At 42.8% G+C, this 109,638-nt stretch overlaps 1 protein-coding gene and 1 long non-coding RNA gene across 3 annotated transcripts; one reads left to right on the top strand and one right to left on the bottom strand.

The window, feature by feature from the left end:
- Nucleotides 1-22,087: 22,087 nt before the first annotated feature.
- Nucleotides 22,088-94,228, bottom strand: GATAD2B (GATA zinc finger domain containing 2B). Of its 2 annotated transcripts, XM_030187189.1 has the most exons (12): nucleotides 94,025-94,228; nucleotides 73,414-73,474; nucleotides 55,874-56,200; nucleotides 44,170-44,299; nucleotides 38,750-38,881; nucleotides 38,510-38,641; nucleotides 36,994-37,164; nucleotides 33,970-34,285; nucleotides 33,663-33,862; nucleotides 24,417-24,509; nucleotides 23,491-23,605; nucleotides 22,088-23,057 (listed from the first exon to the last, which is right to left on the bottom strand). In XM_030187189.1, the coding sequence occupies exons 3-12, from the start codon at nucleotides 56,197-56,199 to the stop codon at nucleotides 22,924-22,926; spliced, it is 1,749 nt and encodes a 582-aa protein (XP_030043049.1). In that variant the 5' UTR covers nucleotide 56,200; nucleotides 73,414-73,474; nucleotides 94,025-94,228; the 3' UTR covers nucleotides 22,088-22,923. The 2 variants fall into 2 exon arrangements, with proteins under 2 accessions (XP_030043049.1, XP_030043048.1); XM_030187188.1 differs by lacking the exon at nucleotides 73,414-73,474.
- Nucleotides 94,229-94,694: 466 nt separating this feature from the next.
- Nucleotides 94,695-98,342, top strand: LOC115457496. The gene is made up of 3 exons (XR_003939967.1): nucleotides 94,695-94,840; nucleotides 98,104-98,172; nucleotides 98,290-98,342. It is a non-coding gene; the product is annotated as an uncharacterized LOC115457496 (long non-coding RNA).
- The last annotated feature ends 11,296 nt before the right edge of the window (nucleotides 98,343-109,638 follow it).

The raw sequence follows: 109,638 nt of genomic DNA, 5'->3' as shown, positions 1-109,638 counted from the left end.
AAAATCCCGCTATTTGAAGATGGGTTACAGGGAAGCCACTGAAATGATCTATCCTCTGGCCAGTAGAGGTGGATTGGCACCCTTCCTGCCCATAAAATCAGTACGTTCCTACGTCACTGAAATTGTCCCTTTTGCTTTTTAGTACCTGCTACCAAATATGTAAAAACCAAATAAGAAACGCGGTGCTTCAAAGCACAGCGAATTCCTGTTTGCACCCTGGAGTAGTGTCCCGCACCCCAACTTTAAACATACCTTTATTCTGCTAAGGTCTTTTATATCAAGCCAAATATTTGTAAACAAGGCTAAAATGCTTCCAAAGATGTAGAGCTTTAAAGAATGAAAAAGCAAAGAACAAACTTGGTATTATATGAATATAAGTTGTGATGGCATTAAACCAGTGTGGCAGCGGACTGTGGCAACTGCAGACCACTTCCTCTTGAGATCTTTCTACCAAAAAGGAAACCCACCTGCAAAAGAGCATCCTTGCCCTGGTCCTCCTGCCCCACCTTGCCCTGTTGTACACCTAAAAAAAAAAAATCTATTTTCTAGCCTCAAGAAGCTTTCAGATTGCTGTTGCAACCCACCTTTCTTCTGCTTGTGTGAGTTCCCGGGGTTGTACCATACGAGGCTGGGAGAAATTTTAAAGGTGTACAAGGGAAGCTGTGTTGCCATTACAGGGTCCTGCCCTGGTGTTAGATTTATGTATTTCTTTTGTTTGTCTTGGGAAACAAATTGCCAAAAGAAATGTTTTTTTTTTTTGTGAAAGGAAAATTTGAGGGTCCAGCTTGGGCCTCGAATTATCCTCCACAATATTTCTTAATTTTTCTTATGTAAGATGCTGCCAAAAAAAAAAGGAAAAATGTGTGTTTTTACTTCCTTTTGTGTAGTTTTTAAGCAGCTTTGTATAGTTTCTATTTCTACTTTGCTATAATATGTATTGTGTAGGGACACAATGATTCTAGGAATGGTGCTGAACAAAATGAGCATTTTTTTGGCCTGGGTGCCCTTGCGCGGGGCTGGCTGGCTGGCTGGCTACCTAACTTTGAAAGTTCCTTAAAGGCAGAGCTTGCTGTTTCACTGTACTGTCTTTCATCTTTACTATTGCTCCTCCAAAAAGTAGATTAGGGTTTTTTCCCCCCCTCATTATTATTTATCTAGTTACTGTATCAGGGATGTAGTTTTTTTTTTTTTATGTCACAGATGTGTCCTTCTGCTCCCTTAGGCTTCCAGGGCAATTCATGCACAATTATCTGTGTTTTTCCCCCCAGCTCAGCTACTCATCCATTGCAATAGTAGTTCTTAACAGGGGTCAAAGCTAGGCTTAAATCTAAATGTAGGTTTAACTTAAATTGTTATATTGTTCCAAAGAGAAACTAAATATGACGAAAGACCTTATTCAGTGTGTGAAGCAAGGAGAGTCCTGTGGTAGTCAAGCGGTGACACTTTCCATTCTGTAAACAGTTACAGTTCAAGGACTGGCCCCTGGTCTCCTGCTGCGGGCAGGAAAAAGCCCAGAACACACATCCATTTTCTTTCATTTGGCTTTAGCTCACACTCTTTAGCCCAGGGCTTTTAAACCCCTTCGTAGTTCTGCCCCCTTTTCAGCGGGGTGCCCTTTGGGCGGTGGGCATGTGCCCGTCACGCCTAGTTGCACCCCGCTGGCCCGGTGCGCATGCCCATCGGGGCACGGTGCCATATTAGGGGCAGCTCCGTGCACCCGTGGGGGCACTGCGCCTTGCTTTTCAGCAGTAACTTCAAGTGAATTACATTCATATACTAGGTATTTACATTGTAAACTGTCTAGCAGCAGTGAAAACTTCAGCTCTGTATCTCTGTTCCGCTGAGAACAGTCTCATTGTTAGTGGAACCAAAGATACCATGTTTTCCAAAGTGTGTGGGATTTAAGAAACACACAAAGCAATGCAATGAGGGGGACTCTGCTTTCAGAGTATGAGCCAGCCAGCCAGCAAATCACCAAAGGAAGTAACAGCATGAACCAACCTGGGGGGCTGAGGATGAGTTCCCACCACCACACCCACCGCCCCCCCCCCCCCCCCGAGTAATTTATTATTTTGAAATGAGGATGGCCAAGCACATTCCTAGAAGCACTGTGTTCACAGTATTGCTAGTACCAATGAGAAAATGCTCAAAATGTAACTTACTTTGTCTCCTACTTTCGTGCCAAAAGCTTTAATTTTCTGTGATGGGAGAAAACTGTCAATGAGACGCTAAGGTAGAGAGAGAAGTTTGTTAACTGTGTAAAAAAGGTTAAGTTCCTTGCCTACAGTTTTAAATAGAGCTGTACCGAATACCAATAATGAAAAATATTATTCGGCCGAATTCGAATAATGAGCACTGAGCTTTAACATAACACATAATAAAAACAGCAATGTGAAATCAAAGATCATGTTTACTTCAGTCTGATTTAGTACCGTACAGCCCCGGATTATTCAAATTTAAATAGCTATTTGTCTGAATACGTATAATGGGCACTGAGCTTTAACAAGTAATAAAAGAAGCAACGTGAAATCAGAGATCAAGTGTTTATTTCAGTCGGATTTAGCACTCTAGAGCCCCAGATTATCTGTTTACTATTTGGCCAAATACAAATAATATATTCGAGGCCAAACCAAATAGAGTACAAATATTCGGTACAGCCCTAGTTTTAAATATATGAGATGTGGTGACTGGAGTCCAAGACAGCGCCCATCACTAGGTTACAAAAACCAAACAGCAAGCCCACTCCAAGCGAGCTGTTTTTGAGTGTAAAAACTGATATAACCATCCCTGGCCAGCACAACCTAAACTTTTGCACCCTAGACTGGGCATACGCCCATGGTCAAGGAAGAATGCTGATGAGAGGCCAACGAAAACCAAGCAGACGGAAACAGGTAACCCCCCCTCTCCCCCAGCAAATTGTGATCCTTATGCTGTATCATTAGATCAAGGTTATTTCACACTTTACAGCAGGGGCATCATGGAAAGAGATATGTGCAAGTGTTTAAGATCTGTATCGTCTGTTCACCTTGAACAAGCAGGATATAATCAGTCACGCAGAGCCGACATCACCACAGCTGCAACAGGTTGGATTTGCAACAAACAAACAAACAGATTTTGTTCTCTTTTCACCTTGTCTCCAAACTATCTAAAAGAAAAAAACCCTGTATTAAATAAACAAAAATCTAAGTCTCCAAATTACTTTAGAAACACACCTACAACGCACGTGTATGAAATAATTCATCCAGTACCTCCTCTGGAGCACATGCAAGTAACTAGAGCCAAAGATTATCAGCTTCTCCAGGATTATCAGAGAAGCAAATGCAGGACTTGCTTTGAGAACTTCCCCTATCTGCTGATCCTGCTCCGGGGTTCCTCTGCTACTGTCTCTCTTGAGCTACCTTCACTTCCCTCCAGAGAAGAAAGGACACAACTCTCTTTTACTGAACCAGCCACATAAGTGTATGAACTCCTGGGTTTTGATCCCATTCATGCTGATGCCTTCACTTTTCTCTGAGCTGAGGAGTCTCTGTTCTCCATCCATGTGCCTTGATGGCTGTGGTTGCCGTCTTCAAACAGCAGTGATGGCACCATTGTGTTTTAGTTCCTGCTCAGTGATTATGCCAGCAACAGTAATACATGTCCAGTAAAAGGAGACGTTTTCAGCCTAACCTCTCGTGCCTAACCTCTAGCAACACCTAGACAGGTTCTCAGATCTCAGCCAGTCACAGTAGGATCCCACTCCAGACCTTTTAAAGGCCTAAGCTGTGCCGATACGAAAGGAAACCAAAAACAACCACAAAAGTGGAGAAACTGGATTCGCTACGAGGGGAAGCACAGTGATATTTTTGTGGACACGATGCTCCTCTTAGTTTTACTTGTGCTTTCTACCAATCATTAGTCTTTTTAAAGACTTGATTTGGTTTAGCTCCACCCACTGGCGTTTACCGTATACAGACTCCTGAAGCAGGCGTCTTTTGCCAAAACACGGTGCCATGTCAAGTCTTATTTTCTATTAGAGGACATTTTTACTACTTATTCTTCGTCTCCTTGCTTTTTTGGAAGCGTCTTGTTGATCACGCTACTCCTCTGTTTCTCTGCCAACATGAGACATAGAGCAGACTAAAATAATAATACTGAAAAAGATAGTTTTATTCAATATCATCACCACAGAAAATCCAAATTCAAGAGCCTTCACATTTCTAGTCTACCTACACGTCATCTTTCATGCTACAACAGGAATCTCACACACCAAGACAGATTCTTGTTTGTAGGGTGGCTCAACACCTTAGTTCTTCATCCTGCAAACTAAGACATTCCTCTGGAACTCACTCTTGTTCCTCTAAACCAACAGTCCTGCTTCTCGAGCAGTGGCATGCTGCTCTTCACCTTGCACTTACTCATCAACCAAGCTATATAATATCCTTATTTTGCCCATTAACACATCACTATCATTTAGCATTCTAATCTATTCTACTTATCAAACTTCTATACCGTCCTCTCCCTCTTGGAAGTTATGGTCAAGCAACTTTGACAATTCAGAGTGATGCTTGACACCTGAGGTTTTCTTAATACACAAGTACTTCTAGACATTCTAAATTCTGACAAGCCTCAATTATCACACTCATGAAAACTGGCTCATTCACATCCATTTCCGGAGAAAGACCTGAAAAGTTAGGATACAGATTAAAAAAAAACAAAAAAAACTCCTTCCTGCATTGTTTCTCACCAGTTTTTGTTTTTAAATTGGTGTAGTACTGCTTTGAATGGCTAGAGTAGGTTTGGAATCTCCCCCTGGAAAACATACTGCAGGGCATTATTGTTCTCTGACAAGATATGGAAGACTGTTACAAGCACTTCATACAAACCTTTAGCTCATACGAACACCTCTGGCTACTATGACACTCTGTTCCATACCATCAGGAGACTATTGTGCCAGTGAAGATTCAGGCATAAAAATAAAAAAACGTATCATCCAACACCAACCAGACCTTTCTCTGGGCCTTGGATCATCTTAACCTAGATGATTAAAAAGGTAAAGTCAAGGTTAACTTCTTTAGCCACCGTTCCGCCTCTTTTCCAGTACAACTGGCTTACTTCACTGGACATGGAGAATTCATATACTTACATACTGTGATGGGGCATGTATGCCATGCCTCCTTTGCCCTTTTGGGTTTATATATTTTTGAAGATGCCTCCTTTGCATCATCTGAGCAATCCCCCCCTTTACCTAGTACTAAGCCTGGAATGAGGTCCCCCTCACCCCCGCTTCAAGAAAAAAACAATTGCTCCTGGGACATGGAGCCTTACGTATAACAGTTACAGTTCTATCACACAAAGCTTTAGCTCTTGTCTGCTCACTCCCATATAAGCACCGCCATACTGGGAAAAGACCAAGGGTCCATCAAGCCCAGCATCCTGTCTCCGACAGTGGCCAATCCAGGCTTCAAGAACCCGGCAACTCCCCCCTTTTGAAATCCTCATCAGGCAAAACAATTCTGAGCACCACTCTGTAATCCAAAAGTCAGTTCAAACAAAGTCCCAAGTCTTGTGCTTAGTTCACAATAAATGTCCTTTTAAAATTTCCTTAATGTTGGCTTGCAGCAGTCATGCCTTTCTCCCTTTCATCAAAATAGTGTTCAACAGCTCCAAAATAAAGTTCAAAACCCAGGTGTCTTAAGAAAAATTGCTTGGCTTTTTCCAAGCTCTAACCAAATAGCGCTAACCAAAGCCATGCCCTCCCCCTCTGCTATCAAACACCCATAGGCATAGCTCTGGTGCTGCAGCTTGCAGCTCTCCCAATGGAAAGGAACCCTTCCCCCAACTTTTCCCTTAGGGGCCCTTTTATTAAAGGGTGGTAGGGATGCCGTGTGGCATAACACCACCATGGGCCACACTAAGGCATCCAGTGGTATTGCTGTGATTAGCATGAGCCAAACCCTGCGTAAGAAAATAGAAATTATTTTTCTAGCGTGGGGACAGGGAGTAAGGTTGCCTTGTGGTAATCGGGCAGCACACAACCATGCACTACCCAATTATCGCAGGACTGGTGTGTGAGCCCTTACTGCCAACTAAATAGCTGGTGGTAAGGGCTCAGGTGGGAATGGCCGTGCGCCAATTGTGAAATGAGTGCAGGTCATTACTGACACAAATTACAATTCCAGCATTTTTCCGCCACACTAGAAAGTATCTGGAGCGTGCAGCAAACCTACACACTAATTGCAGCATTGGCCACCTTCTAGTGTGCTTGGTAAAAGAACCCCTTAGACTTTAGGCTTTTCTATGCCTTGGTTTCACCACATCCATAGGGTGTAAATCAGAAGGGCAAGAAGTACACATCGCTTCCTCCATTGCTTCTGGAGCTGATTCACTGTCTTGGCATCCTAGCTGGAAGTTGCCACTCCCTACTTCTGATTCATTCTCCAGCCAAGGATTTTCCACTAGTTCCTCCCCCTTCTCCCAGATGGAGGGTAGCCTCCCTAGATTACGATGACATTTCTTCCTGCGTACTGGCTGAGTTAGCTGTGTACCTGACTTCTTTTCCTTAACCCGTCTTAGTGTTTGTGTCTTTCTACAGCAAATTTCTGGCTTTATGTTTTTTTTATGTTAAGTATATTTTAAATTTGTAGAGCAGTATAGGTGTACTAAACTATGAACTCAAGCCCTACTATGTCTACTGAAGACACATGGAAGCAAAGGTGGATGTGGATGTTGTTCCTTCCATCAATCTTCATATGTACAATTTACAAAAGCAGCTGAAATTCTAACAGTCAACCTTCTTCTTTCGTGCAGTACTAGCAATGCTCCCCCAGTCAATGATCGACCAATCCAGTCTACGTATAGTTCTTTCATTAGCTGATAACTTTACCTGATTCTAACTATTGATGCCTTCAACCTTAACTGAGGAGCTTATCTCTTTTATCTTCATACCTGAAGTACTTTGGATAGCATCATAAAGATTCTCTTTCAACTCAGGTGCCAAAAGGCTTTGCAAGGTCAATCATCTAGACCTCAGGGCTGTATAACATGTTCTCATAATATTGAATTCTGAAATAACCAATGGGTTTGACCTAATGCAGAAAACCAAACAACAATGTTTCTGCCAACAAGAGAAGAAGGGCAGCATCCTCCCACTGGGAAGCCCTCCAGGACTCCTGCATAAATTTGAAGACTGAGTCCACATATTGATCCACACTGATGGTCACCTATGATTGCACATTCCGTAGACTTCTTTTCAATATCCAAGACCACGAAACACCTTTAGTCTGTTCTCGACCTAGAGAAGGCATCATGACCTCTATTATGTTTCTATCATCAGTAGTCAGAATGATACAATTGTGACAGAATTATCTTTATAATTTCTTCTCATTCATGGTCAGGACAGTACTACAATTGTGGCAGGATATGACCATACTCATAATGCCTTGGCCTCAGCAATGTTTCCACTGCTGGAGTTAATCCAATTCCTTCTCATTACAAAGTAAGGACGACTGCCACTTCCCCTGCCTTCACTCACCCTTTTGGCAAGAATATAGCGAGCCTCCTTATATGCACTCTATTACTAATGCTGGATATGCCAAGTGCATTACTAGCATCCTGATGTTATTCTAGAGTCCCGTAGCTTCAAATGAAAAAGACTGTGCCTGTGTAAAACTACCAGGGTTAAGATCATTTTATCCATCTGGTGTCTTCTGTCTTATGCTACTTTCATTTGACTGATTCTAGTTTAAATAGGTCTGACTCTAGATCAGATGCCAACCTCATGCATGTCCACTTAATGGATGGGATCCCAACCTTAAGCAGGTGTGTAAAAATTATAAAAATAGCTGAATAATATACTTGCATAGTTGAGATGAACATATGGATGTGTACACCCTATTGCCTACCTGAGGCATCTATTCTGCTAATAATACACTACTCCCCCTCCATTTCCTTGATCGGGTAAAAGTGGATCACACCAGGTCACTACTATATCAATAACCAATCTCCTTAACCATAACTGACATTTAGAAAAATGCCACATGGTCATATTTGTACTTCATGAACTATGAGCTATCTGCCTATCTTGCTTCAACATATCACAGCTATATCATCTGGGTTGCGAGGGCTATGCATCTACATAAACGTGTAATACTTCCTACCCTTGCACCCTCAACTAGGGTGCTACATGTATGTGGCTGATTATATCCTGTTTATCCATGGAGAAAGCAGTTACTTACCTGTAAACAGATTCTCCAAGCTCAGCAGGCTCAATCACCCCCACAATCTCTCCCACTACCACCTTATGTCTAAGTGAGATCAACTGCCACACAGGAACACTCGCACATGCCCAAATGTTTTCTAGGCTTTTATGGGCTCTGGGAGAGCAGATCCAAGCTGGATGTATTGTGGTGATGGCATCTATGTGTGGCTAATTTATCCTGCTGTCCATGGAGAACCCTTGTTACAGATAAGTATCTTTCGGAAAATCAACAGATCAGTTTTCTCTGAAAATCTATATTCTGTGCCATGGAAATCACTGCTTGACTATAAAAAGATCTGGATGGGGTGTTGAAAAAGATTTGGTTGTAGCATATTATTTCCTGAACACTAAAGAAATGGACGCTGGCCTTTTGTTAACCAAACTACCCATTAAACAATACAAAGTATAATTTTGTGTCTTGCTGTCATTTTCTTGCTGTGTGTAGGCAGTGTTTACACTGCGTTGCAACCCTGGAATTAACACAGGAAACAAGGCGGCTCTGGGAATATGATCAGTAATTGAGACAGCATACTGATAAATTAATCAGGCATTACATTATCATATAGCTAAAGTGAATTATTTACCTGTAATGGTCATTCACTAACAGCAGCTCAGTGGAGTCACTATTATTTAATAAACAGCATATATTTGCAAGAAAGAAAAGCAAAAATCCAGCATGAAGGAAAGGACTGGGTCCTGCCTCTTAAGTGCTTAATGTTTCATTTTTTTTTTTCAAAGAAGTACCAGCTTCAGTAGTCTTATATAAAGTGGACATCATTGACAAGAGGTACATCACAATCATTAAAGACAAACTGTTCCTATTTAAGAAACAAATGTAAAAACATGAGACTACTGAAAACTAAGTTAGAAACCAACAGAAAGTAGCTGTATCATGAGAAATATTGCTTACCTGGAACTAGTGTTCTCTGCACAAAGGATAAGTCAGGATGTTGTTACCAATCCTATCAAGGTTAAAATAAAGCCCTAGCTGTAGTTATTAAGCTGTTACCTCTTCAGAACACATGGGAAGGACTGATATGATTAAAATGAGGAAAGCTACCTTTACAGTTGGGAACTTTAACAAGACCAAGTCTGTTGAAAAATATGGGGGTTCCATTAGATGAGTAAAGATCATGCAGCAAGCCTTTCATAAAAATGGGAGACTAGGGGATGAGTAGAGACAGGTTTTCCTGACTCCTGGTCATACTACTAAGCTGACAGTGCAAAGAGACAAATTGAATCGACTTTGTTCTCAGCCTCAAGCCTGATAACTTGAAGCAAAACGCCCAACAAATATTGCACTGAACAAGAGAAGGAAGGTTCTCTGCAGACAAGCAAGACGCATGCAGCCACAGAAGTGGTGATGCATGAAGCTTTCCGCACTAGTGGAATCTCTCCTGCTCCTCAGTCCTTTATCCGCCAAGCCTGAAAGATGGATTTCTTCAGCTCCCTCTTCTCTGCCAGAGAATGCAGATCACAAGCAGCAGAAAAAGCCCACTCCCAAAAGCTGTTTTCCAGAACCTGAAAGTACAGAAATGGACTATATATCTTTCGTTAGCTGCCCATAGGCTCTCACCGCCTCAGTGAGAATGATGCCAGCTGCCACAAAAGGTAGGAATCCAATGAACACTCAGAACCTCAATGCTAAAGATGCTACAGCCCCTAAGGAGGCTCACCTTAGCTGGGACAACAGCAGATCTCACGCCTCCTCAGGATAGACCTGAACTCATACCTTGGGGATGGAGGTTCCAGACCAGATCATGGCCAGACTACAGTGTCATCCCAGGATCTTGGCTCCTCTCTGAGCACTGTGACCAAGATTCTTTCCACCTCTATAGACACTAGAACCTCACATGTTGGCAACTTCAGTCCCTCAGATAAACAAGGGAAGAGACAGTGTGTTTTCTAGCCCTAAAACAGCCATGACTGGACATTCCATCACCCTCTATAGGCCTTCTACTGTACACCATGACCTCCCAGACGTAGCTTATACACTTCTAAGGTCAAATTAGAGCAGTTAAAATTACACCTGTAGAAGTCCCTGCTTAGAAGGTTTTTATGACTATGTAACTGTTCTTCTGAAACTGCCATGATACGATTCAGTAGACCTCCCCTTCAGTGGGAAGTTTTTTTTGGTGAGGACCCGGAGAACAGTATTAATCATTACCTCAGGTAGGCTGGCCACAAGAGAAAATCTTCCCCACTCCTGCGACCAATCTGGATGGATATCTCCCATGAGTTTAAGAAGCAGTTGCCTGTCCAAGCTCCCTTGGTGGTGGCTTAATACAGAGAAACCCTCCTCTAGTAATATCAGGAACTTCGGGTTACCTTAATTAAAAAGAAGCTAACAATGCAATCCTACCATGAGAAGTTCATATTTCTATTTCCAAAGCTCTGTGAAACATTATGTAGTTTCTGATCAGGATGCAGATTAGAACAAAGAACAAAAGCAGGCAGGTGTTGGGAGAAGAAGCTGGCGGGTGGGGGAAGGATCTCAGACTCCTCTGAGATATCCCTCCACAGGGTAAAAACCTTGAGGGGAGAGAGAGAACGTGTGTGTGTGCGCTTTTTAGTTAATAAGTACCCCCCTGATTAACTAAGACTCGATCCTTTGATTGGTTCAGGAGCTGAATTTCTACTTGTCTAGAAGCTGCATAGTCTGCTCACCTCCATCTGCTGGAGACAGAGAAATACTGAAGACCTATGGCAGCGCAGTGCCCTTATGGGGCAGAGCTCACAATTTGTATTCTCTCTCTACCTGCTGCTTGACAGACACAACTCACAGATTGTGGCCTGGCCACTAAGGGAAATGTACATTTTAAAATGAGCAACTGCACATTCCATAACAAAGAACATATTCCTTTTTGAAGCTGCTTTTAACTCCTAACCCTTACTTTATCATCCTCACTTTAATATTCCCTTATCTCGTTTGTCCTGTTTGTCTGTCCTAATTAGATTGTAAGCTCTGTCGAGCAGGGACTGTCTCTTCATGTTCAAGTGTACAGCGCTGCGTACGTCTAAAGAGGGAAAGCACTGAGATTTCCTTTTTGAAAATATGTGAAAAGTCTGTTCTTGTGCTCAAAATACCCAAAATGAAATGTTCAAAATATGAACGTCAAAAAAGCAGGCACCATTTTCACACAGAATCTGTTCCTCGCCAGCAGCCCTCGGCATCATCTGGCATTCCAAAGAGGCGATTATGGGAATCTTTTTAAAACTCCCATGGTACTACCACAGGAACAATGACCACAATTTATTCCACAGTAATGGGGATAATTTGGCCAGCTACCCCCACCCCTAGCCTCAGTGGGCCTTCCCCAGGCCTACCTTAATGCACCCTGGTGGTCTAATGGCCTCTTTGGGGACAGGAAAGAACCCCCCTTTTTTCTGTCTGCTGCTGCCACTCTTCCCAGTGCCATCACTTCTTCAAAATGTATGGCTGTGGGTGTAAAAATATTGTTTAAATTATGACAAATTTGCAGAAATTGCAAATTTTGTGTGCTTAATTTTGAATTTTTTTTGTGCATAATTCCACCAGGAGCAATACTTGTACAGAAATGAAAGAATTAAAGTAGGAGTTATACCCGTGTCCCTTTGTCCACTTACTTGCTGCTCTATGAGGAATGGTGATAATTGCCTGAAGGTGGGAAGGGGTCAGTAACCACTGGAAGATGGGAGGGGTCATGTCTTCATCCCTCCAGTGGTCAGCTGCTCAATCAGGGCACCTTTTGGTACCCTGCACATGATAAATAAAAACATCCTTTCTTGCCTCAGTTTCTTCCAGTTTCATTCTCGCTGAAAGATGTCCTAATTTTAGGACCATCCTAGTCCCACCCAAAACATGCATTCAACACACCCCCTTGCTATCTGGATGAACTACAGTGTAAAATGTCCAATTTTTGCCTTTTGAAAATCACAATTTGGATGTTTTTGGAAGATGGGCTATTTTTTGGACATTTTGAGAAATCCATCTGTTTCAAAAATGAGCACCTAAGTATGGGAGGGGAAACTGGGATGCTGTGTTCCCATTACTTAGTCGTTACCTGCAGTTACAAGAAGGGAACCAAAACTCTCAAATAAACCAGTAGTTTAGGAATATATATGCACAAATGCTCTCTCATTCCCGCAAGCTGTACACGGCTTATGAGGCCGCCACAAGTCTGATGGTTTCAACAGCACTCTCTCTCTCTCTCTCTCTATATATATATATATGTACAGAGATATAGAGGTTTATATGCATTGCTCATGTTTGTTCTATTCTTACTGTACACCGCCTTGAGTGAATTCCTTCAAAAAGGCAGTAAATAAATCCTAATAAATAAATATGTGTATGTATGTATCTCTACCCAGGTACACCACCATTTTGAAGGCTACTGAGGGATCTATCACTGATATAAATGCTATAGTTTTTAGGTAGCTCAAAGGCTTCCCCTCCCGCTGAATAAGCAACAGCTAAAATAAGTTGAGTCATTTGGATTTCTGGACAGTACACCAAGTAAAACCTTTCTAATGGAAACCAGCATTTTCAGTATCCACGTGGTCCAGCAAGACATCACACGCAATCCACTTGGCCCAGGAAATTAATAAACCATTCCTTTATTAAACAGAGCTTGCAAGTGGTAAATATTACAAAGGTTTTTTTTTTAATCCTTTCTCCAAAAAGTAGCTTATTTATTTTTTCATCAGTTGCTGCATAATCAGTCAGCAGTTTTAAACAGCTTTTTTTTTCTTTCCCAGATTTTCAACACAATGCTAAACAAAAGAAAAACCAAATCAAAACAAACAAACCAGAAAACAAACAAACAAAAAAAAAACAAACCCCTTGAAATTGTGCAAAAGCCCTGGGTTTTGTTGCATGCAAAATAACTCTCTCTTGTCCCTGAATGGGAAGAGATGTCCCCTTTGCTGTCAGACCATGTGAGACAATCCCCACAAAGCAGCACCCGGGGCATCAGCAATGGACAGGAGAAGTGCATCATTCAGGTGAGGACTTGGAGGAACAGGCTGAGCAAGCAAGTGAACACTTAGATCAGTGCATGATGGCTCCCTTCACATGCCTGAGAGTGCAGGGATGTACAACTAAGTGCAACCACAAAGCTAATCCCTGCCTCTGTGAGCTGTGAAGAGACAGTGCTACGGTGATGAGGAAGCACTAGGCAGCTATTGATGGCATCAATCTCAGCAGCAGAGCAGAGAAAATGGAAATGAGAAAGTTTGCTAAAGTAACCAAGCACCTTTCTGGGATATTTATGTGCTTTTCCTTCTCTGTAAAGGGGATTCATTTTAGTTTAACTGTAATACTTGAGTTGTAAAGCAATATTAACCTTATCACTGCCAGGGATGTTCTGAAACATCTGGCCAAATGAACTATTGGAGGTAAGGGTGGGGTAAAACAAAAAAAGCATATTCTCCGTTCTGTACCTATGAAAATGATTTCCTTAGCATAATAAGAGCTCCTATGGGTATAACGTACAGCTGGACAGTTGCCATTTACACAGCATCTTTCCCAAACTTGAAAAGCGCTGAACAGACTTGTAAGATCTCAGTCAAAGTTGTGAAAAGCCATGTTTTTGTCTAGTGTAAGGAATGGGTTTAAGACAAGCAGCCTTGTAGCTGTACTTTCTCAAAGTACAGTAAGGCAGCATTTCAGATTAAATGTCCTTCTCTGCATAATTCCTCCTCAACAGGAAGCTACAAGCACTCTAACTACAACCTGGAGTTCAAAGGGGGCTAAGGATTAAAGAAACAAAATGCATCAGCAAACGTGATGAAGCTTGATTCCTAAGAGCACCTTATTCAATGATTTCCCTCAGGGGTCAGAGAGACACAGCTGTTCAAAATCTGTACAAGAACAGAAATTTGGCCGTATAACTTGAGCATTTGCGAAAGACAGGTGTCTCAGTGATGTGTCTTTCCCCTACAGCATGTGTAACTGGGGCACAGTTTAGGTAAGAGAGATATGGGTAAATGAATTGCTTTAGAGGAAAGAGAATTGTCACCCACCCAGAAGGAGATTTCTTAATTTCACCAAGTAATATAGATCAGCGGTTCTAAAACTTACTGCCACTTAGATCTATGTATGCTATCAGGAAAGAGCTTCAGTCAGTGTTTCTGCAGGAACAGAAAATGCTTTCCAGGTTGCTCCATGACTCTCTCAAACCTCTCTGCCTTATTCTCTGCTAACAGGCACATGAACAATGAAGAACCCTAGTAACTGAAGATGAACAAGTCTTTGTTCTCACATAAACTTGCTGCCCAGTCTTCTCTGAAACACAGAAATTAGGTCTTACCTGGAAAATGTTTTTCCATTAATCCATCCCACTATTCCAGAACCTGTGAGATAGTTGTGTCCATCAACCAGCAGGTGGAGATACAGAACAGAAAACTGCGCTGAAACATCTCTCTCTTAGCAACCAGTCCAGCTCTTCAGTGTTTATGTAGACAAGCAGTAAAATGAAACTCAGAATAATACACAAATAACAACCATGCAAGGTGAGTGTTGTTATCTGACCAGACATCTCAGAAACCTTAGGTGGGCCTCTGGAATAGAGGGGAGGACTAATGGAAAGAAAATTATCAGGTAAGATCTAGTTTTTCCATCGATTACATAGCTTCCCACTATTCCAGAACCCACTGAATGTTCAAAATCCCTAGAGTGGGTGGGATCCAGACGTCGCCACCCTGAGGGCCAAAGCCCCCAAACTAGCTTCTGAGCACGCCGCAACATCCACCCTGTAGTGCTTGGTGTTGACTACGTCACCACCTTGCAAATAATTTGTTGGAGACAATAAGGTAGTCTTCATCCAAGATGTCACTGTATACCTCGTAGAATAAGCCCACAAAACCTGAGGAGCCTGCTTCCTCGCAAACAAATAAACTGACATGATAGTCTCCTTCAGCCATCTAGCAGTTGTGGGCTTGGAAGCCATGAGATCAAGCATTTGTTTACCAAAAAGCATAGTCTGAACTCCAGATATCCAATGAGGACTCCACAAACATGGGAGAAGCTTCAAGGAAGAATACTGAGCCTCTTCATCCTCTCTGCAAAAGCATGGAAGCTCTACAGATTGGCTGATGCTGATACTACTTTTGGAAGGAAGAAAAGAAGGAACCATGCGCTGGGAGACCTCTGCCTCCATAAAGCAAAGAAAGGGATCCTGACAAGTGAGAGCCTGAATCTCTGAAACCCTAAATGCCAACACAACAGCCACCATGACTATTTTGTCTTTAGCGTAAGATCTTTCAAGGAGGCCTTTCAGAGTGGCTCAAAAGGAGGCATCTGAAGAGCCTGAAGGACTAAATTAAGGTTCCATTCTGGACACGGCATATGAAAGGGAGGCCGCAAGTGGCCCACTCCCAGCACAAATCAAACAATATCCGGGTGAGCTGTAAGAGACATCTTCTGTTGTTGGCCCCTGAAACAAGCCATAACCTGAACTTGCAGTGAACCCAACACCAATCCTTTCTGAACAGCTGCCTGGAGAAATGATAAGATGTGCGCAATCTGAGCACAGAAAGGAGAAAGTCTGTCTCAGAACATCAGCCCTTGAATGTCTTCCTTACCATCGAATATGCCATGGATTAGAGCATTTCCGAGCCTGAAGCAAGGTAGCAATGATCGAATCAGAATAACCTTTTCATCTCAACCAAGTCCTTGAAATGGTCAAGCCGTAAGACCAAAAGGGGCACGGATCCTGAGTAGTGTAGAATAAGTGGGAGTGAATTGATTATTTTTACACTTTCAAAAAGTACGAAGACGAGGGGACACTCAATAAGTTACGTGGAAAAACTTTCAAAACAAATCGGAGGAAATATTTTTTTTTCACTCAACAAATATTTAAGCTCTGGAACTCTTTGCTGGAAGATGTAGTAAGAAAGGTTAATGTATCTGGGTTTAAAAAAGGTTTGCATAAGTTCCTGGAGGAAAAGTATACAGTCTGCTATTGAAACAGACATAGGGATTGGTAGCATGGAATGTTAATACTATTTGGGTTTCTGCCATGTGGCCTGTATTGACCTCTATTGGAAACAGGATATGGGACTAGATGGACCATTGGTCTGACACTGTATGGCTATTCTTATTCTTATGAGCAGCGGACCCTACTTCAGTAGGCTGTGTACATGTGGAAGATGGAGAGGACCTCCTTCCAGCAGTCAAATCAGGTCAACATATGACGTCCTCTGAGACCAATCAGGGCTACAAGAATTATTTGACCCCGGTGCAATGTGATCTTTTTCAACATGGGCCAAGGAGTAAGACACACAGCAAATGTGTCTCTGTCCAGGGCTGCAGTTGGGCATCAATCCCCATTGAGCCCAATTCTTTCCAACAACTCAAGAACTTGGGCACGTTGGTATTCCTTTTTGTCACCATCAAGTCCAGAAGTGAAGAGCCCAATCGGTCCACTATCAGCTGAAAACTCTGGCTGGATAGTTTCCATTTTCTCAAGTCCAAGGACAGCCTGAAGAGAAAATCTGCCTCCACATTCAAGGACCCAGCGATGTAAATTGCCAACAAGTAAAGAAGATTTTTCTCCACTCAACTCATGATGGAGGCTGCCTCCACTGCCATCGGACAGCTGCTGGTCCTGCCTTGCTTGTAAATATAAGCCACCACTGTTGTATTATTGGAGATAATTGGACTGGGGCCCTCACCAGAAAGGGAGCAAAGTCACATAAGGAATTCTGCACTGCCCTGAGACTCCTGTTCCATCCAGGTGCCCCCAACCCGACTTGCTGGCATCCATTATCACCACCTCCTACTTATTATCAGAAAGGGAGCTCCAACGGTCAAATTCCTGGGCGACAACCACCACTGCACACTCTGTCTAGCAACCAGCGTCCAAGGAAGATGAAGGTCATACTTCTGTGACACCAGAGACTAGTGGCTGAGAAGAGATTCCTGTAATGGCTGCTTGAGCCCTTGCCCATGGGACCACTTCCATCACTGACCCTAGAACTTGGATGTAGTCCCAGATTCTGGACCTGCCTTGACTGAGGAGAAAACATCTGTTGAACCAGCTTCGACCTCCTGCGCTCTGTGAGGAAGATCCTCTCCATGCTGTATCGAATAGAATGCCCAGATACTCCAGTATCTGAGATGGAGTTAGACTGCTCTTCTTGAAATTGATCACCCAATCCAATGACTGAAGAAGATGGACAACTGTGTCTGTCACCGGCACACTGTTCAAATAGAACAACACAAATAAGCCAGTCATTGAGATATAGGTGAACTCTGATTCCCTGGCACCAAAGGAAGGCCACCGCCACCACCACCATAACGTTAGTAAACATTCTTGGAGCCATGGCTAGACCGAACGGCAAAGCCTTGAACTGGAAGTGACAACCTAGTACCACAAAACGTAGAAACTTCTGATGTGGCAGCCATATGGGGGTATATGTAAGTATCCCTCCTTGAGATTGAGGGTGGTGAGAAATTCTCCCACTTGAAATGAGCCTATGATTGCTCCCAGCATCTCCATGCAAAAGCAGAACACTCCGAGGCAGCGGTTTAGACCTTTGAGATCTAAGACCGGATGAAAGGTGCCTTCCTTCTTTGGGACAATGAAGTAGATGGAGTATCTGCCTTGTCCCTGTTCAGCCTGGGGAACTGGAACAATGGCCCAGAGTGCCAGCAAGGAACCTATGGTGGCATGAACTTCGTCCACTTGGTTCCCCATATGACAAGGAGACTGCAAGAAGAGAGCAGTGACTGGGGGGGGGGGGGGGGGGGGGACTCCAACTTCCAACCTTTTGTAAGAATATCCAGACCTCAATGGTCTGACATGATTTTGGCTCATTCCTCCCAAAATTTCATTAGATGTCCTCCAATTGGAAGAAAAGCAGAGTGGACCACCCTCGTGTCATTGTGAAGCTCTGGAGGCACTGGGCACTCTAGCTGAGAGGAGTACTTACTATCCGCACAAAAGGAAGATTGGTGTGTCTAAAAGCGGAACTTCTGAACATATAGCCGACGATCAGGCTGGTACTATCTGCTGTCTCGAGATCGAAAGCCCCTGAAGATGGACAACCAGAGGCTTTCCAGCAACTGCTGTGGCTTAGTTTCCCCCAGGTCTTTCACCAAGTTACTGAGATCGTCTCCAAATAGCCACTTGCACCAAAAGTGCAATTTAACTAGACGTGACTTTGACACTGCATCCACTGCCTAGAGTTCCCAACGTGCTATGACAGCCAAAGACATACTGAAGGTCGTAACAACTAATATGTCATAAATAGCATCTGCCAAGTAGGCCAACCCCGCTTCCAACTGGGCGTTATGGCGCCCATCTTGTATTGCAGACTGCTGATGACTCTTCAGGCAAGCTCTTGCCACAAATACGTTGAACACTGTCGCATGAAAGCCCAGAGAGGCCACTTCGAAGGCTTGTTTCAGCAAATCTTTTAGCTGCCTATCCTTTAGGTCTTTTAGGGCAATGCCCCCTTCCACAAGCAAGGTGATTTAGTTACCATGGTAACCAGGGAGTCCCTCCTGGGAAGCTGAAAAGTGTGTCCATCCACCTGCTGGAGACAGAAAATACTGAGGAGCTGGACTGGATGCCAAGAGAAAGACGTCTCACCTGCTGATTGATGGACACAACTATTCCACAGGATCTGGAATAGTGGGAAGCTACGTAATGGAATGCTGACTTACAGAGAATAATTCAATGAACAAGAGGACTGGGGGTTTGTGGGAGAATTTTGAGGGTCATTTTATCTGATTTTGAAAAATACGTGTGAAAAGATTCACAATTATGTTAGGACAATTCTTATCTGCTTCAACAGAGTACAATTCAGTGCTCATGCCAAGATCTGTTCTCTTTTCCCTGCAAAATGAGCATCACTATACCTACATGTTTTGAAAAAAAAAAACAGGATAAGATTGTGTTTCTTTCCCATAGCTATCTGTGAGCTAAAAGAACTAGACTCCAATCCCTACATGGGACTGTAAGCATGTGTGGTCTTCAAAGAAGCTGCTGGCTGGTATAAAGCCCATTACCCCGTATATGTTCTCTGATGCCATATCAGCTACATTACATTAGAGCAAAGGACTTAACAAGCCAGTTCATACTGATAGCTGGAGGTTACAAACTGATCAGGTGTAAGGGGCAGTGTGGAAGTGAAGGTGGCTTTCATATATCACCACTAGGAGCCTCCTGACCACAGCAAAAAGTGATTTGTTCTATTTTTGAAGATTTCCCCTTCCTCCTCCTTCCCACCCTGCAGAGCATCCATTTGCACGCTTATGGAAATACACAAAAGGTCACAACACAAAATGACGAAACAGCTTTAACAAGTCATTTCACTGCCTAGGCTTTTTGCTTTCTACACAATGTACAGTTTTTTTCTGTATTTTAATGCATTGAGAAATAGCTTATATACATGAATAACTCCTTGTTATGACAGTTTGGCAGCAATACCAGATGCTAAATAAGAAGAGGGTGGCATTACAGAAAAACATCTTTCCAGGAACAAAAACACAAGAAGCTCGTTTTTTTTTTGTTTTTTTTTTTTTACATAGCACTTTCTAGCCACTTAAGTTTAAAAAAAAAATGCAAGGGAAAAAGTCCATTTCCATACTGAAGAAGGGGTTTGCACTGTAAAGGTGTGAAAGTTCTGCAATTGCTCCCTCTATCTCTTAAGCACATGCTCTGTACACTTCTTGTCCCCAAGTCTGTAAACAGCATACTCCATGAAGAGGGGGGGGGGAGCGATGAACCGCCCCCCTCCCACACACACACACAATTTGATCCACTTTGGAGATCCTGTATCTCTCTACCCCATGTATTTGCTTAGTAGATGGATGTTTGGAGCTTTAAAATCAGCAGTAATGGAGGTGGAACTAGATTCCTCCAGAAAATAATTCTGCACAACTGGAGCCTGTGAAGCAAATGTGGGACTGCACCATCCAGCAGAAAACCTAGCACAGCTTCAGGAAACTGTGATATAACTGGGTCTCTGTTACCTGCTGTGAGCACTGCTTCCTCACCCATTACAGGTCTGCAGAGAAAAGACAACAGAGCTGTCAAGGGGGCCTGATCTTTGAGGGGGAGATTTTAAGGCACACGCCCCAGCCTCGCCCACTTCACCCCCTAGCTCTACCCTAACATCAAAATTCCATTGCAGCGGTGCCAACAAGCCACCTGCCTTAAAACATCTCCTGTTGCCGCGGACCAGTCCTGCGATAAGATCTGTGAGATTTTGCAGCTCTTATCACAAGACTAGTCCTACAGCAGAATCAGATGATGTTTTATTAACGCATCTCCTGCCGCTGATAGCGAGGGAGGCTGCTGAACAGGAATTTTTTGCTCCCCAGCGAGAATTCAGGAGATGACCTGCAAAATTCTCCCGCTAAATGCAGGAGACTTAGCAGGTCTGCAACAAAAGAATTTGATTATCTAGGGGCAAGCTTGCACTGCCATATGCAACGGGCCAGTTGTTTTGCATGTTCCTCACATCTTGACAGACTATGCAGGAAAGCAGAAATTTAAAACATGGTGCGAGAAAAGGAAGCATTTTCCTTCATACCCAGGGACGGCACAGAAAGATTATGGTAAACATGTGCTGCTCTACTCACTCAGCAGTACATGACACTTTTTGGGGAGGAGAAAGACCCACAAAGGCTGCTGCATGCTATCAACGCATCTTCTCAGTATACTGAACAAGCCCTTCAGAGTAATGACAGTCACTGATACTGAGAGTGCTGGCTACATGCAGATGTCAGCATGGTCATTCTAGTAATGCTATGGTTAAAACCCATAATATCCATTCAAATATTTAAAAGAACACAATAAATATTAACCGTAAGTGCTTTAAAGGGTCTGAGTCTGCTGACAATGAAATTCCTTCAATGGGGTCCTGCCTCACTTATGACAAGTCATTTTTTTCTGTATTATCTTGCAAAATACTAATCTAAAGGATTCTACTTGTTTCGGGCTTACAGCAACTCACTCCCAGGTCAGCACCCCCTGCAGTCAGGGACAAATTCCAGCCTCCAAAATACCAAGGAAGATGTGAAAACTAGTGGAAGGGGAAGGGCTACTGTGTTTCTAGAGCCAGAGGGCAATACATTTCATCAGGATGATGGGCCAGCCAGCACGACATCTGTACAGTCAAATGCAAGTCAAGGCAAGAAGGAATACCATAACTTCTATGGTGTCAAGCTTGCAACATATGGGACACTGCTGTCACTCAGGTCTCCAACACAATGAGACCTTTAGATATTTCTGAATTTTAAGCGTACCAAACCCTTGCCTGCCCAGTGGATCACTAGCTACCGCAAAAGGAGGGGTAGAAGCAGTGAAAGGAGTGTACTGCCTAATCACATCCAAGCTGAAAGGACTGAACACTGCAACTTTTACAATATGATGGGTGTGGGTCTCATCTGCTACCACTCAGCTGCAGCCCCAATGCCTGGTCAACAGGAGTCTAAAGAGGTACAGACTGCAGGATAACGTATATCAAGTTCAGTGCACGAGAAAAACAAACTGAACTACCTGCATTTACTTCCCAGTTTCTAGCTCATAGTGAAAATCGGCGTTCTTCCTATTCACCACCTCAATATGAGCAGCAGGTTTCATGTGGTCAAGTATTACTTAGAAGACTTGAGCTGATCTGGTACAGCCTGGGTACCCGGTCATGGTGGGGGGGTGAGTAGTTATGTGCTGCAACCTGAAGGACCTCCTGGCACAGACCAGTGGCATGCTTCCTATGTGTACTCTGTCCAAGGGAGGATCAAAGAATGAGTGCAAATAGAGGAATGTTTCAGAATCTAGATAACCAAACCCAACAACTTGTTTTCAGAATGTCTGAAAATAGATTTTACTCTCTCCTTTTTTTTTTTTTTAAATATAGGAGGCTGCCACAAAATGAATTCCAAAATCCCTGGCCCATGTGCTATGATGTAGCTTAGACACAGCTCCCAATGTGTCAGAGCATCTGGAACAAAATGCCCCTTGTAACACCGATTTGCTGCTTTCTTGCTTGGTCACCCAAACTGGAAAGGTGGGGGAGAAAGACATAAATATCAAAGTGAGAAAGCCTGCAGCACCTTGGAGCTCCAGCAGCTGAGGTGACAGATCTTAAAGATCATGAGGTGGACAACTGCTCGTCTCGGTCATCTCATACTAATGAGCTGCAAAAAGCAGAACAAGAAAAATAAATTCTCAAAGTGCTCATCCATCCCAAGCACTCTGCCCTATCAGCCGTCTTCCCTGAACTGCTCAGGATTCCTTCTTATGGCCCACTTGCAAGCTACACCAGTCCATTTGCTAGGAACGGGACAAGCGCAAATTTCTGACAGTACCTCTAAACCCACTCCCAGTACTGCTCACAGCCCAAGAGCCTTCTAGGGGCACCAATGGCATTGACACTGGAAAACCCATCAGAGAGACCTCTGAAGAAAAAAAAAAGTGCAACTCTTAATTGGAAAAAAGAATTCTAAGCATTGACATTTAAAAAAACAGTTGAGCAGGAGAAAAGCAGCATAAAGCAAGTCTCATATATAGTGCTGTGTAAATGACTCTGACCTCAGCCGCTGCAGCCACCTCTCCTTTCTAGAAGACAAACTGGGGGATGGAGGACAGGTGACGGCGCTGAAATGAATTTCCTTATACAGTAGGCACCAGTACAGGCACTGCATGCGAGGGAGGGGGGAAGGGAGGGGGAGGGAGGCATGTGCACAGGCGTTATTTCTGTCCACTGATGGACTGCGATATAGACCGGGATGGGATCATGTCTAATAGGTATTCCCTCTGCCGATCCGCCAAGCTGGATGCTTTGTGACCTCCAATGCCAGCATTAAGGTATGCAATGTTGACACCTGAACAGAAGAAACAAGATGCGTGTGAATGCTTTATGTGCTCCGCTTTCCCTCTTGGGTACATTATGCTGCATGCGCTTACAAGAACACTCATCTGCATTGTCAAACATTAGAGACTGAGGAAAGCGGAAGCATCAGCCCATGAGCACTGACTTTGACATTGCTCAATATCACTTGGGCTCATTTTTCTGTAGGTAAGAATGTTGGGGAAAACACTGAGAACGTGTAACAGCATGAACTAGGGCTCAATGGGCATTCTATAATCTCTGACAAGAAGGAACAATTCAAACGTTACTCAGGGGGTAGACAGCCCGTGTCTTCTATGGGAGACAGGACTTGAAAAAAAAAAAGGTACTCGTTGCAGCTCACTTGCTAAACTTAACTTTCTTCAGGCTTTGCAGCTTCACAGCCACCAGTATATTAAGATTCTTACCTGGCATTCCCAGAAGACTGCCCGCTACAGATAGCTGAGGGGCCTGGGCAAAGTTGGAGAGCAACGAACGGGCATTGGGAATCCCACGCTGTATGGTAGCCTGGGGTTGTGGAGCCTGTATAATACAGAGTCAAATACTGACATGCCAAAAGTGTTCAGTATCTCACCTCCATTCTAAATACGTGATTGGCCCCCCAAAACACATAAGCGGTCCATTGAGTCAAACACACCACAAAGGCTCTAGACACATCCCTTGCTCAGATACACAGACATCTCCCACCCACACAACACAAGCTTTCTTCCTTCTGGTTTTCAGTTTAGTAATTATAGCACATAAGTTGTTTTGCTTAGTGTGATGACCACATACCTATAATGTATGTTCTCCACATTAGATAATAATGGCTCTCTTCAGCAAACAGACTTCTAAAGCTTGTTTGGTAAATTAAAAAAAAAGTAAAAATAAAACTGTCTTTCCTCTTGTTGGTATTGCAGCGTGTGAAAGTCCATAGGTTACTTCTTGTTGTGAGGCCTTGCTGCAGGCAAGAGCTTTAACAGGTATGGTTAAAAAAAAACTTCCAGGTATATCAAAGGAACTTTCAAGGTCTCAATCCAAGTTAGATATTTAGAAATTGCTTTGCTTTCTTTTTTTTTTTATCAGGCAGACAGTAACAAACAAGCTTTAGAACAGTGTATTCACTACAGAACAGTCACCGGGTCTAATAGCTCTTTCCCTGCTATGTACAAGGAATGCCTTACACTGTACCAGCTACATGTGAACATCCTGCATTCAAACAGCTCATCTTCATTACCACATGCACTCCATGTAAGCATCCCACATGGTAGCAACACACCATACTTGAATATCCTGAGCTCATGCAAACTCGTCACTCAATTTATACAAGTATTTTCTCCTGAAGCATCCTCACCTGTCGGAGCGTGTGCTGTTTACTGACACTAGAGATGACTGGAGCCGCAGTGGGAGATATGGCAGCCTGCTGCTGTAACCGCTGCTCAATTTCCTACAAGAGAGTGCGAGTTTATATATAAGAAGATCATAAGAATTACCATATCCATTCATTCTACACCTGGACTAGCTTGCTGCACCATCCTGTAACTTAGACCAGTTCCTCATATCTTATCTAACTGTACAAATGATGTCTTCAGTTTAGTCACCCATTCATATATCCCAACTGACTTAGTAAGATAGTTTCACTATATTGTAGAACAGAATTAGCATCATATTTATGTTATTTGAATGTTCTAATGTGTGATTATGTGTTTCACTGGTTTTATGCAGCCATTGTATTGTAAACTAGTAAAAAAGGCCCGTTTCTGACACAAATGAAACGGGCGCGAGAAAGCTTTTCCTCGGAGTGTGTTTGTTTGAGAGTGTGTGAGAGTGACTGTGTGAGAGAGAGAGAGAGAATGTGCAAGTGTGTGTGTGACACAGAGAGTAAGACTGGGTGTGAGTGTGTCTGTGAGAGAGAGAGAGTGTGTGATTCTCCTCTCTCCCCTGCCCCCCCTCCAGCCACCCAGCGATTCTCCTCTCTCCCCTGCCCCCCCCCCTCCAGCCACCCACTGATTCTCCTCGCTCCCCTGATTACCTCCGACGAAGCAGCCGCGTTATTGAAAGCCCTGCCCGTCTCTAGCCTTCCCTTCAAGTTCGTTCCCTCAGAGTCCCACCCTTGCGGAAAGAGGAAATGATGTCAGAAGGCGGGACTCTGAAGAAACAAACTCGAAGGGAAAGCTGGAGACTGGCAGGGCTTTCAATGACGTGGCTGCTTTGACGGAGGTAATCAGGGGAGCGAGGAGAATCACTGGAGGGGGGGCAGGGATTCTCATCGCTGGGTGGCTCAGGAGAGTCCTGTGACGGCCGGGACTCAGCTGCTGCTGTTCGGGACGGAGTAACGTTTGTTTGCGGGTTGCTATGCAGCCTTCCCTTCCCTCCGAGGGCGGGGCAGTGAGAGAGAGTGCGATTGCACGTGGTTGGTCCCTTTTCCTTCTGACGTTGCGTTTGTTTCCCCTCCACCTACCCTCCTCTCTTCCTTCCCATTCACATTAATTGATTTGATTTGCTTACTTTATTTATTTTTTGTCTATTAGATTGTAAGCTATTTGAGCAGGGACTGTCTTTCTTCTATGTTTGTGCAGCGCTGCGTATGCCTTGTAGCGCTATAGAAATGCTAAATAGTAGTAGTAGTAGTTCCCTCGAGGGCGGGGCAGTGATCCGGAGTGCGATTACGAACCCCAGGAATACTACACGACTTCACTGCCACGGAGTCAGCTTCAGAATGTTGGAGGTGCGAATTATATTGTATCTATGTTATCTGACTATTTTTCTATGGTGTCTATTATAGTATCATGTGTATTGTATGACATTTATCATATTTCTGTTATATGACTGTTCTACAGTGCTGTTAAATGTGCATATTTCCAATACTGTATCCTTATCCTGTTTTCAATAGGGCAAGATGTGTCAGTGGGAACTTTTCCGGGGTGAACGCAGGCAGTGTGCAAAAATCAATGCCTACCACTTCCAGCAACATTTTCAAGTAAACACAAGTTTGAAGGTACTCTTGGGATAAAATCAAGCTGTGCAAGATCACCAACCATCATCTTACTGAAAATAAATCAGTCTGACTGCTGACCACCTTGCAACATATAATCTATGCAAGTACTCCACAATTTGATTACAAAGATGACCTTGGGTTTTCCTAAGATTGTAATCATGGGAGACTTTAATCTATATATTGAAACCCCAGATACCGCCACAGCTGTTCTTCTTGGACACAAGGACAGCACTAGGTGACCAATTCTCTAACCCATGAAAAGGGTTACATACTAGACCTGTTTTTTTGCAGGAGGGTTAACATTCCTGAACACTGGGATGCAGTGTTGAGAAAATACCTCTATGATGGACAGACCACTTTCTAATCAGGAGTAGCCTTAGTGGTTAGTGCAGTGGCCTGAGAACCAGGGGAACCAATTTCGATTCCCACTGTAGCTCCTTCTGACTCTGTATATAATATGTAAACTGCTTTGACTGTAACCACAGAAAGGTAGTATATCAAATCCATCCTCCTTCCCTTCTAAGCGACCACCTGAAGCAGTTGGCTCCTTCCAGAGTTTGGAAGGAAATCAGAGAAAAACATCTGACTGCTGAGAATTTCCTAAGGTCCTTAGACTATATCCCATGTTCATGAAAAGATAACTGCACTGTCAAAGCAGGTTGATATTTGAAACAGTTAGCTAGGCCCTAGAGAATAGAGCCGCACTTACAAAACGCTCACCTTGGTTCTCTCTAGAAATGTGGACCCTTAAGCACCAAGGATGGAAACGGGAGAGAAGATGGCATAAATCTTGCCTGGATGAGAACAGCTTAAACTTTAACAAACACATGACAAAGCCTTAATAGCTGTTGATTCAACCCCTACAGCAGAATCAGCCTTCCCAGTCAATACTGTACCGCAATGATTTTGCTACATACTTTCCCAACAAAATTAAAACGCCTCACTGATACCCTTCAGGCAGTTTTAGTTTAGTTCATTAGGCTTTATATACCACTCTTAAGTATTACCGGCACAGCAATCTACAAAATCAGAAATTACATCCATAAATATGGCAGCAAAGAGAAAAAAAGAAAACCACATTGTGAAGGCAGTCTCACCCAGTTAACCAGAAGTGCACAATCTTACCCTATCCTTACACAGACATATGGGACTGGCAACCTGAAACACCTTGACAAAATCCCAAGAGGCCTTTGACCGACCACAAGCTCCCTCAACCCCCTCTAATCAAGGATAGTGCAGCAAGCAACAGGGGCCTCATAAAACAGGCCACACAAATCGTAAGCGCTTCCTTTCTAAAAGGCAATTACAAACAACATTAAAATGGGCCCTGTGCTAAAAAAGAACAGATTTCGACTAGGACAAGCTCAAAAGATACAGCCCAGTAACCACATTCAGTTCAACAACGGCTAGATCTGAGTCAATCTGGATTAGATCCAGCTATGGAACGGAGACCGGCCTTGTATCTATGTTAGATAATCTTCACAGAAAGCACAACAGGAGATTTGCCTTGAAGTTAGAACTGCAGAATTTTTCTGCAGCTTCTGACACTTTGGACTACAATATCATGCTAGCTCAACTTGTAGAAAAAGGTATCAGTGGCACAGTACTTGCCTGGTTCAAACAGAACAATACGCAGTATTCGGCCACACCTCATTGCCACCTTGCCCACTGACCTGTGGGGTACCACAAGGATCCATATTGTTGACCATTTTAATATCTACTTCAAGCCATTAGCCGAGATGTTTCAAATCAATGGACACTCAGATTTACATTTACGTGGATAATGTGCTAGTCATAGCCATTGAGCCAGACTTACCAAACGCCCTGAGTAAACTGACTGCCCGTCTTACAGCAATCCAAGAATGGGTTAAAAATAACAAATTTCATCTGAACCCAAGGAAAACAGAAGTGGTCACATACCCGACATCAAAATCCCCTTTTAGGAGCCATGAACGCCCCCTTAAATCATAGCTCAGAAACACTGGAGTGCAGCTGATCTCCCAAAGTCATACAAAGGGCTTGAATCAGCTCCAACTGATTTAGAATTCCACAGCACAACCAACTGAATGTAGTAAGTGACATGATCACATCACAACTTTTCAGAAAAACGCCACTGGCTACCAGTACAATACTGGGCTAAAATTAAAACTCTTATGTCTGAACTTCAAGGCCCTTAAAGGGAATGGGTCAGAGTACTTGAAGAACAGGATCTCCCTTTATGCACCTCAAAGATGGCTAAGATCTTCCCAAGGTCATGGCTCATGGGTTTGATATAAAGCTTTTCTGCAAGTACAACCAAAGTTGTTTACATATATTATATGCAGGTACTTTTTCTGTCCCTAGTAGGCTCCTTCATCCTTGTCACCTGTGCCTCCATCGCTGCTGCCATAGTACCGAAATTACGTTAACTAATATGCTCAGTGAAACTCGGTGCTTGTAGTTTCCACTGATCTTGACTCCATCCTTTGATTCAGTTGATCACAACCTTTTATTGGCTCACCTGAGTGACATGGGCATCTGAGACACTGTTAGGAAGTGGCTGCATTCCTGTCTCTCAGGATTGTTCCTTCTCGGTTTCATTTAATGCTTCCCAATCACAGGAATTTCCCCTTTTATACGGTGTTCTACAAGGTTCAGATACTGAGGGAGCTCAGAGAGGTTCTGGCGGGTCCTCTTAAAGATTTAATAAATCCTTGGAGACAGGAGAGGTTCCAAGGGTTTGGAGGAGAGCGGATGTGGTCCCTCTTCACAAAAGTGCTGACAGAGAAGAAGCTGGAACTAGAGGCCATTAAGCCTCACTTTGGTTATTAACTTAGATTTCAGCAAAGCCTTTGACACGGTTCCTCATAGGAGGCTCTTGAATCAACCTGACAGGCTGAAGTTAAGACCCAAATGGTGAAATTGGATTAGGAACTGGTTGACAGAAAGACACCAGAAGGTGGTGGTTAATGGAATTCACTCAGAGGAAGGTAAAAGTGAGTAGTAAAGTATCTCAAGGATCGGTACTGGCACCGATTCTGCTCAATATGTTTGTGAGTGACATTGCCGAAGGGTTAGAAGATAAGGTTTGCTTTTTTGAGGATGATACCAAGATTTGTAACAGTGTAGACACCCCGGGGGGAGTGGAAAACATGAAAAAAAGATCTGCAGAAGTTAGAAAAATGGTCTAAAGTTTGGCAATTAAAATTCAATGCAAAGAAGTGCAGAGTGATGCACTAGGAGTAGAAATCCAAGGGAGCTGTATGTGCTAGGAGGTGAGAGGCTGATATGCACAAATAGGGAAAGGAACCTTGGTGTGACAGAATCTGAGGATCTGAAGGGGACGAATCAGTGTGACAAGGTGGTGGCCGTAGCCAGAAGGATGCTAGGCTGTACTAGAAAGAGGTGTAACCAGCAGAAGGAGGTGTTGATGCCTCTGTACAAGTTGTTGGTGAGGCCCCTCGGAGTACTGTATTCAGTTTTGGAGGCCGTAACTTGCTAAGGATGTAAAAAGACTTGAAGCAGTCCAGAAGAAGATGATAAAAATGATACAGGGCTTGTGCTAAAAGACGTATGAGACCTAAATATGTATAGCCTAGAGGAGAGGTGGGACAGGGAAGATGTGATACAGATGTTTAAATAGTTGAAAGATATTAATACAGAAACAAATATTTTCCAGAGAAGGGAAAACGGTAAAACTAGAGGACATGAATTGAGGTTGTGGGTGGTAATGTCAGGAAATTCGTTTTCATGGAGAGCATGGTTGATGCCTGGAATGCCATCCTGAGGGAAGCGGTGGAGAAAAAAAAACTGTGATGGGATTCAAAAAGGTGTGGGGCTATACATGTTAAGTGGTGCTGGACAGACTTGTACGGTCTGACACCCATATTTGGCAATCCAGTTTAGGATGAACTGGAGGGCTTCAACAAATTCCAGTAATTTGGAATGAGAGGACAGTACCGGGCAGACTTTTACGGTCTGTGTCCCGCAACTGACAAGACGGATTTGGATAGGCTGGAGTGGGCTTCAATGGAAACTTCGGTAGTTGGAAATTAAGGACAAGGCTGAGTGGACTTCAATGGTCTATGTCCCAAAAATGCCAAAAATATCACATTCATTGCTGGTTTAATCATGACTTGATCAATGAGTGTGACAGTTGGGCAGACTGGATGGCTCACTCACATCTTTATCTGCTGTCTTTTACTATGTTACATCAGTTCCTATTCAATTTGTTCTTGTTCCCCTTGACCCTTCTTATTTAGTCTTTTGGCATTCATTGGCATTTTTATGCACATGATATTCAATTACTAGCCTCTTTGAACCCCAACTCCCCAGATTTGATCAATGTTAATTGCTATTTATCAGCGACGGCCAACTGGCTACAAACCATCTTAAGGTAAACCCTACTACATCTAAAGCTATCTGGGCACTTCCAGATATGATCATATTGCTACACTGTTCATCTGTTATCATTGGTTATGCATAGACTTCTGTATTCAGTTCAAGATCCTTGTCCTGACCCATAAGGCACTATGTACGGGTACACCTCTCTATCTTATGTCACTAATCATTCCTTATGCCCCTCCTCAACTGCTATACTCACTATCAGACAGACAGTCATCTCCACATATCATTCATTTATGAGCCAGACTTGATTCTACAAGACATTCAACCCTTTACTTTGTTGCCCCAACCTTATAGAATGCTTTCTACTACTACTACTTATCATTTCTATAGTGCTACTAGATGTAAGCAGTGCTGTACACGTGACCATGAAGATACGGTCCCTGTTCAACAGAGCTTACAATCTAATCAGGACAGACAAACAAGACAAATAAGGGATAAGGGAATTACTTAAGGCGGGAATGATAAAACAGACATGGGTACTGAACAAGTGAATAGGGGTTAGGAGTTAAAAGCAGCTTCAAAAAGGTGGGCTTTTAGCCTAGATTTGAAGATGGCCAGAGATGGAGCTTGACATATTGACTCAGGAAGTCTATTCCAGGCTTATGGTGCAGCAAGATAAAAAGAACGGAGTTGGCCCTTTGGAAGACTTTCTCCCTAAATTCCAAAAAAGACCTGAAAACTCACCTATTTATGGAAGCCTTCGGCATGTCATTAGGGACTTAGCTCACACCAGAGGGCAGTGACTGCCTTTACCATCAATTAGACAATCTTTTTTGTATCTTCAGCATCAGCTACCTCAATCATTTCTTCTCTCTTCTGCTCTCTTTCCAGTAATATAATGGCGTTCCTTTCACTAATTCCTTGGGTTGTTGTAATTTTGTAAACCGCCTTATTTTATTAGGAAAGGCGGTATATCAAATAAATGAAACAAAAAACCATAATTGCTCCCTATGTTGCTCCAAGTCCTGCTGAATCATACTTTACTCTTGGAAAGTTGTTTTAAAATCCTGGGAATTCTTTAGGATTCTTAGCTCTTTTCTGTCAAATCACATTTGTAGTGTCCTCATGTTTCACTGTCCTGTGAACGATGTCTTTATCCATTCTTGGACAAACCTGCATTAACTTCTTTGGGTTTTGCTCTACTCATCAGCTGACCAGATTACTGCAATTCCTTACATAAGTCTGTTGGGCTTACTGCTGCAGCTCATACAGAATACAACTGTGTTTCCCCTCTGCTCAGGAAGCTTACTGATGTCCCATCACCTATCATATTAAAGACCTTACCTTGGCCCTGGAGGCACTCCAGCCAGTTAGGTTTTCAGGATATCCACAATGAATTCTCTGCTACCTATTTGAGAACTGAAACTACATCTGTGTCCTGAAGAGCATAGGTACAAATCAAAGTAGGGTATACACAAAAAGTAGCACACATGAGTTTGTCTTGTTGGGCAGACTGGATGGACCGTGCAGGTCTTTTTCTGCCGTCATCTACTATGTTACTATGTATGTTACATCTGGGAAGTTTAAGAATGGTTTAGAAGCCTAGTTTGTTTGATATGGCCTTTGAAGATTAAACAAATTAGTGAGCACAGCAGCTCCAGTAGTTTTTCCTTTTCTTTAGTTTTTCCAGCCTTAGTGTGCTCTCTCCGGATAGTGTTTATTTTGTAAACCACACTGGATGAGGCCCTGAAAGGCAGTGCATCACATAACTAAACAAACATACACAAACATAATCTGGTTCAACTGTTTTCAAAATGAATTTTGGATGATCATTAATACTTTTCAGCATCTTGAAATGTCCAAATCTCAGTTCTATATAATAGCGTAGGAATCATGACTGGTAGAGAAACCAAGAGCTTTTCTTCAAATCAGATGTGATTAAGAACCCATTTCCTCATCCAGCTGAAGGCTGAAATTGCACATATAAATCAGAACTGGTTTTCTTTGATTCATCATTCTGTAATCAATGGCTTCTGAGGTAAGGGAAACACAATATTCTCAACAATGAACTGGAATAGCTGGAGGTGGGAGAAGCTCATTGATAACTTATTAATGCAAGACAGACTTTAGTCTTCCAAATGTTAAGTATCAGTCCGCCTCTTCTCATGTGTCTCAGCAAAGACATTAATTGTGTGAATGCCAATTGCAAAGAAGCACACACCACACCACCGTCAGTGTACTGGAGCTCTACTGCCTAAGTTGAGGTACATAAGTACATAAGTAATGCCATACTGGGAAAAGACCAAAGGTCCATCGAGCCCAGCATCCTGTCCACGACAGCAGCCAATCCAGGTCAAGGGCACCTGGCAAGCTTCCCAAACGTACAAACATTTTATACATGTTATTCCCGAAATTGTGGATTTTTCCCAAGTCCATTTAGTAGCGGTCTATCGACTTGTCCTTTAGGAAACCGTCCAACCCCTTTTTAAACTCTGCCAAGCCAACCGCCTTCACTACGTTTTCAGGCAACAAATTCCAGAGTTTAATTACGCGTTGGGTGAAGAAAAGTTTTCCTATTTGTTTAAAATTTACTACACTGTAGTTTCATCGCATACCCCCTAGTCCTAGTATTTTTGGAAAGCATGAACAGACGCTTCACATCCACCTGTTCCACTCCACTCATTATTTTATATACCTCTATCGTGTCTCCCCTCAGCCGTCTCTTCTCCAAGCTGAAAAGTCCTAGCCTCCTTAGTCTTTCTTCATAGGGAAGTCGTCCCATCCCTGCTATCATTTTAGTCGCCCTTCGCTGCACCTTTTCCAATTCTACTATATCTTTCTTGAGATGCGGCGACCAGAATTGAACACAATACTCAAGGTGTGGTCGCACCATGGAGCGATACAACGGCATTATAACATCCTCTCACCTGTTCTCCATACCTTTCCTAATAATACCCAACATTCTATTCGCTTTCCTAGCCGCAGCAGCACACTGAGCAGAAGGTTTCAGTGTATTATCAACGACGACACCCAGGTGATCTTGCTTCTGGAATGGAGTCAACTTACCATCCATTCAACAGTTTAACTCTACTATGAGCAGAAGCTCGTTGATAGTCAGAGGTAGTGTTGCAGAAAGGAGTCATGCAAAGAGTTTTAGGACAATAATACAGCTCTATCTTAATCCCGTATTAAGCTCTCCTATCGTTATGGAGCATGTAAAGAATTGTGGTGGATACCTAGACTGAGGCTATGATGGTCCTGGATGGGGATACCTGCCTGTTCTTGTTGCAAAGCTTTCACAAAAGCATTTTTCAGCCTGTTAGTGTGCTCTGCTTTCAGTGCTTTCTTCTGATTGGACATCATGCACTGCTCACACAAGATCTTCCCACTCTTCTCCTGCTTCCAGTGAGGGGTGAAATCTGTTTGGCACTGTGCACACACAAAAGGATCCATCCTTAGGGAGACACAGCCTTTCCCTAAAAAGAAAGAGAGAACATAATGTATTCACGCATGTGTGCAGGGTTGCTGTCAGATATGGCCTTCACATAAACAGAAGTTACACGATGGCATTTTATGGTCTTACCTTGACTGTCAATGACACTCTGTACCACTTCCTCTAACCCCACCATGTAGATAAACTCGCTGTTGGCTGCGCTAGGTAGAAAGTGGAGCAGTGGTGCAGGCGGTTTCGGGGGTGGGATCTCCAGAAGCGTCTTTTCCAGCTGTTTGCGCAGAGCTAGTTTAGCAGCTGCTTGGGAGCTTGCAGGATCAGTCATTGCACTGGGGCTGGGGAGTGGGGAGGACACCCTGTTTACAGCTCCAGCCTGGATGTGAGATGCAAGGTTCATGTACATGGCAGACGACGACGTACGCTGGCAGGGAACAGAGGGGCTGGACTGCTAGAAAGGGGTTAGAAAAAAGCAAACAGTTTTAAAATCACCACATGTATGAGCAACATGGGGAACAGAGCCAGCTCCAATCACAAAGGCAAGTAAACAATCCCAAAGACAGAACAAAACAAAAACGGATAAGGTGGTCAGAAAAGAAATGGGGGGGGGGGGGGGGGGGGGGTGGTCTGCAGACAACTGATAAATCAGGCCTACAAAAGTGGATAATGTTATTCAACAGCGCCAACACAGAACAGTTCTCTCAGAGCTAAGTGGTTTGTCTGAGCACATTCAGGAGGTCCTGAACAGCGAGTGTTTAGTCAACTGAAAGCTTATAAGTCAGCTCAAAGATGGTGGGAGTACATCTCCTCTCCAGAGAAAGCAAAGTTGCTATCTACAGACAGGAGAAAAATGTAGCCAGAGTAGGATGACAGAATGGCTGGTACACCAGAAGCTGAACAGATCCTCATACCACGGCTTCCTGGGTCAGTCAGTAGTCAATGAGAATGACCTACCCTTGACGACAAAGGATCTTGTGCCTATCAGCAGTCACAGGGGAAAGGCAAAGAAGAACCGATTTTGGCCACGGTAGAAGAAGGGCATCCAGACTCTCTTCAGCCGAAAAATCTGGGTACTTTGGTGTGTCAAATCGTCATGAGATCCAGGACCAAAGTCTCCTACTTCTGAGTTACTATCTGGAAGACATCTGACAACAGTTCCCACTCCACCAAGTCCAGAGAGGTCCTGCTGAGATAGTCCGCTTGAACACTGACAGTACCCACAGTAACACTGATAGCTGAAATTTGCTGCAAGTGACTCTCTACCCAAAGAAAAAGAAGAATAGCCTCCTCTGCCAGTGGCTGACTTCAAATGCCACTTTGTCTGTTTACATAAGCCACTGCTGTCATGCTAGCTGACAGAACATGCACTGGTTTGCCCTCCAGAGTCGACTGAAATGCCAGAAGTGCGAGACGACCTGCTCTGTGTTCAGTTTCTCTGTCTGGTATCTACATGTTCTTTACCCATTAAAGGAACTTTTTTTGCAACATTTGGTCACATTGACAGTTTGTTTTGCTCACATTCAAACCAGACATGAATCTGAAAACAAGGGGTTGGACATACACCAATGTATCTGCCACGTGCTTATGACAGGCAGTAGTGGAGAAGTATAGGTGCACCAAGTCAGTTTTTAAGCCACTAATAGCTGTAACCAGTAAAATCATATTAAGGGAACGGGTTACAATGTGCACCAATGTGCAAAATGAGCACATTTCAATTACTATAAACATTTCTAGTCAATATTTCTAGATTCCATTAGGATCTCTTACGATAGCCTGCAAGAATGGTAACCAAAAGATCTGCTTCTTAACATCCAAGCTGTGAGCAAGAAATGTAAAGAATGGCTTGAGAGGTTGGCCTACATTGCTAGGAAGATCAGTTAATCCTTAAGAATAAAAAAAAGCCATGCTAAGTAAGACCAAAGTCCATCAAAACCAGCCCCTTGTCTCTGACAATAGCCAGATCTGATTCAGATGCATCTAAGAGACCTTCTGAAACACTCTTCAAAACCATCTATCTTTTGATAGGTAACTTAAATAGGTTTACTGGGTTTGGGCCTGATACAACAGGCATGTCAGTTCCGATATGCTGATGCACTGCCCCTGCTTTTTAAACTGATGGAGGTCATCTGTATCACAGTCATCATCAGTGCAAAATAACTGACGTGAAATCAAACGATTTGATGTTAAAGTACATCTGATAACACTCCATGCACTCATTGGAGCTATGCAAAAAAGGAGTAATGCAGAGATAGACTAATGAAAGAATCTTCCGTAAAGTTGAAAATAGCAGTAAAAACCCACTAAGGTGCAGGGGTGTAGCCAGACACCCAATTTTGGGTGGTCAGAACTCTGCCCTGTCCCACAAGTGATCTGGTCTCGCCCTCTCTCGCCTGCATGCCATATGGTCTCTCAAACATCCCCCTCCCCCCATACCTTTTAAATAGCAGATTTTCACCGGCAGCGAGCAGCAACTAATACACACTGCTCATGTTGGCCCCACAGCCTTCCCTCCTGATGCAACTTCCTGTTTCCGCATAGGCGGGAATACATTAGAGGGAAGGCTGGCATGCAGGAAGGACAGTTGTTGGGAATTTTCGGCTGGTGGGGCTTGGGGATCCCTGCCAGACACTTCATAGGTGTGCTGCTACTGGGTGGGCCTGGGCCCACCCTTGGCTATGCCACTGCTAAGGTGGCCCCACACAATAATGCTGACTGGGAATTCCCACTCCTGAAAGCTCTCAGACCTTTATTTTCTGCAGTCCACACTCCCTGACACATCCTGCTTGTACTAAGAGAAAGCTCAGAAGAAAAGAATGAAAGGTGGCCACTGAATGGGAACACTTGGTTTGTCTGAGATCTGAGAGAGAGGTTCCATGTGTGCACTTGCTGGATGATATCATCCACTTCTGCAGCCAAACGCCTTTACGGTACATTATAAGCCACATTGAGCCTGCAAATAGGTGGGAAAATGTGGGATATAAATGTAACAAATTTCAATCTGCTTATCGACAAAGAACAGACAAGCCATACCTATTGCCTCACAGAGAAATATTACTAAGCAGTTTTACATTAACAATACCAAATGACAGGAAAGATTTTTAATTGGTTTATCTTGTCTTCTTAATTTCACTTTCCACAAAGATAAGAAATCTTGCTTACCGGCTGGTAGTTAATAGCAGAGCTCATATTGGGCGTCGAAGAGCGAATCAGACCAGGTTTCGGGGGAATGCCCCGGCCTTGTAACTGGGCTGGGTTTGGAGCAATCACACGCTGTGAGATCAGCATATGAGGAAGGGCTGTGTTTGTGGCTGATCTGATGACACTGTGACTCTGGCCAATTTTGGAAGGGGGGAAAAAAAAAAAAAGTTATTTACAGGATCAAGATTCTTAAGTGTCCTGTCCTATCCTTCTGCTGACCCCTTCTGATCCCCATTCCAACTGTAGCTCCTATGAACAGAGAATTAGAGCTTGCACAAGCAGTGGTATGGGAGTTAGAAAGCCGCAATCAATCATGTACAACGGTTAGGTACTAGAACTTGAGTAAAAACCTCTGGGAATCAGTTTCTAAGAGGGTCAAAAATGTGACACACTCATTCTCTGCATATCATTGCTTATCACCTGCTTTCAATAATCTAACAGTGCACAGAAAAATCATTCAACAGCATCTGCACGTCAGACACAAAGAAGCCTGCCTGATCCACAACTTCCAGTTCACATTCTTAACTCTTTCAGATTTACTAACAAATCTGTGTTTCGAATTGTAGGTCCTAAACTTTGGAATGAACTTTGTAACCCTTCGTAAGATTATTTCCTTTGCTCAATTTAAGAAAGATCTAAAAACATGGTTATTTCATGAGGCATTTGGAAATTAGATTCGTTAGTATATATTGCTGTGTCTTGGAAGAAATAATAAAAAAAAGGATTACCTTATGAAGTGCATGGTAATTAGATTGGTCAATCAATTTCTTTTATATTTCTTTTATATTTTTTTGGGCATTTATTGTTAGTCAAAATGTAATGTTAATTGTATGGTTATTTTTACTAATCATGTTTTCTTGTAACTTGCCCAGTTATGGATGGTGTGGGGTATAAATATGTTAAATTACATTGAGGGCCTTTTACTCAGACGCACTAGCGTTTTTAGTGCGCGCTAAACGTTAGAGACGTCCATAGGAAAAAAATGGATGTCTCTAATGTTTAGCGCGCCCTAAATATTAGCGCACGCTAAAAACCTAGCGCGTCTGAGTAAAAGAGGTCCTAAATAAATAAAGCAAGGCTGAAGGAATTCTTTCCAACTCCTCTGCATACGAGGTAGTTGTGGGAGGGGTACTTTTTTTTTTCAGCGTGCACGACACCCGCCTCCCATTACCACTCACGTACTTTGGATACAGCATGCTGGTCACCCATGTATCTACTTCTGCACAGACATTTTAGGTTTTTCCTTTAAATTCTAGAAATAGACTAACCCGTATCCCAAAAGAAAATCGACATTAGAATTTATGGGCAACAGCAATGATCAGCAGCAGGATGAATGGTAACAGGTTTGGCTCTTTTTCTGATTCTTTACTTGGGTCAATGTACATAATATAGTCAGAAGGCTTACTATAAAAATGCAGAGCCCGAGCCTCACATCTGCAGATACCCAACAACTTACAGTGATGTCTCATATATATACCTGAACACTCCGTAAGTTCTGCGGTTCAAGTCCCTGCGCACCAGGCCGGGATGGAAGCTTGGACAGACCCTGCTGTCCAACATGGGCAGGAGAGGGCTGGACAATGGACGCTGCATTCTGGACAACTGCAGTCTGACATAACACAAAAAAATAGGTTAATAAAATCTCAGGAGCATCCCAAAAGCAACAAGTCTGGTACTTTTACAAATGTCTGCCCAATTCTAATTGCCAGTCAGTCACCTTTTGGACAACATTCTCCTTCTGTAGCTGACTCTGCCTCAGTTTCTTCAGCAGTACCAATCGGGCCTCTTCTAACCGTAACTCATCCCGGAGCTGTTTAATGAGCTGCTGTCTTTCTTCTAGGTCTTTACCCTATCAAAAAAAAAAAAGGCGATACAGGAAAGGAAAGAGGCAGAAATGGAAGGACAGAGTTACCAACACTCAACTCATTTATACTCTCACAGAAAAAGGGAGAGTTTTTCATGATGAGAAAGAGTCAAATCTCTTAACTGTAAAGACAGACTATATATGTAATAATGAGAAGCTAACAATTGTACTTCCTCCATTATTTCCGATTTTAAAAAATGATAGAAAAGAAACGGTATGCCAACAGATGCAAATTCCAAAGGACAGCAGACACCGTAACAGAGAAAAATGAAGGCCGATAAAGACCGTGTGGCCTATCCAGTCCGCCAATCCAAGCCATCCACTCTCCCTGTCACTCCCTGAGAGATCCTATGGACTTGTCCCAAGCTCTCTTGAATTCAGATGCTGTTTTCATCTCCCCCACTTTCACCAGGAGGCCATTCCACAAATTCATCACCCTTTCTGTGAAGCCGTATTTCCTCAGGTTACTTCTGAGTCTGTCCCCTCATCCTATGCCCCCTCGTTCCAGAGCTTCCTTTCAAGTGAAAGAGACTTGTCTCTTGTGCATTTATGCCGCATAATAACTATTTAAACGTCTCTATCCTCTCTCCCGCCTTTCTTCAAAAGTATACATTTTGGGTCCGATAGTAAAAAACTATTTAACCAGCCAGGAATGGCTCCTGGACGGCTAAATAGCGTTTTGGCGCCTAACCAAGGATACGGATATTCAGCAGACGTAACCAGTTATCTGCCGCTGAATATCTAGCCGCTAACTGGCTATATCACGTGACATAGCCTGTTAGACATGGATATTCAGCGCCAAACCGGCTATGTTTAGCAACAGGTCTATCTTTATTTTATTTATATATTTATTTCCAGAACTCTCTATACTGCTCTGACTAGAAGCGCAGAGTGGTGTACGGGCTGAAAGAAAGAATAAGTAAGAAAGGAGCTCCATTATAAGATAGGAAAGCATAATAACCACACCAAGAGTCATAAATGGAGAGCGGGGAAAAACAAAGGTATGATAGGTAAGGGTGGGGAGGTAAGTTAATCCAAAGTGTAAAGAAAGCAGTAAAGGCCAGGATTGTTTAGCTGGTGTTTCTCCGAATGCCTGTTTAAAAAGCCAGGTTTTTAAATTGGTTTTAACATTTTTAAAACAAATGTTGCTATAGAGAGAAAGGGGGAGATTATTCTAAGTGTGTGGAGAGAGAGAGAAAAAAGCACTGCATCGTGTCGATTACTAAGCACTTAACCAGTTAGTGCTGAATATCAACTTATCCATTAAGCTGCCGCGGTCAAAAATTAAACCGGATATTCAATGCCCACTGCCAGAAACGGCCCAGCACTGACCCACCCCAGCTGAATATTGGGAAGATTGAGATCTTATAACAATGACCACTGGCCATTTTGTTAGCCGCCCTTTGGACCAACTCCACCCTTTTTGAAATGCATCCCCAGAATTGTACACAATATTCTAAATAAGGTCTCGGCATCATCACTTCCTTTTTCCTACTGGCCATTCCTCTCCCTATGCACCTAGGCATCCTTTTAGCTTTCACCGGCATCTTTTCTACCTGTTTGGCTACCTTAAGATTATCACATATATCACCCAAGTCCTGCTCCTCTTTCATGCACAAAAGTCCCAGATGCCTCGTGTCACTCTAGCAGATCCTGCTCAAATTCTCATCATCTCCTTCTGCCTCTGTGCCCAGCGAACTTTTGTTTTGATCACTCCCTTTGCATTATGACCCCCTATCCTTGAATTTCTTTGGAATAGGAAATAGTCTTCTTGCACCATACAACAGACACCTGAATGTTTAATCGCTGCCAATTGTTCCTGTGACAAATATTGAAAAAAAAAAAAAAAAAGTGTGTGTGTGTGGGGGGGGGGGGGGGGGGGGTGTGAAATCACATCATTTAAAGATATTATCAGAGATCTGTAGAAAACACTCCATCGCTCCAACACTTTTGTATTCAATGCATTAGTAGCATATCAGTCAGTTCTTTTATTTGTATATATACATTTTGTACTGCTGCTTGGTACAACTTACACATTTCTTTTTACTGTGTTTGATCTCTACTCTTCAGGGTTTTAACTATGAAGTTTTATAAAATAAAGTGAATTCCCTAAATCATGCCGACTAGAAACAATGTGATAGCGAATGGAAACGCTACACACGTCTTCTTAAGGGCCCACTCGACTAGACTGACTTTCACGGGCTCTTTTCTTGTTTCAGAAGGTACAAAGACTAGGGGAGATGCCATGAAGAAAAACACTGAAAACAAATAAAATATTTGTTTACCAAAAACATAATTAAGCTCTGGAGCTCACTGCCAGAGAGGATACTTGATTTGATTTATTGATTTGAAGGGCCGCTTTTGACAATTAGTATTAAAACAGTTTAAATATACAATACATCTTATGATCTTACAAAAAAAAAAAAAAAAACAGTCAAAAGCACGATCACATACAACTTTAAAATATAACAAAACCCTTCTTGGTCCAAACATTCAAAATATAGTAAAAAGAATTAGAACTGCTGGGTTTAAAAAAAGATTTGGCCAAATTGCTAGGGGAAAAGCCTATAAGCCATTATTAAAGCAGACCTGGGGAAAGCCACTGCTTGAACACCTACCTGCTTTTTAGGGATTCTGTCAAGTATTTGTGACCTGAATTGGCCACTGTTTGAAACAGGATACTAGGCTTGATGGACTTTTGGTCAAACCTATTCTGGAAGTTCTTATGTAGGCAGGTGTATGGTAGAAGACAAAGTGGCTAATGGTAGGCATGAAAGCTAAAGTTTGTACCCCTCCTTTATACTCTCCAAGGGCCATAGAGGAAGTTACGGTTATGCCTTTTATATTCTGTGTATTCCTGTCAATGGTTAAGTACATAAGTAGTGCCATACTGGGAAAGACCAAAGGTCCATCTAGCCCAGCATCCTGTCACCGACAGTGGCCAATCCAGGTCAAGGGCACCTGGCACGCTCCCCAAACGTAAAAACATTCCAGACAAGTTATACCTAAAAATGCGGAATTTTTCCAAGTCCATTTAATAGCGGTCTATGGACTTGTCCTTTAGGAATCTATCTAACCCCTTTTTAAACTCCGTCAAGCTAACCGCCCGTACCACGTTCTCCGGCAATGAATTCCAGAGTCTAATTACACGTTGGGTGAAGAAAAATTTTCTCCGATTCGTTTTAAATTTACCACACTGTAGCTTCAACTCATGCCCTCTAGTCCTAGTATTTTTGGATAGCGTGAACAGTCGCTTCACATCCACCCGATCCATTCCACTCATTATTTTATACACTTCTATCATATCTCCCCTCAGCCGTCTCTTCTCCAAGCTGAAAAGCCCTAGCCTTCTCAGCCTCTCTTCATAGGAAAGTCGTCCCATCCCCACTATCATTTTCGTCGCCCTTCGCTGTACCTTTTCCAATTCTACTATATCTTTTTTGAGATACGGAGACCAGTACTGAACACAATACTCCAGGTGCGGTCGCACCATGGAGCGATACAACGGCATTATAACATCCGCACACCTGGACTCCATACCCTTCCTAATAACACCCAACATTCTATTCGCTTTCCTAGCCGCAGCAGCACACTGAGCAGAAGGTTTCAGCGTATCATCGACGACGACACCCAGATCCCTTTCTTGATCCGTAACTCCTAACGCGGAACCTTGCAAGACGTAGCTATAATTCGGGTTCCTCTTACCCACATGCATCACTTTGCACTTGTCAATATTGAACTTCATCTGCCACTTGCACGCCCATTCTCCCAGTCTCGCAAGGTCCTCCTGTAATCGTTCACATTCCTCCTGCGACTTGACGACCCTGAATAATTTTGTGTCATCGGCGAATTTAATTACCTCACTAGTTATTCCCATCTCTAGGTCATTTATAAATACATTAAAAAGCAACGGACCCAGCACAGACCCCTGCGGGACCCCACTAACTACCCTCCTCCACTGAGAATACTGGCCACGCAATCCTACTCTCTGCTTCCTATCTTTCAACCAGTTCTTAATCCATAATAATACCCTACCTCCGATTCCATGACTCTGCAATTTCTTCAGGAGTCTTTCGTGCGGCACTTTGTCAAACGCCTTCTGAAAATCCAGATATACAATATCAACCGGCTCCCCATTGTCCACATGTTTGCTTACCCCCTCAAAAAAATGCATTAGATTGGTGAGGCAAGACTTCCCTTCACTAAATCCGTGCTGACTTTGTCTCATCAGTCCATGTTTTTGTATATGCTCTGCAATTTTATTCTTAATAATAGCCTCCACCATCTTGCCCGGCACCGACGTCAGACTCACCGGTCTATAATTTCCCGGATCTCCTCTGGAACCTTTCTTAAAAATCGGAGTAACATTGGCTACCCTCCAGTCTTCCGGTATTACACTCGATTTTAGGGACAGATTGCATATTTCTAACAGTAGCTCCGCAAGTTCATTTTTTAGTTCTATTAATACTCTGGGATGAATACCATCAGGTCCCGGTGATTTACTACTCTTCAGCTTGCTGAACTGACCCATTACATCCTCCAAGGTTACAGAGAATTTGTTTAGTTTCTCCGACTCCCCCGCTTCAAATATTCTTTCCGGCACCGGTGTCCCCCCCAAATCCTCCTCGGTGAAGACCGAAGCAAAGAATTCATTTAATTTCTCCGCTACGGCTTTGTCCTCCTTGATCGCCCCTTTAACACCATTTTCGTCCAGCGGCCCAACCGACTCTTTGGCCGGTTTCCTGCTTTTAATGTATCTAAAAAAGTTTTTACTATGTATTTTTGCTTCCAACGCTTCTAAACACATTGCAAACAAGACAACTAGATTATGTATCTAGAAACTTACAGATTAATACAAGATAAGAAACATACTAATACACAACCTAATGCTGTCTTAGTAGAAGATATTTTCGAAACATGACAATTTTGATAGCTTTTTTTAAACACAGCGTAGCTAGATAACAGTTTTATCTCAATAGGTAGAGTAGATCAAGCATTAGCAGCTTGATAGAAAATAAAGAGGAAAACACTTTCACAGATGAAATACCTCTAGGATTTGGAAAGGATAAAATCACAGAATTGCGTGTTAGGTGATATCGGTTGACTGTTGGCCTACAGATAAGTTGAAGCATATACTTTGGCACTATGCCATAAAGGATCTTAAACATCAGACAGTAAACTCTTTACTGAACGCTGGTTTCTAAGGGGAGCCAATTCAGTAAAACGAAAAGAAGGGTTACCCTAGTGCATGTTTACCCCACAGCACTTCCTACCTTGAACATTTCCAGATTAGCAGACTTGAGACGTTCTTCCATGCGGGAGCTGCTGCGTGGACTTGATGCTTCATTATCAGACAAGACAATAATATCTGGGGAGGGAGTCAGCCTTCCACGGTCCTGATCACTACAAATGGGGGAAGGGCAGAGGGGAAAAAATGCATCATATTAAAAGAGAATGGAAAGAGACAGATTTTGCCTACATCCAAAAATACAACCACATCAAACCAGATATCAGTGAAGCATCGCGACAAGTGCTAAAGTACCTGACTTTGCAGGATTGCATGAACAATACACTCTACCAAAAATGAACCAACAGTACACATATGCAAAGGGGAAAGAAACAACAAATCCGACACAGAACAGCATCCAGTACTTAGGAGATAATCTTCAAATAGCCTTTGTAATGACGACACACACGGTCACTTCTAGTCCAACTACTACTGTATGCTACATTTCATAATGTCCACTATGAGGTAATTTGTTTGAAAAGCAGCATGCCGTACAGACACTATCAGGGTGCAAAAGGGTAAAAACAGCACATGTAAATACATCCCAAAATAACATGTGCTTTTAGACAGCCAGAGGGTAGCCATCTTCACAGTTGCATTAAGCCATTTTAACACAGACCTATTGCCTTGAAAATTATACTGACATCGCAACAATACACACGGACCATGTAAACTTAAAACAAACTGACTTGGTACCATCAGTTATGCAGGTTGCACAGCCTTGTAGATATCTGCCATTAAATACTGCAGGCAGCTGTATCTCACCCAGCAGAGGTGCTGGAGAAGAAAGTCACACCACTAACCTACATCACCTCACCGGAATGAGGAAAACATAATTGAGCTGGTACCATTTTGCAGACAGCACAAGATGGATGCTTTTCACTCTTCTATTTATCAATTTGGATGACTAGTGTAAAATTTAAATGTGTGTGTCACAAACCTCCTCCTTGAAATGAAGGCATCGAAAATATTGTAAACAGTAAAGCAGAATCCAAAAAATCACTAAGCAGAAGTAGACAGAAAGAAGACAGCAGACACCGTCCCTGGAAATAAGCCTGCGTATGCTGGACTACGTAACCCAGCAATAGGACCTGCACTGTGACCTCATCCTAAGCAATGGCTGAGCAATGATGTCATAATGAAACGCCTACAGAACATTAGAGCGCAGGTCAGGGCAGCCTATGTACTGCACAGCAACTAATTAATGAATACATTGCTGGGGAAGATTCTATTATAACGAAATGCCATGCTTAAGGGTTCACCCATACACTTCTACCAATTAAAGCCACTCGATACCTACTTCACAATCTTTTGTGAGTTAGCAAAGTCCTGTCAAGGGGACGGAATCAGAGCAAATCTGAGCAGTAATCACATCACAAAGCTATGACTCTGGACCTCATCAATACCCACACATGAGCAGGGAACATGCAGGCTGGTGACATCATCTGGCAGATCCATCAACCCAGCTCAACAGAAGCCTTCTGGCTTCTCCTGAACATGCGTGGGCATTCCTCTGTTGGGTTAAATGCCTACTCTTCTCAGTTTAGCCTTTTTGTACTCCACAATGGGCCTCACCTCTCCCTACTAACTACTTCTCTTCAGGACTTGAATTACAAGGAGAAAAGAAAAAAAAAACCCAGAGTACCTGCTTCCTGAACCTAACCTCCCTTATTGCGTCATTTAAAAAACAAGAAAAGAAAGTGAAACTGTTTCCTTCACATGGCCACGGCAGCTTTTTCCCCCCATCAGGGGAGCTTCGCAAAATGGTTTAACACATCCAAAAAGACCTTCCGTCAACCTGGAGGCTGGCAACATATTAGCACTGGCAACTCGAAAAACAGCACAAGGCAAGCTGTTTCCAGACCACCGGACAACTTCAACTCCACCCTGCTGTATGTACAGGAATAGCTCTGCTTTGGGGAAGGAAACAGAAGCAGATCAAAATGAAGGCAGATAAAGACCATAAGGCCTATCCACTCTGTTCAGTCATGTCCTCTACTATCCCTTCCTCTCTCTTTGGGATCCTATGTACTTGTCCCCAGCTTTCTTGAATTCAGATAGTCTTTGCCTCCCCCACCCTCACCAGGAGGCCGTTCCATGAATTCACTACCCTTTCCATGAAGAAGTATTTCCTCAAGTTACTTCCGAGTCGGACCCTTTTACCCTCTTCCTATGCCCCCCTTCATTCCAGAGCTTCCTTTCAGTCGAAAGAGATTCATCTCCTGTGCATTTATGCCATGGAGGTATTTGAACATCTCTATCACATTACCACACCTTTCTTCCAAAGTATACATACTGAAATCTAAGTCTGTCTCCATACGCTTTATGACAAAGACCACTGACCATATTAGTAGCTGCCCTCTGGACCAACTCCATCCTGCTTATATCTATTTGAAAGTGCATCTTCAGAATTGTACACAATATTCTAAATGAGATCTTACCAGAGTCTTATAGAGAGGCACTATCACCTCTTTTTTTTTCCTGCTGGCCATTCCTCTCCCTACGCACCCAAGCATCCTTCTACCTTTCGCTGGCGCCTTTTCTACCTGTTTGGCTACCTTAAGATCATTACATACAATTACACCCAAATTCCACTGCTCTTTCGTGCACAAAGGTACTTCACCCCCTAAACTGTACTGCTTCCTTGGATTTTTGCAGCCCAAGTGCATGACTCTGCATTTTTCAGCACTTAACCTTAGCTTCTCATTTCTGGACCATTCTTAAAGCTTCACTAGATCCCTCCTCATGTTACCCCACACTGTCCTGTCTATCCTGTTGCAGATTTTGGTATTATCCAGTCGAGATGCCTCCAGCTCCCACAAGAATACTCTGATATACCCCCTTAAAGCTGCCCAGACTCAAGCAGACTATGGAGCTACGCTGCCATCCAGCAAGGAACACAATGGTTCACTCAGGAGGCCTTCTTCTTACCACCTATCAGCCCACCTCTAGCCTTCTCAGATTCAGCCCAATAGCACAACAGAGGATTACTCTTATTCTTGCTTCCTGAAGAAAACTGCATGTTAGAACCTGGCTCCAAGCCATACTGAACTAATTTAATATCTTCAGAGAAGCTATGCCTTTCTTGGTGCACAAAATCCTTCAAAATCTACAACTGAGCATCTGACAGACAACTAAACCAGGGCATGATCTAGATTAATTACCACACCAATTTGAGCACTAGAAACATCAAGGATATCCCTTGCTTACTTTGTATACGTCGCGCGAGGGATATGGTGGTGAAAACAGCACATAGAGAGACGGCGCGAGGCAAAGGAAGTGGAGACAAAATGGCGGTGCCCTCCAGCCCCCTCGGTCTCATCTCAGTGGGTTGCGGAGATGTCAGCACTCCTGGAGGACTTGCTGGAAAGACACCTATAGATGCTAAGTTAGAACGCCTGCAACCTCAATTGGAGGAAATCTCCCGCGACTGTGTATCCTTCCAGACCCGGGCAAGTGCAGTGGAAGACAGGGTCAAAGAGGTGGAGGGGTCGCAAACTCTAATGCAAAAAAAGATGACAGCACTAGAGGCAAAATTGGAGGACCTTGAGAACAGGTCTAGAAGAAATAATCTACCGTTAGTAGGTCTGCCGGAGACCATAATCTTATAGATTTTCTTGAAGATTGGCTTGCCAAAGAACTGCAGTTATCAGGGCACAGGGGCCCACTACCCATAGAACGTGTGCACTGAGTAAGCCCTTGTCAGGGCTCCTCCAACAGACCGAGGGTGGTCATCCTGTAGGTACTGGATTTCATGCACAAGCAAGCTATCCTATCCCCGTTTTCTATTTCTGTTGATGGCTCTCTCATTCTCCCTGTCTCCTCAGCTCGAAACCTTGGGGTCATCTTTGACTCTTCTCTTTCCTTCTCTGCTCATATCCAGCAGATTGCCAAGACCTGTCGTTTCTTTCTTTACAACATCCGTAAAATCCGCCCCTTTCTTTCCGAGCACTCTACCAAAACCCTCATCCACACCCTTGTCACCTCTCGTTTAGACTACTGCAATCTGCTTTTTGCTGGCGTCCCACTTAGTCACCTCTCCCCTCTCCAGTCGGTTCAAAACTCTGCTGCCCGTCTCGTCTTCCGCCAGGGTCGCTTTACTCATACTACCCCTCTCCTCAAGACCCTTCACTGGCTCCCTATCCGTTTTCGCATCCTGTTCAAACTTCTTCTACTAACCTATAAATGTACTCACTCTGCTGCTCCCCAGTATCTCTCCACACTCGTCCTTCCCTACACCCCTTCCCGTGCACTCCGCTCCATGGATAAATCCTTCTTATCTGTTCCCTTCTCCACTACTGCCAACTTCAGACTTCGCGCCTTCTGTCTCGCTGCACCCTACGCCTGGAATAAACTTCCTGAGCCCCTACGTCTTGCCCCATCCTTGGCCACCTTTAAATCTAGACTGAAAGCCCACCTCTTTAACATTGCTTTTGACTCGTAACCACTTGTAACCACTCGCCTCCACCTACCCTCCTCTCTTCCTTCCCGTTCACATTAATTGATTTGATTTGCTACTTTATTTATTTTTTGTCTATTAGATTGTAAGCTCTTTGAGCAGGGACTGTCTTTCTTCTATGTTTGTGCAGCGCTGCGTATGCCTTGTAGCGCTATAGAAATGCTAAATAGTAGTAGTAGTAGTAGTAGTAGGCAGTGCGAGCGGGGAAATCGCTGACTTATGAGAACCATCAGATTCTGTGTTTTCAGGATTATTTCAGCTGGAGTGGCGGTGCAGCGCAGAGCTTTTGCTCCAATATGTTCTAAACTGTTTGCTTTGAAAATTAAATTCACTCTGGTTTACACTACACTGAAAATTACTCATAATGGATCACACAGAACTATAGTGGCAGTGGAGGAGGCTCAGGAGTTCCTGACCACGGAGGAAAGAGCACAGTCTGGCGATACATGAAAACGAGGAGAGATGGTGGGATAAGTAAAACTGACCGACTGAGAACTTGTGGTTCTCCTGCCCTGATGTATCATTGAGTGAACTGAAAAACCTTATGTGGGCTGGGAGGGAATGTGTTTGATTGAGAGGTTTGTCGGGTTTTGATAAGAAGTTTGGTGGGGTAGGGAAATGGTATGCTTGAATTTGGTCTGTTAAGGAGCGATTGGGTTTTTTTTTTTTTTTGTTTGTTTTTTTCTTTCCCTGGATATGTGGCAGTGCTGTTGTGGCAATTTCCTATATTGTTGGGTGTATATCAGGGGATGAATTTGCTCAGATCTGGATTCGCTGGGGTGGCATTTCCTGTGTGGAGGACATATGTTGGAGGTTGGGGGGGGGAGGGGGAGGGTGGGGGTGGGCTTGGAAGACAGGAGGTCTCCTTTTTTTTTTTTTTTTCTTCTCTCTCTCTCATTCTTCTCTCTTCTTGGTGAGGGGACTGGGCACATGAGTGGCTGTGGCAGAAGGGAACTAGAGTTCCGGGGGGGGGGGGGGGGGGGGGGGGGGGGAGGCTGGCTGGGACCTCCTTGTGGGACGCCCGATAACTGTAAAGCTGCATAGATGAGCTTCTCCTTTCTGGCATGACACATAGTAAAGTTAGTATCTTGGAATGTGTGTGTGTGTGGGGGGGGGGGGGATCAATGGGCCTATTAAGAGAACAAAAATTTTGCAACATTTACAATGATACCGTATTGATATTGCATTGTTACAGGAGACACATTTACAAGCTCTAGAACATACTAAGCTCCGAACCTGGTGGGTGGGGGAATGTGCGGCTGCGAATGCCCAAGGGAAAAAAGGAGGGGTGGCAATTTTGATTAGGAAAGGGGTGGCTGAAAAGGTGCAGACAGTAGCTGCGGATTATGGGGGGAGGTTTGTTTTAGCAGAGGTGACAATGCATCATCATACATTTCTAATTTGCAATTTATATGCCCCTAATCAATATGATAAAACTTTCTAGATAAAAGGGTGATTAACTTGCTCCTACAACATAAGCATTCTTCCTTGGTGGTGGTGGGGCTTTAATGTGATGTGGGACCTTACTATGGATAGATCTAAGCAGGGCTCGCCGGTGCCCTATCACGTTGATAAAGGGTTGAGACAATTAGCGCACTTGATGGATTTAGTTGATGTGTGGAGAGAGCTCCATCCAACAGAGAAAGATTACACTCATTTATCTAGAGCCCACTCTACACAAGCTAGAATAGATTATATCCTAGTCTCTAAAAGTGACTTCAGCAAAGTAGTGAAAGCAGAGTTGGGACCTTATGTTATCTCTGGCCATGCCTGGGTAAAGATGGAGTGGACACTGGGATCTGTGGAAGGTAATCAATATAGATGGCAGGTCCCCCTGGATTTATACAAAGATCCAGGCCTTCATGAACGTTTGGTGAGATGTTGGAAGGAATATGAGAGCTCTAATGCTGCACATACGTCGAATCCCATTCTTTTTTGGACCAACGGTGGCCAGCGTTTCGCATCACCTGTTGACAGCAGAAAGCTGGATGCGCTTTCCTGTGACCCCCAATTAAGTGAACCCTGAAGCAGCGATGCGAAACACTGGCCACCGCTGGTCCAAAGGAGATCTTATATGTGGCTAAGAAGCTGGAAGACGAGTATACATTAGCATACAGCATACTTGCAGGCTGGTATTAGTGCTTCTTGTCCTTCTCTCACTTTAAAATAGCCATAGCATGGCTGTCCCCATTTGCCATTTTGTTTTTACAGTTAAATATCATAAGTCCAAACATTTTACACAATTTAAAGACCCATATACATTATGTTGCATTCATTTGTTTTGCATCTAAGTTTTAACATCATTATGCCATATGTATTCTCTATTTTTCATAAATGGTATACTTTAAACATGTTGTATTCTTACTAATTTTTTGTTGCCTCGCTTATATGTCCTCTGAGATTATATACTTTTTTTTTTTACCATAGGTCTGAGTCAATTTTAATCAGTTTTATTCATGTGATAGTATTCAGGCCAAATCAAACTCAGGTATACATACTGTATAAAGTTTCACATACCATGTAAAATGAGTTGATCTTGTTGGGCAGACTGGATGGACCGTTCAGGTCTTTATCTGCCGTCATTTACTATGTTACTATATGTTATGTGCTTAGCCACGTTGCTGATGTACATTATTCTTTATTATATATTTAATCTTTTAAGATATATTTTATTTTTTTAGCCTTGTTGATATATAATAGCTCTACATCTTTTACAGATTTTATCACACCTGTTACTTTGTATATCTTTATTATTTAAGTTTTATGATTATATTTCTTTTTTTTTTTGAAATTTATAATATTTATTAAAGAGCAAACAACAAAGAAGTTCATAACCACTCCACCATGAAGCCATAGGCCCCGCCTGCAGTATCACTACAGTTTACACAAAACCATCAAAAACATTATTTTATTTTTCTCCCCCTTCCCCCCTCCTCCAACCCTCCTCAACTCGTATCGCCCCCCCCCCCCCCCCAAGAGTATCTTCAATTGAATCCACTCCCTAGCTTCGGGCTTATATTTCCCCTGCCTTTTGGCCGTTAATTGTTCTAATGCAGACAGAACCCTCAATTTTGTCATATACCAATAAATATATTTCACCATAAACACTGTCATCATAAACAAGGCAGCTGCCACCTTGCCACCCTGCTAACTTCATGCAGGCAGCGTGCGGAGGCCAAAAAAGCAAACAGGATGCTAGGAATTATTAGGAAAGGGATGGTGAATAAGTCTGAAAATACTATAATGCCTCTGTATCACTCCATGTTGCGACCACACCTTGAGTATTGTGTTCAGTTCTGGTCGCCATATCTCAAAAAAAGATATAGCAGAATTAGAAAAGGTTCAAAGAAGAGCGACCAAAATGATAAAGTGGATGGAACTCTCGTCTGAGGAAAGGCTAAAGAGGTTAGGGCTCTTCAGCTTGGAAAAGAGACGGATGAGGAGAGATATGATTGAGGTCTACAAAATCCTGAGTGGTAAAGAACGAGTAGAAGAAAATCGATTTTTTACTTGTTTCACAACTACAAAGACTAAGGTACACTCAAGGACGTTATATAGAAATACTTTTAAAACAAATTGGAAATATTTTTTCACTCAACAAATAGTTAAGCTCAGGAACGCTTTGCCAGAGGATGTGGTAACAGCGGTTAGCGTTTCTGGGTTTAAAAAAGGTTTGGACAAATTCCTGGAGGAAAAGTCCATAGTCTACTATTGAGACAAACATAGAAAAGCAACTGCTTACCCTGGGTTTTTAAGCAAGGAATGTTGCCATGATTTTGGTTTCTGACGGGTACTTGTGAGCTGGCTTGGCCACTGTTACAGGATACTGGGCCAGATGAACCATTGGTCTGACCTAGTATGGCTACTCTTATGTTCTTATATGATGCAATCTTGGAAAATAATACCACAATAACGTTACTTTCAACTCTAAGAATGTCTTCCCCTTCCCACATTTAACTAGGCAGAAGTTATGCATTAAGTATAATGCTGTACGTATGAACATGCTAATAATGTTCAAGTGCTGTTCATGGAAGTGTTTATAAACAACTGGAAAAACTGAAAGTGGGCAAATGCATGGGGCAGGATGAGATACACCCAAGGATACTCAAGGAACTCAAAGAGTTTCTGATGAGACCTCTTAAAGATTTGTATAACAGACCCTTGGAGACAGGGAAGATTCCACAGGATTGGAGATGAGCGGATGTGATCCCTCTCCACAAAATGGTGACAGAAGAAATGGGAAACTACAGGCCAGTAAGCCTCACTTTGGAAAAATAATGGAGGCACTGATGAAGTAAAGGATAATAAACTTCCTGGAATCCAATGGGTTACAAGAGCTGAGGCAACATGGTTTTACCAAAGGAATTTCATGGCAAACGAATCCGACTGATATCTTTTGACTACAGAACTGGATTGAGGGCAAGCACTTGATGAGGTCTATTTAGATTTCAGCAAAGCCTTTGACACAGTGCCACATAGGAGGTTCGTGAACAAATTGGACGGGCTGAAGTCAGGACCCAAAGTGGTGAAATTACTGGTTGACTGAGATGACAGAGGGTGGTGGCGAATGGAATTCACCTGCAGTAAAGAAAGTTGCGTAGTGGAGTGCCTCAAAGATCAGAATTTGGGTTGATTCTATTCATATGTTTGTGAATGCCATTGCCGAAGGGTTAGAAGGAAAAAAGTTTTCCTTTTTGAGGACAACACAAAGATTTACAACAGAGTGGATACTCTGGAGGGCATGGACAACATGAGAAGTGATCTAAAAAGATTAGAAGAATGGTCTAATAGTTGTTAGTTAAAATTTAATGTGAAGAAGTGCAGAGCGATGCACATGAGGTGTAGAAACCCAAAAGAGTTGTGTTTGCTGGGGGGGTGAAAGGCTGATAAGAACAGACCAGGAGAGTGGCCTTGGGCTGATAAGTGTTGGAGGACCTTAAGGTTACAAAACAATATGACAAAGCGGTGAACGTAACTGGAAGGATGCTAGGCTGCAAAGAGAGGCATATTCAGTAGAAGAAAGGCGGCATTAATGCCCTTGTACAAGTCGCTGGTGTTGCCCCATTTGGAGTATTGTTGTTCCAATTTTGGAAGCAGTCTCTCGCTAATGACATCAAAAGACTTGAGGCAGGTTCAGAGGAAGGTGACAAAACGTTATGGGGCTTGTGCCAAAAGACGTATCAGAAGAGACCTCAATATGTATACTCTAGAGGAAAGGAGGGATAGGGGGATATGATACAGCCATTTAAATATTTAAAACATACTAAGATGCAAACTAATCTTTTTCAGAGATAGAGAAGCAGTAGAACTAAAGGTCATGAGTTGAGGTTGCAGGGTGTTAGACTTAGAAGCAACATCAGGAAATACTTTTTCACACAAAGGGTGGTGGATGGATGGAATGCCCTCCTGGGGGAGGGTTGTGAAGACAAAAACGGTGATGGAATTCAAGAATGCATGGAATAAACACAGAGATCCCTATATAGTAAAAGGATGAAATCAATTTAAAACAAAACTTAAATGAACTCATAACTGGAATGAACTTTGACAGCAGCTCCACAGGTTGGGAAGTTAAGACTAATGCTAGGCAGACTGCTATGATCTGGGTCCTGTAAATGACAAAGACAGTTCAGGATCAAGGCGGGAGCAGCTCTGATGGCCAAAGCAGGACCAGTGCCAAGCAGACGTCTATGGTCTGTGGCCCAAAACTGTCAGGGAGAGATAAAGTAAGCATATACCATATTGCATTCAAAGCATAGGCTATGACTTCAGGGGCTGCATATATCTCTATGAGACGAGAAGGTGTACAATAAAAGTTAATATCAGAAAATAAATGATGCCAGTTAGCAGAGGAGGGGAAAGAAGACATTCTTCAGGTTGAAAACAATGGTGGTATGTTCTAAGGTTTTATCATAACTGCTTATATGAGGTTGGCAAGGTGGCAAGTTGCCGACTGCCTTGTTTATGATGTCAGGAAAAAGTGGACTGGACCCTACACAGAGTGCCAGATACAACTCTGTCCACCTGGTTAGGCAAACTGGACGGACCGTACAGGTCTTCTTTATCTGTTGACATTTACTAAGGAAATATGTTCAGAATAGGTACAACATAGAAGGTAAGGTGCTGATCTGCACAGACAGAATGTGAAAGATGACTATGACACATGCATGCAGAATAGGGGCAGCGTGCAAAGAGCACACTACAAGACTGGAAAGGTCAATGCATGAGCCTGAATACTATTGCCTCCCTCCCCCCACCATGTACAACACACAGGTTATTTTGCAAAATATCAAGAAAAAAATCTTCAAGGACAAAGTGGCTACATAACAGCAGGAATAGTTTAAGACCCAATTCTTTGTTCATTTCTTGGAGAAGCAGAGCTTCCAAAATGCACCTTCAACTGATCTCTCACTCTAGCTCCAGTGATACAAAAGACCAGACTCTTCAGAACTAATCCACCTTTACATTCCACAACCATTAAATGCAGAAACAGAGATGCACGCCACCAGTTACTTCCCACTTACATCTCTTGGATAAGTGGGATATAAATCTGATTGATATAAATAAAAAAAATAAATATTTTTCACCTCATACTTAAGGATGGCAGTAATCTTTGGTCTTTGGATGCAACGATAAAAGATTAAATACTAACTGTGTCAGCTGAGAACAGACTGGAAAAGTAAACTGGGAAGGGGAAATGCAAACAAATAGCAAATGCAAGCATACAGTGGAGAAAACTCTACCTGCAGATAAACAGCACTAATGAGAGAATGTAAGAACCAAGTCCCAGCACTTTACATACGATGCATCAGACCCCCCTCCCGCTGACTACGTCATACACAAGCACTAGTCTCTCTTCTTGGCCTTTCACCCATCTCTTTCCCAACTCAGTAGCAGCAGACTGGGAGGAAGGGTCACCCCAGTTACAGCAATTCCTTCTCCCATCCTTCCCAGGACAGCTCATCTGCGGATCTGTTGCAGTCCTAGTACACTACAAGCCAGGCTGGTCCCTATCTTTTTGCAAGCCTGATGCCAGAACTCTGCTTCACTGTGCATTCTGTTTCTAAAAGATAGGAGGGGGCTAATAGGACCCAAACCATAAACAGCAGCTGCACATTTTCAGTGACTTTTCCCAAACTCTAGTATTGCTGCAATCTCTGTAAGAAATGTGTACCAGAGCAGACAGCACCCAAATGGAAACAAAACAGCAAGAAAGAGATCAAAATTCTGGTACCTTCTCCTGGCACTCATATCGACAGGCTCCTCAATGTTCTCCTTGCCTGCTTTCACCGATGTCCTGATATCTCCATGGGGCCGTAGGCTTCCATTCACTTTCTCCTCATACACTTTGCTACTGTCCTGTTTCATGGGCAGCTCATGAGGCACCTCAATCCCTGCCAGGTCCTTCCTCTTCAGTAGTGCCAGCATCTTCAGGCGCTCCATGGCCTCATGTCCCTCCATTTTTAACCGTTTTGCCAAGATATCCTCTCTCTCCTCAGCCTGGTCAAGGCTGCGCTTTAAGAGGTTTAAGCGCAGGGCATCTTCTGTCATTCTGTCCATCCTAAAAAATAAACAGAAAAACACTTCCATGAGGAACAAAGTTGGAAATTTAATTCAGGCACTTCATGTTAAGAATATGACTGCCGATGGCAGAAAGTGTACACGCTGAACTCTCCAAGCTCCTACCCCTTTAAATTTGTCCCTAGATACACCTGCTCCTAATAAGATTAGGCTTTCCTCCCTTGCATGCAGGACTGAGGGGGGAGGTTCATCACTGGGAACAGCAGAGAGTGCTCAGGGCAAGAGTGAGGTACAGTGGCAGAGCTGTATATGAGCACCAGCAACGGAAGAGTAAAGCTGCTATAGTGAAGACACAGACATGCAACAAATTTAAGGCCCTTATCCCTGACAAAAAAGGTAAACGTGCTGGACGGAACCTGGGCAAAAGAATCTAACCACCACCTTAGCAAGTTCTCCTAAACCTCTGCCTCAATAACTGTTCATCTAGTGGTTAAGAAACCCTATCACAACAACCGTGAAACTCTCTCTTTGCACAGTATTGCATACAGGGGATCATAAATCCCAGGTGGAAAAACCTCTTGTATTCATCTGTACAAGAGCTACCAGCCGGCATGCAGCTACTGCACTGAAAGTTAGAGCACACAGACGTAAGGGAGGGAGTGAGGGGTTGTTAGAAACAAGGATATACTTGTACACTGGTTCTCCACTGGGGAGTGTGATCATGATCATTAGCTCAAGCAACACACAGGCAGCAAGAGCTGGGATTAGAGTTTGTGTTCTTACTGGAGAAGAATCAAGTATGTATTAGAGTAAATTATATATTTAAAATTACACCATTAGCTATGAACATCATAACAAACATTTTACTGACTGTCAATTCATAAATTAAAAGACATACTACAGAAATATCCAGTTATCATTCCCCTTCTGTACTACTTCCCACCAAGAGAATAACTTCAAACTGTGTTCTGCGATACCCAGGTACAGAGACATATTGCAAGGAGAGACATTCCCCTCTTCACAGAAACACGGAAAATGGAAGTAACATATTGAATGATGGCAGATCAAGACTTGCATTATCCATCCGGTCTGTCTGAATTCATGATTGAACCAACAATCCAATAGTATTATTAGCAACATTTTACTCGCTAAAGATCCACTTTAAGATGCCTTCCCCTCCCCCACTGAGATATACAGAACCTGATGACAATATGCACATTTGGTCCTGATCTGTCCTTTGCATTTTCAAGGCACAGACCGCAAAAGTCTGTCTGGCATTGGCTCTGCTTCTCGGCTATTGGAGTTGCTGTCAAAGCCCGCTCCAGCCCATATATACCACACAGACCGTAGAAGTCCATCTGGCATCACTCCTGCCCATCACAAATGAACTTATAGCTGTTGATGTATTATGTCACTGTCTTTGTCTTGGACTGAAACTTGATTTTGTATTCAGTTATGTATAAAACTAATTGATACTTGGATTTCTTCTCATCATTTGAAATTAAACGAGAAAACCAAATTTCTTTGCTTTGGATTGGGTCCAAGGAGGATACAAGATATCTATCACATTTTTTTGTAGATGGGAGCAGGTTTTCTTCAGACCTGCAGTCAAGAATTCTTGGGGTAAAATTAGATAACAATGGAACACCATGTGTCCGTGATGTTGAAGAAAATGTATCTTATCTTTAGGAAACTCAGGGCTATTAAAAAGTATTTTCCTGTGGATACCTTTCCAATCACTTATATTATCTAGATTTGATTGCTGTAATCTTGTGTTGATGGGTGTTCTAAATCTCTTCTTGACTGCTTACAAATAATGCAAAATATAGAGGTGGAGGAGTAGCCTAATGGTTAGTACAGTGGACTGAGATCCTGGGGAACTGGGTTCGATACCCACTGCACTTCCTTGTGACCCTGGGCAAGTCACTTAACCCTCCCACTGCCCCAGGTACAAGAAAAACTCAGATTGTGAGCCCACTAGGGACAGAGAAACTACTTGCAAATAATGTATTCAGTGCTGTGAACATCTAGACTATAGAAATGATCGGTAGTAGTAGGTTAGGTTGATATTCATTCTGTCGAGATACGATTCAATGAGGTTTTAAGGTGAGTGTAATAGTGTTTAAAATTTTGTTGTGGTGATGCTCATTCATATATGACTGATCTAATGGTGCTACTATATAGAGTTGGCACTAGGAATCAATTTCTCCTTCAATTTCTGTTTCCAAATTAAAATCAGTTAAACTTTTTTCTTCATCACTTCAATATCATATAGCTAACTTTTGGAATTCTTTACCTTTATTCCTACAATGTTGCTCACTTATTTACTGTTGAAGAAAAATTTGAAAACCTCTCTTTTTTCACAAAGTGGGGCTTAGTTTTTTTAAAAATTTGATTTATGTGTATACATGGAATGTATGTTTTTGATGCTTTTTCTGGTAATTTTATAATTCCGAGACACTTTTATTCTGGTTTCTCTTATTGTAACCAGCCCTGAACTGAGTAGATGGAGGCAGGTTATAAGACATGATGTAACATAACGTAACCCCACCCAGTCTTAGTTCTCAGGGAAACCTCACAAAAAGTAGCATGTTTTAAATTTCTTAAGTTGATTTAAGTTCATAGGAATAAAAGGAAAAGCATTCCAAAGTGCAGGAACCAGATAGGAGAAAGCTCCAGGTCTAGTAGAATCCAATTTGGCAGTGGACAGTTCCAATTATGAAAGCAACCATTTTGAAGGAACTTAGGGGTTCAGAAAACCAGTGTCCTTAAGGCACAATACATATTGAATTTTAATACAATAGCTGATCAACAGCCAAAGTACATCTTTAAGGACTGGGGTAACATGATCACATTTCCATGTATTGGTGACTAGTAATAGATATATTCTGGATGAAGGCAGCTACTGTAAACTGCATTACAATAGTCTAAGCAGCTAAAAGGTAGGGCAAAGAACTGTCCAAAACAGATTGGATAACTCGGAGAAAACCGTACAACCATGACACATGACCGAATCAATGAAATGACTTGAGATGCAAAACAAAGTTGAGAGTAAAGGACAGTGAGAAAGGATTCTAATGGGAGAGCATGGCCCACCAGAGAAGGATCTATACTTGAAAGGTTATTAATATAGAAACAAATATTTTCCAGAGAAAGGAAAGTGGTAAAACTAGAGGAGATGAATTGATATAGTGGAATTACAAAAGGTGCAGAGAAGGGCGACGAAAATGATAAAGGGGATGGGATGACTTCCCTATGAGGAAGGGCTAAAGTGGCTACGGCTCTTCAGCTTGGAGAAAAGGCGGCTGAGGGGAGATATGATAGAGGTCTATAAAATAATGAGTGGAGTGGAACGGATAGACGTGAAGTGTCTGTTTACGCTTTCCATAAATACTAGGACTAGGGGGGTATGCGATGAAGCTACAATGTAGTAAATTTAAAACGAATCTGAGAAAATATTTCTTCACTCAACATGTAATTAAACTCTGGAATTCGTTGCCAGAGAATGTGGTAAAGGCGGTTAGCTTAGCGGAGTTTTAAAAAGGTTTGGACGGCTTCCTAAAGGAAAAGTCCATAGACCGTTATTAAATGGCCTTGGGGAAAATCCACTATTTCTGGAATAAGCAGTATAAAATGTTTTGTACATTTTTGGGATCTTCCCAGGTATCTGTGACCTGGATTGGCCACTGTTGGAAACAGGATGCTGGGCTCGATGGACCTTTGGTCTTTCCCAGTATGGCAATACTTATGAGGTTGTGGGTTGGAAGACTTAGGAGTAATGTCAGAAAATTCTTTTTTTTTACAGAGAGGGTGGTGGATGCCTGGAATGACCTCCAGAGGGAGGTGGTAGAAAAAAAACAAACTGTGTCGCAATTCAAAAAGGCATGGAATGAACACAGAGGATCTCTAATTAGAAAATGAATGAAAGGTTTGCATATGTGTTTGCATGTCAAGTGTTGCTTAGATGGTGACTCTGGCTGCATCAACTATGGTCGGAGATGGACTGACTTGTACGGTCTGAGTCCCGCATATGGTGATCTGATTTAGGATGGGCTAGAGAGAACTTTGACAGAAACTCCAGTGATTTGGAACGTGAGGATAGTGCCAGACAGACACAGTCTTTGTTCCGCAAATGACGAGATGAATTTGGATAGGCTGGAGTGGGCTATGACGGCAACATAAGGACAGAGCAGGGTGGACTTCTATAGTCTATGTTCCAGAAACACTAAAGATCATGATCAAGTATATAATATCACGTTCACCGATGATTTAAATCTTGAATTGATAATGAATGCGACTATTGGGCAGACTGGATGGACCATTCAGGTCTTTATCTGCCATCACTTACTATGTTACTATGTAGAAACCAATCCGTGATCCAATTAACTCTGGATTTTTCAGGCTCCAGCTTTAGACAAGTAGTGGGCCTCTAACGAAGATGCGACTGTAGAGAGACAAGTATTAAGCAACAAAAGATCAGACAAGCAAGGTCACTATAGGTAATGAACTGTAAGCCATTGGCAAAGAAAAGGACAACAAGTTCTCACAGACTGAACTGTAAGATGAAGCATGAAATAGAGTCACAGCTCTCTACAGGTTACAAAAGGGAAGGAGCTGTAGATCATAAACAGAAGTACACAGTATTATTTTTAAAAGCCTCAGTGGTAAGCTAATGGAAACGCTTCTAAAGAGGAGGATTGAGAGATTTCTTGAACTAAATGGAATATGGCACCTGAGGCAGCATGGCTTCACTAGTGGCAGGTCGTCTCAGACGAATCTGACTGTCTTCTTCGACTGGGTGACCAAACAGTTGGATGTGGGAGGGGCGCTTGATGTGGTATACTTGGATTTCAGCAAAACCTTTGACACGGTTCCGCACAGGCGACTGATAAATAAATTGAGTGCTCTCGGTATGGGACCTAGAGTAACTGATTGGGTTAAAAATTGGTTGAATGGAAGGAGACAGAGGGTAGTGGTAAATGGAGCTTGCACTGAAGAAAAAGATGTTGTCGGTGGCCTACCGCAGGGATCGGTCCTGGGGCCGGCTCTTTTTAACGTCTTTGTGAGTGATATTGCGGAAGGGCTGTCTGGTAAGGTTTGTTTCTTTGCGAATGATACCAAACTCTGCAACAGGGTGGACACCCTGGAGGGCGTGAATGACAGGAGGAAGGACCTAGCGAAGCTGGAGGAATAGACCAATATTTGGCAACTAAGGTTTAATCCCAAAAAATGCAGGGTCATGCACTTGGGTCGCAAGAATCCGAGGGAACGGTACAGTATAGGGGGTGAAGTGCTTCAGTGTACGAAGGAAAAGCGGGACTTGGGGGTTATTGTGTCTGATGACCTCAAAGCTTCCAAACAGGTAGAAAAAGTGACAGAAGGATGCTTGGGTGCATAAAGAGAGGCATGACCCAGCAGGAAAAAGGAGGTGATAGTGCCACTGTATAAATCTCTAGTGAGGCCCCATTTGGAGTTCTGTATACAGTTCTGGAGACCGCACCTACGGAAAGATATAAACAGGATGGAGTCGGTTCAGAGGGTGGCTACAAAATTAGTAAGTGATCTTGAACGCAAAAATTATAGGGCCAGGCTTATGAACCTCACCATGTATACGCTGGAAGAGAGGAGGGAGAGAGGAGACATGATAGAAACGTTTAAATATCTCAAGGGCATTTATGTACAGGAAGAGAGCCTTTTTCAACTAAAGGAGCTCTGGAATGAGGGGGCATATGACGAAGTTAAAAGGGAATAGGCAGGGTAATCTAAGGAATACTATTTCACAGAAAGGGTGGTGGAAGCGTGGAATGGCCTACCAGTAGAGGTTGTGGAGTCGAGGACTGTTCCAGAATTTAAAAAGGCATGGGATAAGCATGTGGGATCGCTTAGGAAAAGGAAGAGTTAGGGGTTACAGAGGATGAGCAGACTGGATGGGTCATTTGGCCTTTATCTGCCGTCATGTTTCTATGTTTCTTAGGGCCAAATTACCCTTTGGCTTCCACCTAGTGAAAAACAAAAGCATCAAGTCCCACATGGTGTTAAAAAAAATAATAAAATAATAAAGTTGTGTGCCATGTCACGAAATTATGACCAGGACAGAGTAAAGTCCAGGGACCAGTGAAGCTCCCTATCATGCACTCCCCATCTTATCTGGAAGCTTGTTGCTGTGACCCTGTCTCTGGATCATCTATTATTCTAGTAATACGTTGCCGATGATGAAGAGTAGGATCCCTGTGCTCGCCTTTAGCTCTATAGATCGGTTGATCTGGAGCTCCTTGAGGCTTTTTCCTTCCCTTAACTGTATTCCCGTCCTGAACATATTTCTGAAGCTTGGGTCATTATTTTGGTTTTGATTATTTTCCTTTCAAGTTACACAGCACTATGTGTAGCTAAGCAGTTGGGCTGGCTGCATTATCAAAGAGGGACTCCAAAATGCGACATGAAAGCATGGGACAAGCACAGATGGTCTGTAAGGGAGGGGAAACCATTGTGGAGCTTAGTAGTTGGTATGAATGGGAAGATTTAACAGGTCATATGGTCTTTATCTGCCATCATTTTCTAAGTTTCTATGATAGCTCTGGCTCTCAAAAGTTTTTTGCCATTCCCTGCTTGAAATACAATGAAGATCACTGGCAAAGGAGAAACCTAAGAACAATAACAATTCCAATACATCGTAGGAAATACTCAAGCAGTGCACAACAAATGAGAAGCATTGTGTCTTACAATGTCTATAACAGAATCAAATTATTTCACATAAAATGCAATCCAAGGTCCATCAAATACAGCAGCTGTCCTGGCAGGCATTTATTTATTTTGCACAATCAAACCCCCTTGCCAGTTGAGTTTTCAGGATATCCACAATGAATATGCATATAATGGAGGCAGTATATGCAAATCAATCTCATGCATATTCATTGTGTATATCCTGAAAACCCAACTGGCAAGGGGGTACTCCAGGACGGACTTGGGAAACACTGTTTTAAATGGCCAGGAGAGGCTCTTGGCCACTTAAATCATCTGCCTGGGGCTAACTGGTCACTTTCAGTAGCATTTAACCAGATAGTGCTCCTGACAATGCCCCATTAGCACCCACGCCAAAACTGGCTATTTTGAAGGCGCTGTTAGCAATTAATCAGTTAAAATTAACCAGATAAAAGGCAGTCCTATCTTTAAGCAGTTAAGTGACAAATATATGGCACTTAACTGGCTATAATTTGGCTGGCTCCATTTACCCGGAGCCCAGACATGGCCTGGCATTGAATTTCTGACTAAAATGCTGCCAGCTGAATATTAGACCCCAAAGTTGTACTTTATGGAAAGCATGCATCAGTAAAGAAATGAAGAGTGGTCCTTGTTAGAGTACAAGGCCCAGAGCTTCCGAGCAGTTCTGCATTTTTCTACTAAAAGTTCAACAACAACTACTTATACCAGTCAATCAGGTTTTCAGGATATCCGCAAAGAATATTCATGCATTAGATCTACATATAATGGAGGAAGTAAGCAAATCTAATATCCTGAAAACCTGACTTTCAGCAAATGAGCACAGCATTCCCCACACTCTCTCACTGCCACTTATGTGCACGCTCAGCCTTCAGTCGTTACTCCTCACCCCCACGGATTCAAGGACCAGATCAGACATAGAATATCCCAAGAGTGAACATTGCTGCTGTTGGAGCAGGTCACAAGCACATGGAATTTCACACTGGATATACCAGACGATAAACCTGCAAGTACCACTGCAGTCTACAGACCACAACAGAATTCTGTGTCATTTTCAACACACAGTCTACAAAAATAATCTCAGTAAAGCCCACAAACAGCAAACGTGAGGTGATGAGCTCCACGGTGTCATTCTTCCCTCCCTTTCTCTCTGGTCACATTTATCATGTAAGGCAAACATAAAATCCCAACAGAGCAGTATCCTAGAGTGCTAACCCCTAAAAAAGATGTTTGTATAGGAAGAAAACACTTCCCCTTCAGGGATTAAAATATTGCACATCTTGCACTAAATGAAAAGGCTCTTATCTCATCCAGAATGTTAAATGAAAAGGATGGTGGGGGGAGGTAGTATCTGCTCTGGCCCACTGTCAGGCTCAGACAGGATGACGCAGGCTTCCTTACATAATTTGCTGGTGGTTCCTAGACTGCAGGCTTCCCCTCTTCTACTAATGCACACACATGCATGCAGACTCCTAGCCCTTGGCACTGTGCCAGCTGCTTAACTCCATTCACAGAAAGGGGATGGAACTGACAAGAAGAGAAGGGGTGGGACAGGGAGGCGTGAGTTATTACATCAAACCGTCGGCACTACAGACAAAAGAATTTCTTCATGCGAAATAAGCCCTCTTGTGCAGCTTACATCTCAGAGGGTCATTTTAGCAATCCCACAAGACTAGTACCGCCGGGAAGAAAAATAAAGGGAAGTTGAGCAAGGAACACCCATCGCTTAACGGCAAGGAAGAGAAATTAGTCAGCTCTTTTTGCAAATATACATTTAAAGCCAACCTAAATTTAACCTCCACCCATTTGCATTCACAAGGACAAACTGGATAATGGCTCTTGTCTCCTCTGTAAAGGGCATGCTGTAGGATACTCACAGGTACAAATTTTTCTTCCCGCTTCCTCTAGTAGCCAAGAAAATTAAAGGGGAAGGGAGGAAAAGGGGAAAAAAGAGAGGAATGGGAGATTCAGTTAGATGGGGAGCAGCAGTTTTCCCTGAGATGCCCCACACTAAACCATCCCCTTGAGGGACCGGCAGAGCCTGGTCTCAGAAGGGGCACATCCTTGCCAATCCTGCGCGGTACACTTATATTAAACAAAAGAAAAGGGGGATGCTTACTTTTACCCATCATGCCTAGCGGGGGCAGGAAAAAAAAACCAGTTGCAGCCGGTTTGTAACCTCAGGACATGGAATTATCTCTTAATTTTTTTTTAAAGTCGTTTGTGGTTAAGTCAGTTTGTTTCTCCTCCCCCTCCTCCAATTCCTCCCCCTGCAGGTTCTGGCACCAGGCCAAACTTTGTCTTAATTCATATCCAAGACTGCTTTCCTATATTTTAACTATTTACTTCCCGTAACCTTGTCCAGATGCATCTCTTTCCCCACCTAAGGACCTGTCTTTCAGCATCACAAGGTTACTATCCTCTCCCTCCATTTCCAAAGCACTCACCAGGACAAGCATATACTGTGCCAGAATTCAAAGTTTCAGCCCCTTTATCAGTAGATTGGGATGGAAGGGGTGGGGGTCACAGAGCTCCTGTTATGTTCTGGCATTCCCCATCCTGCCAACCAGAGGGTACCCACCTGTGTATCTGTGCCCTGTGCAGCCATACCACTTGTACCGTTAGCATGCGATCAGGGGTCTGCCCCCTCCTCCTCTCTACCTAGACTGGAAAGCCACGCAGAGTACTGATAACACAAAAGACCCTGGGAGCTAGCTGCTGCTTTCAGACTCTGGATAAGTTGGGGCAAGAAGAAGTGGAGGGTCCACTATTTTGTCTGTATTACCATCTGGTGTTAAAATGGCGTCATACTGGATAAAAGTTTGGGATTGGGTCATCTGGCTTTTCTCAATTTATCACAGCACTAACACCACTTCACTTTATACAGAAGCATACTCAATTCAATAGGAGTTGTTACTGTTTAATCCCACAAAAATCAATTGAACATCAAATTTAAGTCACATCTAAAACCAGTTTTATCCTAGTTCCCACACCTGCCGGCATCTCAATCTCATCCCTAAAGCCTGACATCAACAGCTACAACCAAAATTTCATCTCAGGCCCAACACCTAAAAGCATCTCAATTCAACCCCAGTCTCATAAACCAATCAGCATCCAAACCACAGTACTATGACTTAATTTATTCTGGCAATGGCATTGTCCCTACTAACACCCAGCAGCCTCATTTTTGTCAGATTCCAACAGCTTGTAACACTTCATGCCTGCATCAAGGGCTCAAGTTCAAACACCTCCGTGTTTCTAGTCCAGACTCAACCAACCTCGCACCACTAATTACAAAAATTAAATGTAGATGCAAATCAATGACCCTCACTTTCTAATCCTAACAACACGGATCTGCTCAGAACCAATTCTCAAAGGAAGAGACTTTTGAAAAAAGATTGCGTTGGAGGCAAAAACACATTGTAAAAAAATTTTTTTTAGGTATATTAAAAGCAAGAAGACGGTGAAATAATCGGCTGGACTGCTAGATGACCGAGGGTTAAAAGGGGCACTCAGGGAAGACAAACCCATAGCGAAGATTAAATGAATTCTTTGCTTCAGTCTTCACTGAGGAAGATTTAGGAGAGATATCGGTGCCAGAAATGGTATTCAAAGCTGATGAGTCAGAGAAACTGAATGAAATCTCTATAAACCTGGAGGATATAATGGCACAATTTGACAAATTGAAGAGTAGCAAATCTCCTGGACCGGATGGTATTCATCTCAGAGTACTGACAGAATTGAAAAATGAACTTGCAGAACTATTGTTAGTAATATCCCAGTGTGGCAATACTTATGTACTTATCTTTAAAATCAAGCATGGTACGGGAAGACTGGAGAGTGGCCGATTTTTAAAAAAGGTTCCAGAGGAGATCTGGGAAATTATAGACCGGGGAGCCTGACATTGGTGCCCGCCAAAATAGTAGAGACTGTTATAAAGATCAAAATTACAGAGCATATTCAAAAGTATAGAGTAATGAAACAAAGCTAACATGGATTTAGTGAAGGGAAATCTTGTCTCACCATAAATGTATCTCACTCTACCATAATATCACCTTGATATTAATCGCAACTTGTATTTCTTCATACCGAAATCGGTTAACGTGATTACGGTACCATGTAAGCCACAATGAGCCTGCAAAGAGGTGGGAAAATGTGGGATACAAGTGCAACAACTAACTAACTAACTAACTAAATAAATAAAATTACATTTCTTTGAAGGGGTGAACAAACATGTGGATAAACGTGAGCCAGTCGATATTGTGTATCTGGATTTTCAAAAGACGTTTCACAAAGTACCTCATGAAAGACTCCAGAGGAAACTAGAGAGTCATGGGATTGGAGGTAGTGTTCTAGTGTGGATTAAAAACTGGTTAAAAGATAGGACACAGAGAGTAGGGTTAAAAGGTCAGTATTCTCAATGGAAAAGGGTAGATAGTGGGGTTCCCCAGGGGTCTGTGCTAGGACCGCTGCTTTTTAATATATTTATAAATGATCTACAGAAGGGAGTAACTAGTGAGGTAATTAAATTTGCTGAGGACACAAAGTTATTCAAAGTTGTTAAATCGCAAGAGGATTGTGAAAAATTACAAGAGGACCTTACGAGACTGGGAGACTGGGCATCTAAATGGAAGATGACGTTTAATGTGATCAAGTGCAAAGTGATGCATGGCGGGAAAGAGGAACCCGAATTATAGCTACGTAATGCAAGGTTCCACATTAGGAGTCACAGACCAGGAAAGGGATCTAGGCGTTGCTGTTGATATGTTGAAACCCTCTGCTCAGTGTGCGGCTGCGACTAAGAAAGCAAATAGACGTTAGGTATTATTAGGAAAGGAATAGAAAACAAAAACAAATGATGTTATAATGCCTTTGTATCACTCCATGGCGTGACCCACACCTTGAATACTGTGTTCAATTCTGGTCACTGCATCTCAGAAAAGATATAGTGGAATTAGAAAAGGTGCAGAGAAGGGAAATGAAAATGATAAAAGGGATGGGATGACTTCCCTATGAGGAAACGCTAAAGTGGCTAGGGCTCTTCAGCTTGGAGAAAAAACGGCTTAGGGGAGATATGATAGAGGTCTGTAAAATAATGAGTGGAGTGGAACAGGTAGATGTGAATCACTTGTTTACTCTTTCCAAAAATACTTGAACTAGGGGGCACAGAATGAAGCTACAAAGTAGTAAATTTAAAAAGAATCAGAGAAAATATTTCTTCACCCAATATGTAATTAAACTCTGGAATTTGTTGCCAGAGAATGTAGTAAAAGCAGTTAGCTTAGCAGGGTTTAAAAAAGGTTTGGATGGCTTCCTAGAGAAAAATAGAAAAAGGGGGTGGGGGGGGGGGGGGGGCAAATGCTTCCACAAACTAACCAGAAGGATCAAAAAAACACAAGGGTGGAAGAACGCCAACAAGTCCAAAAATGACCACTTCTGAAACCACGGTAGTAAGATCACCAAATGAAAGTTTATTGGGACACTACATGGTCCGTGTTTCGGCTAGACAGCCTTCATCAGGGGTCAACAGCTTGATGTATACAGACTGGCTTCTCGATCTCTCAAGTTGAAGAAAAGTTTAACGACATGGTGCTATCCACGGTCCGCAATGGAAAAGTTAACTTGTGAATCAAGAGGAAAAGTCCATAGACCGTTATTAAAATGACCTTGGGGAAAATCCACTGCTTATTTCTAGAATAAGCAGTATAAAATATATTGTACTGGTTTGGGATCTTGCCAGGTACTTGTGACCTGGATTGGCCACTGTTGGAAACAGGATGCTAGGCTTGATGGACCTTTGGTCTGTCCCAGTATGGCAATACTTTATGTACGTATGTACTTATGGCCCTTATGCCTCAGATCGCTCCTCTCAAGAACCAAGCTGTAAGTGAGATGAATCTGGGTCTCCGATTTATGAAAAAGCCCTTGATTCCAATATTAAACTGTCACAATACAACTTCAAAGGCTTCTTTTACTAATCCTATTAGTCACATATATTGTGCTACTAGATTTACACAGCACCCTATAAAATCATATTCTTTGGTGCTTTTAATCACCTAGAAGCAGACCTTTGGGAGAAATCTGAAACATATATAGGGTTAAAAAGAAGACATCTCGAACAGTAGTGCCTGGTTCTGGGATGAGAGACCATACTATCCTGTTCTGCCTGAGTAAGAAGAATTGAAGAAAATATGTTATCAGGTCAATTTGATAAACTGAAAACATATTTTACACCAAGAGAATTAGACAAGCAAACTGTTTCCTGGAAAGCAAAACTCTGCCAACAGGTTTTCTAGCAGGCAGGACCCAGGACCCCACCACGATCCTAGGCAAGTTCTGAAGTATCAACAGAAACATTTAGCAACTTGATATCTTGTTAGGTGCTAAGACAAATGATATACAGACACAACAGGTAATAAAATGAAAAACTCTCAGAGGAACATCTGAAAGAAGGCAGGCAGACAAATACTTTTTCAGAGCCTTTACAGAACAATACTGAGTTCTCAAACGTAGGGAAAGGGGGAGGGATTTGATATAGTGCCTTTTCGTGAATACAGTCAAAGCGGTTTACACATTATATGCAGGTACTAATTTTGTACCTGGGTTAAGTGACTTGCCCAGAGTTGAAAGGAGCTGCAGTGGGAACTGAACCTGGTTCCACTGGTTCTCAGGCCACTGCACTAAACATTAGGCTACACCTCCACCCCATTAAATGGAAGTGGTCTAGAATAAAGCACTGGAGAGACGTGACTGGTAAGACCATGGCGAAACTTGATTTAAATGACCCTCACTAACCTTAGTGGTTGTGGAGATTAACGCAGAACTTGAAAAGACCTAGAAGGAGGCCTGACTGCTGGCATAAAAATAAACCTGCAACTGGATGGCTGAGGAAAGTCTCAAAGTCATTAATTCACCAAATACTTTTACAGAAATGGGAAAAGAGAGTAACATCTGGAGAGCCTTGTATACCAATGCCCACAGTATGGGAAACAAATGTCCAGATCTAGAGACTGTAATGACAGAAGCCAAATTGGATCTAGTGGTGGTCATGAACACATGGTTTATGGACAGCCATGACTGGGATATAGGTACACCTGGCTATAATCTATTCAGAAAGGACAAGAAAAAAAGGGTAAAAATGTGTCATTTATATGTTAAGTATCATATTAAAGTGACAGAATTGCAGGACATACAGGGTAAGGAATAAACGCTGTGGGTTAATCTAGAACGAGGGAATGGAAAATGTATTTACATTGGTGTGATATACAGTCTCCCTTCACAGTCAGAAGAAATGGACAGAGATTTAATTGAAGACATTCACAAGATAGCTAGGAAAGGGTAAGTACTACTTGTAAGTGACTTTAATATACCAGACATTGATTGGAGCTTCCCTGCTGTAGGGTCATCTAGAATTGTTCCAGCAGTTGATAATGGAACCCATGAGGGATGGAGCTATCCTGGACCTGGTGCTTACAAACAGGGCAAGTGTTTCTGATGTTATGGTGGGTGATCATTTGGCATCTAGTGATCACGGAATGGTGTGGTTCAATATTAAGACACAAGAGGAGAGGGTTTATTCATGACTGAAGGCTCTAGACGTCTAAAGAACTAAATTTTTGCCAAGATGAGGGAATATCTCAAGGAACAGGTACGGATCTCTGCTGGACAAGGCAGACAGCCACTAGGAACATGTGCCTAACATCATTGTAAACTAGGCACACTGTTTTTCGTAGCTCGCATGTCATCTGTTATGACCCTTCACACTGAATATAGCTCTATCATCCAAGATGTATCTCCATTTCTCCGCACAGGCACTGATCTGACCTCAAATACCCCTTTTGGTGAGAACAATATAATTTATCATCTCAGTATTACTCTAGTGACTCCTATACACGCTTGTTGTCATTATGAAATATTACCTATTTTCATAAATATATAGTATATCATAGCATTTATCTTAGATGAAAATTCATATTTAAAACTAGGAATCCAATAATTCATTAATTTACACAATATGAGACACATTCCTAATCATCATTAATTATTTGTGGGAAGCTATTTATGTTTTATATGCCAAAATTTATCGTGTGTTTCGGCAAATGTGCCTGGCTTAGGAGTCTTATATGCTACAAATATTGAGTACAGGAGGATTGATATGCCGCCAAGGTAGGCTACATTAAGCTGTCTTAATAAAGCCTTTTTTTTAAATGCCTTCTGAGTGATAGGATACACAGTCAGCAAGACAGTTCTTTGCTCGAGTGTCATGGGGTTTGTTTTTGAAGAGTCATCATCCGTTTCCCACTCTCGTCCCAGGTGCACCGAGGCATGAGACTTAGAACTCTTTGCCCATTTGAGAGCGGATTCTAACAAAAATGGAGTGATGAAGAATTTGTGCCCTCTCGAATCCTGGAGCCTTTTGGATACGAAGATCTCTGAATCGGCATTGATGGAGGCTCAAAGGAGGCCTGAGGCTGTTCTGCTGGTGGCACAAGCACCCTCAATGCCTGAGCAGTGTGCACCTGCAGCTACTATGCCAGCTCCTCTGTTAGCATGTTCTGGAACGGCTCACCGAAGACAGGCATCAGCAAAGGCATGGGAGCCAGGGGAGAGGCAGCCTGAGAAGGCGTTGGCGCTAAACCAGTAGCAGGGACCTGGCTACTCAGTGACTTGTGAATCAGCACCTCTTCCAAGGAGGGAGAGAACTCCTCCCGGTGCTAGCGCTTCTTGAGTATCAGGGAGTCTGATGCCCCGATTCTCCTGGCACCGTGCAAGACTTGTGCTTATGCTTCTTGGGCTTCCTCTGAAGCATAGGGTGCTGGACTCTGGTGCCAATGAGGACGACACTGAACCCATGCTTGCCCTTGGTGTCGGGTACAATGCTGACCGGACTCAGGACCTGCTATCAGCGCCCGATGCCAAGACAGGTGGAGACCTTCTTGATGTCCGTGCACTCTCAGTGGATGCAGAAATCTGAGCAGCCAATACTGCCAATGCCAAGGTTGATGTATTGGCCTTTGATAAGCCAAAAAGCTACTCCTGTGAAACCTTCTGCGCCTGCTGAGTTCTCACTTGCATTTGTAAACAGAGAGAACAAGCAGTGGGGTCATGGCCAGGTCCAAGGCAACCCAAAGCACCAAGAGTGCTGATCCGTGAGAGAAATCACCCAATTACATTGGGTGCACCTCTTGAAACTACTGGGGATCTTCTGACACATCGAAAAAAGTATCACGACTAAATTAAAGAACTCTCAAAAATAAGGGTAGTGTTCAAAATGAGGTCAGGGCTGGAGTTAAACCGCACAGCCACACCCAAAAAAAACAAAGAAAACTTGAAAAACACTAAGAAAATAAGAGGTTTAAAGAAAAAAGTAAAACAGAAGAAAAATACTTGAAAATAAATTTTTTTTAAAAACCCAACGGCACAAGAAAAGTCTTATACACAGTGTGAGGGACAGAACACAACAACATATCCTCTCAGCTCTGCAGAAAAACTAAGACTGGGGTACCTACACTCATGCGTCAGGCTCCATCAGATGACGTCACCCAGATGTGAAAATATGAAGGCCTGCTTGTCCTCAGAAAATGCGAATTGATCATACTGCGCATCTGCCAGGAAAGCGGCACCCAACTCCAGTGACTCTGGTAGTTGCTACATGGCTCTCCCGAAGATCCAGCTCATTCAGCCCACATATCACTGAGACCCAAACTGGACTTGGGCTCCGCACAAAATGAAGAAAAACAGCCAGCAGCACTGCTTAGCTGCCTGTCCTTCAGATCCAACACTTACAGGTCTGCAACACCATGGCCACAAAGCAACTCTCGGTGGCACCCATCCCCCATGTAGGAACCCAAACCATAGAAAAACAGCAACGTAGAAAAAAAAGAAGGCAGATAAAGACCATATGGCCTATCTAGTCTGCCCATCCATTCCATCTTCTCTCCTTATCACTCCCTTAGAGATCCTATTTACTTGTCCCAAGCTCTCTTGAATTCAGATACTGTTTTTGTCTCCACTACTTCCACTGGGAGGCCGTTCCGTGAATTCACCACCCTTTCTGTGAAGAAGTATTTCCTCAGATTACTTCTGAGTCTATCCTCTTTCACCAACCAATCAACAATCAACCCCCACCCCCCCATTCAACTGCTAATGGCGCATTGTACCTCATCCAAATGTTCAGTGTGGTACAGCCAGACTAAAGGAAAGGAAATATTCAGGAATGAGTAAATTTCATCTTGAGTGGCTCACAGGTTTCTTAAGATTTACATGCACTGCCTTCTTGAAATCTTGCTACAATTTGGGCACTGTTGGAAGCAGAATACTAGGCTAGATGGATGATCGGTCTAACACAGTTTGTCTATTCTTACGTCCTTATGCACCTCTCTCTCATGCATGTTCATTGTGGATATCCTGAAAACTTGACTGGCCAGGTAGTCCCTGAGGACTGGGTAGGAAATGACTGATCTAGGTTAAGCAAAGGAGCTGTGGGAAAACTGAAAGGCAATCTTACAAGGATAACAAGAAGAAATTTAATCTTACCTGATAAATTTCTTTCTTTGAGCCCTGTCAGACTGGTCCACCCTCTTAGTTCATGTCCTTCCTATCAGCAGAAGGAGAGAGAGCAAACAAACTTATTTGTTGACATCATCCTCTTGTGCTGCAGAGGAACTTGACAGTAAACAAAAAGCTTCACATTCAAAGGTGAAAAAATAGTCTATAAAACTTCTCTTCAACCTCCACCTCATTTATTTATTCAACAGCACCCTGCTGGAGCAGATAATCAGACCAATGAACAAGTAGTACCAATGTCATCACCTTTGAAATCTGGATAGAAGTAAACCATTGGGATTGTGGCTTTCCAGGCAGGTCTCGGCCTTATACAGAAGGACTCAACGAAGTGAAATTAATCAGGTAAGACTAAATTTCTCTTTCCATTCTTACAGACCAGTTCAGGCACATGGGATGTACTAAGCTGAACCAGGATCAGGAAGGAGGAAGCCAAAGCTGCTTTCAAGATGTCAGCTTGAACTGTTGCCTCTCTCCTGACTTGCAAATCCAACCAGTAGTGCTTCAAGAATGAGAACAAGGAAGATAAGTAGTTGACTTGCAAATTTCCTCCAAAGGTACTGCCTGTACTCTGCCCAAAATGACGCCCCAGAAGAATGGCCCTTCAATCCCTCCAGAACACGAGGCCTTGTTGATAGCTAGAAACATGTCTTGGAAGCTCTCTTTCCTTTCCAAGGACCACGGAAAAGGATAAATTAAATCAGCCTAATCTGCTCAATCTATGGAAGAAATTAGTGACTTTCAGGTACCACTGCAAAACCCTGCAGATATTCTCTTCTAGAACATTCCAACTTCTTTAAGGCTGGCAGTAAAATGGCCTGATTCAAGTGGAACTGCGAAAATACCTCTGGAAGAAAAGAACTGTATGAACTATTAAACTCCTTCAAGAAAATCAAGTAGGGATTGTTCCAGAAAAGGGCCTGCAATTCTAAAATCCTTTGATGGAATGATAGCCACACAAGGGAACCCAACTTGAAAGACAGATCTTTCAGAAAGGCACCTCGAGGACCAAACTAAGATCCCACTAGGGGCCTACCAAATGTTAAAAAAAATCAGATATGTATAACACTCCTCCCCACCAGAGAAAATGCACTACAGCCAGATACGAAACATCAAAACCTCCTTGTATGGGAGCCTCTATAATACGTTATAGCTGCAATCTGAACCCTAAGCAAACTAAAGGCTAGGCCCCACTCCAGTCCCTTTGAAAAAGAGCAAAATATCAAGTATCAATATCAATGCAGCTCTTATAAACAGCTAACTTCCCTAAAAAGGGTTCAATGCAGTGTACAATAATGAATACAGAATCATCATCAATACATAACATTAATACGAAAGAAGATCATTTAACCTCTACTTGAGCCATAATTACATCTTGTAGTCGGTCAAACAGAAAAGTTTTAACCTTCTTCCAGAAAGCTTGGTAGTTTAGATTCAGTTCTGATATAAGAAGGTAAAAAAAAAAAAAAAAAAAGGATTTCAAAGAGACATATGCTGTGGAAGAAAAGCTTCCCCTTTTCTGCATCACACACCAAGTTTCCATACTCAAATACAGTAAAGAAGCAGAACTGGACAAGTAGACAAGGGTAAAGTGATGTAGACGGTAAATTAACCTTAACTGTGTTATGAGTCATCATTCAATAAAGAGATCTTGGAGTCACTGTGGATAGTATTTAAGTTTTCTACCAAGTGTATTATGGCTTTCCAAAAAAATATATATTATGGATTATTTCAAAAGGGATGGAGAACGAAACTGAGAATAAACACTATGTCTCTGAGGTGACCATGCCCTGAGTACTGTGTGCAATTCTGCTACATTTTGATGAAGTGGGAGAACCAGACCTAGAGAGGGTTCAAAGAACAGCAACTAAAATGAAAGGATGGAATGTCCCTCTTACAATGAATGGCTAAACAGCTTAGGGCTCCTTAGTTTGGAAAAGAGATGATTGAGGGGTGGTATAACAGAAATCTAATAAAATCACGAGTGGAGTGAAATGTTCAGAGGACACAACCAAAAGACTGAAAACAAATCAAACAAATTACAGAAAGTATTTCATGCAGCACTTAAGTTGTGGAGGAGTAGCCTAATGGTTAGTACAGTGAGCTGAGATCCTGGGGAACTGGGTTCAATTCCCGCTGCAGCTCCTTGTAACCCTCGGCAAGTCACTTAACCTCCCCCCCCCCCAACTCCCTGAGGTACAAAAAAACCCACCTTAGACTGTGAACCCACTAGGAAGAGAAAGTGCCTGCATATCCACTGCGAACAGCTAGTAGCGTTATAGAAATGATAAGTAGTAGTAGTATTAACATGTGTTCAAGGCACTTAACATAGTAAGGTTCTGAAAAGATTTGGACACGTTCCTGGAGGAAAAGTCTATATAAAAGTATTAGCCAGGTATATTTAGGTAAGTTTATCCCTGGACATAACTTATAAGAAATGAGGAGAAATTATGTCTTAGCTGATCATTTTCTCTCTTTTAATGACTCTTATCAAGCCATGTTAGCAGTTCCCGCGTGGCAATGCCGACAAAGCCCAGTCAAAGTAAATGCCGTACAGGAGACCGATAGCACAGTTTGATAAAAGAGGCCCTTAGACAGCTACACTGTTCCGCACAAATGGCTGTTATCCCCTCCTACTAGCAAATGGAGGTAGAGAAAAAAACTGAGGAATAAAATGGGCCCTGCTGTCGATAACTTGAGCTAAGCTTTAATAAAAGACCCCCTGAGTTTTACCAGTGACCTCACCAGTATTAGTTGGTGGTACTCCCTGGAAAGATCGACTATGCATCTGTCAAAGTAGCAGAACACATCTATGCCCCATCAATCACTGCTTCTGCAATGAACAGTAGGTGAGTATAACAGCAGAGTGGCACTCACTACTCTGCATACTCCAGGATACAGCAATATAAGCATATGCTTTGGACATGTCCTTTGACAAAACCTTTTTTGGTTGCAAGTACTCATTTATCTGTCTATGATTTTGAGTAGAAGATGGTCGCTGTCGCTCTGAGCGGACGTTCAATTGTTCTTAAACTTTCTCTCTTTGGGCCTCGGATCAGGCCTAATTTTATTTTACATAAGGCCTTTTTCCTGGCTCAAAAATGTATCTTGATGTGCTAGAGAAAGGCTGCTGCCCTATCAGTGACTGCTTGGAAGATTTTCATCTCATGGAGGATGTTGGACGGAGGTCTCCTAGGACCTGGAAAACCTTTCAACAAATTTAGTCCCCGGTGTGGGATCATTTGCCCATCTTGCGCGCTCGTAGCTACTTGTTGAACTTGTAACCTTAAGTACTTGCTTTTTGGGGGGAGGGGGGTGTCACAGTTTGGGATAATTATAATTGTGGGTTCAGACTGCTGTGAAGAATCAACATGTGTGTTCTGATCTGATTGTTCTGTATTCTATGACTGGGGAGGGGGTGGGGTAAAAATTTAAAACCAATATATTGTATTGCTTTTCAGAGTTCAATAAATAGCTGGAAGCATCGTGTAAAGACGAAGGTTGCAGTTACATAGGAGAATGGGAAAGTACATGGCAAAATCTCAGGCTGTATTGTAATGATGGGCTATATCTTTTGGCAATGGGAAAAAGAATCCTTGGGGAGAAATGCAGACAGTATGTTTCTAGACATTTAAACTAGAGGGTGGGGGTGACAAAAGGAAGAAAGGAAATTCAGAGAGTCACCCTCAGCAAAAACATGACAGCAGTAGGGTTAGTACCCATCTAGATGCACTTAACACATGGAAAGCAATGAACACAAATGCTCTTGCCTAAGTAAAAAGGTTCAAGATCTGCAAGCCCTGATATTTGAAGAAGACTTGGATATTTTTGCTATTACAGAGACATGGTTCAATGACACTCATGAACAGGATGCAACCATACCAGGTTATACTCTTTTTAGGACGCATAGGTGGAGGAGCAGTGCTGTATGTGAAAAATAATATCAGAGCGGCTGAAATGCAGGGGACCTGGGGAAAGAAAGAAGCTATATGGAAGATATAAATGCTTTCTTCCATGAATGGTGCAATATCCACTCCATTCCCAGATATACCTTCGGCAGCCAACTGCGGTCCTTCTGCAGTGGATACAGGTTCTAAGCAGCATGAAAAGCTGGCAATGGACAAAGCTATGGGGCCAGATGGAATACACCCCAGGATACTGAGAGAGCTCAGAGAAGTCCTGGCGGGACCTCTTAAGGATTTGATAGATCTTTAGAGACTGGAGAAGTTCCTCTGGACTGGAGGCGAGCTGATGTGGTCCCTCTTCAGAAAAGCAGAGACAGTGAAGAAGTGGGAAACTACAGGCTGGTAAGCCTCATGTCGGTGACAGAAAAGAATAACGGAGTCGCTGCTGAAGGAAAGGATAGTTAACTTTGTAGAAGCCAATGGATTGCAGGATCCGAGGCAAAATGGCTTTACCAAAGGAAAATCCTGCCAAACAAATCTGATTGACTTCTTTGACTGGGTGACCAAAGAACTGAATAAAGGACATGTGCTAGATGTAATCTACTTGGATTTCAGCAAAGCCTTTGATACGGTCCCTCACAGAAGACTCAAGAATAAGCGGAGAGGGCTGAACATAGGACCCAAAGTTGTGAAATGGATTGGAAACTGGTTAACCGACAGGAGACAGAGGGTGGTGGTAAATGGAATCCGCTCGGAAGAAAGGAAATGAGAGCAATGGAGTGCCTCAGGGATTGGTGCTGGGGCCAATTCTGTTTAATATATTTGTCAGAGACATTGATGGTGGGTTAGAAGGAAAAGTTTGCCTTTTTGCGGATGACACAAAGATAGCCAATAGAGTGGATACCCTGGAGAGTGTAGAAACCATGAAAAGGAATCTCCAAACATTGGAAGAATGGTCAAGAACCAGGGGTAATATGATACAGATGTTCAAATATTTAAAAGGTATTAATCTGCAAACAAACCTCTTCCAGAAATGGGAAGGTGGTAGAACTAGAAGACACGAATTGAAGTTGAAGGGGGGCCAACTTAGGAATGTCAGGAAATATTTTTTCACCAAGAGGGTGGTGGATACTTGGAATGCTCTCCCGCGGCAGGTGGTGGGAGATAAAAATCATAACGGAATTCAAAAATGTGTGGGATAAATACACAGGAATCCTGTTTAGAAGCAATCTATCCAAAGAAGCTTGGTGGAAACTAGGTGGCGACACTGGTAATTGGGAAGCAAATGGAGGAGAGGGGTGAGGCAGGGACCCGGACCCCCCGAGGTATGCCCCTAAAGATGACATCACTAGCCAAATATCCCCTATCTCAACTGGCTAGCAAGCCCAGGAGACTCCCCAAGCAAACAAATCCAGGAGCTGGTAAGGAGAAGCCCCCAACTGATGGAGATAAATACTAACTGAGAGAAGGGCTGGATGTCTGCTATCAATATACCTTCAGTTTGGCTATCTCTATTTCCACCTGCTGGTAGACGATGCAACCCACCAGTTCCTGGATTCATCTGCTGCTGGCACTAAGGAAAAGGGAATTACTAAGGTGGGAATGATAAAACAGACATGGGTACTGTACCTTGCTGCCTTAACAAATTTCATCCCTGAAGGCAGAAGCTAAAATGGTTAAAACAGTCTCAGTACAGTAGCACAGCCTGAAGCCTGACACGTGCAGGAGATGAAAACTGGAAAGACAGTCAGAGAGCTGGGCTGCTACAATTCCTTCCATCACCTTGACCAATAAGGGGATGGAAGCAACTGGCCTGTAATTGGCAACATCACTCCATGAGCCTGAGGAAGTTTTTGGAATAGGGTTTAAAATTATAGAACCCCTCTCTGCTGGGAAGAGGCCTTGAGTAAACAAGATAGATATATGTTCCCTGAGAAGTTCAATGAATAAGCTAAGGGCATTCTTCAGAAGATTACTTGAACAGGCATCAAGGATACAATGGGAAAAGAAATACTTTGAAAAGAAGAATTTAATTGCATCAGAGGAGGGTAACTGAAAAGAAAGTCAAAGTCTATCTGCAGGGATACCAGCCCAATGATCAGCCCACGACACTGGAAGAATAGCATTGTTGCCAGGGGACTGGAGAACTGTCCTCTTAATAGTTGCTATTTTCAACTCAAAGTGGGAAGCCAGTTGTTGCGCTGTAGGTTGTAATCACATTGGTAACTGTGACCTCTTTTGTGGAAAACACTCTGTGGACCAACTGATAGAGTTTGTGGATATTTAATTTAATGCCACCAATCTGTTCAGCAAAATATCCCATCGTAACCTCCCAAAGTTTATCTTTGTAATCCCTAAAAGCTCTTCTCCAAAGCGGTCTATTAACATCGGATCTACTTTTGGACCACTGCCTTTCAAGCTTTTTACAGTGTCTCTTGAGAGAGAGAGAAGGGATTGGTCAAACCAGGGAGACACTCTGCGAGAGTTGAGGCTTAATTTTAAGGGAGGCTAAGACGTCCAGAATACGTTCACAGAAGCCATCCCACTGAACTAAAAAATCTGCAGCTGTTGGCAATGGGTGTAGCGGACTACTGAATACACTGGCCCAGAAAGCAACAAAATCTATTTTGCTCCTGGGTCATTCCATGACAAGTGGTCAAAACCTTCTCACCATCATGTCTCCAATTTTGTTCAAATTTTATCTGTTGCGAGAGTCAGGTGTTAAACGAAGTTTCCCAAAATTTTAGGTCTCTAACTGCAATAGTTGCAGATCTAGACCCCCTTTTCTGAAAGGTTGTCAGTCCATGAGCGCATGACATTTACCAAAATGCCACTTTTGGGGTCTAATAAAATCCAAACACATTTATAAGAATGGCTAAAGAATTCAAATCCTGTACAGTTTTTTATGCTAATTCCGATGAAATACATTTTAACATTATGGATGCAAAATCCAGTCAAACAAGTTGACTCAAAGTGTGCATCAAAATTGGTCGCGACTCATCGGAACATATTTGGACCAATATTCAGACCGCAACAACTTCCATGCAAACAAAGATACAGACATAATACTGCCAGATTTGCAACTAACCAGCATCTATAACCGCCCTGCAGGATCTCTTCAAAGTTGGCACTGTCAGCGCAAATGGTAAAATGAACTAAAGTTCAAAGCCAATTATTAAAAAAGAGTCTGCCTGAATCAGCTTGTGAACAGTATCATCTGAAAGAGAAAATTGTGCTCTACAACACTGATATGTTTTTGTTTTGCTTCACAATCTGTGTTTGATGGAACTTCAAGGGGTGAATAGACTACATAAGTGTCAAACATTTTTTTAGACATTTGGGAAGACTATATACAAGCATTATCCCCTATGGCTCGAAGCCAAATTCTGAAGGAGAGGACTACCTAGGTATTTAAAGACTGAATACTAATATTATAAATGATGGACGGTAGTCTTAGGTTCTTTGAATATTAAGGGATGGTGAGAAGGGAGGGTTGGGTGACAGGAGGGGTATGAGTCTGAAGTTAGGACATGAATATGGGGGGGGGGGGGGAATAGAAATAAATGTTGGTTTTCTCAGGAATGGGGGGGGGGGGGGCTATAAGAATACAAGCCCTCTCGGCTGTTTCCATAAATTTTTTTTTATTGGCTTTGGTAGGATGGGTTTGGAGGGGGAAGGAGTGTGTTATGATTACAGACGTCTTGTGGTAAAGGGTTTGCTTGTATTGTGTAGGGTTTATGGGGTAGTGCTGTTGGGAATTAAATAATATTTCTGTACAATATATAGAGAGGGTGGGGAAAGGCAATGGGTAGGAGGGCTCCGAAAAATAACTGATGAAGGAATTTTCCTTTACTGTTTTTGTATAAGCTTTGACCCTTTATTTATTGTATAGCAACTGTGTTGGATGTGTTTTCTTATATTTTGTCATCAATAAAAATGTTGGAAATAAAAAAGGTTTGGGTAAGTTCCTGGATGAAAAGTCCAGGGATTGGTAGTATAAAATGTTGCTACTATTTGGGTCTCTGCCAGGTACTTGTAACCTGGACTGGCCACTGTTGGAAGCAGGATGGCAAGATGGACTATTGGTCTGACCCAGTATGGCTATTCTTATGTTCTTATCTTCCATGACGCTAAGATGGTTAAGCAGCAACCAAAATCCACTATTGTGTTTTAAAAGGTATTAAATTCCACAGTCAGATTTGAAAATTTAGCATCCAATGCTTGCACCACCACTGCAGTGATTTCCTGGATTAAAAATGTGTTACTGACTATGTTGTCTTCCGTAGCTGGTTACATCATCTTGGGCCCTTCTAAAGCTGTAAGTTTTACTTGGTCTTTATTTTTCCTCTCCATTTTCACCATGATCCCATAGCCAGCCTTTTAAATATATTTGTCCATGCACCTGAATTACATGATATGTAGGATTCCTAGAGCATGAAGTGCCAATTTTTGTCCAAAGATGCGACTGAGAGAGACTACATCCACAGCTCGAGAAACACAACTTCTCGCTACAATGCACCATGTGACCTCTGGAAAACTCAAAGTTTAATATACCTTATTCATAGAAAAGTTTCAATTGAGAAATTATGTCTTACCTGATCATTTTCTTCCGTTTAGTCAGCTACACTGTGCTGCACAAGTGGGTGTTATCCCCTCCTACCAGCAGATGGAAGTAGAGAGAAAAAAAACTGAGTTTTACCAGTACCCTCACCAGTATTAGTTAGTGGTGCTCTCTGGAAAGATCCAGTATACATCTGCCAAAGTAGCAGAAGGGCCATTTTTGTAACACACTCATACCCCATCAACCACTGCAGCTGCAATAAATCAAGGGAGTATAACACCCAGGGCTCTGTTGGAGTCCAAACAATTTTGGATGGAGTCAGAGTTGGAGTTGGTAAAAATGTACCAGAAATAAATTCTCCCTGGATCTACATTCAAAAATCTTGGGAGTAAAGTTGGATCATCTACTAACCATGCAGAACCACACCTAGTCAAATATTAAACAATCCTTCATTACACTGAGAAAATTTCAGACCCTCAAAAAATACTTCACTCTAGAAACTTTCTGACTTTTGGTCCAATCCCTAATCCTCCCCAAACTGGACTACTGCAACCTACCACTAGCTGTTTGCTCCAATTCAGTGATTCAGCGTTTACAATAAATACAGAACTCCGCAGTCAGACTAATATTCAGACTATCCTGGTTTGAATCACTTCAACCTTATCTTTCTAAACTCCACTGGCTACCAATCAGAGAAAGAACACAGTTTAAACTGGGTATCCCCAAAACACTCAACGAGGAAACTCCAGAGTACATGTCGAACTTTATATCTCTATTACAAAACCCCTCTTCAAGGCATAATATTTGCAACTTTCTTCTTCTCAAATTTCCAATGTATAAGAACCTAAGGTCAACCAAACACCTAAATTCATCCATCCAATCTATGGACCAACTCCCTGAACCCCTGAGATCGTGCTCACAGTACCTGCAATTCAGAAAGCTCCCTAAAACCTTCTTATTCGGTAAAGCAGATCTTGCTAATACCTAAGCACATGACCTCCATGAGGACACACTTAAAATCAGAAACATGTCAGTTGCTCTTTCTTCCTCTAATTCCTGGACTGATATCCCTAGATGGATCTTCATTCAAAAATTCTGGGGGTGGAGGTAGAACATTTATTGTCTATGTAGTGTCATACACAGTCTATCATCAGACACTCTTTTGTAATGCTGAGAAAGTTGAAGATTTTTAGAAAATATTTCAACTTAGAGGTTTACAGTATTTTGATTCAGTCTTTAATTCTTCCTAAACTGGATTACTGTAATCTTACATTAGCTATTTGTCCTAAATCACTTATCCACCATTTACAATTGGTCCAAAATTCTGCTGTTAGATTGATTTTTGGATTATCTTGATTTCAATCTTATTACCCCAGACTTTGTTGGTTACCTGTTGCTGAAAGAATTCAGTCTAAATTAGGTGTTTACACCTTCAAAATTCTTACTGGGGAAGTTCCCGACTATACATTAAATTTAGAGGCATATTTTCAAAGCACTTAGCATTCCAAAGTTCTATAGAAGGATACAATACTGGTAATCTTTTTCAACTAAGATTTCCAGTGTATAAGAATTTAAAAATCAATTAAACATCTCACATTGTCTATTCAATATCAGTTAGCTAACCTATGGAACCAGCTTCTGTTGTTTTTGAGGTCTTGTACTCATTATCTTCAATTTAGAGAACATTTAAAAGCTCTTTTATTCTGCAAGGCAGATTTATTCATTGCTTAATACATGTTACTAGTTTGTTTTAACTATTTGTAGCTCCTGGATAGACTGGTCCAGCACTTGATTACTGAATCTATCCTTGAATTGAAAAAGTACAGGTGGAATACAAGAACTGGCATAACATAAAGGTCATTATCAATCACCTGCCAGTCTGAAACTTCAAAATTACTTCAGAGTTATAGGCTTTTAATTTTAAATACCAAACAGTTACAGTTAACAGTAAGGCATTATGTTTAGCCAGAATGTCTCCTGCTTTTGGGCCCAACAGTACAAGGAGTTGAAATCACCAGCATCAAGAAAAACTGTCAAACTTCCAGCTGGTCAAAGGGTAAGAATATGGGTCCCTGAAGGATTCTGTATTCAGATGCTATGGGCCAAGAGACTTTGTTACCCTAACCCTGTGCACTTGTTTAGTAAGGAATAAGGTAAAGCATTTAAATGTCAATCAAGTTGGTATTTGACACAGTTACTACCGTTGCTAACAAATCAATAAGATGAGGATGGTGAAGTTATTAAGAGCTTACCAAAAAAAAATCTTTTGTATTTCAATAATTTAGCATTTTTAAAAACTCTTTTAATCTAAAGGAAAATACAACTCTGTCTCTTTATGAATCTGCTAAAGCTCGGCAGACAGGTAAACCGGGATATAAATACTGAACTAAAGATAAGACAATCCAATGTATGTAAAGATAAAATAGGACAAAATTGTACTTTGCTTTAAAGTTTGATGATAAGGTGGGGTATAAATGCTATAAATGAATACATAAATTACTTATGTGTCCTGCCACCTTCACTCCTGTAATGGAGAGAATGCACCCTGCATTTTTCAGAAGTGGGGTTCATGCTTTCAATTTATTCTATAGGTTTTGCTTTGAGCAGAAATAATCTGAAAAAGGAACCTGCAGAACATGGAGATATGTGAAAAACAAGCTTCATGGCATATCTGGAGCTACAGCACATTTAGGGCTGTGTTTGTGTTTTTAACGCACATTAATGGTTGACGCGCGTTAAACGCTAATGCACCCATAAGAATGTATTGGTGCATTAGTGTTTAACACGCCTTAACTATAAAGGCGCGTTAAAAACGCTAACGCACATTAGTAAACGTACCCCTTAAGAAAGATGCTTGATTTACAGTTTTTGTATCACTCAAAAAAAAAAATCATGCAAGCTGAGATTTACCAATAATCTGTGATCCTCCAGTACAACAGCTTCATCTTACATGACAAAACATTACGTTTGTTTTATTCATTATTTCACTGTCCTCCCAACACAGCCCAGAACAGGTTACAAAAACACAGAGGTAATCAGGTCGACAAAGAAATCAAAACAAAATTACAAAACAAACAATCGATAAATAAATTAGGCGGTCATAAAAACAGCAAATAAACAACACTAAAAACAGCAAAACCTTAATGAAACAATACATTTTTTACTGCTTTCCTAAATCCCCATAAAGGGAAAGGGGATGGATTTGATATAATGCCTTCCTGTGGTTTACATATTATTTACATTACTTATTTTGTAACTGGAACAATGGAGGGTTAAGTGACTTGTCCAGAATCACAAAGGGGCTGCAGAGGGAATTGAACCTGGTTTCCCTGGTTCTCAGACCACTTCACTAAACATTAAGCTACTCCTCCACTCCATCAACAAATCTACACGATAAAGGGTTCTTATTCCAGGAAAAAAAAATGGTAATATGCACAAGAAGGTGCCCATTCAAGGCGTAAAGATCTGGCCAGAGGCAGAACAAAAAGTCTCGCCCCTTCAGAACATAAAGGCCAGTTGCTCATTATGTTCCTAATCTTCTTCAACAAGTATCCTAAGCTGTCCTATGAAAAATCTTAAAATGCATAACCAACAGTTTGAAAATATGTTTTTCAACAGTTAACTTAATACAATGTGACAACAATTGGTGTATCTTGCTAAAGATAGCTACAAAAATGGTATGAGATTTGCGTTGCAAACCGTACGAGGAGAGACTTGCTGACCTGAACATGTATACCTTGGAGGAAAGGAGAAACGGGGTGAGATGATACAGACGTTCAAATATTTGAAAGATATTAATCTGCAAATAAACCTTCTCCGGAGACGGGAAGGCGGTAGAACTAGAGGACTTGAATTGAGGTTGAAGGGGTCAGACTCAAGACTAATGTCTGGAAATATTTTTTCACGGAGAGGGTGGTTGATACGTAGAATGCCCTCCTGCGGGAGGTGGTGGAGATGAAAATGGTAATGGAATTCAAACATGCGTGGGATAAACACAGAGGAATCCTGTTTTGAAGGAATGGATCCGTGGAATCTTAGAGGGAATTAGGTAGCAACGCCAGTAATTGGAAAACAAAACCGTTGCTGGGCAGACTTCTACAGTCTGTGTACGGAGAATGACAAGGCCAAATCAAACTCAGGTATACATATAAAGTTTCACATACCATGTAAAATGAGTTTATCTTGTTGGGCAGACTGGATGGACCGTACAGGTCCTTATTTGCCATCAGACGCATTCCAACTAAAACTAAACGCAGAAAAAACACAGTGTCTCATCCTGTCCTCACAGTACAACACACACAAACCCAATACCATAAACATCCCAAATTACACCCTCCCGGTCTCAGACAGCCTGAAAATTCTGGGAGTCACAATTGACCGAAATCTCACACTCGAAGATCATGCAAAAAATACAGCAAAGAAAATGTTCTACTCAATGTGGAAACTTAAAAGAATCAAACCATTCTTCCCAAGGGATGTATTCCGCAGCCTAGTACAATCAATGGTGCTAACTCATCTAGACTACTGCAATTCCATCTACGCCGGATGCAAAGAACAAATCATTAAGAAGCTCCAAACCACTCAAAACACAGCAGCCAGACTCATATTTGGGAAAACGAAATACGAAAGCGCCAAACCCCTAAGAGAAAAACTACACTGGCTCCCATTAAAGGAACGAATTGCGTTCAAAGTGTGCACCCTGGTCCACAAAATTATTTACGGGGAAGCCCCGACCTATATGTCAGAACTTATAGACTTGCCTATCAGGAATGCAAAAAGATCATCACACACATTCCTCAATCTCTACTACCCTAACTGCAAAGGGCTAAAATATAAATCCACATAAGCGACTAGCTTCTCATACATCTGCACGCAGCTATGGAACGCACTACCGAAAGCCATAAAAACAACGCAAGACTTAACCATCTTCCGAAGGCTTTTGAAAACAGATCTTTTCAAGAAGGCATACCATAAACACCCATCCTAAATACCAAACAATAACACTATACATGATCTACACAAAACTGAAATCTTATCACACGACTGATTAACCCTCTTTGATATTAATGATCAAGCACTACCACCTTAAACCTTATGTCAAACAAGGTCTCTCTATAGTTGAGGACTGTAATGTATAATGTATGTTATAAACCAATTTATTACTCAGGAACCTTCATGCAATACCATAATGTATCCTTCTTTACCATGTATGTATGCACATGATATATATATATACACCATGATCTGGTGCATATATGTTATTTTCCATGTATGTTACTAAGTATGTATGCACCTTAACGTAATACCTTTTGTAATGCTGCTACCCGGAAATGGCAACTTATGCTACAAAATGGACTCTTCCCAAAGGAGAAAGGAAACATTCTACTTACCCCCATACCCAAAGATGCAAAAAAAAATTCGAGTGAATTAACCAACTATAGACCAGTAGCATCCATTCCCTTAATAACCAAAATAACAGAAGGGATGGTAACCAAACAACGCACAGACTATCTAAACAAGTTCTCAATACTGTACGACTCCCAGTGAGGATTTCGCTCAAATCACAGTACTGAAACAGTACTAGTTACGCTCATGACTAAATTCAAACAAACAATTGCAACCGGCAAGAATATATTACTTCTACAATTCGACATGTCAAGCACCTTCGACATGGTTGATCATGGAATCCTACTACACATCCTTGAATACTTCGGTATCGGAGGCAACGTTCTTAATTGGTTTAAAGGATTCCTAACCACACGCTCATATCAAGTGACATCAAATTCGATCACATCAGCCACATGGACACCTGAATGTGGAGTTCCACAGGAATCTCCCCTCTCACCGACTATATTCAACCTAATGATGACACCCTTGGCTAAACTACTATCAACTCAAAACCTCAACCCATACATTTACGCTGATGATGTAACGGTCTACATCCCATTCAAACAAGACCTAAAAGAAATTTCCAATGACATCAACCAAAGTCTACATATCATGCACTCCTAGGCAGATGCCTTTCAGCTAAAACTCAATGGAGAAAAAAACCCAATGCCTAATACTCACCTCTCAACACAACACGAGCAAATTCACCACTATCAACACACCAAAACTAAATCTACCAATTTCGGAAACCCTGAAAATTCTTGGAGTTACCATTGATCGGCACCTAACACTTGAGAATCATGCGAAAAACACAACCAAAAAGATGTTCCACTCAATGTGGAAATTAAAAAGAGTAAGACCATTCTTCCCTAGGACCGTCTTCCGGAATCTGGTACAATCATTAGTACTCAGTCATCTGGACTACTGCAACTCACTCTACACTGGCTGCAAAGAGCAAATACTCAAAAAACTCCAAACAGCCCAGAACACGGCAGCCAGAATAATATTTGGTAAATCAAAATACAAAAGTGCAAAACCCCTACGAGAGAAACTACACTGGCTCCCACTCAAAGAATGCATCACGTTCAAAGTATATACCCTAGTACATAAAATCATCCATGGCGATGCCCCAGCCTACATGTCAGACCTGATAGACCTACCACCCAGGAATGCTAAAAAACCATCTCGCACATTCCTTAATCTTCATTTACCCAACTGTAAAGGTCTAAAATACAAATTAATGCACGCATCAACCTTTTCCTATATGAGCACGCAATTTTGGAACGCATTGCCACGCAACCTAAAAGCGACCTATGAACTGACTAACTTCCGTAAACTACTAAAGACTCATCTCTTCGACAAGATATACCACAAAGATCAAAACATGTGATTCTCCCACATATATCCAGAAATGTTAATAATGCCTTCTGTTATATTACTATCATGTATTCCATTACCTTGCAAACCAAAATCCTTCTATAACACCAATTATCTATTCTCTTCTCAATTCCATTATACATGATGTATTGTAAGCCACATTGAGCCTGCAAAGAGGTGGGAAAACGTGAGATACAAATGCAATAAATAAAAAATAAATAAAATAAAAATAAACCGCCATTACGGCAAATGTAAGCCACATTGAGCCTGCAAATTGGTGGGAAAATGTATTTGCAGGCTCAATGTGCCTTACATAGTACTGTCAAGAGCGTTACACGATTCCGGTATGAACTAATACAAGTATGAACAATTACAAGGTGATATTGTGGTAGAAAGAGGTACATGTGTAGTAAATACTATATTTACTATGTTACTATATCCCAACAGAATCGTGCAGTGGCATTCTGAACCTGCTGTAATCGGTTTCAGCTCTTAGCAGGTAATCCCTGGAATAGAGCATTACAGTAGTCTATCCGTGATATAATATAGGCATAGAGCAACTTAGCCAAATTAGACTGAAAAAAGTAGAAATATACCTATTTAAGAAGTAGCAGATATATGATTTTCAAAAATTAATCTAGCATTGTTATACCCCCTAAGCTATGGGCTTCATCCTTTGGGAATAACATCATTCCATTCCACAATAAACTAGGACACCAATAAGTAAAAACCTCTCTGAATTCACAGAACTTCTGTCTTTGAGAGATTTAGTCGAAGCCTATTTAAGGTCATCCAACTCTTGATTTGATAAACAATTCGAAATTTCTCTATCACGAGAAGAGGCCAAAGGAACACAATTACGAATAAAAATCCCATATTTTATTGCAATTTCAACAACGGGTCTTGCATAAAGATTAAAAAGCAATGGTGATAAAAAGAGTACCTTGAGGAACTCCAGACAGCAAGACTACTACTACTAATCATTTCTATAATGCTACTAGATGTACGAGCGCTGTACACATTATATACAGTACTTTTTCTGTCCCTAAAGGGCTCACACTCTTAAAAGTTTTTGTAGCTGAGGCAATGGAGGGTTAAGTGACTTGCCCAAGGTCACAAGGAGCTGCAGTGGGCACTGAACCCAGGTTGCAAGGATCAATGCCTGCTGCACTAACCATTAGCATACTCCTTCACTCCTAGGGGCCCTGTTTACTAAGCAATGCTGTAGGTGTGCAAACTTTTTAGAACATGCTAATGAAAAACACCCATAGGAATATAATGGGTGTCTCTATCATTAGTGCGCCTACAGCACAGCTTAGTAAACATGGCTCTAGGTTTTGAGGCAGTGACTCGCACCAACACAATTTAATATCTAACTTCTAAAAATGGTCTGAACCAGGATAATGCAACATCAATCACTCCAATCTGAGACAATATGATGGATTTATCATTGATATCAAAAGCCAAACTCAAATCCAACAATACCAGCAGAACATGTAGGGTCAGTTTCCTTACCTAGTCCAACACTGGTTCTAGGTCACTTCCCACTCAGCAATTCCCATCTGGAAAATTACCACCTAACCAATTTCCACCCTTAACAATTATGAAGCACCACAGTCTGAAATGTATCTCTTTCCCTTTCCCCTTCCAGATCGTTTGGGTGGGGGCAATGCCCTTCCACACCCCCCATAAATATTATCTTTAACACTCCACACCAAAATTTTGTTAACATAATCCAAAATCCAAATTAATAAAGAGCATAAAATATCAAACATATAAACGGCGAGTGACCGTACTCACTCGCAAATGCGCAGTAGAGACTTCCCTCTCTGCCCCGCCCCCGCTTCAATACGTGATGATGGGGGCGGGACAGAGAGGGAAGTCTCTACTGGCATGCTGCACACGTCGGAACCGCTCCCCCTCCCCCGGAGTCGCCGCCGCCCCTCCATCTGGCCTGAGCACTGTGAACTTACATCAGCACGCAGCAGCAGGCACATCAGCAAAGCTGCCGTCGGACTTCCTTCTCTGCCTTTGTCCCGCCCTCGCCGACGTTACGTCACACGAGGGCGGGACACAGGCAGAGAAGGAAGCCCGTCCCGACGGCAGCTTTGCTGATGTGCCTGCTGCTGCGTGCTGATGTAAGTTCACAGTGCTCAGGCCAGATGGAGGGGCGGCGACTCCGGGGGGGGGGGGGGGGGTCGGAAACCCACCGATTCCAAAAGTAGCCCGTTTTCACGAGCTCAACGGCTAGTTATATATATATATACAAAAAATATTACACAAAATATTAGCAACTCATCCACGGCACACAACACTTCTCACAAAAAAACAGAATGCATAAGAAGAAAAAACAAACAAACGAACAACAGAACACCAACACAAGAAAAAACAACAAAACCTACATGCCGCTAAAAAATAGCCGGGGAATACAGTCCTAAGGGGAGAATTGTCCAGGTGGGAATTGGTGGGTGAGAACTGTCCAGTGGGAACTGTCTGGGTGGCAACTAGCCGAATACTCCAACATCCATCAAATCTGACACAAACAACAGGTAACTGCTAACCCCCTTTTCTAAAGTCTACGGAACAGTTCATTGTTCTTTACCTTTCTTTGTACCTGTTTTTATAATGTTACTTAATTCTATTCGTATTAATTTTATACACCACTTTGGGTGATTGCTGTAAAATTGGAGGAGTGGTGCATAAAATAATGGTAAACAATCCTGATTCTTAATAATCAATTTATAACATGTATTAAGCAGGCTAGCTGTACAGAAACAGGGGCCAAGTAGACAAATGCCTATGGACAGCTGCTCTCTGTGATGCACTGCCAAGCCATCTTTTGGGTAGAGGGGAGAAGGGGTAGCTCGATTGTCCAAATGCCTCAGGGCAGCCAAGGTTATAATGCACTTCCAACAGAAAGCATATGAGAATAATGGAAGAAATTAAGCAGAATCCATGCATTAAAACAAAGCTCCCCCATCCCAGGAACAGAAGGAAAGCTGACATGCCAGCCTTACAGAGGTGTATTTTCAAAGCACTTAGATTTACAAAGTTACATCGTAACCTATGGAACTTTGTTAAGTCTACAGGTACTTTGAAAATGAGCCTCATAGCGTACGAGGAATTCCAGTCTCCTCCTCCCCCCTCCCCAAATAAAATCATTTAAAGCTGAACTACAAAACTTAACCTATAGCGAACAGAACTTTTCCAAACTAGACTATTTTAAGAATCACTTCATCAAGGGCAGATATGTGAACACCTAAACAGGAACTCAGAACATTAGTATAAAAATCCAACCACAACCTCAAGAAGATGAATACTCATGTGAGCATGTAATGTAACTAATTACCCTACAAGGAAGGACCCAATCAAACCCGACTAGAACAACCTTTAGAGAAACCAAGGCAACACACACTCACATACATTGCAATCATTAGAGTACAGTACTGCCTCTTGCTCCAATAACTGACAGCTGTCATTGTGGGAGATGCCAAAAGAACATTCTTGCTGGTTCCTAGGCAAAGACAGCGTCCTCCTCCTCCTCCTCCTCCTCCTCCCCCTTCATCCTCACCTCAGAGAAAGGCAATCTGAACAAGACCAGTGAAGGCAAAGGACTCAGGTACTATATCAAATCAATAACCCCGATGGCCACAGCAAAACACCTCCATTAAAACATTTTTTTGTCAAACAGCTGAGAAGCAAATCATCATCATCTAATGATCTGACATCTGAAATTAAAAGGAACAAGGCTTCTCAAGACAGCTACAGTAAAATGAAGGAGCAGAAAAACCAACCCTCATTCACTGCTCCTTCACTGTAGTAAGTAAAACAGGAGACACAGAGCCGCCTACCCACCTCTGTGTCTAATAGCCGTTCTCTTAAAATTGCCCTGCGTCTGCTTCCAGAAAAAATCCTGCTGCTTTGTTTTTTTAATAATGTAAAGACAAATCCCAGGAGATAGGGTTTAACACTGCCTAACATTCAGCTCAACCACCACAGAATAGGTTATGTTTAGGAATGACATGGGAAGGAGGGGGTATGAGAAGAAATCTCAACATTGAACGTCTGTTTTTATCCTGGTGTCCCATCTAAGAAAGATGTTTTGTAGCAAAAGCAGTGCAACAATTTTAAGTGCAAAGTAATACCCAGGGGACAGGAGAAAAGGTTCAGCTGAACTTGGGCACTAACCCTGCCACAGGTATGTGGGACCCAACTGAAAGTCAGAGAGGGGATTACAGAAAGGGGAAGCGGTGAGGAGAGGGGTAATGAGGAGCTGCAGGAGACCACATGATGTTATCAGTTGCTGAAGGTGGTTAAGGGCCAAATCTGAGAAATCAACGAGAATCTGGGGCTGGGAATGACAGATAAGAGAATAGACAGGTAAGTAAAGGAGGAAGACAAGGTGGACAAAGCTGGGTTCACTGTTGAAAAGTGGGGACAAAGGAGTAAGGGGTCCTGAAAAATGGCCTGCGCTGATGTAAGATGCGTGTATTGGACGCACAGATATCCATTTTTCAGCACACCTGTGAAAAAGGCCTTTTTTTTTCAGCTGAAAATAGCCGTGTGGCAAAATAAAAATTGGCGCACGCCCATTTTGGGCCTGTGATCTTACCGGCATCCATTGACTTAGCAGTAAGGTCTCACATGTTAACCAGGCAGTAATTGTCAGTGCGCATACACTGCTGATTATCAGCTGGTTAGCACCGTATGCTGGAAATTTTCTGGTGCACGTAAAAAACCCAAACTACTGCCGAGGCCACGCGATAGCTTCGAACTGGCGCACATTAGGCACGCGTAGGTGCCTACGTGGATCAGTAAAAGGGCCCCTAAGAGAAGAAGATGGGGAATGAGGAAGGCATGAGGGATGCCAGTAAAGCTGGAAGGGGACCTAGGATTTGAGAAGAAGGGAGAAGTATGAAAGGATGGGGGGGAATTAGGAAGAAGTGAAACAGGAAGGGCTGAGGGTGTGGCGTGGATAAGGGAACTAGGGAGGGAGATGGGATGAGGAGGTGAGGGGATGGATGGATTGGTGGGATGGGGATGAGGAATAAGTAAAATAGCAAGGAGATTGGGACGGGGGGGGGGGGGTAAGTGAGAGGTTGGCTGGTAAACAGGGAGAGGGGGATATTTGGGGATGAGGGATAAGTGAAATAGGAGGGAGGTGGGGTCAGGGAGTAAGTGAGGGTGGATTGGTGCTGAGGAGGGAGAGATGGGGGAGGGGAAGGCTGGTGAGATGAGGAATAAGTGAGGGGGGGAGGGGGAGATTAGATAATGGAGGAATGGCGGGCGGGCGGTGGGGGAGGGAAGGTTTCTGCACCGCGGCCTCCTCCTCCTCCTCCTGTCTAGGCCTCACCTGGCGGCTGCAGCGGCCTCTCCGGCTCCTCGTTGTCGGACGACGGCGGCGGCGACGCTGCTGTTCCTCGTTGTCCGCCGCCTCCTCGCGCCGCCGTCGCGGGCGGCGGGGAGCTCCGGGAGCGGGAGGGGCTGAGGGGCGGGAAGGGGGCGGCGCGTCTGGCGCGAGGTAGCGGGCGCGCGAGCGCAGACACTGCGGTAGACAGCCGGCACCAGCACCGGCGGCGACACACAAACAATGACGCTGATTGGACGAGTGCCAACGAATCGGGTCCGCCCAGTGGGCAGCTGGTGAAGCTGATAGGCCAGAGTAAAACCCCGCCTCCTGTTCCCTTCTCGCCATCCTGCTGATTGACTGCGCCTAGCTCCAATGAACGTGCGGGGCACACGGCGGACTTGCGCCCGCCTCTTTGAAACCCGTGGGCCGCCAAGACTTCATTGGTGGGAACAGCTGCCACTCACCCGGCATGCAAATTGCCTTTCCGCCTCTGGCGCTCAGTAGTGAGCTGCAGGTGATTGACACGGGCCCGGCGTGGAAGTGGCGGCTAGTACTAGGTGGGAGGGGACTGGCACTTTGAGTGACGCTTGCGCCAGCCAATGAATGCTGGCGCGAGCTGAGGGAACGCGGCGCGCGGGGACCGGCTTCCGCTGTTGCTGCTGCTGAGGTAGGAGCGTGGCGCGTGCGTTCACTGTACACAGCGCTGTCTCCCGCTCCAGAGGGAAACGGTCTTCGCCAACGAAAGAGGCGGGAAAAGTTGCTTAGCGTTAGGAGTAGTTGACAGAAGGGAAGATGGTCTCCTTTCGGCACAAGGTCTGGGTAAGAATCCTCTGGGCTTTACCGACCTAAGAAGAAAAGCCCGGCCCAGACTCTAGACTAGAGCAGGGCAGGATTTCCCCAATGAATATGCATGAGGACCATTTGCATACAATGGAGGCGGGGCCTGCAAATAAATCTCCTACAACGTCATTGGGGAAATCCTGAAAACCCAGCTGGGCTGTGGCCTTGGAACCCCCACCCCACCCCCGCTCTGGAGCAGTAACTGACTGGGGGGGGGGGGGGGGGGAGGGATTGTAAATCCCTAATAAACTTTTCAAAAGAATAAATTATTTTAGAATTTTTCATTCTTAGAAATGTTATTAAATTTGAAGAACAGGGGTAGGAAATACAAATTATTTTATTTGTGGCATTTATACCCCATGCTTTCCCGCTCAAATAGCAGGTTCAGTGCTATTACAAAAAATAATCAGGTAATCACCCCAAAGAATAACAGTGCACAGGTAATAGAGGGAGGCAGGAGGAGGATAGGGGGAAACAATTATTAAGCAACTCCAACCTGCCCAAAACACCGCAGCCAGACTCATACTTGGAATAACAAGATACGAAAGCGCCAAACCCCTACGAGAAAAACTACATTGGCTCCCAATCAAAGAAAGAATGGCATTCAAAATCTGCACCCTGGTTCATAAAATAATTCACGGCGAGGCCCCGGTCTACATGTCAGACCTCATAGACTTACCAACCAGGAACACAAAAAGGTCAGCACGCACATTTATTGATTGATTGCATTTGTAGCCCACATTTTCCCACCTCTTTGCAGGCTCAATGTGGCTTACAATACATCGTGAATAGTGGAAATACATTAGAAAATAGATATTTAGTGGTACAGAAGGATCTTTGGCAACATGATAAAGAAAAACATTCCTGAATCTCCACTACCTCAGTTACAAAGGACTAAAATATAACATATGCATCCAGCTTCTCCTACATAAGCACGCCACTATGGAATGCACTACCAAACGTCATGAAAACAATGCACAACCATTAAAAACCAACTTGTTCAAAAAGGCATACCATAACAATCCAACCTGAACCCTGCAACACAACGAAACTTATAGCAGAACTGGACAAAACTTAACTGTTTCTCCTTGACTACCTAATTTACTCTGTCACTTACGAACTAAGGCAAAACCACTCTATTTCTCATACCGGAATTGGCGATCGCCATCACGGTACTATCATTATTTTCGAAAGAGAAAGACGCCCATATTTCGACCCAAATCGGGAGATGGGCGCCTCTCTCTCATGGGTGCCCAAATCGGTATAATCGAAAGCCGATTTTGGGTGCCTCCAACTGCAGTCTGTCGCGGGAACGAACAAAGTTGACGGGGGCGTGTGTAGGCGTGGTGAAGACGGAACTGGGGCGTGTTTATCGGCCGAGGAGAGATGGGCGTGCTCGGCCGATAATGGAAAAAAGAAGGGCACCAGAAGCAAGAATTTGGGTCACTTTTTCTGGACCCTTTTTTTTCACGAACAAGTCCCCAAAAAGTGCCCCAACTGCCCAGATGACCACCGGAGGGAATCGGGGATGACCTCCCCTGACTCCCCCAGTGGTCACTAACCCCCTCCCACCAAAAAAAAAAGAACTTTAAAGACTTTTTTTTCCAGCTTGTATGCCAGCCTCAGATGTCATGTCATCCATCACAGCAGTATGCAGGTCCCTGGAGCAGTTGTTAGTGGGTGCAGTGGACTTCAGGCAGGTGGACCCAGGCCCACCCCCCCCCCCCACCTGTTACACTTGTGCTGGTAAATGGGAGCCCTCCAAACCGCCCCCAAAACCCACTGTACGCAGTTATGGAATGCATTACCTACAGACTTAAAAGCAATCAACAAAAAAGCAAGGCGCAGTGCCCCGTAGGGTGCACGGAGCCAAAAATAACATGGCGCCGTGCCCCGACGGGCATGCGCTACAAGGCCAGCCGGGAACGAGCGAGGTGGGGGAAGGGGCAGGACCCCGACACTCATGGCTCCCTGCTGGCCATAGGAGGGGCTACCCAAAAGGGGTTAAAAGCTCCGGAAGAGGGTAGGAACGGCCTCTTCGGTGGCCAGGGCAGCGGTCGAAAATCTCTGAAAACATACTTCTTCAACAAGGCCTACAATGAGAGCCTATTACCTTAATGTCACCTCACCAGCCCACTCAATTATGAACACCCACCTTCTATAACTACCCCAATCACGCCCTTCCTTCTTCTCTCTCCCCTTCCATTGATCGATAAACAATACTAACTGTATCTGATATCATGTAATGACAATGTTAACAAATCTATGTAAGCCACATTGAGCCTGCAAATAGGTAGGGAATGTGGGATACAAATGCAATAAGTAATAATAATAATAATCTAGGTGCCCCCCCTTCAGCCATAAGTACTATGGTAATGGTGTAGAGTGCTGGGGAGTGGGTTTTGGGGGGATTTGGGGGGCTCAGCACCTAAGGTAATGGAGCTATGGACTTCGGAGGTATTTTAATTTTTTTTTTTTTTTACAAGTGCCCCCTAGGGTGCCCAGTTCGTGTCCTGGCATGTGAGGGGGACCAGTGCACTACGAATCCTGGCCCCTCCCACAACCAAATGCCTTGGAGTTATTCGTTTTTGAGCTGGGCGCCTTCGGTTTCCATTATCGCTGAAAACCGATACTGCCCAGCTCAAATCCGCACAAATCCAATGCATTTGCCCGGCACCAACCGTATTATCGAAACAAAAGATGGACACTTATCTTTTTCGAAAATACGGTCTGCCCCGCCCCTTCGCGGACCCACCCATGGAGATGGGCATTCGATTATGCCCCTCTATGTAAGCCACATTGAGCCTACAAATAGGTGAGAAAATGTGGGATACAAATGCAACTAACAAAATAAATAAATAAACTGGGTGTGTGTTTGAACAGACCCATAAAGAAGCTGCCAGTTAGAACCAAGCAGCCTAAAGAAGCTTGATTGCTCTTTTTCAACTGAGGCTCCTACTTTCTTCTTTGAGGATTATTTAATCCCTAGCAACAGATACTTGTGGTTAGAGCGACTCAGATTGTTGTGACCCCTGATGCAGGCGGTGACACCATGTTGAGTAGACCGTTTTGGGGACTGGTTCTTGTACAAACCTAAAGTTCTAGGTTTTTACTAGAATAAATAGTTTGTCAATTCTTGAGTCCTAGCTTCCATATTTTTTTATTTTTTGGTCCTCCCCCATCTTTTTTTCATTTGCAGTTTATTGTAGAGGATTTTTTTTTCTTTTTTTGGTGTTTTGCAGTGAGCTGACAACCAGAGAGGGTGGACATATCGTTTTTACCCTGCAAGGCATCTGCCACAGATGCCACAGGTACCTGCCCAAGTACTGTGGTTAAGCAAACATTTACAAAGCTTTTTTTTTGTAAATATTCACAAAGGGAAGAAGCAAAAGGAAATGATACTTAGCTTTCTTTGGTGCTTCTGACAGGATGTGGACAGAGTGGAGGCAGTACCAGACCTGCAGAGAACTGTGTGAGGTACCTTTACAACTGAGTAAATTTCATGGATGCAAAATTCTCTGCATTTAGTATTAACACAGACACACTTATGGCAGTGCACTTCCTTCCAACCCCAAATTCACATACTGTCACTTTCCAGACACATACGTGCTGCTTCTGCTGTTTATATGCCGAGCCAGTCTTCTCATCACCCCCGTAGTGGCTTGATGGGTGAGGACAGCACTCCTGCCCCCCCCTTCCTGACTCACTGTTTGCCTGCCCAACACCCCCCCCCCCCCCCCCCCCGCATGTACCTGAACTGGTGGGGTCCTTAAGGCCTACCAGTGGAAGTCTTCCTGCCCACGTTCTTTCCCATCCACTGCCCCCCCCCATGGAATACTAGGTTTTTATACAACTGAGCATGCCTGAGGGAAGCCTCCCCCTCATATACTCAGTTGTACTACTACTACTAATCATTTCTATAGCGCTACTAGATGTACAGAGCGCTGTACACTTTATATGCAGGTACTTTATCCCTAGAGGGCTCACAATCTGTGTGGTGCAATGGAGGGTTAAGTGCCTTGGCCAAAGTCACAAGGAGCTGCAGTGGGGATTGAACGCAGGTTGCCAGGCTCAAAGCCTGCTGCACTAACCATATTAGGCTATTCCTCCACTCCAAAAACCCAGCATTGCACGGGGGGGGGGGGGGGAGGGGGCAGTAGGTGGCACAGCACACACACGGGCAGGAAAGCTTCCACTGGCAGGGCTTGGGGACCCCTTCCAGCCAATTGCCTGAATTGTGATGGGGAGCCCGGGACACCCACCACACCCCCACCATGACAGCACCTGGGGCACCCCCCTCCCCCCCCCCCCTACTATGCCAATGCCCTTACCACAATAAAATCGGTTAGTGATTGCACAGCTGAATCAGCATTTTTTAATTTGACCCCTGCCCTCTGGCATTCTGTTCCCAATTATCTCTGTCTAGAAACTAATATCTCTAAATTTGGGAAAGATCTGAAGACTCATTTATTCACCCCTGTCTTTGATTAATGAATGTTGACGCTTGCTCTGCCCCCATATTCATGGACACAGAGCAGAAAAATACTAGTGGAAATTCTTGTTCTCGTGTCCATTTAGGCTGATTGTTTGTAGTTTTTAAATTTCACTGCATTACTATTGTAAACTATTGTGACAGATAAGTATCTGAGTGATAGTATATTAAATACTATAAATAAATATGAGACTTATGGTAACCTACGTTGGTAACAAAAGGTGCAGTGCTGTATGGTAAAAAAAAAAAACAAACAAAGAAAAGGCTTGTCCATGACTCTGTTGGAACCATCAAGGTGGCCAGCACAGCGATTGCAAGCCAAAAGGAACGTGGTTAATGTTGATAAGCGCATCGACCCATAATGCAGGGAAACCCCTCCAGAGTAGCATCATAATCCATTCCAGTGGTTTTATTTTTTAGATACAACAAAAAGAGACAGGCCAATCACCTTCTGTAATTATCAAAGGCATTGCTGCTATCAAAATGATATCAAAGGGCACTTGCTCTTTACCTCATCTGATCATCTTCAGAGTCATTGGAGCACATCATAACTTTGACACTCCAGCGGGTCAGACGGTGAAAGGGAAACCACATGCTGTTCCAGTCATTCTCAAGAATTACATCACTTGCCCAGGTTCTGTAAGTCAAGATCCTGCCAGAGGACACAGGGGGCAATTCTCAAACGAAAAGTGTGTTTTATGGCAGTTGATACATGGCTAGGATTCATTATAGCATTTAAAGAATTATAGCATATCAGGGGTGATATGATACAGACGTTCAAGTATTTGAAAGGTATTAATCCGCAAACAAACCTTTTCCAGAGATGGGAAGGCGGTAGAACAAGAGGGCATGAAATGAGATTAAAGGGGGGCAGACTCAAGAAGAATGTCAGGAAGTATTTTTTCACGGAGAGGGTGGTGGATACTTGGAATGCCCTCCCGCGGGAGGTGGTGATGAAAACGGTAACGGAATTCAAACATGCGTGGGATAAACATAAAGGAATCCTGTGCAGAAGGAATGGATCCTCAGGAGCTTAGCCTAGAATGGGTAGCAGAGCTGGTGGTTGGGCGGCGGAGATAGTGCTGGGCAGACTTATAGGGTCTGTGCCAGAGCTGGTGGTGGGAGGCGAGATTGGTGGGAGGCGAGGATAGTGCTGGGCAGACTTATACGGTCTGTGCACTGAAGAGGACAGTACAAATAAAAAAGTAGCACATATGAATTTATCTTGTTGGGCAGACTGGATGGACCATGCAGGTCTTTTTCTGCCGTCATCTACTATGTTTACTATGTTTATAGCATTTAAAGAACTTTGATTCTAATCGTTCAAGTTTCCTTTTCTTTATTTGATATACCACAGTAGAGCTAAGTATCACAACAACAATATTCGTGGGGGAAACAGAAGGAACTTTCATCCAAAAAAAAACAAAAAAGATCATTCTTCTCTATATTCTACCCTTGTAAATAAATCCTTTCATTACTGTTATTATTTGCATGGCCTTGTACTTTATCAGTGTACAACCTGAGGGAAGTAGAACTTAGGTCAGCTAACAAAAGCCATGGTTTTATTCCAGTAGGCTATGGCTACACAGTTATTACTTACACTTCTTTTTCCTACCACTGACACCTACTAGTGCATAAGAACATACACATTGCCATCATGGGACAGACTGAAGGTCCATCAAAGCCAGTATCCTGTTTCTAACAGTAGCCAATCCAGGTCACAAGGACCTGGCAAGATCCCAAAACAATACAATGCTGCTTATCCCAGAAATAAGCAGTGGAGTTGTGTACGGCAGAGAAGTGTAAGAAGGTTTTGTTCAGCTGCCCGAAGAAAACAATAGTATATAGGGGATAAGAAAATTGAAAAGCTGAAGCAGAGCAGAGAATAGCTTTGTCTTAAATACAAGAGTGAGAATTTTGAATTGAATAAGTGCAGATAATTGAAGCCAATGTTCAGCGGCAAGAAGTGGAGTGACATGGTCAAACCTATGTGCATTATAAAGAACTTTGACAGCTGGACTAATTGTAAATGTTTGAGAGAGTGCAAAGGAAGACCAGCATAAGAGTTACAGTAGTTCAAATGAGAAATGCAAAAATCAGAGGTCACAGAGAAGAAGCTGGAATAAACGAACGTACTGCACAAATTTGACAAAGAGCAAAGAATGATGACCGAAGAGCTGCATCAATTTGTGGTTTGAATGCGAGATCAGAATCAAAAGTAACACCTAAAATTTTCAGTGTTCTGAAAGGGTAAAGATCGATCACCTAATGTAGGGGGAGAGATGTGTAAATCATTACAGTCAGGGAAGAGGACAGACTCACATTTTGCTTCATTCAAGAAGGCACCTGAGCTAGACAAGAATTAAGGTGAGTGATCGAAGCTGGACTGGAAATTCTGCAGTCAACCTGAATGTCATTTGCCTAGCTAAAAGGCGTGCACCCATTATCTTAAATGTGTGAGTAAACATAGTAACATAGTAGATGACAGCAGAAAAAGACCTGCATGGTCCATCCAGTCTGCCCAACAAGATAAACTCATACAGTATGTGCTACTTTTTGTGTATACCTTATCTTGATTTGTACCTGTCCTTTTCAGGGCACAGACCGTGTAAGTCTGCCCAGCACTATCCCCGCCTCCCAACCACCAGCCCCGCCTCCCACCACCAGCTCTGGCACAGACCGTATAAGTCTGCCCAGCACTATCCCCGCCTCCCGCCACCAGCTCTGCCACCCAATCTCGGCTAAGGTCCTTAGGATCCATTCCTTCTGAACAGGATTCCTTTAAAGGTGAACGGAAGATGTTAAAAAGAGCCAGAGAAAGGGTAGACACTGAGGAACCCCTAACAAAAGAGAGAGAGAAGTTGTGGAAGTACGACTGAAAGAAAGCTGGTAAGTACAGTTAGAAAGAACTAGTGAACCATGTAAGAACTGTCCCCGAAATCCCAATTGAAGCCAAACGTTGAATCAGTAGTGTGTGGTCAGCCAGATCAGTGGATGACAGGTCCAATGAAAACAGAACAACAGTTATCGTAAGACGAACGAATGAAATCATGTAGTGCTACTAGCAAGGTTTCTATATTGTGATGCTGACGAAAACCAGACTGAAATGGGTGTAAGATATTGCTATTTTCAATATGCAGTAGCAATTGGGTGTGAACTAATTTTTCTGTTGATTTAGCCAGGAATGGAAGGTTAGAGATTGATCGAAAACTAGTAGGTGACAGCAAGTCCAAATGAGGTACCAAAGCATATTCCAAATAGAAGCAACAGAGCCTGTGATATTTTTCACACTCCTGTCTAAAAACTTCCATATACATGAGGTCATCCAAAGCCCAGTGCTGAAATCCAGTCCTCAAAAGACCTGAACAGGTGAATTTTAGCTCAGTTATCTTCATGGTCTTAAAGTGTGATAGACAATTTAATTAGTCAAAATATTAGGAAGGAGTGTTCTAGCTATGAGAGAATTAATCGATTCTAGAATAAGTTCCACGGGGAACAGGGTAGATAGTCTTTTTCTGTTGCATATTATAGCCTTCAGGGATTGAGAAGACCCAGTTCCTTAATTATAGGTTGAAGAGTCTGCCAAGCTCTTGAGGGATTACATTTAATTCTCCCTTGATGATCAAGTATACTCCACCCATTACATCAGTACCTTGTTGCCCCAATGCCAAATGATCTGTTAAAGAAAGAAATACAGAAAATCCATTACTGGAATGTAATCATTACAGAATGAAAAAAATCATGTCAAACCTGAATGTTTAATAATATCCATTTATTTTCAGTATCAGAGGATTAGGATAAAATGGTGGCCGCTAATGCTCTATGGAGTAGTATGCCAGTGGCTGCTGCTGTAAAAGATACAACCTTATAGTTAATGTCAGTAAGCGTTAGAGACCCTTTGGAAGTGAAATGAGTTTCCAGCAAGAGAATCACGTCAGGATTTTGATGTGTTCTGTTTTATTCCGTTGTTAATGCCTTTGACATTAAAAGAAATTACTGTCAAGTAGCCTTTAATGAAAATGTAGCCAAAATGGATGTAGTTGGCAAACCTCATGGGACCTGCCCAGCTAACAAGGAGACTTAACATACTGTACAAATATTTTCTGGTGCAAAAACAACTGTAACTTAAGTGTGAAGTTGCTATGGGTTAGAAATAGCAGAAATCAGGACTCCCAAAGTGTCTGCACTGTTAATTTTAGAACCACCTCCCCCCCCCCCCCCCCCCCCAAAAAAAAAAAAAAAAAAATACTGCAGCCTAGACAGGGACCCATAAACAAAATTCTCAGTAGTTCCTTCCTAATGGTTAGTGTAGTGGCCTGAGAACTAAGTCACTTAACTCTCCATTGCCCCAGGTACAAAGTAAGTCAATACCGGATGAAACTGAAAGAAGCCAAGAGTGAGGTACGTCTGGCGAAGGCGCAAGCAGAAGAACAAATGGCTAGAAATGTAAGGAGGGGAGACAAAAATTTCTTCAGGTATATTAGTGAAAGGAGAATGACTAAAAAGGGAATTGTGAGACTAAAAGATACAGCAAACCGCTATGTAGATAATGATGAAGAAAAGGCCAATTTGCTAAATAGATACTTTTGTTCTGTTTTCACTGAAGAAAATCCTGGAGAAGGACCATGAGGGACTGGCAAAAGTACATTTGCGAATGGAGTGGATATAGCACCGTTCACGGAAGAGAGTGTGTATGAACAACTTGGAAAGCTAAAGGTGGACAAAGCCATGGGACCGGACGGGATCCACCCCAGAATATTGAGGGAGCTCAGAGAGGTTCTGGCGGGTCCTCTTAAAGATTTGTTTAATAAATCCTTGGAGACAGGAGAGGTTCTGAGGGATTGGAGAACGGCGGATGTGGTCCCTCTTCACAAAAGTGGTGATAGGGAAGAAGCTGGAAACTACAGGCCGGTAAGCCTCACTTCGGTTATTGGAAAAGTAATGGAAGCGATGCTGAAGGAAAGGATAGTGAATTTCCTGGAATCCAATAAGTTGCAAGATCCGAGACAACATGGTTTTACCAAAGGGAAATCGTGCCAAACGAATCTCATTGAATTCTTTGATTGAGTAACTGGAGAATTGAATCATCGACATGCTATAGACGTAATCTACTTAGATTTTAGCAAAGCTTTTGACACGGTTCCCCACAGGAGGCTTTTAAATAAACTCGATGGGCTGAAGATAGGTCCTGAAGTGGTGAACTAGATTAGGAACTGGTTGACGGACAGACGACAGAGGGTGGTGGTAAATGGAGTTCGCTCGGAGGAGGGAAAGGTGAGTAGTGGAGAACCTCAGGGATCGGTGCTGGGGCCGATTCTGTTCAATATATTTGTGAGTGACATTGCCGAAGGATTAGAAGGTAAAGTTTGCCTATTTGCGGATGATACTAAGATTTGTAACAGAGTGGACACTCGGGAGGGAGTGGAAAACATGAAAAAGGATCTGCAGAAGCTAGAAGAATGGTCTAAGGTTTGGCAATTAAAATTCAGTGCAAAGACATGCAAAGTGATGCACTTAGGGAGTAGAAACCCACGAGAGACGTATGTGTTAGGCGGTGAGAGTCTGATATGTACTGAGAGGAGAGGGATCTTGGGGTAACATAGTAGATGACGGCAGAAAAAGACCTGCACGGTCCATCCAGTCTGCCCAACAAGATAAATTCATATGTGCTACTTTTTGTGTATACCTTACCTTGATTTGTACCTGTCCTTTTCAGGGGTAATACTATCTGAGGATCTGAAGGCGACAAAACAGTGTGACAAGGCGGTGGCCGTAGCGAGAAGGTTGCTAGACTGTATAGAGAGAGTTGTGACCAGCAGAAGAAAGGAAGTGTTGATGCCCCTGTATAAGTCATTGGTGAGGCCCCACCTGGAGTATTGTGTTCAGTTTTGGAGGCCGTACCTTGCTAAGGATGTAAAAAAAATTGAAGCGGTGCAAAGAAAAGCTACGAGATTGGTACAGGATTTGCGTTCCAAGATGTATGAGGAGAGACTTGCTGACCTGAACATGTATACCCTGGAGGAAAGGAGGAACAGGGGTGATATGTTACAGACGTTCAAATATTTGAAAGGTATTAATCTGTAAACAAATCTTTTCCAGAGATGGGAAGGCGGTAAAACGAGAGGACATGAAATGAGATTGAAGGGGGGCAGACTCAAAAAAGATGTCGGGAAGTATTTTTTCACAGAGAGAGTGGTGGATGCTTGGAATGCCCTCCCGCGGGAGGTGGTGGAGATGAAAACGGTAACGGAATTCAAACATGCGTGGGATATACATAAAGGAATCCTGTGCAGAAGGAATGGATCCTCAGGAGGTTAGCCGAAATTGGGTGGCGGAGCCGCTGGGGGGGGGGGGGGGGGGGGGGAAAGAAGGGTTGGTGGTTGGGAAGCGAGGATAGTGGTGGGCAGACTTATACGGTCTGTGCCAGAGCCGGTGGTGGGAGGCAGGGCTGGTGGTTGGGAGGCGGGGATAGTGCTGGGCAGACTTATAGGTCTGTGCCCTGAAAAGGACAGGTACAAATCAAAGTAAGGTATACACATATGCGTTTATCTTGTTGGGCAGACTGGATGGACCGTGCAAGTCTTTTTCTGCCGTCATCTACTATGTTACTATGTTAACTGCTTTGATTGTAACCACAGAAAGGCAGTATATCAAGTCCCATCTCCCTATCCTCCCATTGCCCCTAACACTTTCTATCATGGGTGATTGAACTGGAAACTGGCCTGCCACCATAATCATTCAGCTAGTCTACCAAGCTGGCTGGTGACTGTAACATCTAAATAAACACACAAAAATCAACAATGTGGTCAGCCCCTTGACTCCAGAACCTCTTCTGCAAAGCCTCTATCCATTTCTATATTTGCCCAGCACCCACCCTCCCTCCACCTGTTGTCTATTTGCTAGTTGCTAGAATGTGACTCAACTTAAAGTACAATCTTCAAGACAGTTGAAAGCAACCAAGGCAGGTGCCTGAGTCACCACATTTTTTTGTAGGTCAGAAATATCCAGCCATCCAGTCAGTCCAGAAGAACTTCCATGTACCACACCCTTGGACCTGTGCCGATGCACATCTGAACAAGCAACATCAACGTAGTAGTTGTATAATTTTATTTATTTCAAATATTTTAAATTATATATCAGGGTACAATCAAAAACACATCAAATCAAGCAGATAAAACAGACTAAAACAAATTAACATTTTCTCACATTAATATAATGCAAGCATAGTACCAAATCCAATCACCATCATATATTCTTACATTTAAAATATGCAAGTTGTATTGTACTCTATCCTCTGGGTCATTTTACCCAACAACATACCAATTGCAGGCTTCAAGGTAACTGACATGACTTGGGAAGATATATAAATCAAATACCAGTTAGTGATATGACTCACCCCAGTCTGGATCGCAAGTTGTGGGCATAGCACAGTAAATCACCAATTACTTCTCAATGGAGAAGGGTAGATACTGGGGTTTGCCAACGACACAAAGTTATTCAAAGTTGTTAAATCGCAAGAGGATTGTAAAAAATGACAAGAGGACCTTATGAGACTGGGAAACTGGGCATCCAAATGGCAGATGACGTTTAATGTGAGCAAGTGCAAAGTGATGCATGTGGGAAAGCGGAACCCGAACTATGTGATGCAAGGTTCCACATTAGGAGTCACCGACCAGGAAAGGGATCTAGGTGTCATTGTTGATGATACATTGAAACCGTCTGCTCAGTGTGCTGCGGCGGCTAAGAAAGTAAATAGGTATTATTAGAAAAGGAATGGAAAACAAAAATGAGTACGTTATAATGCCTTTGTATCGCTCCATAGTGCTGAAAATGTCAGCTACACACATCTTTGACTAGATGTGTTTCAACATCCATCTTCAATTTTATCAATGAGGTTTCCAGGCTCGGAGAAGGTAGAAGATCATTCCATAGACGGGGAGCTTGGACAGAAGATACAGAATGTCTAGTATGATGGGTCAGCCAAGGTGTGACCTCTCTCTCCAATCAAGGACTGCCCTCAATGACCTCCCCCTGTGACCTGCTCTCAGGCTCTGCTCCTATTTGTCCTTTTCTCTTGCAAGTCCTCTTTCTTCCCTTCCCTGATCCTGCATGACCAGATGCTTCGGTCTTGTCTCAGGAACCTTTTCTCCTCGTCCTCTGCTCCCTTGAAGTAAACTTCGCTTTTTACCTGTTGTACAACCCAGCATCATACTTCTGAAACTAGTTCAATTCATCTACCAACTTCTCCACCTCTGCAACAAAAGCCTCCCTCTCCTTCAGCTGCAGCATTCAGAACTTTGAAGTCTTTTGCCTCAGGGCGAGAACTGTAAGTAAATTAGATATTTTAATTTGCAATAAGGTGAATGTTCAGAAAAAGAACTGTGTCTTCTTGTGGGTGCTGATGTGCAAGGTTATGCTGTCTGGATATAACAGGACATATATGTTCTAAGAAGACCTGAATCAATTGCCCCCACATAGCCAAAATGCTTATGGCACAGAACTACAGCCTTCTTTAGATCAGGGCCAAACAGCAAACACTTGCTTTCATGAGCGACTGAAAGCTTGTAGTATCAAAAGAACTAACTTTGCCGAGATGGGGGAATTTATCAAGGAAGAGTTAGCAGGATGGGAACAGCTGAAGGAAGCAGAAGAGCAGTGGACAAGACTAAAAGGAGCTACTTTAAAGGCAAATAACATTTATGTTAATAAATTACATAAAAGGAATAAGGAAAAGGCGGCGGCTCTGGTTCTCGAACGTAGCAGCCGAAAAGATAAGGGAAAGGAAGTTAGCATTCATACAGATATAAGGTGACTCGGAGAGAAGACAGGTGAGAATACCTGGAGAAGCTGGAAAACCTGTCAGGAAAATGAAGAGGCAAATGGAAGAAAAGATAGCTAATATGGTAAAATTGAAGGATAAGACCTTTTTCAGATATGTAAGTGACAGGAGGAAATGCCAAAACAGCATTGTGAGGCTCAAAGCAGAAGAGGAGGAATACGTGGAAGCTCTGGATGCGGTGTATTTGGATTTCAGCAAGGCCTTTGACACGGTTCCGCACAGACGAGATAAATAAACTGAGTTCCCTCGGTATGGGACCTAGAGTAACTGACTGGGTTAAAAATTGGTTGAACGGAAGGAGACAGAAGGTAGTGGTAAATGGAGCTTGCTCTGAAGATAAGGATGTTATCAGTTTTAATCTTCATATGCTGGTTGTGCTTTTCCTAACCCACTAAAGCCAGGCAGACCTGCTGAATGATCCAGTGTTTAGAGGAAGACCTTGGATCCTTCGTGGCTCCCTGGCTTGTTTATAATCTAAATGCATGCGGCACTGGGGGGGAATCTCAAGATGTATCAGAAAGGGGTATTTCATGAAGGCACAACTGAACTCATCTTTTCCCCCCTAAAATCTAAAAGGAGGATAGGGTCAAGGCATTCTGCAAATTGATCATATCCCTGCTCTAATCTTATCCATTAAGATGACCTTAAGAATAAGATACAGGGTCATTTCAAGTATGGGTAAGATAGAGGGGACGTACTTAGAACCACGCTGCACGGCTGTTTAATTATTTATTTTCCCTTCTTTCTTTTTCAAAAGTGTGGATCATTAATAACAAAATAAAATAGTACCTGGTTGGATTATAAGATTCAAATATTGAAGGCTGTTAACTAAATCGTTGTATAATTGTATCAAGACTCGAAATATGTGAAATGAAGAGCTTGTATGACAATGTTTATTTTGCTGTAATCTCAATAAAATCGTTTAAACATAAGATGACCTTAAGTCATTATTCCCCCGTTTAGCACTATGGAAATTATAGTTCAGCTTTTTCCGAGCAGCCTTTTTCCAGTTGTGCATTTCACCCTTTGGTGGCCTATTTTCATGAAAAGGCAAACAAGCCCCTCAAAAAGGTCACATCCCCGCAAATTATTTCAAACCCAAGAAAATTACAGTAAGGCAGATCATCAGTGTGATGTTATGTGTCCTTCTATGTTAAATTGTACAGCGCTGCTTAACCCTAGTAGCACTTTAGAAATGTCAAGTAGTAGTAGTTTTTTTCATCCATTTTGATACAGAAAGTGAAAGTGCCTTGGTGCTTTGTAGCTTTTACTACATGAGACGTGGGGTAAGGAATAATATATTGTAGAGGAATATATTCGAGTTATTCCCCAAGTTTTCCACATCATCACTGTGACCCCTGACGCGGGTGCTAGTCACCGAAACACGGCCCGTGTTGGGTCTTTTTGTCAAGGCTCATTCATTAAAGAACTGTGTTCCATTTTTAA

This window comes from Microcaecilia unicolor, chromosome 14 (genome assembly GCF_901765095.1).
Source record: "Microcaecilia unicolor chromosome 14, aMicUni1.1, whole genome shotgun sequence".
Taxonomy (NCBI): Eukaryota; Metazoa; Chordata; class Amphibia; order Gymnophiona; family Siphonopidae; genus Microcaecilia; species Microcaecilia unicolor.
The sequence above is the reverse complement of the archived record's forward strand: the minus strand, read 5'-3'. Positions and strand labels throughout refer to the sequence as shown.

Coding starts and splice junctions, on each gene's coding strand:
- GATAD2B (XM_030187189.1), bottom strand. CDS start 56,199: ATGGACAGAATGACAGAAGATGCCCTGCGCTTAAACCTCTTAAAGCGC. Junction 34,286..36,993: donor CTGCTATTAACTACCAGCCG/GTAAGCAAGATT, acceptor ACCCCTTTCTAG/CAGTCCAGCCCCTCTGTTCC. Junction 23,058..23,490: donor CAGTCTTCTGGGAATGCCAG/GTAAGAATCTTA, acceptor TCTTCTGTTCAG/GTGTCAACATTGCATACCTT.